The sequence below is a fragment of the Alternaria atra genome (genome assembly GCF_907166805.1).
Source record: "Alternaria atra isolate CS162 genome assembly, contig: 18, whole genome shotgun sequence".
Taxonomy (NCBI): Eukaryota; Fungi; Ascomycota; class Dothideomycetes; order Pleosporales; family Pleosporaceae; genus Alternaria; species Alternaria atra.
Window position 1 is genome coordinate 1 of NW_025091315.1, and position 140,044 is coordinate 140,044.

Sequence of the window (140,044 nt, forward strand, 5' to 3'; positions counted from 1 at the left end):
GTGGGTCTTAGCGGTCACTACTTATACAACGTGACGGATCCTACCAGCCGATGGAAGCCCATCGCGCCAGCCATAGATAATTCTAAGCAGCGACGACCAAGCACAGATTCGACGGAGAGACGACGCGCAATTCCTGTTGCATGTATCCGGTGTCGCACTGGAAAAACCAAGGTACACCTAAAGCCTCCTCTTTGAGCACTGCATAGTAGCAACTAAATATATCTAGTGTAATGGTACAAGGCCTCAGTGTATCCGATGCACGAACTATGACTTTTCTTATCGATATGATGTGGCAGAAGGCGTTTCCAGAGCTGAAAGAACGAGGTTGATGAAGAGGGATAAGCTGTCGAGTAGGCTCGAGGAACTAGAACGCATCATCAATGTCTTACGGTCGGGCTCTGACAATCAAGCTTTAAATATCTTAGCAAGACTGAGACTTGGTGAACGAGTTGAAGACGTCGCAAGCTATCTTCCTGCGACTGCATATCCCGACACAACGACCAAGACTTCCAGGTATGCGCCGTCTTGCTGCATTACCCTTGTGGGTGCGGTTAATAGTAACTCGTGATTCAGCTTAGAGACCCAGGAATTTACAGACTGCTCCCTGAGCAGTGTGAGTTATGAGACCATGCAAACGCACAATGAGATGGTAGGGACCTTGTTCCACCGACACGAGTTCAATGCATCTCCGGCGTTATCCGTGGAGCAGCACATAAGTTTGCCAAGTTCCTCCGTCGTATGGTTTTCTAACGCCTCTTCCGTCGAAAGAAAGCACCCTCTCACTACCGACTCAATCCAAGAACACCCCTATCTGTCGATAATATTCGACCGCGAAGACTTCCTTCTGCCCAGGAGCGAGAGTGACAATGGAGATGAAAGTGATGAAGTTGATGGAGATTCCATGGAGCCCATGATCCCAACAGTCTTGCAGGGCATGCGGTTACACGCAATGTTGAAGGATTCCAGGAGAGCTGCAGAACAAAACTGCCCAGTGTCCACGCATACTTCACTTGATAGAAATCTTGTGTCGCTCCTATAGGATAACTACGAATCGGGAACCTTCCGCTTTGACCGCAGCCAAAACGGAACAGGTTCAACCGATACCTTGCCCTTTTGACAGGGTTTTGATCACGTAGAGCCACCTCTAAGCCAAGAATGTGAGTAGAAAACTGGTTACGCTCTTGTGATGTAGCCTTATGCCACGTCAACGCGTTTTGACAGCGCACTGCGAAGACGTGGGCAAGTTTCGTGGATGTGCAGCATGATCAACATTTTGCTGGAGAGAAATGGAAGAAAGAGCTTGGACTTATTGTTCTAGCCTCTTGCCTCTAGGCCTTTTTTTGGGTGGATATCGGGTTGTCAGTGCATGCGGCAGTCGGGAGTGACGAAGGGTCCTTTTCTGCACGTCCCGTCCTAGTCTAAAGCGTGCGGTGCGCAAAGCCGTGGCCTATGAACGTCGCGTTCGATGGAACAGAGTGACTTACTCAAATGGGTCGTGGATACACGTTTTTTTCCTCGGAGAAGGGGTGGTAGCATCAGTGGTGCACAGCGCATTGGAAAGCAACGAGAGGCATATCTTGGTACGCCGACAGCTACTGCTCATGTAGTTCCTTACTTGGGACGTCCCAAGTGCCGAATTCTATAGTATCGCTAGAACTATTCTGGTTCTCTGGATCTTCTGAGCTGTCGGACTCATCAGAGTCGCTCGAATTTTTCGACTCCTCAGAATCGTCTGCTGGTAGGGCTTGTGGGTCGAGAGACCGCGAGGCTGACGCTAAAGGCGAAGTCCGGCAAGAGTGAGGCACCCGCCCCCTATTACGACGACCTTCTCTGATCAACAACGCAGACGACTCCCCTCCCCCTGTCGCCCACGAGGACCTAGTCGTGGCTGAGTAGATCTCGAGCTGTTGTGCTTCGCGCAAACAGTTCTTGAGTAACATTCTCTTCTCAAAATTGGTCCTTGCGTGGGTGTTTCGATTAGCGGAATCCCGGTTGAAGGTCTCATTCTCTCGTTGAGTGGAGGCTGGAGCTACTGCTCAGCCATGCCACGACATTAATCAGATCAGCAGTCGAAAAGCTCGGTTCGAATCTTTCTTTGGCGAATGGTAATTTTCCCTCTTGGCTCGGTTCTGTACACTCGATCGGTCGATTCTTCGTAGTATGTCGAAACTTGTCCAACCCCATTGCCCCCTCCTCGATGCTCGTTTCGATGTTACTCCTCCCCGATACCCCGTCGTTCCACCACCCCGACGCGAAACTTACTCAGCAAAGGTTTGTGCCTCTCACGTCTGTTTTTGTAGGTCAGTGTGCTCACTGTGCCTGTGATATCACCTCTCAAGCTGTTCATGTACACAGCTTCTGCAATTTATCGAGATACTGAGTATAAAGCACCAATAAATTTGCCTATGCATGGATTTATCAAAAAGAAAAATGAATATACTGCGTTCATCATCCTGCCTCTCGACATTCTTCTCAATTTTCATCTTGTGACCGGCTGTCAGCTTGTCAATCACCAACCCATACACATGTCCCATACCGATACAACATCTGCCCCACCACAATATACCCACCCACCGCCGGACTCGCGCTAACGAAATACGTAACCACCCTCACCCACGGTCCTACCTGCGCTCCTCCACTCGTCATCGCATCCTTCCACTCCTGATCCAACACGAATGACAACCCCGTAAACACGCCGAAACTCAACCACTGCACCGTGAATACGCGCCAATTCGTCGATTCTGCGGCTGGGATTGTACCAGCACAGAAGTTGGACAAGATGCCTAATATGAGTAAAGGGAGTAAGGCAATGAAGGTTGTGGAAATGTATTTTGTCCAGCGCCATCGCAGGGCGATGATGGAGGTGCGCGAGGGGTGAAAGCGGGGGGTCCAGGTGTAGTGGCGTGAAAAGGGGTGGGTGCGGCGCAGGAAAGGGCGGAGAGGAGGGAGCGGGGTGGGGGGTTTCGATTATAGAGGACGAGGTTGGAGGCGTGAAGCGGATGAGTGGGGTGTGGCACGGGATTAGGAGGAGGGCGTTGTTTTGGGTGTTGATGTAGTTTAGTTTCTTGGGAGTTGGAGCGAGGGCGTGGGTTTGAGGGAGGAGCAAGGATCTCGCTGGTAGGGGGAATTTCGTTTCGAGCGTCGATGCCGTGAGGGTTTTCTCGGTGTTCTGCTCTACCTCGCGTTGTTTGACGTAGGCCAGCGGGTCCGTGGTGCTGAAATGCGCTTCCACTTCCCCATCCTCATTCGCAGCGAAGTGTAAATCGTCAAGCTCCTCGCCGTTCGCGAAGCCGCAGTTACACACGTGCAGCCGTTCGTCCTCTTGTACGCGGACGCCGGCTGCTTCAAACAAGCCCCCTCGTTTCCGCGCTTCGTCCATGATACTACTCTCCACCATATACAAACTCGGATACTCTGGGCGGCAGAGGTTGCCGATGAGGTTCGTAATCGACATTACCGCGTACGGCGCCACCGTTAGCCCGAAAGCAGCATAGCCAAACTGACTGATCTGGTCGCCGCGCGCGCGGTAGAGCGTGGTGAGGGCGTATACGGATTGCACGAGCGCGATGAGCGCTTTTACTATGTTGTAGGTGGCTGAGACTTCGATTGTTGGCTGGTCAGTGGAAGGGGAAGCGAACTGCGCATCGTGAGGGAGGATGGCGAAGCGGTATCCAGGTGGCAGCGTGTGTGTGCCGTGGATGATGCGGCGGTGCACAAAGACGGGCAATCCGAAGCGGGTGAATATGTAGGGTGGGAAGTAGGGGATTACATGGACAGCGTTCTCTTTTGCCTCTTCAGTCAGGGTTTCTCCAGTGAACGTTCTGCGAGTCTCCTGTAGTCCTTTTGTGTCCGCCGGTCTCTTGTAAATGGCGTGCGTGATTATTTCACCGTCAACAGGTCGCCAGTCCGCCCCTCTGACGACAACACATAGTGCTCCACTCCTTGCCGCCTTCCGCAGATCATCGTCGCGCACACAGACGGCGCCTGATAAGATGGCTTCGATTCCGCGATAGAGTCCTAAGGCGGGGAATAGTAATGATCCGATCACGGAAACGAAGTAATCGTCAGCGCGTTCACCAGGCCGTGTCAATACGGTGGCGGCGTGCGCGACATAGTTGAGCAGGTAGAAGGTTAAGAGGTCGATGGGTTTGGTGGGTGTACAGAGTAGGCCTGGAGTTCCGTGGTCGGAGGAGCCTGGTGGGAGGGCTATGGTGATGTTTTGGAGCACGAGCGGGGTTACTGGGGATGCGAGGGTGAGGAGTAGGGCGAAGAGGATGTTGGAACGCGTGGTGTATGGAAGATGACGAATTCCCATGTTGAAATCCGTTTCGGTGACCAGCTCTTACAAAGGGTCTCCGTCTTGGTATCACTCAGCCTAGCGTACACATGGGTGTTTGTCGAAGCTTTGCATGTCGTTGCTTGAATCCGGGATACTGATCGCAGAAGATGTTCACTCACAGTAGGATGGAGAGACGACAGAAAGGAAGACGAGAGAGAAGTAGACGAGGAAACGACGTCTTCATACCACGCATATGAGGTTGATTCCGCCTTGAAGATCTTCAGACCCCGCATCTGAGGTTGATTCCGCCTTGACCGGCGCTGCATATCACAGCGGATCTCATTCGCTGCCAGGCGCCACCATTCGTTCTGCTCGTATCACAGCATCCCTCGCCACACTGCCTACTCCCTTAACTTTTCCAAATTCCTTATTCAGCTTACAGGTCTCCACCTGCATCATCGCGAATAAGTGACGTCTCTTCTCATAGAGACGTCTAATTACAAGAGTTAACTGAAGAAGCATGGGCTCTAACTTAAAGCCGGAGCCCTCAGAGTGGCGGTTTGGAAAACTTCTGAGAGGTACTACAGTAGGTAAGGCCAACCACGCGGAATGAATGCCATGCCGCGGGTATCACGAGGCTTCGGGAACCAGAGTCGTCGCTTTACTCAGCGGCTCACCAAACGCACCACCTGGAAAAGAAATCGCTCAACTTTCGGTGATGTGTCAGCATAGGTGGGGTCCACCCCTCACCAAAACACAGTACTAAACTGCATAACAACACAATGTAGAGGTTGATTTTCGAGCAGATTTCGATATGGCGAGCCACGCGTGACGATGCCTCGACGATTGCGCGGACGATGAAGTGCGCACAACGCAGGCACGACGCGGTGGGGCTGATCAGCTCGCTTGCTGAACACATCACCTGCACAATATTAACGTGTTTTATAAGCGAGTCGTCCTTACAAGCGAGTCGTCCACCCCACTAACTTTGATCACCTTCAAAGCTACGCAACGCAACAACGTAATAAGGTAGAACAAAGCGATTAATATAGTAGATTAAATAGTATCTACAGCATCCTTTTTGCACGTTCGTGAGTTGTGCCCAGTCTCCCTGCACCTCCTGCAGCGCGCAATAGCCTGGCGGTTAAGGCCTGATCGCTCACCACCTTGACGCTGTTCACGCTCAATCTGCTGGTCAGCCTCCTTTTGAGCTAGTATATCCTCTCCCTCTCCCTTTGTTAAGGTCCCACGCTTCTGTATCCGCTTCTTTTTGCGCTGCCTACGCTTAGTTGCTGCCTCGTTGGCTCTCTCAAGGCAGGTAATCTGATCGCGCATAAGCTCGGCTGAGAGCATCATCACCTCAGCCCCCTTTTTAAGCTGGTTAATCGCCTCAATAATCGAGGCTGGTGATGAGCTCTTATGCTGCCGCACGCGATCACGTATTAACGTTGATTGAGCCTCAAGCTCACGTACGTTGCTTGGTGTACGAGCCTCCCAGGGAGGACTCTGCGAGAGCAGCTGGTGGAGTAGGCGTACGCAGCTGCACGTTGAGCTTTGATAGAACAGCGTCTGGCTGAGAGGGGCTAGGCCTGCGCCTCGAAAGCTGAGCAGATATTGGCTAAGGTGAACGATCGATCAAAGGCTGCCTTAAAGGCTGGCAGGAATTCGAGCTTGGTGATATGGTTGATATTGTAGCGCATCAGAGCCTCAATCTCACGGCTGTACGCGCGCTTCATAGGCGAGAAGCAGCCTACGTCAAGAGGCTGCAGTAGGTGAGATGAGTGAGCTGGCATGCAGAGCGTGTAGATATTGCTCTCCTTGCAGAGCTCTTGAAACTCAAGAGACTGGTGGCTCTCGTGGCCGTCAAGGATAAGCAGGCGGCGTGCTCCAACTACCTTGCCCTCAGTATGCTTAATAAAGTGCTTTAGCCACTCAACTCCTATCTCGTTGGTTGTCCAGCCGTTGTCGCTAACTGCGATAGCCCAGTCGCGTGGGATATCCTCCTCGTACCAGGCTGACAGGTGATACTTGCCAGCAAAGATGAGGAACGGTGGGATTGTCCAGCCAGCAGCGTTGATTGCAGCAATTACCGTCACCCACTCGCGGTTGCCAGGCTGGATAGTCTTTGGCCTGCCTCTCCTCTCTGACCCTGTGATAACTAGCTGAGTCTGGATCTTGCCCATCATAAAGCCAGCCTCGTCAAAGTTGTAGACGTCCTCATCACAGATGCCGTACTTGGCCTTTGTCTCCTCTACCAGCTTAAACCAGCGGCTGATTAGCACAGGATCCTCGCATAGAGCTCTCTGCCTATCGTACGATCGATTAAAACGCGTCATAAGACTGTCTGTACGCTTGACAAAGTTGCGCGGCCAGTGGACGCCAACGCGACCTGCGCCACGCGCAGCAAGCAGCTTATTAGCCATATCGCGCGCAGCTGTATACGTAGGCCCAAATCCTCGCTGATCAAGGTCGAGTATATGTCTAATAATTACCTCCTCCTCTAGCTGGGTAAGCTTCTTTGAGTTGGGCTGGCAATCGCGTCGTGCAGGCCTGCCAGCGCGTCGGTCGCGTAGCGTCATTCGAGGGACGTTAAACGCGCGAGCAGCAGCTCTCTCAGTCTTGATCTGGTGGCTATTAAGAGATGATATAGTAAGCTGCATATCAGCTTCAGATGAGCGCAATAGAGCTTGTTGGCGTTGAGGCATAACTGATTTGATCTTCAAAGGTGATCAAAGTTGGTGGGGTGGACGACTCGCTTGTAAGGACGACTCGCTTATAAAACACGTTATTGGGAAAGTTTTCGCGTGTTTTGCGGGCTTGTGCGCGAAAACTGTCCCAATGATTTATTGACTTAAGCCAAGCTTGTGGCTGTGCAGACTTAGCCCCTTCTGCTGCGGACAATAGTTCGCGGTGGCTGGTGCCTAAGCGCCACGTTCCTACACTAAGACGGTAAGTTAGTTTTCTGAACCTCAAAAGATGCATCTTCACAAGTCTATGGCCAGTGCGGGTCGGCCATCCTCCCCGCTAGCGTGATCGAGGCGTTCATCGCCTGACGAAGCTTAAGTGGCAAGTCTTCAACACGTGGCTCTATAAGTAGCCATACTGTCTCTTGATCTAGTTCAACCATGAAATCTACCAATCGCAAGACCAGGGGCAGGAAAGATCGGTCTATCGATTTGATTTGGTGAGGATGAGGATGATCGAAAAGAGCCAGATTCTTGGGCAACAGGGCTTGGCTGATGGAGATATGGCAGACCTAGGCAGCCTCGGCATTATAGTGTCATCACTTCTTGTGCCCCCTGTTAGCCGCAGCAGTGCCACAGAAGTTAATGCCTAAGATCTAGCGGCTACTTCTAGGATACATGGCTTTGAGACGAAGGGTCACGTGGAGGAAACACCGAGCTAGCTACAAACGGTTTAATTGTGGAGCCGCCAGCCACTCATGGGTCAACTTAGGAGATTAATGTTAGGTTAAGTTCTAAGCAAATGATAAGGCTATAACAAGCGTGAACGTGCGCGACTACTAGAACCGTCTTCTTATTAGCCGATCGTGAGAACCGCCTGATGGTGTTAAGCTAAATTGGTTTGGTTTGGTCCACCTTGGCGCGTTGGGCGGGTAGCCAGTAACGTTGGAATGCCGTACAAGGCAAAACGGCCTCAGCTGAGAAGACCTCAGCTGATGGTAAAACAGGAAAATTCAGCTGAAACGAAATTGAAGTGAAATAGACGTAACTATCACCAATCAGTGTCTGATACAGGATAAGGATGATTGAGCGTAGACTGCAAGTAAGAGCAGTCTCTTGCCGCCCTGAATTAAAAGTAAAAAATTGGGGGCGAAACGTATCTTCATTATTAGATCTATCTTGCTGGCTCTTGTCTTTTTACTTAACCAGTCACAAGAACTATACATACTCAGATGAGTGGAGGCTTTGAGATTCCAGCTTGTACCAATAGGCCCGATGTGCTCGCTAAACAGGCTTGCTAATCAATCAATCTCTTGGCAACATTGTTTCAACATGTTGTTTCAATGTCAATTCAACTGGCCTACTGCTGCTGACATAAGCAATCGCAATTCAACTCAACTTTACCCCCAGTTGATTGACAATAAGTTGAGATGACTAGTGCGCCGCATGCTATTGGCTGCGTCGCTAACCGAGGACGTCTTGGCTTTCGTTTGGACGCGACACGACGCGACGCGTCAACCGGCGCATCTGCTAGCACATCTATCAAGCATCTCATACATTGTCATGGATTTAGATATCGTCGACGCCTCCTCTATCGACACCCACTTCCGTACCGTGCAGTCCGAGCCACCCACCTCTACAGAAGCCTGGTTCGAGCCGTCTGCGTCCATCGATTCTCTTGCAGATGATGACCACTACCAAGATATCGTCTGGGCGCGACTACCGGGCTATATACGTCCACCAACCAGCGACAAGTTGCGCGCTTGGTTTTGAAAATACGGTTACTATGTTCAACAAGGGCTGAGCTCGGAGCGCTACTGGCTCTGTCGCGAGTGCCATTCGAAAAAGCCCTATCGCACGACTAAGTACATCATTGCCGGAGTCGACAATATCAAGAAACATCTTCTCAACGTCCACTGGATATCAAAAAATGGGCCTCTCTCTAGGAAACGCAGCCGTACAGTGTTCGAGCAATTACAGCTAAATGCGGACGACCCAAAAGACCAGCAGGTAATGAATTGGATGAACAGTAGATTCGACCCTGAACGCTTCAAGAGGCTTCTTCTTTCTTGGGTAGTGTCTGATGCTATTCCCTTTCATAAGCTTGAGAGCGAGCATTTCCGCAAGCTATGCGAATATCTCCGTCCCCAGAGCCGGCCTCATATTCCTCACCACACGACGATGCGGAGCATGATCATTGACGAGTACGAGCGGCATCTACCCGTCATCGTTGACCTGCTTCAGAATGCTACCACGCGGATACATCTGTCGTTTGATATCTGGACAAGCAGGCAGATGCGATGCCTAGCCGGTAAGTAGCACATTAACTGCTTCTTCCAAGCTAATCCCTTAGTAGGTGTTGTCGCACATTTCCTTTGTCGAGAGTTCGAGTACAAAACCGTCCTTCTCTCGCTTCCGGAGCAGATCGGCCACGCAGGCGTGAAGATCTCTGCTACTATCCAATCGATTCTTGACCGATTTAAGATCCCACCTCAACAGCTCGGATATTTCGTTGCGGACAATGCTTCTGATAACGATACGTGCGTAAGAGATCTGGAAGAAGCTTTTGGCTATCAACATGGCTGGCGATGCATCCGTTGTATGGGCCATGTTATCCACTTGGTAGCTCGGGCGCTTCTCTTCGGCGAGAATCCTGATGGCTTTGAGGAGGGGAATCAGGAGTCCATGGTTGAAATCATCGAACAGCAGAAGCAGTGGCGGGCGCTAGGGCCTATCGGGAAGCTTCACAATGTAGTTGTTTGGATCCGGTCCTCTGCAGAGAGACAAAGAGAGTTTCAAAACCGCCAGCGGGCCAGTTATATTACTACGGGCGATCCTGATGCAGCCACGAAGCCTGTATACAACCTGATTCCTGCAAACGACACCCGGTGGAATTCAAACCTTGCCGAGATGCAGCGCGCAGTCGAGCTTCAAAACGTGATTGACGAAATAATAGCACCAGAAGTCTACAAATGGAACTCGCACCGCTCTGCGCAGAAGCCATCGATAGCCGAAGACTATCTAACTGCCGACGACTGGCCTGTTATTGCGATCTACTTGGATATTCTGAAGCCTCTCGAAAAGGCCACCTTAAAGCTGCAAGGTAGACCAAGCCGCAATCCAGATACCGGTATCTGGCATGTACTACCTACGATGGAGTGGCTACTCCATAGGTTCGAAAGCTTCAAGGAAGAGTATCAGTCCCATCCGGATCCTCATTTCCGACGCGGCATTACCCAAGCCTGGGCTAAGCTTGATAAATACTATCTGCTTACTGAGAAGTCACCTATCTACGTCGCTGCAGTAGTCTTGAACCCGAAGTGGAAGTGGAAGTACTTTGAGAAGCAATGGGCTGATCATAAGGACTGGATTCAGGACGCTAAGAAAGCAGTCAGAGAGCTTTTGACTGTTGACTATAGGAACCAGCCACTACCGGATGAACTCGAACTCTGCGAGCCCCAGCAACGCGATATGATCTTAAAATCGGATCTGGACGATTTCATCAATTCTGTCATGGGCCCATATTCCCAGCCACGGATCAGCCTGACGACTACGAATCATACATATCACAAGGTGTTACACCTGAGGACCAGGCTTGCAACACCCCCATGGCATACTGGTTAGAGAAACGGCGCGTTTGGCCTCGGCTTGCGAAGATGGCGCTAGACATACTATCTATTCCACCGATGAGTGATGAACCAGAGCGCATCTTTAGCCTTAGCGGTCTTCTAACAGTGGCCAATCGGGGAAGGCTTAAGACGGATGTCATCGGTGCGTCTATCTGTCTGGCAAACTGGCAGAGATTAGGTATAGTTCCTGATAGCTTTTCGGTGAGCACCTCGTTTAGTCAATCACATTTCGCCAAGACCAGACACTGAAATGTGATTGGTTTGCTTGCATTGCATACCCCTGTCCGTATATCTTGGCAATATGTTGTCAATCAACACAGAGTTGCTTCAATTCAACTCAACTCAACTTGTCTCTTCGCGATTACATAAGCAACTCAATTCAACTAGGACCGAAATTGAATTGAATTGATTGATTAGCAAGCCTGTCGGCCGTCGGCATTTCGACTCGTTAAGAAGAGCAGAGTTGCCAACAAGCAAGTCAATCAATCAATTTGCTTGATAACGGACCTCTCTCTGGTATGTGCACAGTGTCACGGACCTCTATATGGTCCGTTATCAAGCAAATTGATTGGTTGACTTGCTTGTTGGCAACTCTGGAGAAGAGCGACAGGGCCATGCCACAGAGCCATGCCAAAGACGTTGTGAACGCATGGCAATTGTGCCGGTCATTTTATGTTGTGCACCACTTTTCAATTCTCTATTTCCATACGATATAAGATGGAGCTGTTTGGTTCCTTCTCGAAAGATCCTAGTCATTGCAACGGATGTAGAGGTGTCAGATGAAGTAAGCGATACTGCATCGTGGACGGTATCACCTATGTATCACCTAGGTATCACCGATGTATCAGGTTTATGTTCAAAAAGGAGAGAGAACAGACCAACGAAAAACAACAATGATCAAGAGATAATCCATCATCGCAATCATCAACTTCTCCTGAGCTCATTTTTGTAAGAGGCTGAAGCCTTGGTTAGTAGTACTTGGCCTGTGGCCTTCGTTATAGCTGGTTGGGATAGGCTGCAACCCTCGGAGCGTTGTCGGGGCTTCATCGGCGCCCCACGGACCCTTAGAAGTTTCTCGAACCTAGCACTACGTGATACATAGACTCAGCGCAAGCGTAGTGTAGCTTCTCTATCGAATTCATTACTGTTATACCTTGCACTTATGGTCAACCCATCGCACCCTTACACGCTAACGGCTGCTTAACCTGTTATCCAAAAAACGATTTGCCCATGTATGATTTCGTGGGTTCTACGGACATGTTATCTTCTATCTTCACATTGAGCCAAGCGGCTTATAATTGCCCTAGATCATATCTTGGAAAACGGCCTTCCTCGGCGGACTTTTGTCCAACACCTCTCCTATCTTGTCTTATGCAGCCAGACTTGTCGTCAATACTAGCCCTATCAATCCATATATCAATCCATATCAATATCAGTGTTCTAATCCATATCAATACATACCTTACCAATTCAATATATATCAATCCATACTCACGAAATCACGTGAAGCGCGAAACCGCGTTTTTTTACGCGTTTTCCCCACAAATCTCTTCTGTCTCATACTCTATGCAACCACCACGACCGCTTTGATAGCTAATATGGCTCCCTTTACTGACCGGGGCGGTCTCAATCGGTCAATGCGAACTACATCTCCCTCCCCGCTGTCTACGCTATCCATGACACCTACTCACGTAGTCGAAATAACAAGGTGGCGAAAATCACAATTTTGGTATCAATCAATCAATTCAATATCAAGACTATCAAACTAATCAATTCCCATGTCAATACACCCCTTATCAATCAATACAGTATTGACGACAAGTCTGTATGCAGCCTCTATCGGCTTGACTCAACCAGGATTTCTTGGATCAATCTTTGCCGGAGAATGGCTCTGGCTGAACGAATAGTCTCTCTGTCAGGTTGTTTGAATGAGGCGCAATTTTCTGACGATCAGCATCGACATCTGTGCCAAAGATAAAGGCCCGGTGCGGTCGAGACCTGCCAGAATACAGGAAATGCTCTTCAAGGTACTTGCCTTGATAGATGCGCCGACCAGAGCCGAAGATAAACGGATCGCACTTCGAGTCGTCAAAGTGGGACATAGTTTCAAAAGCTATCTGTCCGTCAATAGATCGAGCAGGATGGGAGCGACACGAAAACAGGTGATGTCTGAGATCCATCTTGAGTTAACATTCCGTGGGGACAGATGACTGTGTTGAGAATGTAGCAATGCCTCCCCACTTTCAGTCACGATTGGTTTCGAACAAAAGCCTCTGCGGTGGAGCTGTATTCCAGCTTCCTCCTTGTGGCCAACCATAATAGTCACAGAGATTCAAACGCGCCAACAATCCGTGTTTCAACGGATATGGATGCGTGTTTGCACAGATCTTGTGGCGTGCTCTCGCAATCCACTACAAGGACTTGTCTGCTGACGACTCCTGCTAGGCGATCTTACAGTACGTCGGGTTTCTGTGTGGTGTTCTATTTATGGCTCACCGGTATCTTTGTAGATCACTTGAGGACTATACCTAGCGGCCCGCTACGGGTCGAACGCTATGGCGCGTCGCCCGGCTGGATTCCCTGGCGAGTAGCATCCGTGTTTCATTGGTGCAGGCTAATTACGTTTATCAAAGTAGCTAAGCAATGCAGGTACCAGGAGTCAGAGTGCGCGGCTTCTCGGTTCTCCCATGCACGTATCCGCTGCCTTGGCGCAAGGAGATATTGATGGTCTACCGGGATGTAAGGGGCGTTGATGGGAAAGCGAAGCTACCCATTGAAAACAAGGACCAGAACGTATCGTGAGGAGCCTAGCGTAGTGTGACTTAGAGCAGTGTGCACTGCTACCCCTGTATTACTCCACCATCGCTACAGGTAAGAAGCCGACTGTGTTGTCTTTTTAGACATCCTTGCGACTCCCAGTAAGCGGAAAACGTTTGGTTGTGAGAGCGGTGTCTGATTTACTGCAGAAATGAGGCCTGTATCTACACTGGGAAGGTAGAGTACCAATCTCGATCCAGCCTACTTGCAAGCCACAAGTGCCTTGGCTTGTCATCAGCCAAGCGAGACCCTGGCCAGTATCAGGCTGCCATCATATGTGGCACGGCGCGTTGCAAGGTGTCGCGACGGAACGAAATGACGTTAATCTGTCAGTCTACGGCGGTATGATGTACGCTAGCCAAGCCGAGAAAGTCATAGCACCGTAGGAAAGGTGGGTGGTCGATTAGTCGTGGCTGGGAAGTGGCATGATGGATTCAGATCGGCTGTCCTTCTTCCGGCCGCGTCAATAGCACGGGCGATGTTATTTCGAAGACATGCCTATTTGAACGACAAGGCTGATGGTGGTGCAACAATTTCGGCGCCCCTCGATACATCCATCGACTATGAAATGGTTCATAGCCCTCGATATACTGGTGTAGATACAGGGCAGCTTTCTTCAATCCATGTGAAGGCCTTTAATTACTCGCTTCCCTTGGCACAAGGCAATGAGATTGTAAGCTTTTCGTAACAAGAAACACACGGTAGAACGAATCTGAAATGGGATTACAAACTGTTTGGTACGCTAACCTGTGTATCTACGCTGTTGCCTACTGAACTTCGCCACAGTAACTCTTGTCGTAAGCGGAGACTCAAATGTGATAGGGGGAAACCCCTGTGTGGGCCGTGCGCTAAATCGTCGAGAACATGCATTTTCAGATCTGACTTCCACGAACACAAGAAGATCTTTGACGATAATGCAATCTGGATGAATATCCCCAAGCATGGTGAGACATTTTCGAGGTTCTCGTATAACCCACGTAGCTCGGCTAATACGTTCCAGTAAAATTCATCAACACCACAAACCCGTACCTTGACCTCGATACACATGAGATCGACACCACGTTGGAAGCTTCAATAGATTCATCGGGACCATTCGAGACTCGCTCTCTGCCTTCACGGCGCACACGCAGCGACTTCGATTCAGTTACCAGCAAACCATCGACCATGGGGCCCGAGATGACTCCCGCCAGCGTTCCTTTCTGCTACACTCCTGACCCAGAAGCGTTACCACCACTCATGCAATCACCTCCAGCCTCAGTTGTAGGAACTCCCCTCTCATCTCCTCTATCGTTATGCAGCTCACGACACTCACCGTCCGGATCGGACGCTGGTATGTCTACTCAGGACGATCACGAGATTGCTTTCCTCCTACGACGGTTCTCAGAAGGTCCTAGCTACTGGATGGACCTGTTCGATCTCGGTACTTACTTCGCATCCTACGTTCCGGTGCAGGCGCGCGAAAGCTCACTACTCAGATACGCAGCTGTTGCCTGTGCTGCTAAGTCCCTTGCACGTGTTCAAGGCCGTAAGCTTGCCATGGGAGGCAGTGTGACGCGTCAAGCTCAGATGGAACAGTGCCCGGAAGCATCGTTGGTCGACTGGAAGCACAGAGCAACGATATACTACGACAAAGCTGTATCACTGCTGCTACACGCTCTCCAAATGGATGTCGCCTCCTCTTCCGATGAATCGGAATGCGAACTAAGGTATTCCAAGACGGCCTCCGATGGACCAGCACCCAAACGACGACGGACTTCAAGCGACACTTCGTTCGTATCGAACACCGATGAACTGTTGGCAGTCTTGGCCATTCTCTGTATCTACGGGTTCTTAGACACGTCTGTTTCGGATTGGGTGAAGCATCTCGCTGGTGCAAAGTCTCTCCTTATAGTTTCACAAGAGCATGCTATCCCATTGCAACGATCAACGCCTACATCATCTGTGCCATCCGAAAGCTTCAGCTTTACCTCAAAAGCTCAACGAGCAACCTTCTGGAATATTGCCAGACAAGATATGCTCGCAGCCTTCATCAACAAGACAAACACAAGGCTGGATACCGAGGACCTCTCGTTGTGGAGAGAAGCTGGCGTCAAGATCGATGATCAAGGCTACATCATGCCCAGTAACACGACAACATGCGGATCCTCTGGAGATAACGACATGGTGATGAGGGACGACCTCATCTGCAATGCCATTGTCTGGCTCATGGCTAAGCTGGTCAACTTCATGGCTGCATGCGATGAAGTTTTCCCCAGAGCCGGTATGATATGGGCCGGCGTTCCTCAGCAAACTCTCCTCTACCGCTGGTTCAGTCTACGAAAGCAGTTCCAAGTCTGGCACGATGGTCTCCCGGTCACATTCAAACCTTCTGCCAGGGTACCTTCGCAAGCATCCGGGCCGATGTCCGCCAACGATAACGCGTCCATATTTACTAAGGTCTTTTTCTCCGTTCCGATGTGCGCCTCCACCATGCAAACGTACCACATGTCTCAAATTCTCTTGTTCATAAACAAGCCACACGAGTCCACCCAAGGGCGCAGCACTGTTGTCGCCCGCATGAACTCTTATCAGTCCATTCTGGACGCCTGCCAAAAGCACAGCCGCGAAATTGTTGGCATTTCGCTCGCTCGGTCTGACGAGGCGGTCCGGATCCACTCTGTGCAACCCCTGTTCACTGCTGGACAGTGCCTCCGTGACGCTCGGGAGCGCCAAGTCGTGTTACATCTTCTACGAGACATTGAGTCCGATATTGGTTGGGCCACGGACTACCGAGTGTGCCAACTCCTTGAGCAGTGGTAAGAAGAGGAATTAGAGGGCATATTACCACAAGGTGCCCTACTTGGAGGCTTCGACAGCCGCACAAACTTTGCCACTCAGTAAGTCCACCTGTCTGCTGTCAGCCTTAGCTATGAGTGTAGGAGCTAACGACGCATATTGACAGGCCTTTCCAAGCACATCGCCAATGATCAGACGGTCTTTCGCATTGCGGCAGCACGGGCAGCAGTTCCAGACGTGTACAAAATGGGAGATTGTCACCACGTTATTGGTTCGAGTCCTCTCTTACACTAGCTACTTCTAACCTCGCCCCCATTCTGCTACCCATTGACGCACGTTGCGCTTTTGTGTCTCTCACCCCTCACTTCAGCCAACTTCAAACAGCCTCATTAGTGCAATTGTCGATCGCATGGCACATTGAAGATGCTCACGCTACACCACACTCTTTCCACTTGGTACTTACTATGTCAAGAATGTCGACAGTGGACTGGCTCGATAGATCTCTTGGAGAAGCAGAGTAACGAAATCCCGTTCCTGTCCCCATGCATGTCAAATTACACTTTGTCGCGACAAGAGAGCTACTACTTTCACAACACAGCAAGTGGTCATAGATGAATACAGGTAATGGAAATGCCGGACGGCGTCTGTACCGGGTCATGATGTGGGTCATGACACGGGATATCGTACGATGGTGTAAGTAGATTGTGTGTATTCTTCTTATTCATCACCGAGAGGTCTGTGATCTAAGCTTATATACATAGAGTAGTGGGCTGATTGGCCGCTGAATAGTCCACGCGACCATGCAAGGTACCCTGGGCTTACACACCTCCCTCAGGTTCGAACGTATGTAGAAGCTGATGTGATCATAGGCCACCCCCTACCCTGTTCAGGTAGAGCTGCTTGTTTGAGTGCGGTGGGTAGCCGCTTGATTGGAGCAGTTCCAGGTGGGGATCGTCCGCCGTCGCGGTGTTGGTTGATCTCGCTGATGAGCGTCCTCAAAAGCATATGAGATCTAATTGCCTCTCGCTCTGTATGGAGGTTGGTGGTATCCCTGACAAACATGAAAGTAAAGAGCGTAAGGAGTACAGCCTCATTAAACCTGTAAAAACCGTGTAGGAAAAACCAGGAAGAGTACTGTACATTGTAGAGCTCATAATTTAGGAAATGTGTTGAAATGCAAAAGTGATACCCAATTTTCGTGTCTCTGACGAGGCAACAGTTTAGTTAGACCATCTGCTGGCTGGCTTTTGGTCTGTATGTATGAAAGATTGATGTTGTGTGCTTGTGCTTCCTGGCGAAGCCAGTGATGATGTATATCGACGTGTCGCAGTGAGGTCTTGAGGCGTGGCGTAGCCGTAGTGACTAAACGAATTGTCTGCTGGTTGTCACAGAACAGTATTTGCTCATTGCCTGGATCGAATTCGATGTCCTTGAAGAGCCTCCACCACCAGAGAAGCTCAGTGCCTGCTGATGATGCAGCAACCAGCTCAGCTTCAGTGGTAGACTTGGTAACACATCGTTGAAGTGTCGCTTTCCAGTCAATAGGGCCGCCAAACAGGAAGAATATATAGCCTTGAGAGCTTTTCCGTGTGGCCTTGTGGTCTGCGTATGAGGCGTCGGTTGCACCAAAGAAGTCTGGCTCATCGTGATGGACGATGTGAGCGATGTCGGTGGATATGGAAGCATCGTAGTAGAGCGCTTGATCCTTTGTTGCGTATAGATAGGCAAGCGTCTGGTAAGCAGCGTTAATGTGAAGCTGACCTGGATTGACTAGAAATTCTGCCAATTTTGAGTGAGCTTTAGAAACATCAGGTCGAGTAGCAGTGGCAACATAGCCAATTGATCCAACTAGTTGTGCGTATCTGAGTTTGTTGGAATCGCTCTTTGGTTCGTCAGAAGGAAGCAGTTCGTCAAGTGGAAGCGGAGTGGCTGGAGGTCGATTGAATGACTTTGGTGATGGATACTTAGCACTGAGCTTGTCAAGGTATGCTGCTTGTGATAGCCACATTGTTCCAGTTGACCTGCAGCGATGCGTCTGTATACCGCAGAAGGTGGCTAGCTCCCCAAGCGACCGAATCTCGTAGCGTCGCAGCAGCTTGCGTTTAAAGTCGTTAAGAGCAGCTGTGTGAGCTGGTCTAGCGAGGATGACAATGTCGTCAACGTAGAAGAATACTATCAGTTTGTCGTTCTTCCATAGGCATGGTGCATCTTTGACTTCTTGCAATCCAAGCTCTTTAAGAGTCTTTGTGAGTTCTTTGTACCATAGGAGTGGCGAGGTTTTCAAGCCATACAGCGCACGGTGCAGTTTCCAGAGATGGTCAGGGTCAGAGAAGCCTTCTGGTGGATGGCAGTATACTGGTACAGCAAGCTGAGCATTCGTGAAGGCGTTTACTGCATCGTACTGTCGAACCTCCATGTTGAAGTAGGCTGCAATGGCCATCAGAGCTCGAAATATCCGGATAGCTAGTGTGGCAGCGTACGTATCCTCAGCCGTGGTTTGAAGATCGCCTCGTACGCAGATTCGAGCCTTGTACTTGGTGAGATATCCTTCACTGTCAAGCTTGTATTTGAATACCCAGAGCAGTGGCAGGACCTCGTGGTCTTGAGCGTTGAAGTCCTTCCAGTTGATGATCCTGTAGGTACCTTTGCGCTTGACGTCAGATATTTCGCGGTGCATAGCTGCTATGAAGCCTTGCTTGTGTTGGGCTGGTAGCTTCATCACATCCTGGTAGAATCGAGGTTCAGGGGGAAGATCTGTGTGATGAAATCGCGTTTTAGAAGCTGTAGTGGATGCCGCCACAAAGGCAGACCAATATTTGTTGACGAAGAAGCTGCTGCTTTTGCGAGAAGGCTTTCGAGCTCGTGTTGATCCTTCAGGAAGGATATGCGTTTCGCGTAGGTTGCTATCGATTAGCTCGCGGTTTCGTGCAGCGTTTGAATCATTCGTGTCAACTGCGTTGTCTCGCTTCCGCTTCCTTGATGTTTGAGTAGAAGGTTGGAGGTCTAGTGTAGGGCTGCGACTAAGAGTAGCTGATGAGGCTTGATTAGGTGAATCAGCACCTAAATTAGGAGAGACTGTAGTGTCTGGTGTTGGCAAAAGAGGATCGCTGTTGAACGGATCGTGAGGCTTCGAGTGATTGTCCAGAGGCGACCTGAATACCGTTTGGTCGAGTTCTGGTGCAGTACTATACTCTTCTTCTGAAGAGTCTTCCAGATCTTGTATAGGTGGCATTTGAAGTGTGTAAGTGGTTGTCTCAAGCTCCTCGCCTTGCAGGATTGGATCAGATTCGTCCTGGTGCTGATAGAAGAGGTCTTCCTTGAATGTCACATCTCGTATCCGAATAACCTTTCCTTGATGTGCTCTGCTCCTTGCATTTGGTAGCCAAACTCGGTAGATGTTTGAGGAGTCGTATCCCAAACCCGATATCCAATAAGTGCGCGTGGAGATAGTTTGTCACCTCGTGGTATCTGTGGGCGGAGTGCGTATGCGCGGCAGCCGTATACTCGCAGGTGAGCAATTGAAGGCTGTTTCGAGTAGGCCATTTCAAACGGAGTCTTCCAACCAATTGTTCGTGTAGGTGTGCGATTAAGTAGATAGGCTGCAGCAACGTATATCTCAGGAGCGAGCGGTAGAGGCAGATTTGATGTAACGCTCATAGATCGGCTTCGTATGATCAGGCTCTTGCCTGAGCGTTCAGCAGATCCATTCTGCTCCTCAGTATGCGGTGCTCTGATCTGGAGTCTGATTCCTTCTTGATTGCAGTATGCTCGTGCTGAGTTGTCTGTAAGTCCATAGCCTTTCTCATCGTCAGCGATGATAAATGTGACCGTGGTATTGAATTCGCGCTTGATAGATCGATCAAGGCGAGTAAGGACTTTGAGCAGCGTTGCCTTGTCGCGTTTTGCGATTGTATACACGAAGTTGAGCTTTGTGCATAGGTCAAATCCATGGAAAACGTATCGATGTCCGTTGTAGCCAGTGACGTCAAGCTGGATGAGGTCGATGGCTACTGTTTCGAAAGGACGAGATGCGCCAACCTCGTGTCCGATACGATGTGAGATAATCTGGTGTGCCTTGTTCTGCAAGCATTCTTCGCAGTTGATCGTAGCTGGAGCAGAACCTGTAGGTGGCAGTATGCCTCTGACGTGGCTTGATAGCTGGTCGATAGCATCACTGCCTGCGTGTCCTAGCAAGACATGAAGCTGTGGTTTTGTGAGCAATCGAGGCTTGAGTGGCAAGGCTGAGTACTGAGGCCTGCGCTGATTGGTTGCAAAGGCTGAATGCTGTGTGGGTAGTGCTGTAGGCTGAGAGCGATGCACGACTAGCCAGTGACCTCCCAATTGAGTAAGCTTTGCGACTTCTTTCTGGGGTGTTCCTGCGCGGTACAGAACGTTTCGACCAGAGTCAAAGTGGACATCTGATGACGTGAGACGTGAGAGAGAGACCAGGCTGGTGAAGAAAGATGGGATTAGCGCTACTCGTTTCAACGTTGTTGTCTTGATGCCAATTGGTGTTAACAGAGGTATTGTGACTTCTCCCCATGCTTCAATCAACATTTCTGAACCCCCTGCTAGGACAATGTCGTCGTCAGCTGCTGGGGCCTTCCACTGGAATTCAGCAGGGTTGTTGCAGATGTGGACATCAGTGGCAGGATCCAGCGTCCATGAGTGGAGGAGCGGATAGTGTCGGAATGTTAGCTGATTGTTGAATGCGGACGAAAAGACTGCATATGCGTTGTGTATGGATCGGTCTGTAGGCTGATCGCCGGCGTCGATATCGATCGAATCAGGTTCGACTCGCTTATCAGCTTCCTTGCTTTTATGCTTCTTGTGGCGCCGATTCTTTTCCCGAATCTTGTTCAGTAAGCCTCTTGTGTCTGATTTCTCAAATGTCGTAATCTTCTTGGCTTTTTCCGGGTCTTCAACAAATCCTCGTGTTCTGAGAGCTGTGTCAATGTATGGACACTGACCCCAAAAGTGATTGTCTCCACATAGACAGGGCTTTGATAGTGTCTTATTACCTCTTGATCTCTTCTTCTTGTATAGAGATTCTTGGCTATTCAAAGTAGCTCCAAATACACCTCCATGAATGTTTGTCTTCCTTGAGTGTGTCGTTCGATGATAGCGTAGGAAGTTTGCGAGGATAGTAGACAGCTGCGACTGGTTTAGTATAGGCACGTTGCGATTTAAATTCCATGTCTCTTCAGCTTTGAAGATGTTAAATAAGACACTTGCAGCGTATGCAGCATCAACTTGCTTCACAGCTCGTACGAGATCCTTGTGTGCTCGGAAGCCATGTACTTCAGGTAGATCAAGTTGCTTCGCACGGTTGTAGGCTGTGATGAACTCACTGCACTAGTCTTCGATATTCGATCGTCGAGCGTGTAGGACTTTGGCTGCTTCGTACGCCTTTTGAACGCGATATTCTTGATCAGCAGTCGTTGGAGAGTAGAGTTCTTGAAGCGTCTTTATCTGCTCATAGATCGTTGGCTTGTCTTTGATGTGATAGAGTAGATCCTGCTGAATTGTCTTAGTAATGTGTGCTTCAACTTGTCCTAACTTATCTTTCAAGCGTCTGTATTCTTTGATGTCCTTGTAGTAGTTGCTGAGATCCTGATTGTACTGCATGAGAGCCTGTTGAGTAGGCTGAGTTGGTGGAGATCCATCAGCATTGACAGTAGGTGCTGGTCGAACAGGCCTCTCAGGCTTATGGAGTGGAAGATGGATCTGGTCAGGATCAATATACTCCCATACGTCTCCTGCTTCAGCAATTCGCTTGACAACAAAGATCCAGAGTTCCCAGTTGCTTTGGCCTTGGAGGACAATGTCTGAGGTAACAGTGTTATTCGACATGCTGGTGGTGACGCTTGTAGTAAGGTAAGACAGTAGGGTAGATAGGTAGGACGGTTCAATAATAGAGAGAGCGGATTAGGCCGGGCTCATAACTGTAAGTAGATGGTGTGTATTCTGCGTATTCATCACCGAGAGGTCTGTGATCTAAGCTTATATACATAGAGTAGTGGGCTGATTGGCCGCTGAATAGTCCACGCGACCATGCAAGGTACCCTGGGCTTACAGCCTCCGAATCCACCCTTTGCGTCCACCTCAGCAACCGTAGCTGCGGAAGAATCCTCACTGCCAAACATGCAACCACCAAAGCAGCCGCAGACTCGAAGCTCACTTCTGACCTCGGCATCGACCGTGGCTATCCCATCCTCATCACGAGCTGCCTCTGAGGCACCATCTACCAACCCAGCGGCGCCAACTGCCGGTCTGAAGACCAGGCGTGGGATAATCGCCAGCGGTGCTCCCGCTGAACACCTTGCCAGCGCTTTCACAAACTCTAAGGTGTCCTGGCTGGCCAACTGGTATTCCGCCCCACCCCACCAGCTGGCGCCCGGCATGACCTTCGTTCCTCAAAATTACGGCAAGAAATCTGACGAGAATGGTGACTGGACCAAAAATGCCCAACAAGCCGTCAAAGCGGGAGACAAGTACATGCTCAGCTTCGGTGAGCCCGGCACACCCAACGCTCAACTCCACATGGACCCGAAAGAGGCTGTTGACCTCTGGATGGCTAAGATGGAACCGTTTGCCAAGCAAGGCGTCTCCATCGGCGCCCCTGGCACCCTTCAGAACACCCAGGATTTTGAATGGTTGTCCCAATTCCTCAGCCTGTGCAACGAGTGCAGCATTGGTTTCCTCGCGATGCACTGGTATGATAAGGCTGAGCTCAAGAACGTTCAAGGTCTCAAGGACACCCTGAACAAAGCCGCCGCCATCGCTCAGGGCAGGTCTATCTGGCTCGCCAACTTCCAGGCCGATGGCACGCCGGAGGCGCAGCAGGAGTTCCTTGGGGAAGTTATCCCTTGGTTGGATGCCCAGGAGAACATTCAGGCGTACGCATATGTCCCTACCGATTCTTCGACCCCGGGCGCCAGCTATGGCATGGTCGATGACCAAGGCAATCTGAACGCCTTGGGCCAGTTGTACGCTACTTTGTAAATTGGTGGTCGTAAGACTTGGAAAATAGAGGTAGGAGGACTGAGGGGCAGAAAACCAACTTATTAAGAGGAAACATTATGTTTTTATTATTTCCTTTTTGTTCCTTTTTGTTCATTTTTTGTTTGTTTTTGTTGCACAACAATTTGTACCATTTTGATTGTGTTTCATTATGCGAGTAAGCCTAACAAGATAAAATGTCGCAGTACAGTGAGGTTGTGTATAAACAGACTGATATAGTAGTCCTTCAAACGGTTACAGTAACACAATAGCTTCACAGTCAGCCTTCCCTGTCCTCAAGCTATTTAAACACGCAGCCTAGTTCAATTCAACTTCAGTAAACCTCATTTTTCATTACCTGATACTACTGTATCCAGAACCGTCACATAAAACCGCTCTTGAGACTCGAACAATTCCTCAGTATCGGCCATACGACCGCAACCGTCATCGTCACTAGAAGCCTGCTATCTATTGAAAGAGACTGACACCTCTACCTGGTTCACCCAATGTTACAAGCAAGTGGCCGGCAGATTGCTTCTCGGGCTATCCAGCACAACGCGACAACTACCCTCACACGTGCTGCAGGAATGTAAAGAGTCTCTGGAGGGACGCTTAAGAGATGGTGCAGCAGGACTAGCTTACAACGCCATAAAACACATCGGCACTACGAAATCATCGGCCACTCAAGGTACGACGACTTATGATGGTACTGACTGATAGATATGCCGGTGCCTGTGACTGCGCAGCTGCAACGCACTTGACTGGCATCTGCCGCCTTTCACCTAAGGCGTTTATTCCTCCGTGATGTTCGCAAGCCGGGTGCTTGACTGCAATGCGGAAGATGCAGTTCCACGCAACATACATGCTGTTGACAGAGGTATGTAGTGTCTAAGTGCAGGGTAGATCTGACAGACTCGCTGATCCTATATCGGCGACTCTACAGAAACTGAAATGGAAGGATTAGCTTGCCATTATCGCCTTTGGCTCTATATCTCTTATGATCACGCTTTATGCAACAACTCTGGTCACTTTCCTTCTAGCAAAGCCGAAATAGTTAGGCTAGGACAGTCCTTATGCGACATACGCCAAGACGGTGGCAGACGCCATCTGACCAGGTAAGTCTTACCTGCCCACCTCGACCATGTCTTTAGGTTCGAGTTCGTCAGCCCAACAGCAGGAGTATTAAACAACGCATCACGGGCACATGCGTGAGCATTAACTAGTGTAAGCGCTGGTGCAGTCAGCCTCCCCCTTAGCAGACAAGCAAGAGCCTTGCCCACCATGGTAATGAATTTTGGCTCCGCGTGCTGATCCGCATATGATGATGTAAGAGATACGGCGAATGATTCATTAGTGTGTCGGTGTCATCAAACGAGTCACCGACTCCACCATCAAATCGGCAGCAGGACAGCACCGAGCACCGAGCACCGAGCACCGAGCACCGAGCACCGACCATAATGCCCACAAGTGGAGCTAAGAAAAGTTGCTACACTGGTACGTGTCAGGTTGATGCTCATCGTACCCAGAAAAGAACCATGACCATATAGCCGCTTTCTATTGGCATTTTCCGCCAACTCAGAAGTGAACATCTGGATCGTTCAAATTAACGGTTATGTTGGAGAGAAGAACTCCACCTTTTCCCGTTGATAGCTGGGTTCTGGAGATGAGCATGAGCGCTCCACTGTGAAACTCTTAGGCCTTGTTGGGCGTATTGAAGACACTCAATTTCTTTCATAGCCTGGCAATTCAAGTCGTTGGGCGCAAACGCTCTTTAGCACAGCAGTCTCAACACCAGAGTTGTCAACAATCAATCAGATCGGCATGATTGGCTCCTATCTAGGTATAATACTTTCCTAATCGAGGCAATGCTAACCTAGGTAGGAACCAATCATGCCGATCTGATTGATTGTTGACAACTCTGGCAATACAGCCAACACGATTGGATCGCAGCATCTTATGCGCAGAGCAGCTGGCCAGATTACAAGCCACAGGAGCTGTAATGAAGTTCACATTGGCACAAAGGGACGATTTCATTTAGAAAGCGTATTGCATACGCTAGTTGGCTTCAGGATATTACGCCAGCATTTAGTGGCCAGTCCATATGACTTATGTGAGAGATAAAGGCCGACGTAGGAATGGAATACGGTCGAGTACTTGATCTAACGAGTCTTGCTGGTTGATGGCATCAGTCAAGAGACCAGTGAGCGATACAACCCGTCGAATGTCTTCAATGTATCATCAGTCAATAATCTGGACCGAGCGAGCGACGCGAAGATCTGCCAAGAGAATTGGCTAGAGGTGACATTATCCCGATGAGCTCGCACGGAGGAAACGTCTGGATGAGAATGAAACATGGCTTTGTAGGTCTCTCCCCTGAATACGTGGTCTACAACGAGGCGGGACAGCCGAAGCAATGCAGGGAGTGTTATTGTGGGACAGAACAGCAGAGTCCGCAGGACGCAACGAGAAGATGTGCCGGACACATTGTGACGTAGTGCACAAGCGTGCGCACCAGAACACAAACACATCGCATAATGATCTTTCGAACAAGAATTTTCGAAAGTACATCCTTTTAGGCAAGGCCAACATAGACTAGATGCAGAATTATGATGTTTGGTTGGCATGCACATCTACCTGATCCGCCGGCTCGCCCACGGAAGACCATGGCGGGCCTAGACGCGACAAATCGGCAAACCCATACTGGCACCATCGGTGCCAGCCAAACGTCCCGCCAACAACTCAGGGCACGGTTGGGGTCAGGGGTGAGCACAAGTATTGGTGTGTGCATATCACATGTTAAACACTAGCTCCGGGAAAAGCGGCTTCAGCGGGCCTACAGCAACTCTTTTGACAGCTACTCGTTGCAGAACCCAATGAGCTGACCGGACTATCTCCCCTGCAATGTTACATGATGCCGTAGTGCGGGCAATTTCGCTAACGTACGAGAGTACTAGCTATTCTGGTGTTTTCGCTGGATGTACGGCGCCTGTGAACAAGCTACGTTAGAGTGACCATCACAATCAAACAATAAGCCCCTCACTCTTCTCATACCACACGTACGTAAAGTCACTAGGATGTCTCACGGAAGCATGCGTTCGACTGATTAACCACCAAGAGCTCATGTGAGCCAATACAGCACGACATTCAACTTGCGATCACAAGTAAAAAGGTAACTTCTACAACCTCGTCCATATCTCTAACCCCCCAAACATGACTGACGATGGAACCACTGCTTATGCCTCACCTCAAGCTCCTCGTTCCGTCAGACATCAAACCCAGATAAAACTGCTCGGATTGATAAGACGGCCGTTTCGAGGGAGAAAGAGATCAAGCCAATCCGTTGTGTTCGTTAGAGACGTAGACGACGGTCAAAGAGTAGATGACAACAAGCAGCAGAACCTACTTCTACTGCAAGGCCAAGGACAGAAGGATAGCTTCCAAAGATCTTGTGAGTAATCCACTTTTGACATTACAAAATCGGTGGCTAATAAGACCCTGCAGTCAAAATCCTTAAACACAGTACCTCCAGCCCTTCCGGCTTCCACCATCTTACGCATATCGATCAGAATCACTCTACCGCTCCAGAAGAAGACTCAGGGCAGGACTCCATCGCTGGTTTGTCAACGGCATACACCTCGCAGGCTATCACTTGCAACGTAGTTGGCACAAAGACTAGTCAACTTCGTCTAAATGGCTCTTCGTCTGACGAGGTGGTAAACGAAGGGACTGGGAGATTGAAGACAATTCCTAGTTCGATTCCACTCCCGCTCGATGTGGAGTCGCACTTTGAATGTCAAACCCCAGACTGTATCATGCAGAGAGCGAATATCAGACAACCCCTTCATTTCACCAGATCTGTAGAGAGTTTCTCTCAGCCAGCCATCCACACGCGACTGTATTCTTGTTCGAATTTCGGTGCAGATCCGCCTCGAGAATGGTCGCTTGTGTCCGTCACGCCTTCACGGGGCAGAGATCCACCAAGCTCATCCTATTTTAATCGCACAGCGGTTCTATGCCACGTGTCCCTGCCGGGTTCCGTAGCAACTGCGAAGCAACTGTCTGGGATCCGCGACTGCGCAAATAATATTGGACATGCTCTTACAACCCTAGATTCTGCCACTTGCGCCGTAACGCAGTCATTCAGCTTCCACTTCGAGGGTACGATCGAGAATCAGGAAAGGATCGTAGGCCTGGAAGCCGCACCGCAACCGGTCCTGCGAGCAACAAGCCCTGCGAGGCTATCTGTTACTTGCAACGAGAGAGCCTCCGTTACACGACGTATACCACAGATGCCGGATGTTGTGAACTCATCAAACCAAACCTGTAAACACCCTGCTCGAAGGTCATCCTCCATAAGACGCAAGTCAGGACCACAGCCAGCAATTGCAGGATCTTGGGAAGACGAAGTCGATTACATCTATGAGAATTCTTTGGAAGCCACCTGCGAGTTTGACTGGAGCCGTGCCTTCACCGATAAGAATTTGTGACCGCTAGTGATAGGAGTGGGTCGGGGTATAAGATAGTGACAGCGACTTAGGATAGAACAGATGTAATGCTCTAGAGTGTAAGGTACTACAGGTAGTGATAAGTTCCAAAGTAGATGAGTGTGCGCGCTAGCCTGGGCGAGCCTCAGCAGGCGAAGCCGAGGCTTGCAACGGGCTTCCGAGGTATACCAGACACAGCCGGCAGTTTGAGATCGATCGGTTCAGTGACTGGTTCGCGCCATCTCCAGAGCTCGCACGGCAGTATCGCATTCCACCACTACCTATGCAATGGAAGCATGGATTGGTACTTACTGTCAATCAATTAAGTCGTCCATCTCAATGATACGCCGCAGCACCATGACCTTCAGAGATGGAAACACGCCTTCCATAAGTTACTAGCTCTCCACGAAGACATTCATGGCCTTTTGTATCAGCCTCACCGTCCTCCTCAACAACCTCATTTCCTCTGCTGCCAGAATGCTTTGGTGTTGCGGTGGCGGCGCGTTGAGATTACGCGCTAAGCTGAATTCAGTAAAGATTCTCCACGTTACGCCCGTTGACCTATCCGCGACCTAGCCATTGAAGCTCGGTCCCACGATATCCCCGCATTAACCTTAGAGACTGAAGCCGCTAGGCATGCCGCCAAACGGAGCTATATCGGACTGAAGCACACCCTGTGCTAAGGTTGTATTTACGCTTCTCATCCGTCACCCACGCCTGCCAAGCTGTGTTGGCTTTGATGGACGTTCGTACTTCCCCGAATATGCGAAACTCATGGCCTTGTGATGGCTGCGCTCTCCGAAAGGTGAGGTGCGATGGCATGCAGCCCTGCAGGGAGTGTCGCACGCGTGCGCTGAACTGCACATTTTTTCGTGTTCCAAAGAAGAGGGGGCCTAAGGGGCTTCGGCCATCGACGGCGCGAAAGATTGTGCGAGATATCGACGAACTCAAAGGGAAAGAAATGATTCGGCTCGGGGGGAAACCGATAAGATCTCATGTGGACCAGTGGGCCAACGCCAACACAACCAATGCTGCTTACTACGACAAATCATTAGCCGGACTCGATGACACAGGCGGCGATGTTGGGAATGGGATGCACTCACCAGACTTCTCGTGCGGGATCGCCTACAAGTACCAAAATCTCCCGTTCAAGAGCTACTGCCGATACATCGAAGTCTTCCGGCGGCGCCTCTACGTTGTCTGGCCGGTTGTTGACTGTGACGCTCTTATCGCTCGGTTAAGGGGTCGAGATGATGATTACGAAACCCACGCTCTTGCTGCGGCTTTGTGCTCTGCAGTGATCGCTCAGCTACGGCTTCCAGAGCACACCGCATCAGTTGACGGTGTTTCGTCCCACCACTTTGCACAGGATGCAAAGCACTTTCGAACCCTGTTTGACTATCGGGAGACGTATTCCATGTTTTCTCTATTGACATCGTTCTTTCTTCACATCTACTACGCCAACACGGAAATGCTGCGTACTGCAGGACTGCTACTGAGGGAATGCATTACGTACGCGCAGGGGCTAGCACTCGACCAGAGCTCAACTTATAGCTCACTCAAAGCAATAGAGCGAGCTTCAAGTCTCCGGGTGTTCTGGCTGCTCTTTGTTTCTGAAAGGTGGGATACGCCGGTGGAGTCTCGCCTGATATGCGTTGACCATGGATATAGGACGTTCTGTGCCGAGAACGGATTGGCACCGATACTTGTTGCAATCGAAGAGTTGCCCCTTCAAGAGAAGGAGAGCAATGAATCTAGCAGACCGATTCTAGCATTCGTATGCTTGATAAAGCTTTTCATACACCTCGAACACGACTTCATGACCACCCCGTCACCAACTATGCCGCTCCAATCTGAAGAATTGGGGAAACATAAGCTCTCTCTGTATCAGTCCAACCTCAACTTCTGCACGGAAGCCGAGTCTTTTGACGAGGCTCAACGAGTCGACCTTTTTGTCACACGGCAATGGATCCGGATCCTGCTTTGGGAGTATACCATCAGGCGCTTCTCCATGTCCTGTAGATTAGAAGATCAGGCATTCTCCTTGTTGTTGCCAATCACTATTGCGCATGAGATGCTGAGCCTCTTCCACGCCGTATCCGAGAGCTCCATTCAGCTGCACGGTTATGGGATGGTATGAAAACTCTTTCAAACCTGGGATCAAGCACCGCTAATCAAGGAGCAGGAATTGAAGGTCTTCCGAACGGCAGACTCTCTCCTGGACACTCTGGCTTGCATACCCCTAGCAAGGTGCAGCAACGCAATGGTTGTAGGGCCCAGAGACATTTTGCATTCCTTAGAACGGGTGTTGTCTACAATTGGAGGACCTAACTCTTCGTTTTTAGCACGCACGCGGCAGCGCATGGCGGTCATGGAGCTTCCAGTCAGCTCTTCGTCTTGGCTCGCTCTCCCCACGACACCAGATGATGGGGATGCGGGGTCTGACAGAGGGCAATGGGACGCGAGAGACTTTGCCCAGGGCGATGACGCCTATATTGCAGGGTGACATAGGTCATGCTGAATAGAATAGACCACCAGTTATGGGGAACCTAATGAAGAAAGGCTACCACTAGTAGCATCTAGCCACTGTGCAGATTGTTGATCCACTGCTAGGTTACATGATGTTTGTTGTCTTTGACGGATGAGGAAGTTGCCCCGCACTTGTGGTGTGCTGGTGTCGATGCTAAGAGGTTGACGAATCGCAGGACCCAGCACAGGATAAAATTTTCGCTTTAATTCTGGAACCTCGAATCTGCTAACCTGGTAAAGCGAAGTGAGGGGCCCCGCATTCTGAGTCAAGCGGGTCTGTACATGGCGAACGGAGATTAATAGCGTAAGGGGGACTGTCACCCGAGCAGGGAATTGATTGTTCGCTCGAGTGTTAGCGGGAATTTTCGAAAGAAAGCGGTATAGAGGCATGCCTTGGCAGGAGTTGTGACGTTTCATCATGGCAGAGGGGAGGATGGTCGTCGGACTTACAGAGGGGAAGGGCATGGGTTCTTTCCATCCATTCTCTACAAGGCCTACTACCGGCGGTAATGGAAAGAGGCAAACGCAGATATAAAGCGGAGTGAAAAGCACCATCTCTCGAGTATCCAAGGTCACGCTACTGCTTCTGCAACAGCACACACGCATCAAAGTGTGGTTGCCAGCTGTTGCCAGCAACGACGTCGTCACTCATCTAGTATTCTCCTTTTGTCCCAAGCAAGCCCACTACACCTCAAACCAAAGATGGTCTTCTCGATCAAGACTTTGGTCGCGTTAATTGCCGGGCAAGCCTAGTTGGGCCAGCTCGCGGCTGCCAAATCTGTGTACTGTCACTACATGGTCAGAACAAATCGCCATTCTACCTTTGTGATTCAAGACTAACGTACAAGTAAGGTTCAACCTGTCACGCCAGGTAGCGGTCACGCCGAACTGGACATCGACCAGGCAAGGAGTCTTGGAATTGAGGCCTTCGCGTTGAACGTTGGCCAGCCTGACGCAGACTGGGCTAGGAGCACGATCGGGCAACTTTTTGCCCATGCCAGCAGATCGGACTTCAAGCTCTTCTTCAGCCTTGACTTCTATCAGAACGGGGATATCAACGCTTACAACGGCATTCTGACCGACTTTCTGGGCCATCCTGCCTACCTCAGAGCCGGCCCTTATAACCATCCTGTTGTTAGTACGTTCAGCGTCGGGCAATATGGGCCAGAGCAATTCCGGGACTGGAAGGTAAATAGCTGGGGCAACTCGATCTACTTTATTCCGAATGCCGATCGGTCGGTCGGCTACAACAACCCCCCATCATGGTTTGAAGCGTGGAATCAGGCCGTTGAGGGTGTCTTCGGGTGGGAGAGCGCCTGGCCCGAGTCGGGAACTTCTCCCGCAAATGTCAGCGATGCGGTTGATATTGCCGTGCAGAATGCTGCTCACAGGAACGGAAAGACTTACATGGCTCGTGAGTAACCCCGGGGGCTTCTTCCCAGCTCCCCTTGTGCCGTGCTCAAACCTCAATAGCGCTGTCTTCTCTGCAATACAAGGACTGCTGCGGTGCCAATTACTACCGGATCGGTGAGGCCAACCTCCCAGAGAAGATGATGCAGCTCCTCAACCTTAACCCCGACTTTGTGGAGATCTTGACGTGGGTGAGTAGCGCCGCTAGCCCATCTTTCAGCTGTTATCATCAGCCTCATCCTGACATAGTACTTTAGAATGACGCCGGCGAAAGTCACTATATCGGCAACAATTGGCCTGAAGGTCTGACGCCGGAGATGCTCGCGTATTCCAACAACGAAGAATGGTCGCACCGTGCCTGGCAGCCTCTTATCGCATCATGGATTGCGGCCTACAAGTCTAACAAAGATTCTGGGGGCATGACTCCGCCTGCCGGCTCCCAGGCTATTGGAGCCATGTGGTACCGCACCATTCCAACAAATGCGCCTTGCGCAGGCGGCCGCAAGCCCGACAACTGGCAGTCCGCTCTCGACGCTGTCAACTACGCCGTTGTCGTCGCGCCTGATAGTGCTGGCATTGTAATTCGCGTGATTAGCGCCGGCCAGGTGATCAGTGAAAAGCGTGCTGCTGCAGGTTTGAACTATGGCTCCGTTCCAGGTATGAGGCTTGGCTCTCAAAGAATCGAGCTGGTTAACGGTGATTCTGTGGTTCAGGTAGCGGCCGGTTCAAAGGACGTGGTTGCGGATGACTCTGCGTGTAACTTTAACTATCAGGTCGTCGAACTTAAATGACCATTCCAAATAACTAGGTGAGGCTGAAAGGGGGAATCTAGATAGGCGAGCACGCAATTGTTGCGCTGTTACGCTGCCTCATACCAAAGCTGTCAAGTAGGACGAATGAACTTGTCAAGGTTTATACATTTTCTCCTTCTCGTGTGGCATTTACGCAAAAACCAACTTCCTTCCCTCCACGTCAGATTCCCTGGTTATGTCACGCACCTATAGAAGAGGTGTTTAGCCCTTGACAATTTCTATTTCTCCACAAGCTGAGGGGGGAAATAGCGAATAGTCACCCACTAAAGAACGTTGAAGGCTAGCACGACTGGTTTTTCTTTGCGCAAAGGGGCTTCTGACCCAACTTACATTAGCTCGAACAGTATGACTATGGTACTTTGACTTCATCCCGCATCTCAACCATAACTTCGCCAGATACGAGATCAGAGGCCAAAGTCCTTGGCGTACAAAAAGATCTCAGTTATATCTTACAGAAGATTCAGTAAGTCTGTTATATTGGTCGGCTGATCGGCCAAGCAGTTAGTTCTCAGATATTATGGCGCTACCGCAAGGTTGAGAACGTAAGCATTGACGTGGAAAGATGAATGTGAACATCTGCGACCAAAAGCGATATCAGAACACTTTTACTGTCGGAGTATAATTCTCCAACCTCGCTCCCTAACCTGGGCATACTAGCAACTGTGCTGCCTTGTCGTCAAGTATCAGCCAAAAGCAGCTACATCGCTGGGTCAAGCAACCTTTGTCTAATCTAGGGCTTCTAGGCTGCCCCACTTTGACCGCGGCCGAGCGTGATAATTCCATGATCTTCCAGACCTTGTGCTTAAGCCTCCTCCTCAATCTAACAATCCAGAGTCAATACTTGTACCCTTTTGGGTTTAACTGGACGCTGTAAGGTCTATGTAAGAGGATCTTAAGATTTAACGACAGTTCCACTAGGCCGACAAGATAGACTCCTTTCCCCCCTCAATTTCGCTATTCGATATGTTTTAGTGGCATTTAACCCCTCCGTGGGTCAACCGCTTTTGAAGGGCAGGATTGGAGCGAAAAATTCTAGCTTCGCACTGAGTTCCTTAGCGACTCGACTGATGTCGAGATCTGCATACAACAAATGCGGGGCAGCTACTACGCACCGTCGTGTACGGCAGACATTAGGTAAATTGGCATTAAATGGAGAAATACATTTCGCGCAGAGTCCATTAGCTGACAAGACTTTCGTTATCAGGGTTCCTACTGCCTGGAAGTTCATCTTATGCGAGATGACTCACATTACGATTTATACTAGAATTAGGTCGATTTAGACAAGAGTACTGGGGGTGTTGATGACGAAACGATTGCACCTGATTGCCCACTTTCAGTAGTCTAGGGGCGAACACGCTCCCGCTCTGCTCCTGGCCGACTGCGACGATGACTTTGCTCACTTGCATCAACAGGTCCGATTTCGGCTCTGGGGAGCAAAACAAAGAATAGTACTTAGATGATTTGGTAGTTAGAGTTTCATAGTTCTTGTGCTGACTATTATTCATCTCCACCACGATCTGTATGCAGACTATATCGCCCAGTGCTGCCATGTACATGCATACAAAAGGATAATGAGTAATCCACCGAACCGCTGGACCAATTGAGGACTAAGGACGATGTCAACATTGTTTTTCACGCCATATATTCCGAATCTCTTTCTTCCTTTCCTCTCTTTTCATCCCCGTCCTCTCTTTTCATCCCCGTCCTCTCTTACATTATCATCCCTTCCATTGTCTTCCCTTCCCTTTTCTAATTTTGCCGCGCCCAGACTTGCTATCAGTCAGTTCGATCGACAGACTGAAAACCTAATAAAGCTAGTTTCCGGTCGGGATTTCCTGTTCAGATTTTCAGTCTGTCGATCGAACTGACTGATAGTAAGTCTGGCCGCGCCATCAGTCCCCAGCGCTGAGCCCTGCTTCGCCCGTCCTTGTGAATAACTTCCTGGTCCTTTCGCTCCATTCGGTATATGGAATCTTCGGTCCACGCGCATGATACCATAGATATACACCGTTAGAATCTCGACACCGAAGTTCACTATGTAGAACGCCGCTTTATGGAAATACATTGGAAGAGGTTGGGCTCGAAGGACGGAGTGGAGCCAGGAAGTGCCGCAGCGGTATGAGGCGCCAAAGCAGATGAGCGTAGTGCCGGTTAAGAGGACGGCGACTTTGGTGCGAAGCTGGCCGTGGCCAAACGTATCCTGTGGTTGCTCTCGGGGGACGGCGAATGTGATGGCTAGGATTGGGATGGGTAGGAAGGAGACGATAGTTAGAAAAGTGGCGCTGTAGAGCTGGAGATCGCGGTCGATTGTTCGAGTTCTTGGGCGAAGGGTGTAGACCGATTGAACGGTAGCGATGATGACGATGGCGAGGGTGAGAGCAATGAGAATGTATAGGAGGATTAAAACGATGGATGGAATACGGTGCCAACCGAAGTTTGGATGTAGCGAGCGCACTACTCGCTGTGTCCAGAGCAGGTTGACGATGAAGATTATAAGAACACCAGCTGCGACGAAGATCTGAGCGGCGATGGCGAGTTGGATGTCAGCTGGTAGCGAGACTGAAGCTATTCGCAGGATGCAAGTTACTGTTCGGGCCATACAGAAGCCTGTCGTCCATGTATCAGTGTATCTCCCTCTTTAAATAGGTAGTCCTGCTCCAATTCGCAACATGGGGAAATTTACCAAACAGGAAAGCGGAGAACAGAAACTTGTGTCCTCGTCGTCTATTCAACTGGAATATCGTCATGTGTATGGCGGCACCGCCAATGAATAGAGCGAGAAAGACGGACGTTATGGGTACGTCGATATGTTTTTCTGACGCGCCCCCGAGGGACCATGCCTGGGATATGTATGGTGGACCTTGGGTCATCTATCTAAGGTCAGGGAAGACTGCGCACAAGGTTGGCGGATACGTACTTTGGAGGTAGGTCTTCCGCCTTGTGTTGCTAGATTGCGGTCTATTTAGGGAGGTTATGTGATTCTATTCCTGTAATGTGGCTCTTGCTAATAGAAGACTGAGTGCGTGTTAACGTCAGTGGTGTCCAGAGGTTATGTAGGGCACGGTCGCACTAGATCTCCCAGTGTAGCCCTGCATTTCGATTCTATTGTGGCTACAGGGACGCAAGGAAGCGGCTGTAGTATGATACCAGTCCCGCTCTTCGCACGAACACACGATGTGACTCCCTTCGCTTGACCACGGTGGTGCCGTAGAGACCGACTGAGATACCACGCAAGCTCCAGACCCTTGGCAGGTCGGAGGATCGGCAACCTGCTCATGAGGCCGAAGAGCGAGGTGGCAATGGCACGTGTCTACCTGCAGAGGGAAAAACTACGAGGATGAGATAATCATACTACTGTCAAGTCACTGATTCTCCTAGAGGACAAGAAATGGTGGCGTCCAGGGGTGAACAGTGTCAAAAAGCGGATAGTCGGCGGCCGAAAGGTCCGTGGACCGAGACGTCCGCGGCCTAAAGTTCGTTCAACTACCCAATTGGGTGCCACTTTCGAATTCTGCGTTATTAATTACTTTGATGCCTAGTGAACTGGTGGCTAGGCCGGGTTAAAGTTGCCCCTTTTCTACATGTTACCTTAATAATGCATCCATCATAACTATGGCTGCAGTCCCTTTCGCGATCGACGTCGAAAGTGGAGCCTATGCATCGAGCGAACGCAGAGACTTCGAAGCGGTCTTCGCACGACAAGCGTTGATGTTAGTGAGACGTCGTTTAGGCACTCAAGCGCTGAAAGACCTTCCCCAAGAAGAAATCGCCGCTGCCGATGAATATTGGAAAAAGATGTCTGCTGAATCGGATGGGAAGTTTCGCCCATCCCGCGTCGCAGTCTCCAAACGAGGACTCACTACCAAAGACTTCTTTACCTGCTTCATTCCGAACGGCTACATGGTTACCGAGGAGAAGATTGCTGCTCATCCAGAGCACCGGGTCGTTCAAGGCAAGCCAGGACCCCGGGAAATATATGTGCTGGAAACGGTGGGAGACAAGGTGTCGCAGTTTACGATGGTTGATGATGGAAATGCTGCAGGGTTTGTCACCAACGACCCAAATTATCCTACAAAAATGACTGGCAGGTTGATTATGGAAGGAGGGATCCAGATCGGCGAGGTGTACCATCAGTTCAAGGACCATGAAGATGGAAAAGGGTTCGATGCAGATCTGGCGATCTATTTTCCGGCTGCGTGCGACGACGATCTTATTGACTGCCATCGTCAGCATCTGCTCGTGGAGTTCAGCAACTGGTTTGAGGACGCATACAAGCGGGCTGCTAGGAGAACTTAGTAGTGTAGTGGCTAGCAAAAGACGCTCGATTCGTCGAGGTCGTTGGTCGCATCAGGTTCTATGTAAGCCTAGGACCACATCACATGACTGCTCAGCAGGCATGACTAATGCGTCTGACTACTTAAGAGCTCAGATCACACACTTGTCCATACACAGAACAATACACTCATACATGAGACCCAATACTAGTGCCACCCCATGCTTACATTCTACGTGGGAGAACTTTGGGTTTATCGATGTGGTTGACTAGCAAAATTCGGTGCCACAACGCTAGTCAGTGATCAGTATGGATGAAAGTTGGCTTCATACGTGGATTCCATCCAATTTCATCTCATCCATGGATTTCCATGGAATTGTCCACCTTGCCAAGGTTATTTATACTTTGTCAACGTTATCTTTTGGTTCAAACAACGCATTTAGCGCTGATTCTGATCTAGTTAGTTCTATCAGAACGTGGAGCTACTCAATCGTGTTTGAGAGTGACTATTTACACTTTCCTGGGAGGAGTGGCCCTCTCTCGAAGTTACCCACCTCGAGGCTGACTGTGGAGAGATTCCTCAAATGTCGTAGTTGAACGCCTATTGCCGTCTTCGTATCATTGCGAGCCTCTCAATACCTGGTGATGGTTACCTGTCACACGGTTGGGTGCGGGTATTGTAGACAGAAAAGTTAGAAGAGAGTGTATGTGTTTTATTGTTTGTAGCATCCTAGCTCAGCTTATATGGAGGTCATCGCACGGCGTTATTAGTAATAAGGTTCATGTTCCCGAAAGCGCTTGGCCTGCGACATTACCTATCTCCACAAGCTTACGGTTACCCCAGTTCGCGAAGCAGATGGCCGCTTTACGGTTTCTGATCTTACCTAGAGTCTGCCTTGATATGTCAATCCGCCTCATTGACTGGACGAGGAACGATATCGGTCTTGCGTAACGCAAGTAGGTACTTGATGTCAGCCAATACCAGACTGTGGATACTGGATGCTCTTCGGGGTTAATTGCATTAATCCAGCTTGATTGTATACTACCGGGGACAGTCTCATAGATGAGGCTTGGCGGCAGGTATGATCCATCAGCCCACACAGCAACTATGAGGGTAATCCAATCATGATTGCCATCCTGAATAGCTGCTCTCACTGCCTTAGTCTTCCACAACTGTCGGCTGAAGATCCTCTTCATCTTTGACAGCACATCGACCATGAAGCCCTTCTCATCCACATTGTATATGTGACAAGGTTCAATGCCATACTCGTTGATCTTCTGCTGTAGAAGGTCGAAGTAGAGCATGTACTTTGCTTCTGGATCAGCCTTGTGGCGGTTGCTGTCCATAGCAGTGGCCCATTGTGATATGAGACTGATCTTGTTGCGCTTGAGAAAGCGGGTAACCCAGCTCTCGGAGACTGATGTTTAAGCTATAGCTGCTGCTGAATTTTGCATCATACACCTTGTAGGAGGTACGCCTCGCTTTGTAAGTAATTCTATATATCGTACAAGCTCCCGCTTCTGTTATGGGTTTAGCTTGTGATGGTTGGGTCCTACTGTTGCGGGGGACGTTGTAACAGCCTGGTGCCTCTGCAACAGTGTAGAACGCTCAGCACCATGTTTATCAGCCATCTTCTTGTCATTCGAACGCTTTCTAGGCTTCAGCAATCCTATTTCTTTAATGGCGAGCGCAAAGCCCCAAATAATTGAGTCTCCAACTTCACAGGCAGCGTATGGGAATGGGATGAGCATACCCAAGAATACTGCCTCCACCTTCGCTGCTCCGAGCAGCCCGACACCAACTGGGACATCGTGGAGACCCGCCAAGCCATATGCAAGTCCGCAAACAGCACAATGATCTCCTTGTGCACGGGCAGTACAATGACTTGGACGTTGAGAATCAGGATTTCTTCGTCTTTAGCAAGATGTGGCAAGGGGGAGAAGGCCGTGTGCGTTCGCAATTTTACGGATAAGAGGAAGGGGTTGGATTTTCCAGAAATGGTGAAGGGGTAGAAGATGGGGTTCCTGGTTAGTAGTGTGGACGGGTGTGTCGAAAGGGAGTTGGCGGCTTTTGAGGGGAGGATTTACTGAATTGCGTAGATACCTTGGAGTAAAGTGGGAGGCCATGCCTCCTTCAACGAGTTGCTTACGCATTGACTAGGGTCACGAACGTTATCGCCGCTTGCAGTCAGAAAAGCCTGAAGTAATGTGTTGAACCTGACTTTACTGCGTTTCTATTTTTCCAAGCTATGGGTTACCGAGAGTAGCGACCTACATCGACAAACGGCGCGGGATGTTGTTCCAAGTAGCCAACTGCCCACTCCGCGCCTCCGGTCTCGGCGCCTCCTCATGTTGCGTTTGCCCCAACCTGTCCGCCACATACATGACTATCGTGGTTGAACCACATTAAGAATCGCTCTAGACCATACCATATTAGTATCGTCAAAACCATACCACGTTAATTATGGTGTTGAACCGCGTTAAAAACCGCGTTAAAAAACCGCGTTAAGTACATAAGCATTAATTTGAACGTGTTGGCGTGGTTACTTGCTTTAATACCAATCTATTCCACCCGCTCCCTCATCCACAACACCAAGGAGAGTTTCCTGAAGCTCTGGATCGATCGGTAGACCCACTCCACTGTCCCGAACGGGCTTAATGTGCCTCTGTCGTATCCAGTTGCCGATACACTCGATCATCTCGATAGTTCTTAGCTAGAGGTGAGGAGAAGAAGTAGATGTTGGTTGAGTTGCTAGCTATCTGAATGTAGGGCTTTATATACACAGTGATTTCTAAACAGACTATTCTAGAATGGCCTAGAATGGCTGACACTGATAGCCGTTAAATACATCAAATCTACAGAATTGATAACTAATCGGTAGTGACTACTGCCTGTAGAATGATAGCCTGCCTGTAATACGATAAAGGGGCGTTTCCCGGTTCGTTGTTGCCTGTCGGCATCAAGAGCTGTATCTCTGCATCCAACATGTAGTACCTGCCAAGCCATTAATGCGTTTTGCGGTTGAACCACATTAAGCTAATGGACTAACCTGGTTTAAACTCAACACCATCAAACCGCGGTTAGATATAAACCAGGTTTAGAACCACGTTAAGGTGGTCATGTATGGTCCGCCATGGCCTCAAGGCCCGCAGCCATCTTCGATAGTGTGACCTGGTACCAAGGGTCATTCACGCCGTCGGGCTGTGCAGATCGAGTGGCAAACTGGGCGAGCTAGCATTGCTGAGTGCCTCAGGAAACATGGTCTGGAGGCGCTCTAGTTTCTCTAGCAAGATGCCGCGACGCGTCTGATCCAGATGTGGGATTCGCAGGACAAAGTCGAGGATGAAGAGGAAGTCGTCGATTCGTAGGGCTGTTTCATCGAGTGTTGCTGCAGATACGTGGATCAGTACGTCGGCAATGGTGTCTGTAATCTCGAAGAGCTTTTGAGTGATGCTGGTGCCGTGGACTTCGATGTCTTGGCGTGACATGCTGGATACCTGTTGCCGGAGCGTCTGTGATAAACGTACAGGGAAAAGAAGCGACAGGCATTCTTCCGATGAGCGAGAAGACAGTAGTGTTCGACTCATGGCTAAACGCCAGACCAACGTGCGCAGCCATTCGCGTGTTATCGATAGATCGGCACGTTGCATCATGGACAGCATGGACAGTTCCCGGGCATCGGCTTCCGGGTCACCGTCGAGCTCGCGCGATTTGGCCTCGACCCAGGTGCTGGTGACGCTGCCTCCTTGCGAATCAAGCCAGCTGTTGAGAAACTCCCTATCCAACAGCCGAAAGAGTTTGATGGTTTGGTTAAAGCCTTCGTGAACTTGTATCGAAAGCGTAGGATCGTCTTCAGGTAAGGTGTAGAGCGGGGGTAGAATGGCTTGACGATAGTGCAAGATGGCTAGAAAACGCTCGTGTATGTATGCTTGCCAGTATAGCCGCTGTCTTCGAGACCGCTCTGGAGGCGATATCTGAGCCGCATTTTCCGGGTTGTCTATTCTTAGGAGTTGGATGATCGAAATCGCATCCCTCATGTAGTAGAACGCGGCGTCGCTGCCTTGCAGACTGATTAGGTAGTTGTGTATGAACATGGACTGCACGGCCCGCATCACTGAGAAGTGGAAATGTGTGTGAGCCGGTCTCATGTTTTCCATCGAATAGTCCATGAGGCTCTCAATGGTCTGAACGACTTCGTCTGTTCTGCGATCGCCATAGCGTGTGAGATTGAGTGTGCAACCGCCAAAAGTGTACACAAATGAGCGAACATCTTGGTTGGTGTCCATAATCTCGATGTACTTTCTGAGCTCATATTGGGTAATGACCGGATGGGCAGGGTAAACTCTATCGACGTAATCTGGTATGAGGTCGAGAAAGAATGTCTTGCTGTACTGCGACGTGAATGAAGGTACGGGAGATGCTGCCCTGGGTTAGCCGCAGCATTCCACGTTTTAGCTGGAATCTTCAAAGAGACATACTAGATTCGGCTCCGGTGCGTTCAACCGTCGGTGAAATAGGACTATACGACGCCTGAAAGCCGACTTGTCCTGGACGGGCAGGTAATATCGGTGGTGACATCGTTGGCGGGTTGGACGTTTGCTTCCTGAATTCCGCAATGATGTGACCTCTCTTGCCCTGTGACCTTTGCTTGCTAGACGGCGAGTAGATGCACCGGAGACCCAGATGCGCACATTGCTGGCAGCGCGTCTGCCCGTTGCAACGCACTTTCCTTCTTTTGCACGCGTTGCATGCTTTGGAGACTCTTTTTTTTGAAGGCTGGTCCATAGTAGCGGGTCATGTTGCGTGCATAATGCTTTTGTACGAGCCTCGGTGTCGGAAGGGTCAGAAGATCCGGGGGCCGAACGAAGGAATGCGGAGACGCGCTAATGTCGGAGCTCCATCCCTGACTGGTTTGCCTGCATGATGGGGTCAGTGCGGCTGAAGATGCAGGTGAGAGTGGTATGGAAGTCAGAGCGGAGAGAATCAATACGCGTACCTGAATCGTGACGGATGATCTCATACGCATAGCAACGTGCGTTGTGCCGGTATGCTTAGTTAGCTAGGTGTCAGTCCGCTTGAATTAACGATGAGAGCGGCGAAGAACCATTATCCTTGAAGCACTTAAAGACGTGCAAGGTCCCGCCACTAGAGGCTTAACAGCTAATAGATTACCTTATCCTGCCGTACACTGCCGTGGAAGCAATGGAAGCTTCTCAAGGCACAGCACAAGGTTAAATTTCTCGCTTCAACTATGTCCTTCCCGCGAATCACTTAGCCACCGATTCAGGAAAATTTACCAATGGATGGCTCACAGAAACGAAACTAATCCTAGGCAAGGTTTCTATAGTGGTTAATGATCGCACGAGCCGCATGGCTTACCGCACATGCAGCTTGGCGATGTGACGGTGCGTGGTGCTAACGGACGGGTAGCTGGGGAAGCTATGCCCTGGCCACTGGCCGCCGTCCACAAAGAAATGAAGCTGGCTATGCTGCCCTTGCGCTGACCATTGTGGTGTGCGAGCGCATTGAAGTCCTCCTGCATCCTACACTCAGTAGCGTTAATATTGTTGTGTACTTGTACCTCTCTCAAACCCTCGTTCCCCAACCGGGCCTGCCGACGTCATGCTGTGGTTTGTACAAGCATTTTTGGTGGTCGGCCTCGCGCAGGCACAGACGCCGCAGGTATGTCCAGACATTCTTTAGCTGCACATTACAACACCACTATTGCTACGAGATGTTTATATACCAAGCTGCAGAGGTGCTGCCGGATCTGGCGCATTTCGTTGTTGCGCTCTTTCCATTCCTTCGCGCAGTACAATTCAGGCTCCCAGCCTTGTTTACGAGGTCAAGTTGACCATAAACAAGTATCCTAACACCACAACCCCAGGCGCAAACAACACAGTTAGCAGTCCCTTGGATTTTGCTACAAGGCCGCCATTCTATCCAAGTCCGTACGTACAATCTCCATGTTCTGCAGAGCCCTTAGCCTTGGATGCCGAAGTTTGACATTTCGTGGGGAAGGACTACCATCACTACTCTTCATATCTATATGGGGAAGACGCGACTTATTTGAAGTTTCGTAGCCGCCTCCAAATCGCCTTTCGTCCTATGTTGCAAGCAACCTGTGCCCCGATACTGACTTCAGAACAACTGGAGCGACGGTGCCGGCGACTGGGTTCAGGCGTATGCGCAAGCAAAGGCGTTCATCAGCCAGTTGATCTTTCACGAGAAGGTCAAACTCACCACCGGCACAGGATGGCAGAGTGGATTCTGCGTCGGCGAAGCGGGCGCCATCCCGCGTCTCGGCTTCATGCGCTCTGCATGCAGGACAGCCCTCTGGGTCTCCGTTTTGCGGACTACGTCTCAGCTTTCGCAGCAGGCGGCACTGTCGCCGCATCTCAACAACGCGATAATATAATATATAGATGTTTATAGAGTGGATTAAGTACAATCTTAGGTATCCTTCTTACATGTACGTAAGTTATGCTCAGTCTCTTTGCACCTGCTGCAGCGCGCTACAGCCCGGCAGCTAAGGCCTAATTGCTCTCCTTCTTGACGCTCTTCACGAGCAATCTGCTGGTCAGCCTCTCGCTGAGCGAGTGTATCCTCTCCAGACCCCTTTGTCAAGACTCCACGCTTCTGGAGTCGCTTTTTCTTGCGCTGCTTACGCGCTGACGCTGCTTCGTTGGCTCTCTCAAGGCTGGTGATCCGATCGCGCATCAGCTCAGCTGAGAGCATCATCACCTCAGCGCCCTTCTTGAGCTGGTTAATCGCCTCAATGATCGAAGCTGGTGATGAGCTCTTGTGCCGTCGCACGCGATCACGTATCGACGTTGATTGAGCCTCAAGCTCACGTACGTTGCTCCCAGAGAGCCTCTAGTAGAGCAGCTGGAGTAGGCGTACGCAGCTGCACGTCGAGCTTTGATAGGACAACGTCTGGCTGGAGAGGAACAAGGCCTGCGCCTCGAAAAGCTGAGCAGATATTGGCTGACGTGAACGATTGATCGAAGGCTGCCTTAAACGCTGGCAGAAACTCGAGCTTCGTGATGTAGTTGATGTGGTGGCGGATCAGAGCCTCAATCTCGCGGCTGTATGCGCGCTTCAAAGGCGAGAAGCAGCCAACGTCAAGAGGCCATAGCAGGTGAGATGAGTGATGTGGCATACAGAGCGTGTAGATATTGTTCTCCTTGCAGAGCTCTTGAAATTTAAGCGACTGGTGGCTCTCGTGGCCATCAAGGATAAGCAGCCGACGTGCTCCAACTACCTTGCCCTCTGTATGCTCAATGAAGTGCTTTAGCCACTCAGCTCCTATCTCGTTGGTTGTCTAGCCGTTGTCTCTAACTGCGATCGCCCAGTCGCGTGGGATATCCTCCTCGTACCAGGCAGACAGGTGATACTGGCCAGTGAAGATGAGGAATGGTGGGACTGGCCAGCCAGCAGCGTTAATCGCAGCGATCAACGTCACCCACTCACGATTGCCAGGCTGAACAGCTTTTGGCCTGCCTCTCCTCTCTGACCCTGTCACGACGAGCTGAGTCGTGATCTTGCCCATCATGAAGCCAGCCTCGTCAAAGTTATAGACGTCCTCGTCGCAGATTCCGTACTTGGCCTTCGTTTGCTCTACAAGCTCGAACCAGCTTTGGATTAACACTGGATCCTCACATAGAGCTCTCGGTCTATCTTACGCTCGATTAAAACCTGTCGTGAGACTGTCTGTACGCTTGACAAAGTTGGCTGGCCACTTCTGCCCAACCTGGCCAGCGCCGCGCGCAGCCAGCAGCTTATCAGCTATATCACGTACAACTGCGTACGTGGGCGCAAAGCCACGTTGATCTAAGTCAAGTATATGGCCGACAATCACCTCCTCATCTAGCTGGGTAAGCTTCTTCGAGCTGGGCTGGCAATCGCGTTGGGCAGGTACACGAGCGCGTCGGTGGCGGAGCGTTGTTTCGGCTAGGTTGTAGATTGTAGCAGCAGGGCGATTGCGTTGGATCTGTCCAACGTTAATAGAGGAAATACCAAGCTAGATATCTGCTTCATTTGATGATAATTGAGTAACGTTACGTGGAGCCATTGTACGTTGAGATGAGAGAGGTGCGCAAACTTGGTGGGTTGCGCCGCTCGATTGCCACATACGTTATCAAAGTATCAAATCGCGAAGATGGCTTGCACTCACGCTCTACTGGATTTTTTTATCTGGCTTCGGGAAAAGTCGGAAAGTTTTCCACCATGCCGTTTTCACTTAAACTTGTGGATTGAACTATAGCGAATGTTCTGGTGCCCTTGGCTGTCATTCGATCCATACGTTGTACTGTGTGGCTTAGATATAAGCGATTCTCTGGAGCACGATTAACCTCGAATTCGTTGACCCTGCCGCCAATTATCGCCTAACTAAACCAGATAGTTGTCTAGAGGCCGAAAGAGCTTGATTCCAGTAGGAAGTTTCTCCCTATGACCTAAAAGTATTGACAGTATAAGGAAGTAGTTGGTGGATTGATAGGGTCTATCGAAGTGAGTGAATATTTACATTCCTGTTACATAAGCTGTGATGGAAAAAAAATCTCAAGGTGGGATCGATAGCTGACAGGCACGAAAACTCCATCTTCCGCCGTCATCTGACATCTTTTTTAAATGTCATTCATTCCGCTCGTACCTAAACAGAAAAGTATCCAATAGTCTCTGGGTACACGTTCTCGTTATCGATGTACCTGGCAATGCTCTGGCCATTCCTTGTAATCATGTTCTGCACGCCAATTGTGCTCAGAGCATAGATTTTCAAGTTGTTCGTGCTGCCCTCAAGGCGAACAATCTCTGACTGGCAATCGGAGTTGCCAGGATTGTCACTGCACTTAGTGATGTAATTGTTGAAGAATGAGTAGAAGCCAGCGCCATAGATGAAAAGATTCTGAGAGTCGCGGACGCGAAGGGCCACGGTGCTGCAGTTTCCAGGAAGGCAGCTGTCATAATTGGGGTCAAGGTTATTGTTGAATGGGAAAGGTTGACCTCGGACGTCCGGAGCCGGCATCCAGTAAGGAGTTTCAGTTTGGAGGAAGGTTGCAAACAGGTTCTTGACATTGACAAAGTTGTACTGGTAGATCGCGTGATGCTCACTTCCAGAACCAATAAGCCATATGTTGCTTGCTTCAATTAGAAGGCCACGCCCAGTGTAGATGGTAATCTGGGTGGAGCAGCAATCATCCAGATCGTGGTCGGCAGTCCATAACCAACTGTTCTCGATGTAAGCGCCAGTGCCCGATGGTGTGATGTGCATCGACATGTATGCTGTCATGCAAGCTTTGTTGATGCTACCAAACTTCGGACAATTAGCGAGAGACTGGTTGGATCCCGCGAAACCACCAATGCGGGTGTGGACATCCCACATCCCGCTTCCTCGAGCCGCGTTAAGGTTCCATTGGATGAGAGTAGCGCCAGGTGTGGTGCCCTGGGTGGCAATGATCATGTCCGACCACTCAACGCTGCCAGATTGCCCGGCATTGCCGACTTTAATGACAGGTACGGGGTTGTTAACATCACCGAACGCTCTGCCGGCAGCCATGATGACAGGAAAGGACTCGCCGACGACGCGGGACCCTGGGGGGAGGTTGATGGTCTTGGTGACCTTGTAGGTGCCTTGGTCAAAGTACACGATCTTGTTGGAGGATACAGCACTGTTGAGAGCATTCTGGATGGCGTTGCTGTCATCGGTAGAGCCGTCCCCTCGAGCTCCCGCAGAACGGATGCTGATAAAGTCGGATACTGGGCTGTTCTGATAGTATGGCTTCGATTTGTAGTAGTAATTGTTTCCGTTGCCGAGGAGGCTGCTAGGGCGTTGGGCAGGTGTGAATGATCCCTGAACTCTCTGGGGACCGTTGGGCGTGTAGCGATTACCTTGCGCCCAGCCAGTAATTGTAGTACTGCCGCCGGCCAGGTATGCTCCATTCGGGCCTCTAACGGCCACATCGACGTTCTGGATGACTACATTTTCAATGTTCAAGCTGCCAGCGGCGGCGGGGCTAGAACCAGTAGTCCAGGCAGTGTTGATAAAGGTGGGGACATTGGTAATGGTGCTATCGATAATGTTGACGGAGCCGACTGTCTGTGCGGCAGGGCCACCGTTGTTCAAGGAGAATGCAGTTCCGCAGTCTGTGATGGTCATGGCTTGGTACGTAAATCCCCAGTTCCAGATCTGCGAAATGGCGGTGACAGCACCAGAAATGCGGACGTTGCGGACGGTGAACTGCTGATTACCAACGTTCAAGCCATAGAGACCCCCCGTAATAGTGAGGTCGTTCATAAACCCACCAGAGCCTTATGCGTGTCAGCATGTGCGTAAGTCCAGGCAGAGGGAACTCACCATTCTCGATAAAGATGCCCTGTTGCTGCGAGGCGGAAGAGACTTGCATCCTGATCTGGATGTTCTGAAGACTTGTCGCTTGAGAAACAGCCCAATGAATACCGGTGGCAACAGTGCCAGGAGCAACCGGAGTCAAATCGATGACGAAGTTACGGATCTGTCTGAAGAATACGTTGGTCGAGACCCAACCTTGACTACCATCACTCTGGTACTGATTGGCATCAATCACACCGAGACCAACAAAGTTAGGAGTGGCTTTGAGGATCGGAAGCGAATTGGGGTTTCCGATCATCATAGTGTTGTAATACTGAATGATAGAGTTGGACACGACATAGGTGCCACCCGGAAAGTAGACCACGGCGGGGGTAGTGGTGGAAGAATCGCAGAAACCAGGGCCACACCGGCCTTGATCGCTCATCGCGCGGTTGATCGCAGCAGTGTCGTCCGTTACACCGTCGCCTTGCACACTTTAGTACATGCTTGGATCAGAATGGTTGGAAATACACACCCTTGGCACCATAGTCTTTGACGTTTCGCCAAACCTTGTATCCGTCTGGATTAGGATTGAATGCGGCTCTTCCTTGTTTCGCAATGTCGGCCATCCAGTAACCCACGTCGGCAGCCTCAACCTCGCCAGCTACGGAAGCGAACTCATCCACCATAGTAGCTTTGGGAGCAGAGTTGGCAGTCTTTGTTGCCGTTGCAGTGTAGTTGGTGAAATCGCCAGCAGCCAGGGCAGAAGCTACGAACTGGCTTACTTGGGGAAGATCAACAAGAGCCTGGGCTCCGGTGACCAAGAGGAGGAGGGTTAGAGAACGCATATTGAAACTCTGTCTCGTTAGGAATGGGCAGCGCCGTCAGGTTTGGCGTAGAGTATCAAGAAGGGTTGACGAGGATGCATCCAGAAAGCACCGAACCAGAGTTACTCTTATACACCCTGAGAGGCAAGACGTGCGGCCATGGTGCAGAGTGTGTTTTGCTCCAGCTTCAGAAGCGGTGCTGGAAATGAGCACCATCCCATGCGCCCAGCATCGTTGGCACAGAGCAGCTGGCCACTTCACGGTGAGCGCCGGATACCAGGATGGCCTGGATCTACCAGTGATTGGACAGGTATGAAGCGGGAACCTGGGATCGAACACTCATCCGTGTGCAGGGCTTTCATCGAAGAGGTATGGTTGCTTGGGTTGCCACGGTCATGCGAGCTTCCACTACCTAAGCCTTCCCAGCGAGATGAACAATCTCCTTCTCAGGGAAGTGCACTTTATTCTATATTGGTGCCTACAGGGGAGTGTGTTGTGCCATGTTGGGTTGTTGCACCAACACAATATTTAATCGTTTCTGAAGCTATTAGCGTATCGGTAACAGCCACTTAGCGAAGCTAGACAGAAGACTAGCACAACGATGTGACTCGCTAGTGAATGCCAGTATTGACCTAATGCAGGTAAAGAAATGATGCACCACACCCAACACATTTCCTCTACATACTCACCCACCCAGATCTGCTTAGGAAATATGATAGGTCTGCATACGAACTTGTCGGCACGCCACTTGTGATAGCATGCATGCCTGATCACAAAGTAACAAGACGGCATGCCTGACTAGGTTGCAATGTCCGCAGTAACAAGTGTCAGTATGATCATTGCTGCAAGGGTGCGGATCATCGCACGAGGCTTTTGCGAGCGTTGACCCGTACGTTGAGCCAGCGGGTGCGGGCCGGAACCCCAAACTTCCGCCAGCCAAGACGCTAATCAGGCCATGGCATCGCTGGCCAACATGCATTGGGACTTATGTTTGGGAATTCAGCATGGAGGTGTCCCGTAGAGTAAGGCAGTGGAGGAAGGATTCCTCACAAGCACTGTTCTTGTTTGGTGTCAGATTACGTAACGTTAGCTGCTCCGAACTTGTATAGAGAAACGTTCAGGGATCCGCTGAAGGGAGGGTGGGGTTGTTTAATTGAACGAAAAGAGATTATCCTGCAATTCCAAGCTGCCGCGTAGCTAATGAAGGCTTCTGTCTGTTTCACCATAGCAATTTACATGTGGTGACATGTCGGCCCAAGTCTAATGCTGATAAGGTCTAGTGGCATCTCAGTGCGGAAGGTGGTATGAATCTTGAGCCAACTTGTCGTTTGAGTCCTGTTGACCTCATACATCCCTGACGACACACTGACAGCTTCCTCAGGCTAACTTTAATCGAGTCACCAGCCGGCGTCGCTCTTTTGCCGCGAACGACAGCGATGCCGTCGTAGAGAATGGATCCTGTGTCTTTGAAAGGCAGCGAGCAGACAGCAAACCACTGTAACCTTCGTGCGCTCAATCAGCGCTCCCCGCGGCTATGCGACTTTCACGGGCCAGAATCCTGATGTGCGGACAAGCTTGTGCCACTGCCGGGCAAGGCGTTGTCGAGATCTCTCGTCTCGTCGCAGGTTTAGTCCGATGTGACCCATATACCCATGACCTGAACCACTGAATGCGGCGTCTCCGCAGCGTAAGAGTCTACGCGATACCTTAATTTGACCCATTTTCCAACTGCGCTTTTGCATAGTCTACGCACGTTCAAATACCATTTTCAGGCAGGATTGATATACGCAATAAGCGAGCTAGCGAGTCGCATGCATAAGCCTTGCAATTCGCAGACCATCACCTTAGGAAACGATCCCAGTACACCAAAGTCCAGAGAACTTGTTTATTGCGTTCAGATGTCGGACTTGATCCGCGGAAGATAGATCTTGTTTCAAAAACTGCAAAGGTCACTCCCCTTTGAATATCCCAAGCAACATTTCCAATATCTGAAACCGCCGAACACTACGCAAAGCCGATCGCCACGACTAGTAGCACGAGCATAGAGGTGCCTAGAATTTTCTCAGCCGCCATGGTCACGCTGTCTTGTCAGGCCTTTCGAACTGCCCGACCAGGTTGGTCTCCGCCGACCACCTTAGCACGTTAATATTCGACCCCTGTGGTACTGGGGTCCACTGTAACAACGAAAGGCTTTCTTCCCGAATGTCATTACTACACCCGACAAGTAATGCGAGTATAATCCCAGTCTGTCGCTCAATCTCCCCAGCAGGGTCCTCTACTATGTCTAGGTGCAGCAGATCCAAGATGAGTCCTTGCCAGGGGCGTGGTAGAATGCACACCAGAGATGAACATCTATAAGAACACGAGGCGAGCCCGGATCATGATACTGCTGTGTAGCTATACGGCAAACATTTCGTGCGCATTCTTTCAGCCATGTCTTCCAGAGCAGTCTTCGTATCGCTTCTCTTCCTTTGGCACTGTACTGTTGCATCACCAGCGGGTCCTGGATCCTGGCCGAACGGCACTTCTTCTCCTGTCAAGGATGTTCATACCGCTGCAGCGTATAGTTTGATAGACATATACGATGCAACTAACTGGCTCGACAAGTTCAACGTTGAGGCTGTACGTAGTTGAGCCCATCACTATTTTATATATGCTGACTTTGTGTAGATCCCCGATCCCACTCGTACGTCTTAGGTTTACAAACCCACACATACATACTAACGTTCCCTTTCATAGACGGCTTTGTCGAATATGTCAACGCTCAGCAAGCTCGGGAATTGGGCTTGATGCAAGCACATGGAAATCAGATGTACATGGGAGCGGATACATCATCGTACCTCGACCCCAAAGGGCCTGGACGAAAGAGTGTCAGAATTCAGAGCAAGACGGCATACAACCGTGCGCTTGTAATTGCGGACTTTGCGCATGTGCCTGGCGCTGCCTGCGGTTCTTGGCCAGCATTGTACGTATAACCAGAGCTTCGACGTGCATGGACTGATACAGTCATAGCTGGATGGTCGGCCCTAACTGGCCTCACCAAGGCGAGCTCGACATCTACGAAGGTGTCCACCTGAATACGAACAACCAGGTGACCCTGCACACATCCCCAGGTTGCATCCCCTCTATAGGCGAAGGTGGCGAGACTGGTCGTCGCAACACCAATCCGGACTGTGGCGCAAACGGTGGGTTCGAAGGCTGCGGTGTCTTGTCCGACAGTCCAACGTCCTTTGGCTCAGCCTTCAACGGCGAAGGAGGCGGTGTATATGCTACTTTATGGACGTCTTCTGGCATCAAGGTCTGGTACTTTCCCTCATGGAATGTGCCTGAGAACATTAGGAGTGGTGGTCCAAATCCGGATTCGTGGGGAACGCCTGTTGCAAACTTCGGTAATGGATGTGATTTTAACGAAAGGTTCAGGGACATGAATATCGTGAGTACTCTATGATGATCTTTGGGTTGGGAGTGAGCAAATGCAAGGGTTGGTGATGCTAACATCTGACGGCAGATTTTCGATATAACCTTTTGCGGTGACTGGGCTGGCGGTGTCTGGGGTTCGACGTCTTGCGCGCAGGCGAACCCGAGCTGTAATGCGTATGTGGCTAGCCAACCTCAGGCGTTCTATGACGTAAGAACATCCATATTTCAGCGCAGGTCATTGCTAATTCACTACAGAGCTACTGGTTGGTGAACTCGGTGAAGGTGTACAGCGTCTAAGCACCAGAGATATCCAACGGTGTAACTTCGATATAAAACAAGAGTACTCTGATACCTGAACGTGGTTGCCTGGAGAGGCTTGTTGCTCTTTACATTCTCGAGCTGGTCTCTATTTTCAATATCAGTCTAGCGCTGCTTTTATGTCCATACCGGTCTCTTCTTTCCATCATCGTTTCGAGTTGGCCGTGGGCATATCGGACTGGCACACTTTGCCAATGGCTCCTGAAGACCAATTTTCTATTCCTGTTTATACGACACCTTCTTCATCGTGGAGTTAAGTAGCCTGGCTTCATAAACTATTCGCACTCCATCGCCACTTGCAAAGCTTCTACCTCGCACTTTTTGAGCTTTTCGTCAGCTCACATCACCTTGCCGGGATGGATGGCCTATATCGGAACGAGTTTTCCGAGCTGGTTGGAGGGTTACAGGGCTCTGCCAGTGTAATTTAGATCTGGTACTATTGTCTTCTCAGATATCTACTCGCCTAATCACGCCTCTGCGAGCTTTGCAGCCTCGATACGATATAGACCCAACTTTTGCAACTGCACCGAGGCCTCAGCATCTATGTCAAGCTCTGCGGGGCGCTCAGCGATCTGAATCTCTAGCTAGGCGCACCTGTCAGGTGCTTGGCAAGGTAGGAAAGGCTATCGCGATCGCAAATACTCGATCAGCTCAATTGCAATTCGAGAATCAGTAATCCAAATATCGACATGGACAGATCTATGACACCCAAACTAGGAAGCTAGTTCGCGTCAAACCAAATGAGCGCTTTAGCGGCGTTGAGGTTATGAAGGCTGCAATCGATCTAGCTGCTGCTACAGCCGCTCAAAACGCTGAAAAAGATGTGAAGATTATGCCTGCGAGGACAGCAACAACAGCTCTGACGCTTCAATCTATGTGTACTCAGTGGCAAATACAATATATGTTGGTTGATATATCGAGCTTCAAAATCGGTCGCCACGATTTGGTGGGGCGGGGGGAAACTAAGGGTGCACGAAAACTAGGTTGGCGAGCTTACCACAGTGGCCGTCAAGAAATATGATCTTACACGAACTACCCTGCCCTCTGAGACAGCCTCATGAGCTTGCTCAACCATGTTGGGAGATCATGCACTAGCGGAGTGACGGAGTGTCAGGGTAAATGAGGGTTTCGACATGGTTTCGATCTTTTTATAATTTCCGTGCTTTTGCTTCCTACCGGACCTTGCAAACTAGCGGCGCGATGACTGCGGCGACTCGCGAGCGTGGCTGAACACTTAGCAGACACAATTCCGGCATTCCGCGGCGCTAGGGCCCTTGCCACTCGTACCAGGATTCTTGCTTGGCACACCTGGACAGAGCAATGGACAGAGCTCCGAGGGTTACAAAACACAGCGGCCTTTAGTAATTGGACAGCTGATCGTGTTATCGCTTGTGAACCACGTTGCGCGACAGACATGCGCCGTCAGGGTGTTACTGTATCTTTCGAGTGCGTGAAATGGTCGTATTCAACATACACAGGCGGGCTGGCGTGATTTGTCCCCCCGTTTTTGAGATTTGTCCCCCGCTGAAGTACCGAATTGCTTTGGATCCACACAACTTAACACCAGCAAAATTTTAAATAAGTTTTCAAACGTCATAAGTTATTCTAGGGCCTCGCAAATCCTCCTCAAAAATTTAAAGCCAAAGATCAGCCTGTGTTGTAGTTCAATTGCATGTTAAAGTTGGTGACATTTTCGAAGAAATCGCCAACTTCAACTCTACTTAGCTCGTTCCCATCGCTGTCGGAAGTTACAAAATGCAGGCGAGAGGTACTTTAGTGTATGCAGAACGTATTCTAAGCTTCAAAGATAAAAATTACACGTAGTGTTGCGGTGAAATTGCATTGCGGAGCGCAAAAGTTGCCATTTTCGGTACTTCGGCGGGAGACAAATCTCAAAAACGGGGGGACAAATCACGCCAGCCACACAGGCGCCTGGCAGTCCTTTCTCGCTGCGGCTACACCTCGTTGGCTACCCAAATGCGGGATTGCCGGGACGAAAAGACCAGAGCTATTAGAAGTACGTCAATCCTGGCTACTGCCCCGCAGCTCTGCCGTTCGCGCAATTACGGCCTGTCCGACATTCCGCGCTCCGGCACGACGCACATTGCCATGCGTATCAGTTCATCCTTCACGATTCAGGTACGCGTATTAATTCTCTCCGCTCCGACTTCCAAACCTCTCACACCTGCCGCTTCTGCCCCATTGACTGACCCCATCACGTGGGCAAAACTAGTTAGAGATGAGGCTCTGACGTTAGCGCGTCTCCGCATTTCTTTCGTTCCGTCCCCACATCTTTTGACCCCTTCCGACACCGATGCTTATACAAAAACATTATGCACGTAATATGTCCCGCTACCATGGACCAGCCTTCACAAAAAAGAGTCTCCAAAGCGTGTGACGCATGCAAAAGAAGGAAAGTGCGTTGCAACGGGCAGACGCGCTGCCAGCAATGTGCGCATCTGGGTCTCCGGTGCATCTACTCGCCGTCTAGCAAGCAAAGGTCACAGGGCAAGAGAGGTCACATCATTGCGGAATTCAGGAAGCAAACGTCCAACTCACCAACGATTTCACCACCGATATTACCTGCCCGTCCAGGACAAGTCGGCTTTCAGGCGTCGTATAGTCCCATTTCACCGACGGTTGGACGCACCGGAGCCGAATCTAGTATGTCTCTTTGAAGGTTCCAGCTAGCACGTGGAATGCTGCGGCTAACCCAGGGCAGCATCTCCCGTACCTTCATTCACGTCGCAGTACAGCAAGGCATTCTTTCTCGACCTCATACCAGATTACGTCGATAGAGTTTACCCTGTCCATCCGGTCATAACCGAATATGAGCTCAGACAGTACATCGAGGTCATGGACACTGATCAAGATATTCGCTCATTTGTGTACACTATTGGCGGTTGTACACTCAATCTCACGCGCTGTGGCGACCGCAGAACAGACGAAGTCGTCCAGACCATTACGAGCCTCATGGACTGTTCGATCGAAAACATGAGACCAGCTCACACACATTTCCACTTCTCAGTGATGCGGGCCGTGCAGTCCATGTTCATACACAACTACTTGATGAGTCTGCAAGGCAGCGACGCCGCCTTTTACTACATGAGGGATGCGGTTTCGATCGTCCAACTCCTGAGAATAGACAACCCGGAAAATGCGGCTCAGATATCGCCTCCGGAGCGGTCTCGAAGACAGCGGCTATACTGGCAAGCATACATACACGAGCGTTTTCTAGCCATCTTGCACTATCGTCAAGCCATTCTACCCCCGCTCTACACCTTACCTGAAGACGATCCTACGCTTTCGATACAAGTTCACGAAGGCTTTAACCAAACCATCAAACTCTTTCGGCTGTTGGATAGGGAGTTTCTCAACAGCTGGCTTGATTCGCAAGGAGGCAGCGTCACCAGCACCTGGGTCGAGGCCAAATCGCGCGAGCTCGACGGTGACCCGGAAGCCGATGCCCGGGAACTGTCCATGCTGTCCATGATGCAACGTGCCGATCTATCGATAACACGCGAATGGCTGCGCACGTTGGTCTGGCGTTTAGCCATGAGTCGAACACTACTGTCTTCTCGCTCATCGGAAGAATGCCTGTCGCTTCTTTTCCCTGTACGTTTATCACAGACGCTCCGGCAACAGGTATCCAGCATGTCACGCCAAGACATCGAAGTCCACGGCACCAGCATCACTCAAAAGCTCTTCGAGATTACAGACACCATTGCCGACGTACTGATCCACGTATCTGCAGCAACACTCGATGAAACAGCCCTACGAATCGACGACTTCCTCTTCATCCTCGACTTTGTCCTGCGAATCCCACATCTGGATCAGACGCGTCGCGGCATCTTGCTAGAGAAACTAGAGCGCCTCCAGACCATGTTTCCTGAGGCACTCAGCAATGCCAGCTCGCCCAGTTTGCCACTCGATCTGCGCAGCCCCGGCGACGTGAATGACCCTTGATACCAGGTCACACGATCGAAAACGGCTGCGGGTCTTGACATCATGGCAGACGGGTCGGGGCCAACGCAACATGAGGAGGTACCGAGACCGGAGGCGCGGGGTGGCCGGTTGGCCACTCGGAATAACGTCTCACGCCGTTTGTCGATGCAGGTCGCTGCTTTCGGTAACCCATAGCTTGGAAAAATAAAAACGCAGTAAAGACAGGTTCAACACATTACTTCAGGCTTTTCCGACTGCAAGCGACGATAACATTCGTGATTTTAGCCAATGCGTAAGTAACTCGTTGGAAGAGGCATGGCCTCCTACTTTACTCCAAGGTATCTACGCAAGTAAATAAATCCTCCTCTCCAAAACCGCCAACTCCTTCTCAACGCACCTTTCCACACTACTAAACAGCAACCCCATCTTCTACCCCTTCACAACTTCCGGGAACTCCGACCCCTTCCTCTTATCCGTAAAATTGCAAATGCACACGGCCTTCTTCTCTTGCCACGTCTTGCTGAAGACGGAGAAATCCTGATTCTCAACGTTCAAGTCATTGTATTGCCCGTGCACAAGGAGATCATTGTGCTGTTTGTGGATTTGCAGGATGCGTTTCCCGAAGGCGAGCACGGAGGTTTTGTCGTTCCGTTGTTGCTTGGCGTTGCATACTGCGGCGTCTTCTAGGGGCAACAGGTGCTGTGGAGGAGGGGGCAAATACTGTAGCATAGTCAACAGCTAGTGGCTTCGTTGCCCTCCTGCTCAGCTGAGGTCTTTCTCGCCTTGGCTATTCTGATTCTGCCTCTAGTTACCCAAGCTGGCCAAACGAAACATGTCAAGGAAAAAGAAGCTCAAGGTTATGTCCATGCTCTGTATTGGTTTCATAGTTACGGTTGTTGGCTGCCTTTGTATCTAGGCCTTCATGCAATTTGTTAGAACAAAAAACCCAACTTGTAATGCCCGCACAGCGGTCTCCATATTCATATCCGCTAGAGTTATGCCTCGCAGATAACAATACTTCCGGTGTACGTTCGTGCGCGACCAAACCAAATCTCTTTAGAGACATCGCCTGCATGCCGGTAAATGAAGCTGAGCAACTACCTGTTGACGCCACATTTTCCGAACATCCCTGCAGAAATAGCTGGAGTAGTATAGACTACAGCTGACCAATTCAAATCACTGCGTTGCGCTGCAATAGTGTGAAATAGCTTTGGTTTGGTGTGGTCTTGGCACAAGTGGGCAACTCGCTCGTGAGGTAACATGGTTGGCAAGCGAGCGGCCCACCCCACCAACTTTCTGCGCCTTGTGAATTCCTCCCTATCATGGCTCCCCCAATTCAAGCCCTACTAACCTCTTCTGAGGCTAATATACACCTTGCAATCTCAGCTATCAACAGAAGCCAAATTCAGTCTGTAAGAGATGCTGCGCAGACATTTGAAGTCCCCCGAACAACGCTTCGACGCCGACGCGCTGGAAAGCCTGCCCGACGCGATTGCCCACCTAACTCGAGGAAGCTCACCCAGTTAGAAGAGGAGGTGATTATTAGCTATATAATCGATCTGGATCAACGTGGATTTTCGCCTACGTACGCAGCTATACGTGATATGGCTGATAAGCTGCTCGCTGCGCGCGGCGCAGGCCAGGTTGGACGGAAGTGGCCAGCCAACTTTGTCAAGCGTACAGACAGTCTCACGACGTGTTTCAACCGAGCGTACGATAGGCAGAGAGCTCTGTGTGAGGATCCTGTGCTGATTAAGAGCTGGTTCGATCTAGTAGAGCAGACAAAGGCCAAGTACGGCATCTGCGATGAGGACGTCTACAACTTTGATGAGGCTGGCTTTATGATGGGCAAGATCACGACTCAGCTTGTCGTGACAGCGTCAGAGAGGAGACGCAGGCCAAAGGCTATCCAGCCAGGCAATCGCGAGTGGGTAACGGCGATCGCTGCGATCAACGCTGCTGGCTGGTCAGTACCGCCGTTCCTCATCTTTGCTGGCCAGTATCACCTGTCAGCCTGGTACGAGGAGGATATCCCACGCGACTGGGCTATCGCAGTTAGCGACAACGGCTGGACAACCAACGAGATAGGAGCTGAGTGGCTAAAGCACTTTATTAAGCATACTGAGGGCAAAGTAGTTGGAGCACGTCGGCTGCTTATCCTTGATGGCCACGAGAGCCACCAATCGCTTGAGTTTCAAGAGCTCTGCAAGGAGAACAATATCTACACGCTCTGTATGCCACCCCACTCATCTCACCTACTTCAGCCTCTTGACGTTGGCTGCTTTTCGCCATTAAAGCGCGCGTACAGCCGTGAGGTTGAGGCCCTGATCCGCCACCACATCAACCACGTCACCAAGCTTGAGTTCCTGCCAGCCTTCAAGGCAGCCTTCAATCAATCCTTCACGTCAGCCAATATCTGCTCAGCTTTTCGAGGCGCAGGCCTTGTTCCTCTCCAGCCAGACGTTGTCCTATCAAAGCTAGACGTGCAGCTCCGTACGCCTACTCCAGCTGCTCTACCAGAGGCTCCTTGGGAGGCTCGTACACCGAGCAACGTACGTGAGCTTGAGGCTCAATCAACGTTAATACGTGATCGCGTTCGGCGGCACAAGAGCTCGTCGCCTGCCTCTATTATTAAAGCGATTAATCAGCTTAAGAAAGGGGCTAAGGTTATGATGCTCTCGGCTGAGCTAATGCGCGATCGAATTACCAGCCTTGAGCGAGCCAACGAGGCAGCGTCAGCGCGTAAACAACGTAAGAAAAAGCGTATACAGAAGCAAGGGACCTTAACAAAGGGAGAGGGGGAGGATATACTCGCTCAACGCGAGGTTGAGCAGCAGATTTCTCGTGAAGAGCGTCAAGGAGGAGCGCGATCAGGCCTTAGCCGCCAGGCTCTGGCGCGCTGCACGAGGTGCAGGGAGACTGGCCACAACTCACGTACATGCAAGAAAGATACTTAAGATACTGCTTAATCTACTAACGTGAGCGGCAAGCGAGCTGCGCACCCCCAAATTCACCAAAAATGACAAGAATTGCACCTTTATATCTTAACAACCACTACGCAGAACAGTCTAAGATATTTAGCATAGACGTTTTTGCGCTCCTAGAGTACACTTTGTATATATGAAACGATTAGATCTAGCAATTCTTTAGATATGAGATCATGGCCATACTTTAGCCCCCCAAATTTGAATATCTTAACAATAGCTTGGTTATAAACCTGAAGACTCTAACATATATCTAAGAAAAAGTATTTAAAGCCTATATCATAACACTAAAGATTTCCGCCTTATTGTTGTTGAGATATGAAGGTGCGATTCTTGTCATTTTTGGTGAATTTGGGGGTGCGCAGCTCGCTTGCCTGCGCAGCTCGCTTGCCGCTCACGTTATATAAATTTGTATATATTATCTCTTAACGTGGCTGTAGTGTGCGCTTAAATGGGCGCAGAAAGTTGGTGGGGTGGGCCGCTCGCTTGCGTGGGCCGCTCGCTTGCCAACCATGTTAAGTTATTTGTTTCCAAACATGATATTACTTATACAACGAAGGTATCGAACAGCCAACTCTAGGAACCTTCCCTCTGAAGCGGGTAATGGTTTTTGAGACAATACTCACCGGCCCTTGACTTCGCTGTCCGCTTCGAAGTCGCTCGTCGCGTAGGTGACCGTATGCGTTACTTCGACCGTGCGCATGATACCACCGGATTGCGCAATATCCCGCTCCAGTGAAAATCCCCCTTGAGCATGACTCACCAACTCTGCTTCATCGGATGAGTCTTCCAGATCGACCTTATTGTTCTCTTTGCCTATACTAAGGCGAGAGAGATTGAAAGCCGACAATTTGTGGGTACCAGAAGTGTTATTGCTAAGTCCGGTAGCCCGGGAAGAGCCATAACCGACGCCGGTCTTCAAGATATTGAATTGTGCAACCAAAACTGGAAGGCAGGTGCAGCTGAGCGCGATTCCAGCTTCAGCGTTGCTGTGATCCATCAGTAAACGCCCGCCTGTCGCAACGTGCTCACTTACCCTGATAGGACAATCTGAACGAAGATTATGGTGGCATCAGGCGACTTGCCCTCCGTCAGAATGAGATGCAGGCGCCACGCACTAAAGGCGGTCGCAAGACCCCCAACAGCCAGCATGCCGCTGACGCGCAGCTTCTTGTTGCGTGGGAGCTGTAAAGACCAGGTCAAAGGTAAGGGAAGGACGAGAATGATCGCATCAGTCACCGTGCTAATGATCGAGTCGGCAGTGATGACCGCAGACTGATTGAGACATTTTTCCGTCTGTCCTTTCCAGTAGGCTGAAATAGGCCAACAGATTCGAATCTTTAAGCTAAGAGAGATGATGTAGTAGAGGATCAACAAGCCTCCGAGGGCTTTGATGCCTTGTACTCGCCTTTTATAAGGGGCGAAGATTCGTGCAATTAGGGAGAGAAGACTAAGTTTGATGGAAAGAGTCATCGGGGCGTAGAAGATTGTAGCGGCATACGCTGCCTGTGCAGAGCTCGTCAGTAGCAACGAAGTGACGAGGGTCGACGACACACATACCTGGAAATAGTGGAAAACTCCTGTTGCAGGCACTTCCCACATGTGGTACCCTCCTCCATGAAAACTGACTAGTATCGTTGACATCATTAAACAACGCGCTGAACCCAGACGGCGAACTTACGGAGAATACCACAGACGCAATAACCAAGCATGAGAATCCATGAGATGAATGTAAGATCTACCACTCATCAGTGTGGTATTGCAGCAAAAGGCCTAGTACAACTTACAATCATCAACGGCAAGGTCCAAACCGACTACTCTAATTCTGTGAAGCGCTCTGATGAAGACGAAGAAGGAACAAGACGTAAGAGTTAACGCCTGCGTGACGAAGTTTATCGTCCGAATGACATCTGTAGGATGCTGCAAGTCGGCAACTATACCATCAGGTGGCGGCATTGCAGCTTGAGACATTGTTCGAACGTGTCTGATGACTTGTTAGCGGCTTCACTCCGCAGAGGGAGTAAGATGGATTCCTCACCCAAGGATACTGCGCAAAAAACAGAAAACAAATCAGGCGGCCTCAAGAAGACAGAAAGCTTTCGTTCCAGAGTCATGTTTGATAGAAAATAGTAATTGTTTCTTATCCGAACGGGGGTGGAGGGGGGGCTTGTGACACATCGTATCTTGGCGCTTAGGGATCTTCCGATCCTCCTGAGGAATACAGCGCAGGGGGCTCTAGCTCGGCGCGAGAGAAATGAGGCTAGCAGGCCCCATAGACTAGGTTCTATGCAACAACGGGGCAGTGCTCTGCCGCCAAAGACGCATATTGTGTTACTCTCGCCGTAGGAGCCTATGCAGATTGCAAGCCCCCCTCAGGCTCCTCCGTCGCTTCAAAAGTGGCCGAGTCTCAAGAACCGTTTGCTGTTCACGTATTCAACAGAAACCTTTCCTTCGCACTGTATCATGGCCGTTCCCGTCGGAGCTTATTCCAAGCTCTTCGAGCCGATGACCATCGGCGATGGAAAGATCCAGCCACAGTCCGCAACAAGCAAGTCAATCAATCTTGGGGTTGCCGATTGGTTTGCTTGTTGGCAACGTCGTCGTCGCTTGATTGTAGCTTGATTGTTAGTGTTTTGAGGCAGCTTGATTGCAACTTGATTAGTAGATTGATTAGATTGGACGCTAAGAGACTAAAGTTATATATAACTATAGTGGCTCAATAATCCACTCATGTATATTGTAGTCCTGTACAATCTCCTCGTCTGATACGTCGTCGCTATTGTTACCCTCTACACTGTTGTCGTACTGAGTCTTGAAGCCTGCTCTTGTCCACGATCGTATGAGTTGAAGAGCAGCTAGTAACTCACTGCCAATAGCTCGTCTTTTAGGTTCAAGTAAGTCGCCAAGCTCACTAAAGAGCCTCTCACACTCGCAGCTTGATGCTGGGATTGTTAGTATATCAATCGCAAACTGGCTTAAACATGGGTATTTTGAGCGCATTTGAATCCAGTAGGCGACTGGGTGACCAACACCCAAGTACTGCTCTCTGCTCCACTCTGGCTCTTGTGTCCTCCGGCGCTCGTACTCGTCGTCGTGAGCTGCCTCGTCTCTGGTGTTGTTGCGGCGTGTAAAGGCGCCAATTACGTCATCTATCCCACTTGCAATTGTTGTTCTGTGAGGATGAAGTTGAGGGCGTACACGCTGAGGTTTATAGGTCTGCCAGAGTTGCTGAAATCCAGCGTTAGCAGCAGTGAGCCACTCTGGCTTGTCGGCCCAGCTGTTCTCGCAGTAGTACTTGTAGTAAGGATGGAGGCAGACAGCAGCGTAGTAGGCAGGCGATCTATCGAGCTTATCGTAGTACTTATTGGCCTTACTCCAGGCAGTGCGTAGGTTGATATGAAGGTGGTCCTCTGGTGCGTCCGTGTGGTTGAAATCGACTTGCTCGTATGGCTGCGTGCGCGCTTCGAGCGCGCTAAGTATGTACTCAAAGACAGGAATAACCTCGTATATAGCACCAAACTTGCCTGCTTTACCGCGACCCTCAAGCCGCTCTGTAGCAAGCTTTAGCGGCTCTAAGCAGTCCTGGTACTCTGTTATTACTGCCCAATCAGCAGCTGTAAGACCGGTTGATCTCATCCAACTTGGAGCGTCCGAGAGCTTGTTGCCAGCTTGGTTTGCGCGTCTATCGTCAAGAGAGACGCGGCTAATATGGTGCTCAGCGTAGGAGTTATAAGCAGCTTGAAGTTGAGTTGCGCGTGCAAAGGCGGCGTAGTACGAGTTCCAGCGAGTAACAACAGGCTTGACTGGCTCGAGTACTCGGAGGCGCTCTCCAGCAGGCAACTCAGCGTTTGCGGCTCGCTGAAACTCTCTGAAAAGCTCATACTGTTGTGGCGTTTTAATGTAATTAATGTGTAACGGTTTGGGCCTTGCCCAGATCAACTCTAGTACGAGTTAGGATAGCTCATGTACGGTCATCTATATATGTAGCTTAGCCCACCTCAGATAGTCAATTCAGCGCAGTCCTCCCCTCTATCTTAACACCGTCACATAATGACGTTAATAAGCACGCCTAATGGTCCATCTTTACGACACTCGCCTAAGCACAACTCCTCTTGATCGAGCTGCTCAACAGCGTTGTTGTATGCCTCTCTATCTTTGCCAAATATAATCGCCTGGCCGATAAGATTGAGCATGTGAGGGCCGCAGCGGAGGCGTCGATGAGTAGCGTCAAAGTCGTATACGCGAGCGAGCGCAGCGATTGCAGTGTCGTTATTCGTAGCGTTATCGAGTACGAAGTAGCCTAGCCTGTCGCTAGTGATACTGTACTCCTCGAGCGTTTTGACGATAGTACTCGCAATAGCTTCGCCTGTATGCGAGCCTGCTAGCTGTGGCAGAGCGATAGGCAAGTCTTGGATTACTCCATAAGCGTTAGCAAAGTGCGCAACAATCCCAAAAAACCCGCGCTTGCCGCCCCTTGTCGTCCAGCCGTCGAAGCTTATATGTATTTTACCTGCAGCTTCTGACAGGGCCTGGACAACTTGGGGCTGTATGTCGCGGAAAAGGCGCATCACGTATGTAGCAACACTGCGAGGACTTACCCACAACGCTGCCTCAGCCTCTGGGTTTGCAAAGTTTATCATCTCTCGAAAGGAGGGCCTTGCAAGTAGCTCCATTGGTAGGTTGTTGTCGAGTAGGCAGAGTACTGTAGCCTGTCGAAACTGCTGTATATTGAAGTTGCCCATCGCGTTGGCAGCGTCCTGAGAGACTTCAACATCAGCCTCAAAGGCTTGTCGCAGAGAGAGCTGCCCACCAGACTGTTGCTGTTGTTTTATGCCGCTCTTTGTAAGCCGATGACCATGTCTCTGCTGACCAAGATGAGTAGCTGCAGCTGTTGTAGCTCTTGTAACGTCAAACATGCCGCTGCCTCCAGCGTCGATAGCCTTGTGAGTATGGCAATATTTGCATACAAACCATACTCGACTTGGATTCTTACGCTCAACAACGCGATAGCCATGTTGATATATCCAGCTTTTAACGCGCCGCTGAGTTGTAAGAGGCTTCATAAAGCGTTTCAACCGCTCCCAGGCAATGCCCTCAAAGTTATCGCCATCTCCATCAACATCGTCTCCATCGCCACTTCTAGCTTCAGTTGCCGCTGTTCCAGCCTGGCTGCCCTCAGCAGGTGCGACGATCTCTGCCTCTGGCTGTGACTCTAACAGTTGCGACTCGAACGTTGTAGCCTGGCTTACAGCAGCTAGGGCTTGCCGGGGTGATAATGATCGTTGAGAAACGCGTTGAGGTAAGGACTCTGATGAGCGCGTACGTTTGGTGGCGGGCGTGGCAGTCGTGCTAGTAGAGAGAGCTCGTGAGCGCTTAGCCATTATAGGCAACTTAAGAACACTAAAAAACTTCGTAAGTATAAGCAGTAGAGTCGAGAGAAAAAGCTCTGTGAACGTACTGTCGAGCACAGTAGGGATCGGGGCAGCAGGCAGTAACGTTAGCGTGTTGGCGCACAGACGGGTCTAATACAACTTGGGATGAGCTAACTGCAACACCAAGAAACTATCGTGAGATTAGCTCTCTAGCCACTCTAACTTTAACGATTCTATATAGTTCGCAAGCAAGACAAGCAAGTCAATCAAAAACCACTACTTAGCTTGAATTGCTTGCGAGTTTACGTGAGCTCGGATTGAATTGATTGGATTGATTAACTCAAGCAAGTCAAGCAAGCGAATCAATCTAGATTGCTTGTTGCGGACTGTGGATCCAGCTCGACCACCGGGTCGTCCTTGCGCCTTTGACCAGGAACAGAGGAACCCCCCTCAGCGCTAAGAGCACTGCCGAACACCCAAACCGCATCTGGCTTCCCAACGATTTGATGGTTGAGTACTACGCTCAGCGTACAACGAAAGGAGGACTCTTGATAACCGAGGGAGTACCCCCATCACTCGAGGTACGTGCACATGAAATTCCGAATCCAGCCGCTGTTCACAGAACCCCTGCAGGGGGTGGGTTTCGCTAAGAGCGGCAACGCGCAAAAGAACTTGGCCGCTAGTCGCAGCTATTATGGCGTTTCTCCAAGGTTTCTTCAACATTTTGACTGGGGTCAAAAACAATATGGTTCGAGAGACTATAGACCGCTGTTGCGACGATCTTAATGTTCCCCTCCGTCTTGTTGGACAGTGTCGGAGGTGTACTTCGGTTATCATACGCTAGTTACTGAGAGTTCAAGATCATGGCTGATCTGTTGATGGCAGGGTAATGCTATGCCCGGTGTGCCCGGCCTCTTCATCAAGGAGCAGAAGGCTGGCTGGAAGAAGATTGCAAACGCGGTCCACGAAAAAGGAGGTTATATCTACATGCAGATATGGCACTCTGGCAGGATGAACTTGCCTCAGATGACCGGCACGCCGATCGTGTGTCCTTCTGCAACCTCATGGGATGATCCAGAGGAGTGCTTCGCGTACCCTCCCCCTCATACGACCAAGCCTGTGCGCTACCACGATTTCCCACCCACAGCGCTTTCGGTCGAACAAATCAAGAAAACCATCCGGGACTACGTCCGCACGGCCGAATGGGCTATGGAATGCGGCTTTGACGGTGTCGAAGTCCACGGTGGAAATGGATATCTCCCTGAGCAGTTTCTTGCTTCCAATGTCAACAAACGAACTGATGACTACGGCGGCACTCCCGAGAAGCGCTGTACCTTCGTGCACCAGCTCATGAGCGAGATGAGCAAAGCCATTGGAGATGAGAACCTAGCCATTCGACTCACTCCATTCGGCCTGTTCAATCAAATCCGATCAGAGCAGCGGATGGAGACCTGGTCAACGCTTTGCCGGAAGCTTAAGCAAGCCCATCCTAATCTCTCCTATGTGAGTTTCATCGAGCCTGTAAGTTCTTGCCTCGCTTCCCTTCCCTCATACCTGAGCCGACCTCTAAAATCATACCCCTAGCGATACGAGCAAATTTTCGGCGAAACGGAGAAGCAAAATTTTCTCGATTCCTGGGGCCTTAGCACCGTCGACCTGTCGTCCTTCCGCGAGATATTCGGCGACACGCCCTTTTTCTCCGCTGGCGGCTTCGATGACACAAATTCGTGGGGTGTACTGGAGTCGGGCAAGTATGACGGCTTGCTGTATGAAAGGTACTTCATTAGCAATCCTGACCTGCCGAAACGGCTGAAGGAGGGCTTGCCCCTTGCGCCGTATGATCGCAGCAGGTTCTATGGCCCATTTGAGGATAGTGCGATCAAGTATACGGATTATCTGGAGTGGAAACAGTCGGGTACACCGTAAATGGAGGATCCTAAGGCCTAGGTATCTGGATTCTGGAAAGGCTCTGGTATATGTTTTGCCAATTGATGCAGGAAGACGCTGTTGACCACAATCACAGGTGAAGCAATATAACTACTTATTCGCGGCACGACGATACTCGTGGCAAAGATATCTGTGATTCAACTACCCAAAAACTCCAAGGTTGTCATTCGCACAGCAGACAGAAAAGAACAAAAACTCTTTGTGTTCCAGGCAGACGAACCCGCATCTCTCGGTCTTAGTTTCGTTCCTCTTTCAAAGTGACATGGGAAGGGAGACACCAGAACTAGTACACAACAATGAACTGATTTTTGGCCAACTAGTGATCCTCAAGGCAGCTTTCAGAATATGTGCGTGCGTTAAGTTCCGATAAGGATGAAACCAAGACACCTATGATACCCATTCCTTTCCTACTCATCAAGTTATTGTGCGCGACGTGGTTGCACGAGTGAACTCTATTGAACTTCATTGAGCTGCGAACATTAACCATACCTGTTGAGTTCATGCTTTGCCTGCTTCCTACGATGGAGGAGGCTGACGGCTGCCTGTGCTATTGGTGGGAATTCCACCGTGGATGTATATTAGGCGGAGGCTCTTGGGCTTTTCTCTAGCTCTGCTCCCAACTAGGCCGTCTCTTGACGAGTGGCAGACGCAATATTGCCCTGTAACCGTACCAAAGAAAATCCGGTTGCGAGACAAGACTGTACCGTACTGTATTCCGCAGCGCAACGCTGCGCAGAAGCCAAAACGGACGTTTTGCTGGCAAGAGACCCCATTGCAAGTGACGCATCCCAAGCGGTGCATCTTAGGAGATGCATTCCAAGTGGCCCTCACAGGTGGCCCCTACACAATAGGGTTCATCGACCCAAGTGGTCGACGGTTAACGCAGTTGGGTTGTGCCACCTGATCCCCATTTCCACAAGTAGAGCTAGGCGTCTGAGACTAGATACCCAACGGCTTGCGCGAGGCGTAGGACTAGACCACACTTGAGAAGCAAATCAGATAGTCTGGGACACCCATGTACTGTACAGTACTGTGGCTGATGGAACCGAGTGGGTTCTTGTTGTCGAAATTGAGGTGTACTTAGGTGAATGCCTTGATAGAACTATTCTAGCACCGAACTCCCTTCTTTCCTCGTTCAGGGCCGTGTCATATACTGGAGAGCGCCATACCAGCGTGGATCTCATATCGCCACACGACATTCCAAAAAGCTTCGTGAAGCGCACGGCGCGCTACACATGCACAGAAGAGATGCTCTCATCCCCTGCGACAAAGACGATATACAGTCCCATTGCAGATAAATTCCCAAGATATGTAAATCCAGAGGATTCCATCACTTTTGTAGCGTTTCCCAAACTATAAACTCACCAGTGCCGTACATTCTTGAAGCCAATCAGGATAGTGCTGGGGCTTTCTCGATGAGATTATGGCATATGTACTCATTTGTGTTACTTTGCTTGAGAATAGGTTAGAGCGAAACTACTCGAGACGGCATAATGCAAGATAAAGTACTTAGGCGTTCGACATTGTGCCTGTCGCTTCGACGCATCCCAGTCAAGCAAACACTGACCGCTCTTAGTTACATATTATCAATTGTCTACCGTGGAAGCACAGAACGATGGTGCTGACAGTAACTTTACTGGAGAATTGACTGAGCTACTAAAAGCTCCCGAGTGGTCCGTCTCGGCGAAATAACCTTGATTTGAGGCCAGGGCGCGGGCCCCTGGCACAAAGCACCTAGACAGAACACATATGGCAGATCACCCATGACTGGCCACCCATTTTTGGCTGCCTATGACAACCAATTGCGCCATTTGTGATGGTGCGCAGCACGACAACGATGTACGACCAGGAGCCATGGCAAGACAACTGCAACCACTCGTGTTTCTTTTTTGTCCTGGACCACTACATATCCAGCCGGGGCCCGTTCTGGAGCCTAACAACGCTACCATGGGCCTTTATAGCGGCCGAGCATAAACGACATACTGCGCTCTAATACAACGATAGCCGTGACGCATTCGGCATGCCATTGTATGGGAGACGTACTGGGACAAGCATCATCGCGAAGCGGACGTAGCTTAAGGTAGGCAAAGTACTCATGCAATTTGGAGACAAATAGTGTTCTGTATATCATGCGTGGATAACATCACCCCTCTGCAGGACAAAGTCCTAGGACGCGCAGTGTTGGAACACCCACTGACACTAGGTAGCGACCCTGTAGAAGACGCGGTCCTGAAACTAGTATGGCTCTCGGACACAGTGTGTCCATCAACCAAGTAAGTTACTTGGTTGACACCAGGGCTCCAAGCAACTGTGGACCCTCTGGACCGACCTGTTCAACCGGTTGCTTTAACGTAAGCAGATCGTCTTGAGGTGATTGGCTAGTGTCGTGCGTCGGTCAGAGTTGCTATCAGTCAATCAGTCAGTTGTCAGTTCATCTATGCGGCTCAAACTGTCAGTCTGGGAGTAGTGAACTGACCTGATTGACTGCCAAGACCTTTTTAGAGTCCCGAACTGAAACTGAACTGACTGTCAAGACCGCTATCTTATTGTTGCACTGACTGATTGATTGCTATCTGATTGCTATAGTTTATAGTCGTATTTACTAAGATGATCTTGTACTGCGGCGATCATAGCTATTGTATGCCCTCCTGCTGGTGTTTGAGACCTAATTGCCGCCAGCTCTTTAAGCACTGCAGCGCGTTAAGCAACTCAGCTTCCGCAACACTATGTATCAATCTGATATCAGTCAATCCAGTCAGTTTAAGAGTTCTAAACTGAACTGACTGATAAGATGAGAGCTCCAAACTGACACTGAACTGACTGCCAAGCAATCAGTCAGTCAGTCAGTTTCATCAGTTTGGATTGATTGTTAGCAACTCTGGCGTCGGTGCTTAAGGTTCCAACTAATTTAGTCCGGCCCACTGTAGTGCTCTAGCGCCCTGGTGTCAAGCAAGTAACTTACTTGGTTGATGGACACACTGGTCATGGAAAGATTGAAACCATGTCGAAACCCCCATTTACCCTGACACTCCGTCACTCCGCTAGTGCATGATCTCCCAACATGGTTGAGCGAGCTTATGAGGCAGTCTCAGAGGGCTGGGCAGTTCATTGTAAGATCCAATCTCTTGACGGCCACTACGGTATCGAGGCTCACCGCCCAACGAGCCACCACCTACCAAAATGACTCCACTACTTCAACACGCGATAACTCTACCACTATGAGCCCAATTGAGTTGCGGTTGCAACAGTCGAATCACTAAAACCTGGAGAAAAATTTAGCTGTACCGTGTCCGTGCGCGTGATGACCATGTTCGAGTGATGCCCCGATTTGAACACCAAAACTCCATGAAAAATGAGGCTGTACAGCCACCCACAAAAGCTATTATCACGAGAATTCTTAGAGTTATGCTTTTTATAGTACTGCGATTAATTTAGTCTACTTGTATTTGGCTGGTACCTTGGTGGTGCGGCTGAGCCGAGTCGTTTGAGACGAGACGGCCGGTGCAGCCTCCTGAGCTTGCACACGCGATATATCATCACTAACACGCTTCTGACGCTTCTGCTTCTGAGTAGAGCCCTGTGAGGCCTTGCGCTTACCCTTTTGGAATAATCTTATAGCTTTTTCTAAGTCGCGGATAGCTTTCTGGCGCTCCTTTTCGGCTAGCTTTTCAGCCCGCTCCTTCTCCCGAGCCTCCTTGAGTCTCTCACGCTCTACACGCCTCTCCTCTTGCTGTTGAAGCTTGTTCAGATGAGCCTGCTCTCTCTGCTTCTTACGATCACTTTTTTGGAGTTGTAACTCATCTTGTTGCTGCCGTCGTTCCATCTCATCAAGCCTGGCTTGGCGTATCTTCTTGGGCGACCAGAAAACAGCTCCACTATGGTACTCCTTAGGCTTTCTGAGCCGGAGCTTATAGCCCTTCTTTTGGTGTTTCTTTTTGACCTTAAGTGACTCCCTTAGGCCTCGAACTTCAGCTCTAAGTATACTATTTTGGGGTGCGATATGGTGTATACTCCGCTGAAGCTTCTTCAACTGCTTACTGCTGGTATCCTTGGCAATACAAGCGCTGAGGTGCTTGATTTTGACCTACTGTTCTGTACTAAGTACAGATGATGAGCTCTTATCTAAACTTGACGCCTCCTTACGAAACTTCTTGAGTACAACCTCAGGATTAGGTGGGTGAATACCAGTGAACTCAAACGACTTTCTGATAGGCTGAGGCTTAAAGGTAGTAGTCTAGGCATTCTAGAAGAGGTGAAAGAGGTATCCCTTGTACATTGGTAGGATCCTATGGCTGTTTAGCAGGTATATATTAAGTTGAACTTGATAGGCTGATGAGAGAAGTTTAAACATCCTAACGTCGAGCGGCTGAAGCGTATGGGTTGAATGAGGAGGAAAGATACCTATAAGGATCTTGTGGGTCTCGCAATACTTAAGAAAGTCTATGGATACATGGGATGAATGGCCATCAAGGAGTAGTAATCGGTACCCAGTTAGAGCGTACCGTCTAGTCTCTCTCTCAAACACCTCCTTGAGCCAAGCTGGCCCTATATCGCTGTTGCTCCAGCCAGTAGAAGATGAGGTGATAAAGACTGAGTGTTTTTCTGGCTCGATCGACTCTACCCAGCTCGATTTTAGGTCTCTAGAATCCGACTGAAAGATAAGACCTGGGCTCAAAGCTATACCATCTAATGAGATGCAAGCTAGGACTGTTACTCACTCTCTTGAACCATCCTGTATAGCTGTAGTTACTCCATCTTGGCAGTAAACCCTCCTATCAAAGATCCTCTTCGAGCACCCATGTTTGCCAAGCATAAAGCCCTTTTCGTCCATATTGAAGACGTGAGAGAGCTGTACATCGTACTGTCTCATCTTATCGTGTAACAGCTCGAAGTAGAAGGCGTACTTGGCTTCTGAATCGGCTTTGTGGCGATCCCGATCCATTGGTCTCTGCCAGCGTGATATGAGATCGATAGAGTTTCTGTTGAGAAAGCGAGTAACCCAGCTTTCTGAAACCTCTCTACCAAGCAGCGATGAGGCAAAATTTCGAATCATGATATGGGATGGTGTAGTACGCCTCTCGGTGAGCGTTTTAATATACTGTACGAGCTCTATCTCGTGTTGTTTATGGAGTGAGAGGTAGGCGATTTTGTTGGGTTATGTTAGTCCTTAGTGTCTTCGAGCGAGCGTACGACGGTCAACACTATACTTTTTAGCAAACCTAGTATACGAAAAAGATGCCCCTGGAGCTCGCGAATCGATTTCTATAATCGCTTCTTGAATCGGATCCATATTGGTGGAGTTATGAGGTATTTTGTGGAGGTGGGATATCTGGTGGTGCGGGGCATCACTCGAACATGGTCATCACGCGCACGGACAAGGTACCGTAAGGGGAGCTCGTTCGAGCCGTGCCGCAACCTTGCCAACGCCCCGCCACAATCCCATTGGTTATCAGACGCCCGGGTCGCACCCACCTTCGCTAGCCTGGAATACTTCACACGTTCTCGAAGACGTCCCACCGACCCATCCTTCTCAACCAATTTTCTCTGAACAGGATCAGTCGCACGACTTCTTCCTGCGCAAACAATACACTTCTCCCCCTTCGAGTCACCTTAAAGCTCAGAGTCAGGACTTGTATCTACTATTAGCCATCATGCTTCGCGCGCTTACCAAGCACAAGCACCATAAAGACTAGATTTCGCTCCGTCGCCATTACTAACTACGTCTAGCAGTCACACCTTTGAACTCCCAACCGTCGGCAGACTTTGAGCAGCCGCACCACACATTCCACGAATCACCAGATATGAGGTACGAAACCGTACCGGTTGTTGTAAGCGAGCGATTTCTCACGCAGACAGTATCTTGAGCTTCATGATGACTCCTTCGCAGTATGGTATGAACTATTACGGCTCGTCTCAAACATCCTACTCGCCTGGCTACGCACCTCAGCAATCCTATGCAGAACCAAGGTCTTCCGCTTCTGGTCCATACGGCTCATCCTACTCTTCAAGTCCGGCCCTGAATGGAAACCAACAAAGGAGATCTGACCAGCACACTGTTCTACCGCCCTACCAGCCTCAGCACCCGTCACTCCCGCGGAGCCGGTATCAACACCAACAGTCTTCAGATCCAATGCGAGCAAACACAACATCCATGGCTTCTACCGCGCACTCATACACCTACCCAGCACCGGATAACAATGTCCCCAATCAATCTTTGGGAAGCAATACCTACCCACCGTGAGTTCGTTGCGAGCAACGACTGGGCATTCCACTGATATGAGATAGATCGCAACTTCATCCCCCAACCTCTTATGATGTTGGCGATTATCACCCATTACCAACCATGTATCCACCGACAAGCACAACACCTGCTGCATACCCATCCTACGAATCGGGACAGAGCGCTGCACCATCTAGCGCTTCAGTACCTGCACTTTCTTCATCACCGAGCACGCAGGGAAACGCGCTAATGCCACGAGTGTTGAACTCGCGACCAAAGCCCCAATGTTGGGAACACGGGTGCAATGGAAGACAATTTTCTACATTCAGTAACCTCCTGCGGCACCAACGGGAGAAGTCGGGAACTGCGTCCAAAAGCACCTGTCCCCGGTGCGGGGCTGAATTCACTCGCACTACTGCAAGAAATGGACACATGGCGCACGACAAATGCAAGCCACGGAGCGCATCAGAAGCAAGTGGATAAGCAAGACTTGTATTTCATTGTTCGATTTGCTCAGGCATTGCCAGCTCGGGGAAAGCCGTAGCAGAGCGCGGACGCGCTTGACGCAACATCACCATTGTGAGATGCCCGAACCTCAACGCGGACGGCGTTGCGCTTCCGCTCGGCGACGAGAATTATTGACGTATCTAAGCGGAGATATAATGATGCACCGCCACGCCAGTGAGCTCCGGGTTTCCTACGAACAAGCCCACTGGCGGAGCAAAGGTCCTCAAGACGGCATAACTATTCGCTACAGGAGTTCCAACCCCATTCTCGCATATACACACTATACTTCCGCATCCTCGAGGGGTTAAGGAGGGTTTTTGGATATAGGAGGTGCATCACCAGGTGTTATGTCAAGCGTTCAACGGTCACCAATGCATATGAATTATCTATTTGAAATCCAGTATCTATTACTACACTACTATTACTATGATATCTATATAGAAGTGCAACTATGACTAGAGTTGTCAGCAATCAATCAGATCGGCATGATTGGTTTCTATCTAGGTATAACACTTTCCTAATCGAGGCAATACTAACCTAGGTAGGAACCAATCATGCCGATCTGGTTGATTGTTGACAACTCTAACTATGACCATAAGCACGGTCGAGGAGAAGAAGGTTTTCGAAACATGAGACATCCACATTCTTTCCCATCTGAAGACTGTATCATCTCTTCTTTGGTCACGCTTATAAATCATAGTACTCAAGTTGGTCGCTCTGCTACCATTGCACGGCGGAGAGGCTGGTCCTTGGGGAGGTGAGTGTTGGCCGCATGCCTGCTGGGGGATCGCGGGAGGTTTTGGGAGGAACGAGGAAAGCAGGAACACGGAACGCCTGCTCCTTGAGGCTGCCCCTGTTCCTTGTGATAAAACCCGGCTATCTGGTTCGCTAAGAACCCATAAGTACGTGGTCTATCTCAGGGTTCGCAAAGCAACTGGCGCAAAATCATGGCCGACGCTAGACCTGCACGGCAAGATTTGGGCAATGCCGAGGAAAATCTTTCAGAGAGGAAATCGCAGCCTACAGCAGGTCCCCTAGTCTAAAGAAGGAAAATCTCCCGAGTAGCATATACGATTCAGTGGGCGATAACCAAACACAAGGCGGTCCTGGCGAGCTCGACAACGCAATTTCCAACATGGCTCGCACTTGAATTTGTCGTGAACACCCCACCCCGAACGCTCGTAACAGGTTTGGTTCTCGGTTCGCGCTTCGACGTAATTTCCACGGCAGGCGCACCAATAATCACGCACCCATTTTCATATTGCAATAGTCAAGAGCACGCGGGCGAGGCTGCCGACTCCACTTGCACGGCCCTCGTTAGATTCGATGTCGCACGGTTGGGTGCGGGTATTGTGGACAGAAAAACTAGGAGAGAGTGTATATGTTGTATTGTTTTTAGCATCCTAGCTCAGCTTATATGGAGGTCATCGCACGGCGTTATTAGTAATAAGGTACACGTTCCCGACAGCGCTTGGCCTGCGACAATAACTATTGTATGTGGCTCTATAGCCTCCTATTTGTGGTGGGCGTGAAGGCCCGGAGCCGGTGTCCGGTGTCTCCGGGCGTACGGTGTCCGTGCACGGTACTATAACTAGTTACACGGACAGTAAAACGTTTACCTTGCAGCGCAGCGGAGTGAGGCTAGAGTGGCTAGTAGGACGGCACTATCTGTACCATGCTTCATGCGGATGAGCAGGATAACAATATAGGCTAGGCCTAGAATGGAATAGCGTTTGTCTTCCCCGCGAAGACAACAATGCACCCGTACGTTGCACGCGAGGTCGCGATACAGGTCACTGACCGTCTCACTCCTTGCTCAAGTATGAACTTCATGGTCCTTAGGTCGATCAGAGATGGCGATCTCTCGGCACAACGCCGGCTTGGGCACGTCATAGAAGGACTTGAAGTTTGACAACCAAGGCCACGTCTTACATCATTCTATACGGTGTTGCTGTTTCCTGGTCTCCAAGGAAGCTCTGCGAAGCGTGCGTGCGCGAATCCGTGAAACAGAACGAAGAGAAGCAACTACAACTCCAGAAAACTCGCGATATAGGGCTTAAAGCGGCGGCAACGCTATACCAGAAGCAGCAAGCTGAGGCTGCAAAGGCGGCTCGACAACACGCAAAGGAGGAGTGGGCGAAACTTCGGTTAATGCGTAGACGTGCGCTTTGATTCATCAGAGCATGATCACTGCACCGCCTCCTTGTTATAATCAGCGTGAAGCATCGGAAGCGAGCTACAGTCGCTGCTTTTTGAGCCTGAGCTAGACAACAAATAGGCTAGTGCCCCCGAATAGCCGCGTGCAATGAAAATCGTTCTATCGTGTGGCTGGAGACAAACAACGGCTTATACTGTAAGCGGTGGGCTGTAACGCTAGCGCTTCTTCAAGTGTTCCATAGACACGGTACGCGGGGAATGGCTCCGCGCCCCGCTGCGGTCGCAGCAGCAGCATCGGAGGCACTAGTGCATCTGCAGCCCCCTTCTCCCAGCCTCTTTCTCTGTATCTGTCCAAGTAAGTAAGAGTCTTTGTGTTTTCGGTCCACAGAGCATCCAGTCAAACGACCGTGCTGACGCCTCTTGATCTTACACCTCCATCCCCCATAGGCTTCTGACGTGGTGCTTGCTTTTCCCTTCTCAACGTCTATTTCTCCTCGTTGCATCTGAGTCTGATACGCAGCATCACACATACTCGCAAGCATGGGTACCGTTGATGTGGCTGGAGACGGAGTGCTGCTTCTCTATGGCGCCATTGTTTTGCTTGCGTGGAGCTGGACTATCTTCTCCATGCGTGTCGCTGTGCGAATACGGAGAAAGGCATTCGGGATGGATGATTACTTAATGTTGATTGGTATCGTACGTATGCAACTGATCAACCGATGCAGTCCACGAGCGAGCTAACACATACTCCCAGATCCTCTTTTCGGTTACAGCCGCTCTGTGCATCACTTGCTGTTACTATGGCTCCGGGCAGCTCGCTCGTGATCTATCTATCTTGACAATGGCGAAAGGAATCAAAGTATGTTCCTTTAACCACCCAACAACTTGTAATGAAGTCCACGACACTCATTGCCTTCAGCTGTTTTACGTTGCGGAATACTTCTATGCCGTCAGCGCTATGTTTATCAAGATCAGCGTTGCAGTTACGCTTCTGCGTATCGCCGCTGCTCATCCGCAGTTTATATGGGCTTTATGGGCACTCATAGGTGCTACCGCCATTGCCGCTCTCGTCTTCTGTATTGGCATTGCGAATGTGTGTAAGTGTGGTGGATTCAGATTACCAAGACCGCTGCTGACAAGCAAACAGGCCATCCAATCAATGCCTTGTGGGGTAAATCCGATGGCACCTGTAACCTCCAGCTGAACACCGACGTCAGCTTGTTTTTCTCAGCCATTGAGATCATAACCGACTTCAGCCTCTCCATCATGCCCGCCATTTTGCTGCGGAATGTACAGATGGTAAGTTGTGTCTCAAGTCTAGTGCAAGACAGGGGCAGACTTTAGAAAAATGTGCTGATTCTGTCTCCCAGAAGAGCAAAGTGAAGGTTTCGGTTGCTGTAATGCTTGCACTCGCTTCTCTGTACGTCTGTTGTATGGTCGATCGCGTTGTGTTGCCCTCGCTGACTGGGCTTCTAGTGCGTCCTGTGCAACCATCGTTCGGCTGAAGTATCTCACGCTCTACAGCGACCCTGGCGATTTTATCTATGGCACTGGTAAAATCGGCTTCTGGTCCTTGACGGAAGAGGGCATCGGTATTATCGCTGGCTCCTTGCCTGCGCTTCGCCCTCTTCTCTCCCTTCGCATTAAATTTACCACAAGCTCCAGCATCCCTGCAGCAACGGGCAGCGCCCATCCTCCTATCCCCAACGGAAGGCAGACCTTGCCGCGCTCTGGCGTCATGATAATGAGCTCTCTTCCAACGTTGCGGGACAACGATGAGGACGATCATAGCGATGGCGATAGCCAGAGGAACATCATAAAGGAGACTACGTACACGGTTACTTCAAGGGAAGTTGCTGTAACTGGAGGGGATAGAAAGCAGGGCCAAGTGATGAGGTGGGATTATATAGACTCTAGCCGGGTCTGAAGAGCTATGTCTGAGCCTACAGCATCCCTAGAACAACTAGATGTGTCGTGGAAATATTAGTATGCAACACGCCTTCTTACTCAACAGGCGACCGTACAGGTTTACAGGGTGAACGTAGTGAAGAATCTAAGCGTAGATTACCTTTTCCTTTGCGTTCCTTGCCTTTCTTTCCTTCAAGTCGTTAGACTATCAGTGTGACAATCAACTTTCGTCATAGTTACAGCTGAGAGCCAATAGATATCGATACGCAACCAAGAACAAAACAGGGGGTTTAGGAAATGGCGCCTAGTGGTGGGTTGCTTATCTACTTCTTTTCGTTGCGCCCGCATTGTATACGCAGCTATTCCTAGCATGGGCTGGCACCCGACGCGTGGCCCCGCATCAGAACTATAGACAAGAAGTCAACTGTCCCCAGAGCCTGCCGTATTCCCTTAAACCACTATCTACCTTTGCTTGCTCGCTCATCTAGATTGCGACTGCCAATTGTGCGCCACCCTTCTAGGCGCGTAGAGACGCTTTGCCTCGTCTGTCGCACCCGGTGTACGTACAGTCTCCCCTTAGCGCTCGGTGTCATCTACACATCTCTAATCCCCACGTGCCCAAGGATCTGCGTCAGTTTCACATACTCGATAGCTTTGGTGGCTAGCTGCAGCGTGCTTAAGATGGTCTGGAAATTGTCGTTTCCGAAGAGGTTACCGAAGATGCGGTTCCACGGGTTCCCGTGCAACCTGCAGTGGACCAGGATGCAGACTTGCCTATTGTGATATCACTCTAGCACTTTAGCACAATCAGGCTGCCCCGCACTAGCTAGAGCCTGGCTGGTGGCTCAGCTGGTCCAATCAGTAGCCCCGGCTAGACTGCTTAGTAAACCAGCTTCAGCTGCTCCAGCTGGGAGCAGATTATCCTAGCCAATCAGCGAAGGGTACTATTGCGCTAATCTCGGCTGATATCACTTTTGCTATCCTGATATCACGATAGGCAAGTCTGCCAGGATGTGGGCGATGGTCTACCGTTTCTCTCCGCAGCTACAACCGAGGCTAGTGATGGTCCGGACCCCTCGGTTGTAGAGGGAGTCGTTCAGCCCGATCTTCCAAGTCTAGTCCGCAGCTGCACCAGCAGCGCGCTCTCCCGGTTAGTGAGGTCTTCGTGGAGCTGGAGCACTTTCTTAGTGGGCATCTACGCGTGCCTATAGGTTGTTCGGTTCTTAGTTTCTTTGCGCCATTTCGCCATCTACGACCGTTCGGTCTGTGTCGTGCACCGTCTTCTCAGTGTTGATTTTGTAGTGTATAGCTGAGGAGGAGTGTTTGCTGGTAAGCTTCTGCAGCCATCCTCTCTCCGTCTGGTGGCTTCCTTGACCGCTTTGTCGACGGCCTCGATCCCTGGGATGCCCACGGGGGTTGGAATCCATCTAACTGCCACTGATCGTCTTGATTTGACTGTGTCATGAGGCGCTAACTTCTCGTATGGTCAAGTGAGCTGCGTCGTCGTCTTCCTGGCAGCGCTGTTGCATCGCGACTCGGGGTCTGTACGCCTCCTCGGAAGCAACGCATCTTCCATCCATACTCTCGATCGTAACAGTCTGCTCGCGATGCATGCTCAGGGATCTGACTGCTCTTCGTCAGCGATGCTATACAGACGCTAGTCCCCGCTCTTTCGCGCACCTTGCCAAAGCTCCAATGCTTCACACTTGATGATTGTCCCAGAAGCGCTTGGTAGCCTTTCTGATGATGTCTTGGTCATCAAATCGTGATTTGTAGTAGTTGATCAAGGCAAACTCGTCCGGAGGAAAGATGTAAGAGTCTGGCTCGGCCTGTAATCGTCTCCAAACTTCTTCCAATCGTTTCTCCAAAAAGGCAGCAAGACGTGCATCGACTCCATTCACACTATTCTGGGCGATGTAGACCGCTTGCGCAAGAGGAAGGTGGCTGTGACCCGCTGTAAAGTCACTGCCAGTCTCCATGAGGCAACTGCAGTAGACGAACAGTGTGTTGCTTACTTGAAGGTGGCACTCGATTTCGAAGGGGTGGGACGAGGGGGTTTTGTAAGCCTAGGACTACATCACATGACTGCTCTGCAGTCATGACTAATGCGTGCGACTATTTTAGAGCTTAGACACACACTTGTATACACACACAATAATACACTCATACATGAGACTATACACTACTACCACCCTATGCTTACAGGTTTCGATTGAAGAAAGATCCGAAAATACAAAGCAAGCAAAGGAATTTGCTCACGAAAAGGCGCAAGGTAAGACCTGGAAGCTCAAGAGTGCCCGCACGTGTCTGCTAAGCCACGAGTAGTTATTCGACTCACAACATGCGTTAAGCGCTAAGTCAAAGACGAGCTCGCCCGGTCGGCGCAGTCTTGGTTCCACACTTGGCAAGACGAGAATGGTGCGTTAGTTTTATACTATGGTAGCAGGCATAAGTTTTGTGAGTGGAGAACGGCGTCAAGGGTCAGGACTGAAGACGCAAAAACTCTCACTCCGTCTTTAAACCAATCAGAACTATCTTGGTTGCTGACCATTACGATGTTTATCCTATGTGGAGCTATAAAAGTTTTAATACGTGGGCTTAGTCACTAGCTATCCCCAGAACCACTCACAAAACTTATGCCTACTACCATAGTAATGATTTTTGCGCTGCAGGAACATAACTGAGAGCTCTCCCGGGCTAATCAAGGGGTCTGCCTCAGTCCATCCAAGCGCCACAATCGGTACAAAAAACCGTTGCAACTCGTTACGGACCAGGTGCACAATGCCCTATACTGCATATGGACGACCATGACGCTAGTTCTGCTTCGGGGTCATGCAGAAACAGGAGGTGGGAGATTACTCCACGCCTCGATGTAAGCTCAGTAACGACAACAGCATTAGTGGATCTCCATTCCTTCGTTTTAGCTTGCTTCCTTGCGCACGTACTTAGTACTGCGTCGTGCACGTACCTACCTCAATCTCCGCCGCAGCTTTGGAGTCTCAAGCTTGTTGATCTGGGTTCCACGAACAATGCTATCAGTACACGTAAGCTCATCGGCATAGCTAATTGTGTTTTAGGCGTCACTGATACGTCATCATGATGACGTCACCCACACGCAAGGTCCATTAGGTTGAGTCATGGCGCATCATTCTCGTCAGGATGCCGCTTAGGTAACATATCGCCAACTTCTTTAACAAGTATATCCTATCAACTGGTCCGGCTCGTGGTGTGCGTGATGGTCTTAAATCTGCATGCGAGCGAATCAGACATTCACGATGTCGAAAAACGAGGACGTTCTGGGTGTCGCATTCCTTGGTGACGCCCTTTTTGATCGCTTTTCCGAAACTAGACTTTCCTCCTCTAGATGCACTTCCTTCGACTGGACTGCACTGAGGGCTGGGCCCTTGCGAGATGCGAAGACACCTTGTAGGGAAGCCTGACAAGATACAGAGCCGAGCCCACTCCTCTGTGCCAACTTTTTACAAGCGGATTTTCTGGTCCGGACGTTGATAGAATGGCTGATCGGTCCTGTTGTAGAAGGGTAGCAGGCCACATATCCTCGGCAAAGTGTATGGGAGAATATCCCTCAAGTAATGTGCGGTTTGAGCATATCGACCAGCCTTCTTCTGCTTTCATAGCCACCACGCATGCGTCAGGCGCACCCAACCGATCAACGTGCAGGCAACCACGCGTTAGGCATTGCTATCCGGCGACCCGGCGATGACTGGCTTGCAGGCTGCTGGAGCAGTTATGTATGCTTTGCGACCGAGTAACGGAACAGTGTCATTAGCAACAATGGTGCGGGAAACTTCTGGGCGGGAAGCGTCAATGACATCAGGGCGGCATCTCAAACTGAATGGATTGATCGGAGATAATGATCGGCCCACTCCATGGCTGCGGTGCTGTGAGAGTTGCTTGAAGAAAGTGCTGTGAGCAACTGTTTGACATTTCGTTGACAGAGCAAGACGGCCCGCCCTACGTATACATGAATACATGCAGCAGCCACTACGGTGCCCTTACTAACGACGACTTTACTTTGCCCCGCCTTTTCCCCGTCACATCGCATCCGGACACACCTACACCAACGCGCACCCTCCACCCTAGTACCTCGTGTCGTGGCCCAACTCGTTGCCGCGTCTACGTTTGATGGAAATACTGACGCATCAACTGAGAATGACGAAGGTGACAAGGTTGCTTCTCACAAAGCGTATCGATCTGACATCTATTTGCTAGCTTAAGGGATCCCCCAACCCTTCCCTCCAGCGATCGGCGACCACGCTGGCTCCTCGCCCGGAACCCAGTCAGAGACGTTGGGACTGTTTGCCTCTCGATCAGGGTTATACGCACCGTTCGGGTAGAGGGGCCAACCTTTGGCCGGGTAGGCTATCTGATTCGCGGTGTACTGCTGGGTGGCTTGCTTCTGTGCCCAGTCTAGGTTGTTGGGAAGACGGGGGTTGGTGAACCAGTTATTTGCTACATTTTGATACGCTGGTTGCGCGAGACCCTGCACACAGAACGATTAACTCTCTGCAGAAACAAGCAAACAGGAGTGTTGCAAGCTTACGTCTGCCCAGCACTTTGCAAAGAACCAGTATATCTTTCCCGGATACTCGTTCCCCATGAGATCTGGAACGCTGTTGATGGGCACATTGCCGAAGCCTTCCATCACTTGCGCTTTCGCCCGGTCGATCTTGATATCCCCAGGGGTGGCGCAGTGCGTGGGGTCGCTGGGATCGGTGCTGCAGATGTCGGTGATTTTAAGCATCATGTCGGACGACCCGTCTTCTTTCCAGAAGGAGATGCAAACGTCTTGCATGCAGTAACCTGGTTTCAATGTCAGGTCAGGACTTGGCTCGCGGGGAGGGCTGCATACGGCTGAGGTCGGCATACTTGAGAAAGTAGGGATGAATGGCCACCTTGGAGTTGTAGAATGCGTTATCGGGGATGCCGCACGCACTCTGGTTGGCAAAGTCGTTCGTGCCCGGGAGCCATTTGTCTGTGATGCCTTCCGGGGTGTTGTATTCGCCCTGGGCAAAGAACTTCATGGACCCGTGGTACAGACGGCCAAAAGGCAGATCGATCGATCGAGCGCCGTAGATGTCCGGCGGTATCTCATTCGTCTGCTCCGGCAGGCCGATGAACAGAGGCTGCCCGTTGCTGCAGGAATTGTCGATGATACCGCTTGCAGGAATGTTCTGGTAGCCAGGATCTCCGCGAACGAGGGTTGAGATGCTAGTGAACGACATCAGGAACAACCGGAAGGGTGTGGTAATGTGCATGCTTGAATGGTATCCAATGAGTCAAGGCCACTGCGATTGCTGTGGCTCCGAAGAAAGACGTACAGGATGGCACAGGCCAGTTCGAAAAGAACACAGGATAGGAAGAGACGAGCAAAGTGTGTTTACGGTCGGCTCTAGAAAACAATAGAGGAGTAACAAGAGGTCTCAAGGCTATATACCTGCCCCGAAAGGCTTTAGACACTAGCGCTTATGAGACCTGAAACAGCAAAAGACTGAGGGGATACTAAGAATCAAAACTCGGACATTAGGCTCAAATATTAGGACGGATCTACAAGGTACTATAAAGAAGGCAAGATGCTGGTCTCTAGAAGCCCTCAGAGCCGCCTAGGCCAATTGACCTGACAGCTACATCCATAGAGAAGATGGAGAAGAACTGATGAGCTATACAACACCGACAGGGTAACACACGATGCCTTTGTGCAGGTGAGAAAGCCTGTAACGTGTGTTCTTCGACAGGCGTAGAAACATTAGATGGATAGGTCTGTATCTTACAAGTGCATTCATAGCAAAGTAAGGTTCAAGGTGCTTGTCGGAGTACTGCAAACCAGACACAGCCAGAACGAAACAGCACGCCCTCTTGATAACCACTCCACTGGCTGGCTGCGCGGCAAGGCGGACAGACATCGCCGGATACATCATCAAGTCACTAGAGCAGCAGAATCATTGTGATCAGACTACCAGCACCACTGCGCTACCCGAGCTGGGTCGACGAATGGGTTAGACTCACAGGTCGCCATATCACCGTGGAGCTGGGATGATGCAAACACGACGAAGCCTGTCCGACCACGTGGGGTCATACGGACATGCGGGCGTGGCTCCGGGAGGTAGTCGGGACAGGACAGGGGACGGTGTACCGGTTTCAGAAACCATGCTTGACCTTCGGGGACATAACGCAAATCTCCCCGACGGCAACACAGACGGCTTTTCGCTTTTCCATCGTTCGAAGAGCTATAATCACAGCCTAGTGAGTCTGTGCTAGGCAGAGATAAAACGCGCAGGGCAAGACAGCAGCGTGCAATGACGGCGATACTAATAGACCTCCGGCCGTCTCTCATAGCAATGTTTTTTGTTTCCAGCAAGATAAGTTGAGCGGCCATGCTTGGCTTCACAGCCTCTACATCTGTTTCGAGGTCTGCTTGCGCCAACTAGACGCCTGCTCAGAAATCTTGCGTACCCCTTCTCTGTCTCAACATACCGGGCCCGCATTTGGGTTTTAGCCCTTTCTAGTGCCGACGATAAACTGTCCGCCGCCCATTCATGTCTGCAATACACTATGGTTAGTGTCGTTGCCCTATGTAGGCCGGGATCATATTAAGGAGGCAAAAGCCCCGACTGCACGTTCTACACCAATCACACAACTTGTTTTGCGGTCTGTCCTAGGCTGACTTCATATATGCTGCGATATACAGGCCGCACGGATTAGCTACGATATTAATGCATGACACCACAGTGAAAAACGATCCTAAGTATGATGATAGGAGACGGAGATTTCCCATAGATGAGCCGAGTCAGCCGTTGGCGTTACACCACCTTCTTGATTGAGACACGGATCACCCTGCTCCGACAAACAGACACGGGGAGACAGAAGCTCGGCGCAGAACCGTCCAACCTCATATGTCATGATCGACAGGGGCTGGGATGTGTCCAGCAGTATGGATAGCGAGGCACTAAATGCCATTGATAAACACGAGGCGCTGGCAAGGCGACCGTAGCTGTTCACCAAACAACTGCTATCTTTGCCACAGACACCAACCACTCAATCTTCGCGACTCGTTCACTTTCCCAACCATGGACTTCGTTAAGGGTGTTCTACTCAGTCTTTGTCTACCTTTTGCGCTCGCTCTTCCGGCCGAGTCTGTCGACAATGACAATACATTGCACTCTTCCGCGCTCGGTTGCCCTGCTGGCTTGAAGAACGTCGTCTTCAACTCTGGATACTCGCCTACGCAGTTCTCTCAGATCCAGGGCGCTTCAAACTATGTCACCTTTGGCCTTGGGAGTAACCCCGGACAGATTCCAATGATGGCCTTTGCATCCGATGTCGCCAACGCTGTCAGCTTGGTCAACTCGCCCGATGCCCCTGAGTTCATGTTGACTTTCAACGAGCCCGATTACTCGTACATGGGCTTCACTCCGACCATGACGCCGCAGCAGGCCGCTGATGCCATCCGGCCACTGCTTGCTTCACCCGGCACCAAGACCAAGTTCATTGCCCCGGTTCCCGCCTACTGGAGATCAAACTGGTTGTCAGACTTCTACGCTGCCTGCGGCTGTCAGAGCTTCTTTCACGCCTACAACATCCACGTCTACCTGCCTACTCTCGATGCGGCCAAGAGCGACATCAGCAACTTCCGCAACAGGTTCGCCGACAAGCCCCTTTGGGTCACAGAGATCGCGCCTGGCAATGCCAATCCACCGTGTTCGCTTGAATGGCCCGCTGTGGAGTCTTACATGAACGGCTTGTACAGCTGGGGTGCCTCGACAGGCTGGATCGAGAAGATCTTTTGGAATACCGGCAACCAGATCCCCGATGACACAAACGTCTGCAACAGCTACCTGCTCGACAGCAACGGCCAGCCCTCGCCACTGCTGGCCGCATTCTCGGCCGTCAACTGCTCCTGATTGACACTAAGGAGATGTCGTGTGGAAAATCTTACCAGCTTGTACAGATTCTCAGCTTGAGCAATGGTGTGGGAATGCTGGAAATGGAGCTAGAAAGCCCACAAGGATGCCCTAACGCCTCGATCGTCTATCTTACACTAGCCCCTACGTGTTCCTGCCTCAGTTCAGACTCATCTCTGATGGGTCATCGGGCGTATTCGTCTTAGTTGTGGCTACAGAAATGAATCTCGTCAGACTTCGCAATCGTCTCCAGTTTCCGTTTCTGAAGTGACACTCTTCACATGCGCTTCTAAGCAACAGATGATGTCATTCCAAGTTAGAGATTCATCCGGTTGATCGAGTACGTCTCCATACCTAGAACCGTCCTAGGGTCATCTTGATCACTGAATATCACATGGGCAGCCAAAGGCTCCCTCGGCAGTGAGCGGCATCACAGAGGCCGGTGTTCGAGTCCCCTCACCATTTTTCCAGAACAGGTGTGATCCCTCGGTAAGTCCTAAGAAGCAGCCCCAGAACATCCACCCGGGTAACGCATTATGTATAACGCACACCCTGCTCGGGAGTTTATTTACATTTTGGCACTCCGCAGGATTCCCCACCAAGGACATGGCTCCCATTCAACATGAGTCTGAGCTCACGCGAGCTAGCGCCTCAGCAGGTATACTATCTAGACCGAAGTCACTGTTCCCATGCGCTTTCGGTCTCTCGAGCGAACTAAGATCTGCACTCAAGTCTGTGAAGTCGTCCCGAGCCCATTTCTCGCCAACCTAGTCACCATATCGCGCAGCAAGCAGTCGCTTGGTGTCGCTCCAATGAACCAATGCAGGTGTCACTCCTCGCACGTCTGGTTCTTTGCATGTTAGGTCTTGTCTCTCATGACCCACATCTGGAAATTACACCAGGCAACGACGGCCGTGGATTGTGCAACAACCATTCAGTTCCTAGTTGTTAAAGAGCCAACAACGTTCGTTCGTCTGTTCCTCTTTTAAACGCGACACAAGCCGCGCATAACTTAGACTAACACTCCGCACGGACTGCGTCCAGGAGTTGGACGGGTAGACTGCGCTTCAATCTCCGATACACGGGAACTATCCAGACATAAAATGAGCAATATAGAGCTAGGTTCAGTTACAGTAGGACATTGCTTTATCGCTACTCTTCTTCGCATTCATTGTCCGACCTTCACTCGCTACAGAATTTGTCGCTCATGAACACAATGTCCACCAATCCACTGTCCTCTAGAGTATTGCTGCTCGCTCTCTCATTGGGAAAGCCGGAACAGGCCGAAGAACGTTCAGGGATACGTCGAAAGTTTCACGACCCGTTCTACAAGTCCCTCTAAATCAGGCTGCTCAACGTGGACTCAGGTGGGCACCTGGCCATCGCGGATACAACCACTTTTATCTGTGAGAGCCTTGGGACAGGTGACCTCCCTGAACGATACGCTCGGGTTGTCCGCGTTCTTAAACCCTGGGCGTGTCAGCTGGCCCTGGACTTCGTATTCAGACGACGTTTCTACAACTTACAATCAAACCTCCAATAGCATCCTGCCCGGAGGTGCGCCGGGAAGCTGTCACATTCCGAGCGCGACGAGATCCCGCCATATTGCTGGCCCCAGCCCTGAGGCGGTGCTCCCCACTGGTTGGTACATGCGTTGAAGAGGCCGACACCGCCACCGGGTATAGCGAGATCGAAATGATTGTCGCCAAGGTCACCCCCAGTGTTGGTTGTCTGGACGATCATCTTCTTGCCGTTGACAGGACCGGAAGTAAAGGTCAACCTGTGAGAGAAGCTGTTAACAGTACGCGTAGCAGGCAAGGCAGGCTGAGACTCACTCGTAACAAGCGCAGCACCAGGAAGCCTCGGTGCCACCAGCAAGCTTCGCTGCAGCGAAGCCGTACGCCAGATTGTCATCCACAGCCCATGGGCTCTGGTTGGTGCACATGTATGCTTGACCGCCACTCTCACATCCGCTCTTCGCGGCCATGTCAGTGAGCGGGTTGTCCTCCTTATCGCAGCTCTGGATGGGCATGTTCACGGCCGCTTTGCCAGCCCAACCGCAAGAACCTTTGCAACAGTCCCAGTACCGGGTGGTTTTTCCAGTCGGCGTTTGTGCATCGACAGTAGCCAGGCCAGCGGTCAAGGCGAGGAGGGCGAGCTGCGTGAAACACATCATACTGAGAGACCACACAGCCAATCGTGAGTAGTTGCAGAACGTGAGGAAGATACGTTTTGCGCTTTACAATTGAGAGCATTGCGCCTTGTGACAATGATATATATACCTGTCTTTCGAGGCCGCTTTGTCCTGCTGCTCCACTAGTCTCTCATGACGTCGGCGCTTGATCTGCATAAACGACGATCGGTCACCTCGAAAGATGCCATGTCGTCGCACCTTCCTTTGACAGACACAAAGGCTCAAGGATGCTAAGTAAGTGCATCAGCGGACCCACGCGGCGTCAGACCACGCTATCTTACGCATCTGATCGGCAGGCTTTCTAGCCTCCATTTGGTGGCGGAAACAAAACCTATCCCGCCAAGCATACCCCAGGCCATGTGGATGAAGTGATACGGGATAGCTGCAGTATACGGATTGTGAACCGTACTAATCAAACATGGACGGACTAAACTGTGTCTAGGTGCTCTGCTCCTCCGCCCATACAGATGTTGCAGGTCTGAAAGACGATGAGAACTGAGCGCCACAACTCGAGGTCTCTGCCAGCCTGTTTTCACATGTGCACAAATCGGCATGCATGTGCATTGTATCATGCTCCGGTCGGCCCTACTACCAGGGGCAGGGCCGAGGATAAGTACCTGTTTGCGCTGGACGTCCAAATATCGCTGGGAACCCGGCTTCTCGAGCAAGATCCGTGCATCTGCGGCGGCTTGGTCCTGACGTTCAGTGGAGGGCTGTTGGCCTGTCTAGGTGGTCTCGCACTAGATCTGATATACAGGTACTCGAAATGTGGCGGAGCTTGCAACAGAACCATGGTCCTAGAGACAGTGGATGGGAGATCGCTAGCCTTTTCGAAGCTGGCGTCCTGTGATGGCAACACGTGCCCTGATCCACCAGTGTCTTTCGGCCGCACAGGACACTTCGTTACATGGGCTTTGAGTCATTCTCACACGCAACAATCCTCGGAACACAACCAAGTACGTCCGACTGAGCAGAAACAAAGCCTAAGACACCAGGCATGCTAGCTTTTCAGGCTATCCTAGCCTGTAATATCAGGTCCTGTCTAGCCAGCTGATACATCGTGTCTTGGCTACAAGTCATCAGTCTCATCTTGGAATCGACGAACGCATCCATGCGGTCTGCATGGTAACTGCTTCTGCATACGAAGCACGTAGTTCCGCACCTAATTCGGCTCCATGCGTGTGCCTGTAGCATCTCACCGGTAGCACACTACCGGCCCGACTGGCGAGGGCGAATGTCTCCGCCTCCAGTAACGATATCGGCGGTGAATCGTCCGTCCTAAGCGTGCAATACATCTGTCAGGGCTCAAGGACGATTACGGGAAGGATTCGTGTAATTGAGTAGGGAATGTATATCTTCAGGTACAAGCATCAAGTCCCGCTTCACAGCCCCTCTTCACAGTTCCTCCGCCACGCCGAGAACCCAGTACGTTCTAGTGACGCAACTGGTTTCTCCGTCGAGATAAGCCCGTCCATCCTAGGGTACTCCGTGGCTCGATAGATCCACTTCAGATCGGCGTGACGTCAACCCAGAATCTGGTGTCATCCGACTTGTAGTCGTTCTTCGAGTCAATCCGCCCCTGAATCCATTCGATAGCGGATCTGTATCTGTTGATGTCGTCCGTGTTGGGATTACCCAAGCCGGTTGCCCCATTGCGGTGTCCTGCCATCCACCTTTCGTAACCATAGTAGTCCTGACAGTCCCAGCGCGAGGCTACATCCGCGTAGATATCGGAGCTGCTCAGGTCTCGTTAAGTAATGGAAATCATGGAGACAGGGTTATAAAGCTTACTTGAGCTTGGCCCCGTTGTTCCATTGGCCCTCGCTCTGTCCTGAGAAGCCGGCGCGAGAGCCACACACCCGGAGCATGCCCCAGTTCTGCTTGAACAAGCCAAAGTTGGCGGCGTCGTTGCTCTTGTTGTCTCCTGTTTGTGCAGTCAGACGCAGGATATCGGAACAGTAAAGACAGGCGCGTTCATCTACCGTATGTATAGTCTGTCTGCATTCTTTCGGTCTCCAGCATAGCAATGGCCAAGTCGAGGCTATTTCCTCCAGCATTCAGAATGGCTTGCTTACGAGCACCGAGGCCGGAGACTGTGTAAGATCCTCGCTTGTCCTCACGTGCGATCAGTTGACGCTCAGAAGACGAGGCTGCTTGAGCTGCAACAGCAACATTGGCGAACGCGAGCGCAATTGTTTGGAATGAAATATGCATTGCGGCTCGAGTTCATGGACTTGGTAGTTGGAGTAAAGCTACGATGGCTCAGCTCAGTACGGAATCGGGCGTGGCTTCACTCAACTTGTATCTTTGATGCTGTAGGGGCCTGACGACGTTGCAAGGCTCTACTTATGTATTGAGAAAAATGAAGCACGTACTAGTGAACTGCTTACGTGCCGCTCTACGTCAATGGGGTGTATGGCAAGGACGCAGACGTGCACGCAGGTAGGGTACTCTCGAACAAGTTGATAGGGCAACTCCATGGACTAGACTAAGGACGTGAGGTATAACGGGCAACGGGACAGAGGAACCTGATCGCATCGTTGCGGTTGCTTGAGCAGTTGCCCAACAAGGGTCTAGGCACCTTAGCACCTTGACTTGAAACACGTTCGTCTGTCGGAATTATGACCTGAAGAGGCTATAGATAATAGCCCCAGCCTGACTGAGCCGTGAGAGGCGTTTAGCAAGGAACTTACAGCTCTCCGCTATCGCGGAGAGCGACACTCCGTGCCAAAAACAGCAAAAGCTTACAATTTCCGTCTGCCTGACAACGCTATGCAGCCGAACCTCGCAACTTAGCCCAGTCAATGCGGCAGTCATACAAGCATGCGCAGCTGAGCCTCCATAGTGGCTGTTCCACGTGTACATCAGTGGTGCCTTATCTGTACGCATCCAAACGAGAGTTCACTGCAGCCTGTGATCTGCACCAACTTTATATGCCAGCTAGAATGAGACAATGCAGGGGCCCGCTGAAGATTGTGGCTGCCCGCGCTTTGATTCTGAGATTTAAGAAGAAAACGGCTCTCATGAGTCGTGTCTCTGCTCCTCACTAGCAATTCACCGCCTCTACCCGAAGGTACATGCGTCGTACTAGACTCTGCTTGCGGCTCGCCCCCTGCTCCACGTTTGCCTTCGAATCGGCTGTGGCTTCTTGGCCGAGCGTCTGGTCTCGCAGCCTGGCAAAGTTCTTTCCCACCTCCCAGTTCCAGGTACTGTCCAAGGCGAAGAGCAGGTCGATTTCTTCCAGCGTGCGCTGATTCGTCTCGGGATGCAGCGCACAGACCATAGGCATTGATATCGCGTTGCAAGCTGCGAAGATGTAGAGCGTTTCCTCGCCGATGCTCTCGAACATGACCGGGCAGAGAAGGGTGAGCCGGTCATTCCCGATCGACCAGCCCATAACACCCCACGCGTTACCCTTGGCCCTAACCTCTAACGGAAATATCTCCGCTGGATACAGCCATGGCACCGTCAACCACTTGGCCCCGAACACAAAGGTAAAGAGGCACACCGTGGACACGGCTGCGTTCCCGTAGCTTGAGGCCTTTGCTGGCATCTCCATCCAGTGTAGCTTGCTCTCCGAGGTACGAGAACGCACCTGTAAGTGTCAGGGCGATACCCTGACCAACAGAGCTCCAGTAGCAAGTCCAACATCGACCAATTCTATCCAGCGTAAACACACAGATCAGGGTAGAGAACATGTTGAAGACACTATTGAGACCTGCGATCCTCTGGCGCATGACAGGGCTCAGTCCCGCCAAGCCGAAGACGGTAGGGGCATAAACGGTGACTCCAGCGATGCCGACCCACTCTTGCATGATCTGGAGCCAGACCACGAGCTGGACGCGTCTACCGGTGTGCATCTTGCTGGAGCCGACACCGAAGAGCATGTGAAGATGGCTCTGCTTGCGGAGGTTCGTTACGTTCGAGTTCGCATGATGCTACGATATCCTGAAACTCGGCCTCTGCGGCGTCCTTTTCCGCGCACACGTCATCATGAAGACACCCCAAGACGTAGCGCGCTCCGTCTTCTCGACCCATCTTTAAAAACCAGCGGTGGAGAGGACACCGGTCATACGCCCAAACAGCTTGGGGATTTGGAATGCGACGGGGGAGCGCCAGATGAAGGAGGTGGCGCTATCGCCGTAGGACGAGCGGGCGCACTTTAGCCAGTGAGCAAACAGTACAAGGAAGATGTTGAGCGTGAATTCAATGGCAACGTAATGTCCACGAGACTTGTGCTCTGCAGTCTCGGCGGCTTAGATGGGGACGATGGAGTTGAAGTTGCCAGTACTCTGTCCATTGATAAGACGTGCGCAGATCATCTATTCCGCGTTCATGACAGAGACTGCAGTACGGCACCAAAACTACCAACTACCGCTCCGACAAACAAGGTTTTGATGCGTCTGTGGCGATTGTCAATGGAGCACACAGCTAGGCAGCCGGTCAGTGTTCCGAGACAGTAGACTGAGACAATCCCCCCATCAAGCGAAGTAGTGATGCATTGATCGTACAACGTGTTAATACCGCCCATGATACACTGGTCGCAGCCGCAAAAATAGGTTTGTCTGTCAGGTTGAGTCTCCGCGATGTACTCGTACAGGATGACCAGGTCTTTGGGTGCATGTTAGTGATCGTCGTCATTTGGAGATAAGGTGCAGAAAACACCCTTGCTGGTCTCAGCCGCCAATCAGGCTACTCATCGGACCAGTTGTGGCCAGAATATATCGAGAAAGAAGTATCCTGACTCGATAAGTCGCAAACAAGAGCATGTCCAATAAACTACGATGGGGTACACAACAGGCGATCGTTTTTGCGCCAAAATGTTACGTGTCTCGACCACTGTCAAGTAGAGAACTACGCGAAGATCTACACCCTCCTGGTAAACTGATTACACAGCACTTCCCGACACCATCTCATTGCGAAACCTGGAAAGTATTTAATTAAAGGTTAAGTCGAATCTTTTACAAACTCGAACCAGCTATTACACGATATCTCTGGCACATCTCTAACACCACAACGTGCAGGCTACAGCCTATCGGACCCCTCTGGGCGGTATCGCATGCTATGTGCCCTAATAATGTATCGTCTTGATGTGATAATACGCCTCGGCGCGCATAGCTGTACCCTAGTCGTCTTGCGACACTCCCTCCGTCTTGAGAACCTCGTGCTTCTCACCAGCATGTGTAAGCTGCCTATACCTCTGCTCTTCATCCATCTTGTTACCACGAACTACGCGCCTATTCTCTGCGTTCAGTCCCATGCAAATCCTCGGCTCCTCGTAAAACATCATGTCGATCTGCTCAAGCGTGCGTCCTGACGTCTCGACACCGAAGAAGTATGTAAGCGGTATGAACGATGCACAAACTGCTGCCCAAATCCAGAAGTAGTGACCGCCGATATTATCGAGGCCGATGGGAGTGACCATAACGACTACAAAGTTCGACATCCAGTGCGAGAAGACACCCACTGCAGTAGCTTTGTTGCGGACTCGTAGCGGTTGAATTTCAGCGGAGTACGACCATGATACAGGTAGGATGCCGAGGGTGAAGCAGTCAAAGTACAGAAAGATAAACGCGACCGCAGCGGCGGCGCTGGCGTAGCTGTTGTTCGCTAGGGAGCCAGCAACGATAGCCATGCAGACTGCGCATCCAGCAGACGATCCCATGACCGACCATCGACGTCCGATCTTGTCGATGTAGAAGTACGGCGGCCAAGCGAAGACGGCATACTGAGTGAAGGCAACGGAAGCGAGGATGAGAGCCATACTTGGTGAATAATCGAGGTACTCCTGGAGGATGTAGGCGAGGTAGTAGCTGAGTGCGTTGATGCCAGACCACTGGTTCATCAAGTACGGTCCCATGCCGAGAACGACACGATGCAGATTGCGAGTCTTGGTGGCATTGCTGAATACCTCTCCCCACGACGGATCTTCGTCGTTGCTTTCGGCTGCGATGGCGTCGAGGATCTCTTGCATCTGGCCCAGGACCTCTTCATCGTCGAGGGGCTTGTCCAAAAGTCTGCTGATGACATGCTGGGCCTGGGAGACTGGTCAGCTACAGTAGTGATATGTTTGCTTGTGTAACCTACCTCTCCAGTCCTTCCGCGCTGTGCCAGCCAGCGGGGCGTTTCGCACAAGAAAGGGCATAGTGCCAGTACGAGCAACGAAAACAGGATCTGACAGGCGACAGGAAAGCGCCATTGGATGGAGCTGTCAGCATATAGCGTTGCAAAGCAAAGCCATGATGCGATTGCAACACCGATGATGATCAAAGCGGATTGCACGACCAACAATGCACCACGGTTGTGGGCAGGTAGTGTTTCTGACTGCAAGATGGGAACTGCAACGGTCGAAAGACCGACGCCTACCCCACCGATGATTCGTGCAACGAACATCTGTCAGTATTCGAATGACGCGGTCTGGACTGCAGCGCCGATGATGACGATGATGTTGGCTAGGATGATGGACCGCTTTCGCCCAATCTTCTCGCCAAAGACGAAGGCGACTACAGCACCGAGGGCACAGCCAACGTCGTATATGGCGGTAACTAGTCCAGTCATGGTGGGATTCGGGTTGCCAAGCGTGTCCTTGAAGCGTTGGCCCCCAAGGATACCGCCGAAGAGCCCTTGATCATCTTATTGAGGATGTTAGATCTCATGTCACAAATGCGACCGGCGGAAGAGAGGGGCTTACATCCAAAGAGCAGAAAGTCGAGACCTGACGTCAGCAAGATGATGGCGAGTAGGCTCTTGCCTCTGAGTTCGAGCACGCGCATGATTGGATATTCTGTTGCTCAGTGTTTTTTGATCGTGTCCTCAAAAGCGGCGAACATCAGGACTTTGTACTTGCGCAACCATGTCAACGTGCTCCAGTGGCGCCTGATCGAGCATAGCATATGTGAGCTACAGAGAAGCCATTGTTTAGCGCGTGGGGAACTTGGCCCGGGGAACAGTGGATCTGCGGAGGTGACTTTTGCGGACAACAGCTGTGCAGGCTGTATTGTTGAGTAAGCTGGAGACGGCCGATCGAGGAATTCGCCGAGACGCAAGCGCGCAACCAAGCCTGGCCAAACTTGTACCTTGCACGTGCGCAAGCCAATCCGTAGGGCCGCCTGCACAGAGCCACACGATTTCTGTTCTCCGAATAGCCCCGTCCAATTATTCATCAAGCCATAGCGTCAGAGAGGGCCATCGTAAGCGTACATTCCAACTAGGTAGACAAAACACAACCGCCACTCTTCACGCCCTTTTCGCTACAAAGACCTGTCGATGTAGCCAATTCTTGTTTGCCCACCTTCCGAATTCGGTAAAGAAAACAATAACACAATCCCGCTGCCGTTTGCATCCAGCTTGCTAAATCCTGGGAACGAATAGCAGCTTGGGAAATCATCACTCTGGCATAGGTGGACACAGCGAGCACCATATCGTGTGTAGTCAAGTCCCTCAATGACGAATATTGCATGCTTGGTCTCGGAGAAAATCAATCCCTGACAAGCCGAAGCTGGCTCCTACTTTTGTCCTTGTTGCACGCGGCTATTCGGAGATAGATTTTAGTCTGTCCATTCCAGGCTTCCATGTCGGCGAACGCGGGCAACATTCTCCGGACCGTGCGTCTTGGCTACGGGGACAAGCCGGTTATGTCCCCGACGCTCACGTGACCATCTTGAAACTCGTACACTATCCTCGTACGTATTATGCAATCTTGGTAGGAAAGGAAACAAGGCACCTTGCCAACCCTCCTGTGTCGAGTGGATATCCGTCTTGCCGCGATTATTCCCCTTGTAAGGTTCTGAGGTAGAGACACTTGGCTTAAACTACGCTGCTGCTAGGCCATACGGACGGCTTTGCTATTAGCCGCAAGCCTACACCAGATGCAAGTGCCGCACAGCTGGCCGAAGCGTTCGACATGCAAAGTGGGCCATGGTACTTCGGTTGTTGAAAAGAGCGGGGTCCCGAAATACCAGACGATGCCAGCGGGTGTAAGAGTATGGATGGATGAAAACTTGTCTACGAGTGATTGTCATCCCACATCCACCAACACTGCTAGTGCTGTCAGTTACCTTCCGTGACCAGAACTTCTCAACTTTCCTCTCACTTCTACTGGGCCTCCTTACCCTACGTCAGGGTCTATCACCGCAATTGCACAACTACGAACTCAACTAGCAGACTTTCGCATGGCGCCAGTCAGCATGGACTTCCAAACTCCAACGCGGGAGATGAAGGTGCATAAGTACCACTGTCCAGCCGTTCCATCGAGTCTAGCTTACCACTTCCAGAACCCGTCTTTCGTCTTGAAAGCGATTGACGAACTGACATTCGAGGACCGCCCTGTCCCTGAGATCGAAGATCCGCACAGCGTTCTTCTTCAAGTCAACTACACGGGCATCTGTGGCTCAGATGTACACTACTGGCGTCACGGACGAATCGGACCATTTGTAGTGAAGACGCCTATGGTACTGGGCCATGAATCTTCCGGGACAGTCATCGAGGTGGGATCGAAAGTAACGTCCCTGCAGAAAGGCGACCGGGTCGCGATGGAGCCTGGCATCCCATGCCGGTTCTGTGCAAGGTGTAAGGAAGGCAGGTACAACCTGTGCGCAGCGATGGCGTTTGCAGCGACACCTCCCTACGATGGCACCTTAGCCAAGTACTACGTCCTGCCCGAGGACTTCTGTTACAAGCTGCCGGCGAACGTGAGCCTGGAAGAGGGTGCATTGCTCGAGCCGCTCTCTGTCGCAGTTCACCTTGTGCGGCAATCGCAGATTAAATACGGCGACAGCATCGCTGTGTTCGGGGCGGGTCCCATCGGACTGCTCTGCTGCGCCGTTGCAAAAGCGTATGGCGCGAGGAAGATCATCGCAGTGGACATACAGAGGCATCGACTCGAGTTCGCTGAACGGTTTGCGGCCACGGCCACGTTCGAACCGAGCAAGGCGTCCGCAGAAGAGAATGCACGGAGGCTCATTCACGAAAACGACTTGGGCAGTGGGGCCGACGTGGCCATTGACGCCAGTGGGGTGGAGCCCTCTATCCAAACCGCTATACATGTGCTGCGCCAGGGGAGCACATATGTACAGGGAGGAATGGGTCGGGACTCAGTCTCCTTCCCAATGGTAACTGCTTGCACGAAGGAGTTGACTATTCGTGGTTCGTTCCGGTATGGGCCTGAGGACTATGAGACTGCTCTGGTCATGGTTACTAGGGGTACCGTTAGAGTGATGGATCTGATCAGCAGGAAGGTTGCTTTTGAAGAAGCAGAGGCTGCTTTCCGGGAAACAAAAGGCGGGAGTGCAATCAAAGTTCTGATTGCTGGGCCAGAGTGAGCAAGAAAATTCGGATTTTTGGGATGTTCGAACTTAATGGTAAGAGAAAGAACAGAGCGCGCAGGGCACTCGGCTGTAGATACCCATGTATGGCTGTCAATGCAACGGACTTGAACCGGACCTTTTCGCTACATGCGTGAAAGTCTTTCCTTGCCTCTTCATCCTTCGATTACTTATGACATATGCCGTCTGAGCTCTTCCGTCGAAAATCACGATCACCCCGCAGCTTATGCTTGTGTATTAGCCCAGTCTGCGATCGCAACACTTCGTTTTCTTAGTTTTCATTTCCTCCTTTGGAAAGGTTGGAGTTTCAGGAACCGCCAACGCTGACTTCCAACGCCACACCATCCGCCCATGTAGATTACAGTTGCTGCGCCCTGGTGAAATCAGATCACTGAGCACTGCCTGTGCGTACAGGCACTGTTGAACGTCGATGCCTATCCGCTAGTGATGTAGATTGACCACGCCTCCTAGCAACTGCTCTGACTACCTGCGGTACCTCCATTCTTCTCCAATCAATGCACATCTCTACTGCCGCTTGCGCAATTTCTGTTCTCTGCGACACTCGAGAGCATTCATTGACAACACACATCGTCCACCATGTGCCTAAAATGTCTCTGCCGATCACACTGCTCAAGGAAGACTTTGTACTTGACGTCTAGCAGTTCCCTGACTCCCTGCCCCTCGATTGGCCAAACAGCCCTTCCGGGCTTGCTCATCCTTTGCATGATGCTCCACAAATCGTCGGTCTTGCCGCATGCGCCTGCTGTCGCTGCTTTGGCACCTAACATGGCGGCGCCGTGGCAGACCGCTGCGTTAGTGTAGTGAGGGATCACGACAGCCATACTGCATGCCGTCGCTACCAGAGACACAAGCAGCTCGTTCTTGCACTGCGAGCCAGACATGAAGATAGACCTGATCGCATGGCCGGACTCGTTCATCCTGATGACGATTTGGCGCGTCTGGAGCGCAATAAACTCCATCGTGCCACAGTAATGGATGGCGAGACTGTCGATAGACACATCCGCGGTCAAACCAACGATGCAGCCGGACATCCGGGAGTCTGCGACTGGAGAGCGGTTCCCGTACAAGTCCCCATAGAAGAAAAAGTGCCTGGCCAGATAGGGGATAGAAGGTGCGGCGGTGCTGGCTTGCATGTTGCAAAGGTGGCGATTGAGGAATTCAAAGATGTCCAGCTCCGCTGACTCCGCCTCCAGAGCCGCTTGTTGGTAAGCCGGATGAGTTTCCAGAACATGTTGAAGGAGTTTCCCAGTCGCAGATTGGCCACCTTCTGCCATCCAAGTGTCTCGCGTGATGGCGTCTCTATATGGCCCCCAGACGCCCTCAACAAAAACCGGGTTGGACGACATGACAAGATGGCAGGTTGAAGTTCCAGAAACAGCAGCGAGGCGTGTAAAGCTCTGTCGAACGTCGCTCGGCCCTGTAGAGCGGTCGGGGTTGTGTTTGAGGAGGCCGTCGACCTTGGCACCCACAGTGCCAATCCAACCGGCGTATGCATCGATGACGCCACTGCCGACCGGAATGCCAACTGGAAGACCAAGTTCTTCTGCCGCGCGCTCGCAGAGATGACCTGCGAGTTCGCCTGCCGACAGGTAGTCGCCATTCTACCGATGTTCGTCAGAAGATGGGAACTAGTCTTAAGGTATCAGCCGAGGCAAACTCACCTTACCATGCACCCCTCCAACTCGCTTGAACCCGTCTTCAGCAAGACTTGCGAGCCCAATCTCCCTCAAAAAGTCTTCCTGCCATCCCGTGGTGCTTCCATCGACGCCAATCGGAATATAACCCTGCTTGCACACAGCGCTGCAGTTGCTGCGTTTCTCGTTGCCGGTCGCAAGATGCCCTAGAGCATCGGTGAGGTCATAGAAACTGCAACGATCAAAAAGCTGCTCTGGCATGTTGTTCTTCAGCCACAGTATCTTTGGCATCTCCATCTCGATGGACATGGTGCCGCCAACGTATCGTAACAGATTGTGGGCGGTGGAGTTGATTTTCTTCGTTTCTTCCTCGGCTCTGTGGTCCAGCCACAGCATCACATTGTGCGCACTGGGCCCCCGAACAAAGTTTGGCGGCGTCACGGATATGGGCTCGTCTGTCTCCGAGTCGAAGACTGCAAGGGAGCAGGTAGCATCAAACCCAATTCCTCGAATTAGACCCACGTCAACAGCACCATCCGCAACGGCACGCTGCACTGCGAGACATACGCAACGCCATATATCTGATGTGGATTGTTCCTGTGCGCGCGTGAGCCTGTGTGCCGTGCTGTGCAGGCGGAAACTTGATGCATACGTAGTAGCCAGCTTTTGGTTGCCAAAGACCGATTTCCTCTGCCGCCAAGCCTACGATATCGCCAGAGTGACTGACGACACAAGCCCGCGCGCTCCCCGTGCCCACGTCAATTCCAATGTAGTAGTTTTCTAAGCCGCTATCCTCCCTTCCAGGCTGCGGCGAGCTCGCGTTGGACAACATGCGATCACTTGCGTGCGTCTTTGGCTGAACTGAGGTTGGAACCACCGAAGGAAGGTGTGTGGTAAAGACAGATGTATACAGCGAAAGACTGTGCAAGATGGGGGTTGCGTTTTCCTCTTCAACCTAAGCAAGAGCAGCAAAGTGTGTTAGCAAAAGGCCGCGCGCCGTAGTTACTTCTCGCCTTCTTTTAGCCGGGAATATCCCACTCTCAGCTGCATCACTTAGCTAAAGGCCCCGAGAAGCCTTTGTTGTCTTGCTCTCACCTGACCAGTGTCGTATACTATACGGTATGGATACGCTTGGCATGGTGCCACAGGTGGGCCTGATATCCTTATGTGATTGGATGGGGTTACTCGGAGGGCGAAAGACATGTCGCCTGCTGTAGACGGATCTGGGCATTCGCTAGCGCGCTCGTGGGGTAAGTTCCCGCTTTGGCCCCTAGGCTCCTCGCGCCCAACAGCGTTCTGGAACCCGACTTGCCCCGGCGCCTTGTTCTGGATTCCTTAGGCCGCTCTGACGCACTCACTACTCGAGTCAGCGTCGCAGTATTGCTCACTGTTTCCTGCCATACAGAACTTCGAGAGCATCCGGCAGCCGGCAGCCGGCAGCCGACGATACGGCCAAGTCAGGCAGCACGTGATGTCACTGACACAAGCCTTCTCACCCTTGTCGGAAGAACCTCCCGCTCCATGGTATGGCCTAGGTAATCCGGTACATATATGCCACTATCTAGTCCAATCGCGCTCTGTTTCGGAAACTGGGGCGCCACAAGCACGTGGAGGCGTACCAGAACCGGTCTGGACATCTTGTCTCGGGATTAATCAAGGTGCGCCAACTGCCAAGCAGTACGCGAAGAAGACTGTGGCCTTGCGCATACGATCGCCCTACACTATTGCAATACATGCTCTGCATGCGTCGATGCGTGCAGGCGTTGAACGACATCCTCTAAGATCATACGTGAAGCCTTGAGATCCGGCGCCTCCTCTTCCCAGAAGCACAGGGTTGCAAGTGAGAATTGCACGCTTTCTTCGTGTTGCTCCTTGGAGATTTCATGGAGGCCAGACCTCCGTGCGGCCAGGAGAAGCAGCGCCGACGAGAAACTCTGCCTCGCCATCAGCCATGTGCCGTGATGGCGATGCCGGACGTTCCACTGCCGGATCAGTTTGCAACAGGTAGCAGCATGCAACTGCACCAGCGGGCGAAGAAAATCGCGATCGGAACCCTCGATGTTTTTGTGGATCATGAGGTACAGGAAGGGGCGATATATGCGCTCCTTGATCTCGAAGGCTCGAGCCTGGAGATGATATGCAAGCTCATCGTCAGCAGCGACTCCGATGTCAAAAGCTATTACGTCTGGCAGCGTACGGTACCTGAACAAGAGGGGTCAGCATGATGTTCTCAATATGCATTGGTGTCTTGGATCGCAAGTACCACTCTGTCAGCTGCCTGTCCAACTCTTCGGCAGTTTGCAGTATGCTCTGAAGGGATGCATCGAGCCATGCAGACTCATTGGTCGCGTAGAACGATCTGATCACGCGTTGCAGTATTCCGCGAGCTGCGATATCCGCCAGATAGTAGTACCATCCTTTCTCAAGCTCGACTTGCGCCCTTGCGGAGTTTGCAGCACTCATCTGCAGCTCGGTATGTATGCGATACAACTGCTGCGTGGTTGTCGCTAGCGGCGGTGGCGGGAAGTGGCTTGTGTAATTGAGTTTGGTGAGACCAGAAGATGGGAACCGAAACTCTATTGAGGTTTCGCTAGACAGCTGGTGAGCAGTGATCGTGCATGTGCAGCGAAAGTCCAACTCACTGTTCAGATTTCAGGCACGACCAGTACAGTCGACTCGCTCGAGCTTTGCCTAGTTGACACTCAGTGATGGAGTATTCCGGATTCATCCGAGTTAGAGCCTGGAAAGTCACGCAAGCCCGGTTGAAAGAGGTGGCGGCTTGCAGAGGCCGCAAGGAGTACATCTCATACACCCCAGCCATGAAATAGCACTCCGTTGCCAGTAAGCTATTTCCGAGGAGACCGATTCGCTTGCGCGATGCAGTATAGTACAGCTCTGCCGTGTAGTATCCTGGAGTGTTGGACAAGCTGTTGTCTGCACGGTCCTGACACGTACTTGTATCGCACGTCTGTTGACGGGAGAAAGGAGAGGAGATGGCTGCGAGTGCACATACGATAAGCTAAAGAAAACGTCTGAAGTTAGTACAGTACTGAGCTTGAGGGAATGCTACGAACCACAAGACAGCTCGATGCTTTCCAGTCAAATCCATCTTCCGCCACCGTTCTGGCCATCCTTCTCAAGTACTCTGGATCAAAGATTGGGTTCTTCACATGGACGTTCAGGAGAAACGCTTCGACGAGATGCGCAACATCTTCTTCGCGTACCCCAGGGCCCATCTTCGATCTCGATCTCGGGTCCTCAGATTGGTCCAGAATGAAGTCGTCGTTAACTCTGGGTGAGTGAGGCGATCCGTGTAGATCATCGCGCACGAATGTAGGATCGAAGATGCGTGCCTCGACCCAGTGGCGATTGTAGTTGCCTTCGAAAATTGGCCACCCAAGAATGTCCTCGCTGGAGCCGAAGTACTCCTGACCGTGGTTCGACATGTCTTTGTCCTGTACAACATCACATGTTGCAGAGTTTGTCTTGGTATCGTCGCTTTGTGGATGTGCGTTCTGCATGCGCCAGTCAGGTGCCAGCAGCAATGATATCAAACTCCCACCTACAGCGTCAATGGTAGGCTGACCAACCCTACCGTAAGCTATGGAACCAGCCAGTGATCCTGATTCGACCACGCTGATTAGATAGTCCAGACGATCGAGAATCTGGCTCGTCGGGCTCAATGGAACATCAGTCGCTAGCAGCCATGTGGCAGGAAGGGAAACTTACGTACGATTCTGTATGGGCCTGATCTTGATAAACGCACTGCGCGCTAAGCTCGCAACACTTCGAGCATGTCGGGCGCTGGTTATCGCACTTTGTTTTTCGCGCGCGACACAGCTGACACGCAGTAACAGATCGCTTGCGCGGGAAGTTCGCTTGGTGCGACGATAGGCTTGATAGGAGCGGGAGCTTCCTTTTTCTGGAATGAGCAGAAGCTTGCTCGTTTGCGTGCACGCGATAATCTCCTTCACTGTCCACGGAATCCACAGAATCCAGCCGTTCGGAGACCGGAATACGGTCCATATCTGGTGCAGGGTGGCACGGCTGGCACAGTTACATCTAAGGAACGAGTCCGATGCCACACTTGAGGGCGCGCTGAATGATGATAGATCAGGAACAGAGGAGAAGCAGTGGTGTTATGCCGATTGTGTACAATGTCAGATGTCTGTCAGTTTGAGGCGATCCAGCTCACAAGTAACTATGGCTGACCTCTTACGTAATGCATGATACGCTAGACCCCAACCGAGGTAGTATAGATTAATTCCGCACATTAGTGTGAGGAAGACGCGTATAGGGAGAACGAATCAACGTAGCATAGTTATCACAAGTATGTCTTTTATCGGCAACTATGTCGCTACTGTCACAGAGCTTTCTGCTCTTCGCTACAGACGAAAAAAGATTGTGTAAACACGCACACATACTCATGCAGCTTGCTAGACCTCGTCAGTCAACCAGCTACTCCTTACTCTTCAACTCTTCGCATTATATGGCCTAGTTTCTGAACGGGTTCGTACGTTCAGCCACAATAGTTGGACGCTGGACCAAGATTGTTGTGGCTTGACTGAAGTATGTGAGCATAATGGCCAGATAAAGTCTAAAGATCGTAGGCTCCCAACCATCACCATCACCCTTTATGCTACCCAGATTCGACATGTCTGCACCCTCCCTAGCTCTCTAAAGATCCATTCCCTGGCGATGTAAACAATTCAGCCACCTGCGAATGCATTGCCATTGCTGGGTTTTCGGGTTTCAGTCGCGAGCTTCAAGATCACGATTGATTTTTTATGACTAGCATAGCGGTAGGTCCAGCCTCGTTTATGTTGCAACTCATGCCAATTGAGGGATGCTTCTTGCGAGCTGAGCAAGCTGGGTAAGCCGCCTCGTAGCATTTCGTCAGGTCTGTCTCTAAAGCAGATGGTGACAGCGCGTCCGCTGGTGTCGTTACGCAACAGCGTTGCTGGGCTTCACGCAGGTAAAGAGGCCACCACGCGACGCTGCCTGAATCGCAGAGAGTGCATGCGGACATCAAGAAACTTCAGTGATAAGGAGTATATACGGTAATCTGTCCCGAGGAGGTTAGCGCTCGCTGACGACTTCGCTACAAGGTAGGGGGTACGCGGAAGAAACGATGTTCACTTGGTGGCCTTGCCCCTCCACCCAAGCTCGACAGAAAGGTGGTTCTAGGCAGCGATTTCACATCCTAGCTAGATGCTTTCCGTTATATTCCTAACGTTGTCTTCGTTTCGACGTGCAAATTAGTCGCACTGCAGTAGAATGCCGTTAAGCAACAGAGCACAACCATGACAGCTATCCGAACTCACGTCGCAAGTTCAGCAAAGACGTGTTTACCCGACCTAGTGCGGCCGTTTCCGTTCCCTTAGATGCCTTGGAACTGTAGGGATGTATTTGTAAGCCCTTGCAATATGCGCACGTAGCGCCTGTTAAGGTTTTGATAATCTAAGAGGCAGAAAGCTGTGACTGAACGTTTGCGAATTGCAACAGAGCAGGTAACGGGAGGACTGTCCGCAGACCGTCCACACATTAGAGCCGTTAGCAGAATGACCGTGGCACCCAGGCCCTTCTCCCGGGTTTGAGGGAGACCTAGCTGTTTCTTTGCTTCCTGGCCCATATCGTTATCATGGTGCGGACCAAGCCTGTCTCGCTCCTACAGATATGCACACTCTCTATGGTATTAGAGCTTCACTGCAGAACATCAAACCCTCTACTTAACGATTTGCGATTGTGCACACGTTCGAGATCTTCTGTCCGACTGGTGACGTCTCTGCTCCGACTCCCTAAATTTCCGTACTTTGAACACTGACGTTTCCGTCACAGTGTCGATGCCCGCTGACGATGGTTCTTTCCAGTGCCGCTGGCCTGATACAGGACAGCACAGTCGATTACCCGTGTTTAGTGCTGATTCCCTGATGGGCTATAGAACTTTTGATACGTAGGCTTAGTCACTGGCCATCCCTAGACCCACTCACAAAACTAATGCCTGTATCCACAGTAGTACTACGCCATGGGCGATCGGTCGGCCTCTGGAAATCCCCGACACCGAACGACACAAGCAATCTCCGAACTGAGGACCGTAGTCGCTCTCTTCACAGGCTTATCTAGCCCATTCGATTCAAGCATGTCCGACTGCAATTTCACATCGTTCCTCGTTCCTCGTTCCCCCTTGCACGCCCGCTCCTCACGCTACTGCGGCGGCCACCACTCCTAGAAGTGGTGACTGCTTCGTTTGGGCGTCCATATTATGCTTGACGCCCTGGATCGCACGTATGTATGTGGTGCCTGGTTTGTGACTCCAGCTACGGAAGCCCAACGTTGCGATCTAGCATGCTTCGGACAGTGTGTGCACGGGCTTCTTGTTTCGCTCTAGCGTCATGGCTGTACTGCCTCCCCTTCCCCTGTCGACTTGACTGACGGCTACGATCGCTGCTGTGCAAGCCTGAGCTAGACAAAAGCCAGGCTAGTGGCCCCGAACAGCCGCGTGCAATGAGAATCGTTCTATCTCATCGCCGGAGATGTCCACCGTGCTATACCGCATGTGGTCGCCTATGACGCTAGCGTGTCGTCCGAGCCCCGCGAAACTGGTACGTGGGTGATTGCTCCACGCCTCTCCGCAAGCGCAAAGCCAACATCAGCACTAGCTAGGCCACCCAGCCGTCTCTTCTAGCTGTCTTCTCTGCCGATGTGGATGGCGTTCCGTTGGCGGGTGGCTGATTCTCTGCCTTTGCGACAATCAGCGGCGGTGCGCGTTCTGCGTCGTTTTGAACGCTCGAAGTTGGTACGACGCCTGCCATTCACTTCCACCACGTCTGGCCCCGAGCGCATCTAGCAATCTCTCTCTGTCGTGGGCGATATGTTGACTTCCCTGCGCGCGTGAAGCTTGGCGAGGCTCATACCGAACAAAGAGGGCCAAACCAAGGGAATACACTTCTTGGCCTATACAGCTGAGTCCGATCCGCCGGATGTGCTATCCACGATGTCAGTTTTGCACGCTGGGCGTCGGTGTTCGCATTACGGTGAGCAAGAGGCAGCGCAAGATGCCGCATCGCCCAAGGATCAGGGCCGACGACAGCCCAAGTGCAGACCGTCCGATCCAGGACCCGAGCCTGCGGGGCACGCCAAGAGAAGATCAACCCAAGCTTGTGTCAACTGTCTTCCTGGGGAGACTAGGATCAGGGCGCAACATCGGCTAATGGTGCCTGCGGGGGTAATGGCGTGTGTTGGGGGCGCACATGGAGACAATCAGGACAATTTTCTCTATGCTGCCAACCTCGCAAGGTGCCATTTGCGGAACAGGAGAATCGAATTATCATCCTACCTTATTAATCTTCATCCGTACTGTGTCGCAGTCTCCGTTTCCAGCTCTTGCAGTTGAGTATCTACGTTTCCCGATTCCTTCTCTTGCCGCTCGTCCTTGATACCGAAGTTTCATCAGTCATTTCCGTTCATCAATCCCGGTGATGCTAGTTGAGAGATTGGAAGACGGGCACGAATTTGCCGCCACATTCCTGATAACGACGTACGCGTCTGAAACTTGCCGGCAGTCGCCGAGAACCTATACTATAGGTGACGGAATAGCGCACTAATAGCCTGTGCATCTGCCGCGCTCTTCTGCTTCTTGTGAAGAGACTGATTATCACGCATACGGTATTGCCACAGAACAATCAGCATATCACACGCAGAGCAAACAAAGTTCTCTCGCCTGATTCGCATTGGATTGTTATCTGAAGCGCAATCACACACGATAGGCCGTCGGTCATCGACTAATCAGCACGGGGTTCACGCTACTCGCCGTCTGGGACCTTGCGAATCATGGGCACCAATGCGGGACATAGCGCATTCAAACATACCAATACCTCGGATGCACGCGACTCATTTCCTCATATCTAACTATACTAGTCCATGTCAGGGCCATTTCCAGTATTTGAAGGTGTCAATGTCAAAAAAGCTTACACCTGTCATTGTCCTTTTTCTTGACCATTTGACCTAGTCTATTGGAAGGAAGCCCGTCTTGAACCTCCACCGGATACGGTATGCGTAGCTGCCTGACGCAATGCAGGTAGTAGTGTCCGTTGTAAGTACTTTCAAAAAGCAAACACTTCAAGCCCTCGCTAACAACCCACGCAGGTCATCCAGGCGCTCTTGCTCGGTCTTGCATTAGCTGTTACGATCCTACGATGCTGGATTCGCCTTCATGTAGAGCATCGACGCTTGACGATTGCCGATTACCTTATATGGGGAGGATGGATCTGCACGCTGGGATGGTCTGTTTGCTCCATCAAAGCACTCTACATCCTGATCGATCACCCCCCAGACGAGGAGGCCATGACGGACTCCGTTGATTACTTGAAGGTGGGCAAACTGCACCACCTAGGACTGGGAGTCCCTTCAGGAGTACCAGCTAACTGGCGCCTCATCGCAGACAGTCTTCCTATCTTGCTACTTCTTCGATACCGGACTGTACTTTCCAAAGGCCTCTCTTGTGGCTTTCTACTGGTGGTTGATTCCATGGGGATTCAGAGGTCTCCGGATATCAGTGTACGTCACTGCTGCTTTCATAGGCTGCGCTTGGATGGCAAGTCTGTTGGCGGATACTTTCATCGCACCTTCGATCTCGGACAACTGGTATGGCGCAACTACAACTTCGAACACTCAACAATGCCATTGACTAACACGTGCTGGACTCTAGGTCGCTCGAAAATCAACTCAACTCAATATGGAACTCTTACACAAATCTGACAGTCAACTGGACGCTGAACATCGGTACCGATCTGATACGTAAGTGCTTTTTCCATTCGCTTCGTAACATTTGGACTAAAAGAGCATGCTATCTAGTCTTTTGCCTCCCTTTCTTCCTAATCAACTGCCTGAAGCTCCATAGACGGCAGAAGATTGGCTTGGCTGGAGTGTTCTCTCTAGGTGTCATTACTATGGCTATCAGCCTTGCTCGGTTCGTCGTATACAGCATGGATTACAACGTTTCCGAAGCCATCGGTAGTAAGTCTACCAGCTTCCACTTTCCCACGTCTTCACATACCACCTGAGTCTTCACATACTAACACAACTACAGATGCATGGTGCACAGCCGAGATGTGCACAGCAGTCATCGTTGTCTCGCTCCCATCACTCAAATCCTTCATCGCCCGGACAACGCCTGCGCACACAGCCAATCGTAGCAACACTGGATACATACAAACCGGCTCCGGCAAACCGGTCAGTAGCAGCAGAGGCGGCACCTACACGTCACACATCCAAGATGGCACTGTAGATCATGAAGAGATGGAGTTGACCTTTCTTGACCGAAGGGCTAGTCCAACCCCTACGGGAACCACTGATGAGACAAGAACTCAAGATGGAAAAGATAATGTAATGGTGACGACGAATGTTACGGTTACGAGGGATGTGTTGTAGGGGAAAGTTGGGGCGACGATGTTGGTGCCAGAAGCTACGTACCTTATATCATGGTAATAGAATGACAGGGATCTAGAAGACTGGCATCCCGCAACCGGGCTCCTCACGATTCATCAGCGCAACAGGTTCCTCTCAAACCTGCTGCTGTACGTGCTGACCTCGGGCGTTGGTCATTCACAGCTGTACCCAACACCTAAGGCGGTTTGGTTACTACCGACCTATCTCAATGTCTACATTCTAGGCAAACGACTCACTCCTTGATCTTACACACTGACAGTTGGTTTCTGTGGCGAGCGTCATCTGCAACGACCGCGTAAAGTATAGTGCAACTTCCCACCTCTACGGTTCTCGCCCAAACCGCGCCTATGACACCTTAAGCAGCACGAAACGCCATGTTAGGATCACAATCAAGGCTCGTGGATCACATGCCCGATGCGACCTTGTTAGTGATGATGCCCGTTTCTCAATCGAATGTCATCGGCGAAGGTGTGCACGGCGTACAATCTCAGAAGCTTCGTACGAGCGTACCTAAGCCGACATGTTCTCACGTATCCGTAAAACGTAATGATCAGTCGCCTACCAGAGTCAACCAACCGCCTCTCGACCTACTCTGGTACAGACTTGTCAACAATCAAGCCAATCAAGCCGGTCTAACCTAATATGGTAATTCACTAGATTGGGTAGGCTAAGATCTTACTAAATTTGGCTAGTTCGGCTTGATTGGCTTGATTGTTGACAGGTCTGCGTGACAAAGGTAAATCTCTACCCACCTAGGCTTCGCCCTAAGGCAGGTGCAATACGTTTTATCTGGCCCTATTACCCCAAAACAAAGGACAGGTAGACCTCCAGTACTTATTTGAGAGCAGTGTGTCCATCAACCAAGTAAACCAAAAATCGACCCTCTTACTTGACTTGGCTGACGAGAATCCTTTACCTTGCTTGGTTGGTTGACGAGAAGCCCTTGCTTTGCTTGGTTGGTTGACATTACTCGATAGAATTTCCCGATTTGATATCTATACTAACCTACAGGAGCATACCAGTTCGAAGGAGGTGCTTTTGACACTCAATTGCCGCCACAGTCCCTGAATTGAGCCGATTCCGTTCATCCGTGATGACCTTTTTCGTCTGTGAGAATACCCGCTCACACTCAGCACTCATTGCAGGACAACTAAACAGATCAAACGCCATCTTAGAGAGCACAGGATAGTCAGGTGCGTGGCGAATCCACCACTCTAGAGGGTCATCAACATCTCCATCAGCCTTATTAGTCCTAGCTATAAACTGATCGAGGTCAGAGGTGACTCTTGCGCGCTTCTTTCCTCGCGTAGACGCCGTACTAGCGGCGACCCGCTGGCGACGCTTACGAGCTTGCTGGAGAAGATCGAGCGTTGTATCGCTATCAGTACCAACCTCATTATCCTCCTCTTGTGTTGCTTCTGCTATCTCTGCTTCCGCAGCTGCTTCCTCGTATTGTACATACTCATCATGCACCACCCGCTTCGCCTCAGTAATCCATTTCTTCTCATGCTGCCATTCGATGTCGAAATAGCTAAATTTGTTCGCAGGATGGAGGGCGACAGCGCATCGGTACGCTGGCGTAGCGTCCGTAAGGCCGTAGTATTCTTCAAGCTTGAGGCGGGCAGTATCAATGGCACAGGAATAGTATTCCGAAACCTCCTCGGGGTGATTGTCTGCGAACTTTCCGGCTTCCTGAAGCTTCTTAAAGAGGACGTCAAGCGACTCGAGTGTCTCATAGAGTGAGCCATGTGATCCTTCAAGGCCAGCTTTATTGGCCCGGCCTTCCATGCGTTTGGTCAGATCTTTAAACGGCTTCAAGATATTGAAGAAGTGCTCCAGATTAGCCCAATCGCGCTGAGTAATGGCGTCCTGTGAGATATCGTATCCTTCACCACTATGATTATAGTGGAGAAAGAACAAATCAATTGCGTTACGGAGCTTAAGAGCTCTCTCAATCATGGCATACACAGAGTTCCAGCGGACGCCACCGTCAGCCAGTACCCTAGTGTAAAGGTTCTCGATGCTGCCTCTATCGTACGCCTGCAAAATATACTCTCTCAGAAACTCCCGCCGCTGATCACTCCGGTTGATCCACACACAGAAATTATGGAGCTTACCGATAAAACTCTGCTTCCTCCATATCTCAAACCGCTCATCATCAGATGCGCCACAGAGCTCTTTCTCCAACTTGCTAACCCCCGTCCCAAAGAGAAGAGCTTTGACGATGAGGTTTAGAATATGGCCAACGCACCGAAGGCGACTCTGCTGTGTGATTGTGGGGTACTGCTTTGCTAGTTCTCCAATACACGTGTCGTTATTGCCAGCATTGTCCATCATAAAGAAGCCAATGACAGCGGATATATCGTACAAGTCGATAACCGTTGACAGCAATTTCGCAATGTTCTCTCCAGAATGTGGGCCTTTTAGAGGCGGGAGGTCAAGAAGGGCTGTTTGCAACTTATGCTTCTCGTCTAGGAAGTGAGCAACAACTGCCACATAGTTCGTTCCTTCCTCAGACGTCCAGGCATCAGTTGAGATATGGATCTTGCTTTTCGCAAGATGAAGCCTTTCCTTCAGCCAAGCACGTCTCCCAGTATCACCGTCCCACATCTCTTTAATCCAGGTGCTAAGAGTTGATGGGCTCTTAGGTAGAATTTTATCGATATCCTCTAAGCAGCCAGTAAACATGTTACGAGTGCGTTGATGTGTCGCTTGTCGAAAGGTGAAGTCAAGATCAATAACCCAGTCAATAAACTCTTTCTTGAACTGAGAGTCGTTGAACATCAAGCGCCGGCCTCCAAGGTATGGTATAGAGCTCGTTGCTCCCTTGGCCATGTCGAACGGGTTTAATGCCATTATTTTGTAACCGAATTCTTCAAGTTTGTGTTGATTCTTTAGGTGATACATGATACTAGTAGTACTCTCACTACTGTACAGAGCAGAATCGTGCTGGCCACTAAGATGGCAGTATTTGCAGAGCCAAAACTTGTTCTCTCCATCGGTTGTGAGCTGCGCACCGTGTTTGTAGATTGGCGAGGGCTAGGTTTTAGAGTTGAGGGCCCGCTTATAAGGCTGACGATATCGAATCGATGGCAACACCTTCCTTTTATAGCGAATTTTGTCCCAGTCAATAGGGAATGGGCATTGAGTAGATGTCGGCAGCTCTCTTTCGAAGGTGGCAGCAGTATTTGTGGAAACAGAACTTGGGGTCTCTATGTTTTCTAGGTTATAGCTAAGGGATTCAGAGGGAGTCCTAGGTAGAGGGGAACACGTGGATCCTCTACGAGGCAGAAAAAATAGGTGGGTAGGCATGTTTAACCTAGAATCTGGCGGTTTCGTACATAGAGGCTGCAGGCGTGAGAGTTTTCGACAGCAAATCTCAAGAGCGGCAATTTCCAACCAATCAGAACATCCGGGCTAATAGTTCTTCCTATCCCGATGCCCAAAAAAACTCCGGTCGCTCACCTCTTCTACAAAAATGCCTAATGCGGTAAGGTCGTCAACCAACTCCGAGTTGACTCGAGTAATGCGAAAACCCTTACTTGTGGTTGCTCGGATAGACGTTTACTCGTGGTTGCTTGTTACGTAATCAACCAAAGTCAACCAACCAAGCCAAGTTACTTGGTTATTGGACACACTGTTTGAGAGCAAGTACAGGAGCTTATCCTCTTTATAAGGACGTCCAAAGAAACAAGACAAATGACGTACTTCGAGCTTGCCCGCCATTTTGTGGACTGGCATATTGGAGAATACGTTATTCGCCACTCTCTCCGCTCAGCGGGGTACAGGAGGAGAGTCGCTCTCCAGAAACCACCCCTTTCACCAGCAAATCGGGCTAAACGAGTAGCTTTCGCAGAGGCCCACATCCTTTGGACGGTCGAGCAATGGAATACAATACTGTGGAGTGATGAAAGCTGGGTGTGTGGAGGTCGGCACAGGAAGAAGCGGGTTACTCGGTTGCCTGGTGAGAGTCTGGATGATACCTGTGTGGTGGATAGGGTACCCAAAAAGAGAGGTTGGATGTTTTGGGGCTGCTTTTCTGGGAGTAGGAAGGGTCCTGCTCTCTTTTGGGAGAAGGAGTGGGGGTCAATTAACACAGAAAGATATTGTGAGAGGATTTTCCCTCTTGTTCATGGATGGACGAGGATGTACCCAGGGTTAGAATTCATGCATGATAACGCCTCAGCTCACTCCTCAAGGGCTACTTCCTGTGAGCCTTTGTCAAGAGAGGTACAAGTCCTATCTCGGCCACCTTTCTCTCCTGATCTCAACCCCATTGAGGGGGTGTGGAATAAGATGAAGGATTATATTGAGATCCACTACCCAGACCTTGAATTTGGACGTCAGAGAACCTATCTTCAGCTTCGCAGTATTGTGAAAGAAGCCTGGGAGTCTATCACACTTGAATACCTTGCCTCTATAGTAATTAGTATGAGAGAGAGGTGTGAGGCTGTGTTGGCTGCCCAGGGCGGCTATACCAAGTATTGAATAGCTTAAATATACCATCATAACTTGTACAAGCTGCAACCAACCCTTGCTAGTGGCCCACATACAAAACTTATGCCTGATACCGCAGTATACAACTTAAAGTCTATGTATGCATGTAAGCGGGGATGGCCTGGAAACACATGCCCAAGGCTATGGTAAGCAGGTACTGCACGCAGTAGATAGAGTTTGGCGGCGAAAACCAACGCTAACTAGATAGGGATACTAATGCGAACCAGGAGCTAGAGTCAGTTAGTTCCAACAGGTCGGCATACCCTTGTCTTGTGACCGAGAATGCAAAAGTGGGAGAAAGGACGGGTGAACGGCTAGTGTGTTTCATGGTTGCTTGACAGAAGCGTTGCAAAGTGTCCTTGCCGCCTCATGCTTGTATCCACTTTTCATATCCAACACTTTATGTGTGGGTTAGTGTCCAATACAGTCAGTAGAGAACGTGGTTTTGCACTTCGTTGGCACGTGGTTTGCACTCATCATCGTGCCGATTTAGCAGCAAGGGATGCATTGACCTATCGCATATCCAATTATAGGAAAGCGCAGCTCGAAGAGCTGTGCATGGCACGGGACGGTTGGGCTTCGGTCTTTCAGATTATTTCGAACCGCTTTCCCCTATCGTTTGTGCATGGGTAGGAACTGTCAAAGTACCGCCCTATGTCAACATCGACTAGAGATCTCGCGCTGTTTCGAACAACAGGCGGACAGTTCATGATGGTAGCTCTTGACTTCAGTCTTCTTGTAGATGTCGACATGAACTGATACAACGTAGAACAGACAATTGGGGCAACACAACCAGCAAGCGTGTCACTGAGGCAAGTGCATATAGCAATGGAGGACAGGGCAAAAGCATACGGTGGAAGAGCACTCAGCCGTAGAAGCAACACAATTCGAGTGATTGTATCATGAGGTACAGTTTTCGCGAAGTGCAGTAGCGGAAGGCGATCGATTGCAGTCCTATCTATGCGCAATGCATTTGTGGTTGGGGGCTGCCAACAATGTGTAAGCTATGTCCCTTGAATGGCATAGGATAGTACAACTACCACGGCACTTGGGAATGGTCCGGTCATACTTCTGTCACCAGCCAAGACGCCTAAGATTGGCTACGATGCAGGAACACCTCTAATTCGGGCGCGCGATGACAGGATTGCGACCGTAATGTTTCAGGCAGTCATAGGCAGGGACTAAGGTGGTAGGTCACGAGCCGTGTCATAGTTTCACGTGCGGAGGCAAGGCGTCTAAGGTTGCCAAAACCTCCGGGCTAGGCAAATTCAGCTCTTATGCTGTCGTGCACGAGCCGAGGCCGCCTTTCCGATTGGAGGCTTCAAGGAGCCAAAAACAGCTGAGGCTGCCGTTGTCTCTTCCAGCCATTCGAGGCAACATGCTAACAAACGTGAAAGACAATACATTCTCGAGAACGCCCCACACACCAGTGACCCTGTGAGGCTCGACTTGCGCTGGGGGCGTAGCGCAGTGTTGCTAATAGTATGACAATAAAGTAATATACTACAATACATATCATATAATATGCATTTTCTAATATTGTACAAATACAATATGTGGGTTGTAATATTGTGACAATACAATATAAGGATGTCTATATTAGCAATATATTGTCTATATTAGGTTGCCTATTGTCGGCAAATTGCACTTCTTTGTTGACGACTAAGCCCGACACGTGATCAAGCGGGGAAGAAACGCGGGGAAGAAACGCGTGAGGGAAGGTCGAAGCGCGTTAACTTCGCCAACTGGCGGTCGTCTGCGAACATCAGCGCGTTCCTCACCTCTGCCCACCTTTATCACACCACAAGACCCAGAGGTTACCGCCATGCCTCAACAACGCCTTCCTTTTGTACAAACGTCGCAACAAAGAGGTTCGTCAGTATCAGGCAGTCTTTTGGAGGTTTCTAGCCAGCAATTCTATGACCTAGAAGAGTGCGAAACCTCTAAAGGCCAACCAACGCGTCCTCGCACAGCATCTTTAGTCTCCTCTACCAAGCCACGAACATCATGGGTCTTCTCTCATATGCCAGACGAGGACATAGAGACGAGATATTACAATGAACGGACTAGAAAAGAAGAGTGGCGCTGTAAGCATTGTAACAGAACTTATGCCTGTTCTGGGGGTACTGCGGCTCCTGCAAAGCATCTAATGGACCGTCCTCCTGACGGTCACGGCCTTCCAAGAGGCGCCCCCCGAACGTGTAAAGTTGCAAATATACGAACTATTCTCGAACAAGCTCGTGTTTCGGCAGCAGAAAATCCCCGAAAACGTCGTCGTCTCAACGATCAATTCGGAGACTCGATCGAACCTGATCAGCTCGAAGTGCTGTACGTCAGGTTTCTACGGCCTGTTCTCTCCCTTTCGGCTTGTGGAATGCCCTGAGTTCCGAGCATTCCTAGCCTACCTCAATGACGATATCGATACTTGGCTTCCAGATACACACGAGACCATCAAGAAATGGATTATGCGGCAGTATGGAAGTCATAAAGAGAAGGTCAAGCAACGTATACAGTCAGCAAAGTCAAGGATTCACATCAGCTGCGACCTTTGGACTTCCCCCAACTCCTTGGCCATCCTAGGAGCAGTCGCTCATTTTGTTACGGAAGACGGTCAGCTGGAACACTGTGTCTTAGCCTTGAAAGATATCGACAGTGAACATGATGGTGAGAACCTTGCAGCGGCAGTTATGGAAGTGGTTGAAGACTGGGGCTTTGCTTCAAAACTTGGATATTTCGTCATGGACAATGCGGGCAATAACGATACAATGATGAGATCCCTTTCTCTTCGTCAGTACGACGTAGTGTCTCTTCTGGTTAAACCTGACTTTCACAGGCCTTCTCCGCCGATTTGATATTAAGTACGATCCCAAATCTCACCGACTTCGCTGCCAAGGCCATATTATCAACCTCGCCGCTAAAGCTTTCATCTTCGTTACCGACAATGAGAACCTCGAAGACGACGATCCAGGCACATATAATGTGACACTGAAACAGATCGAGAACTGGCGGCAAAAAGGCCCACTTGGCAAGCTTCATAACTTCGTCGTTTTCATCCAACGAAGTGTTCAGCGCAGTCAAAATTCCTGGCCATTAGCTATAACCGCAAGCTTACGCGAGACAACAGCACGAGGTGGAGTTCGTGGTATATCATGCTACAAGCCGCTTTGGATCTCAGACACGCAATCGATGGCTATTTTGACAAATGGGTGGAAGCAGATTGTGTTGGAGATGAGCTCTCTTCGGAGGACTGGGTCGTACTCGAGAAGATCAAGTCATTTTAGAGAAGCTAAAAATGGCTATCAAGGCTCTCGAATCATCGTTTGCGACACTCGACAACGTTCTCTTGGCTATGGACTTCATCTTGGCCCAATTCGAAGCAGGGAAGGAGGCACATAAGGACGATCCTATGATGGCGCTGATGTATAACTCGGGTTGGGCGAAACTGGACAAGTACTATTGCCTTACCGACGAATCGCCAGCGTACGTTGCGGCAATTGTGCTCCATCCTTCACATAAATGGCACTACATACAAGAGAATTGGAAGAAGGAGTGGGTTGTATCGTCGAAGAAGTTAATCGAGACACTTTGGGACGAATACAGACCTGTTGAGCCGCCTCTTCCTCGACCCGAGGTGCCGTCGACGACTACGAACGAGTTCTTGAATTGGAGGAACAGGCCTCTACAACCAACGCGTCTCATCGACGAATACGAGCGTTATTGTAAGTCTGAGCAGGTCTACGGTTTCACAAGCGCACTCGCCTGGTGGCTAGAGGATACACAACAAAAGAACTATCCAAACTTGAGCAAAATGGCTGTGGACATACTATCAATTCCTGCAATGTCTTCCGAACCTGAACGACTCTTTTCTGGGGCAAAAATAACCATTACAGATCGTCGAAATCGACTTGGGAGTGATGTAATTGAAGCATTAGAGTGCCTAAAGTCATGGTTTGGGTTACGAGAATTTGAAGGTGACGATAATGTAGCCGTCGCAGTAGAAGGATGAGGGATATATGGGATGTATTGTAACACTGACAGTATATTGGGTTCTTGGCAATACGGTACAATATCAATCAGCTCTATATTGGGTAATACAATACTTACCTGCCCACAATACAATAATATTGTTAGGGTGTGATATTGCCAATATACGTATTGTTTATATTATTAGCAACACTGCGGCGTAGCGCGACAGCCACGCTGTAGGAGTGCAGTTTTGGCAGCATCGTTTGCCTGAGATAGCAGCAGTCGCACAAAAACAGGACTGGCCTGTTCTCCAAAAGATTACCCTGTCCGGGCGTGCAGTGATCGGATTGGTCTGGTCTGGTCTGGTCTGTACCCTCAGACCAGACCAGACCGGGTGCTTACATAAGGACCGGTCCGACCAGACCGGTCCGGCCAACAAGACCGCCAAGAATGAAGCTAAAGAAAAGAAGGAAGCCGAGGAAATGTGTTTTACTACTAACTATCAATCCAGTCGTCTTCGTTCTCACTATCCTCGATATCGCTGTTTCCCTCAGCTTGGGGCTTTCCATACCAGGCCCGGAGACACTCACACGCCTCTATAATATCTGCCTTCAGCCTACCACGGCGATCAACTATCGTAAGCTTTGCGCTACTAAAAAGACGTTCGCATTCATCCGACATAGGTGAGATCGCAAACATGTCTAGAGCGAAGCGAGCGAGATCTCTTTGGGAGTCGTAGCGAGATAGCCAGTACGCAATAGCCTCATCGCAACCTGCCTCTTCGTCATGAAGCCGGTCAGTAGAGATGTACTGTTCATACAAATCAGTTGCAGAGACCGGAGCATCTATTCGAATACGCTTATGTTCCCGCTGGCGATCAAATGCTGGGTCAGGATCTCTCTCCTTTCTGGCTGGTGGTGGCAGCATCTCGACAGGGTACCTTCCCTTATACTCTGTCTCCCAGAGATGCTTCACCGCTGATTGTGCGTTGTCAAACCACCTCTTCTTCTCTTCGTCGCCCTGGAGAACCCACTCTTGCCTGAACCACGCCCACTTGCGATATGGATCAAGGATTTGAGCCGCATAATATGCCGGTGGAAGGTCAGTATCTTCAGGGAATCGATTTTGCCAATTCAGCTGCTGATTGTTATAGTACTCAGCGCACTTTAACCAAGCAGCATCAGCGCAGCCTTGAAGGTACTTCCATGTAAAGTTGTTATCGTCCTCAGTGTGGATGTCGTGGTAGTGATCCTTCGTCTCGCTTATCTCCCGGAGAAGGCAGTCCAAAGTTGAAAACCAGTCCGCAAGTGACGTCTTCTTACCTTCAGAAAGCAAAGTTGCAGCATAGAAGCCTTTGAGAGCGAGTTCAATCTTTTCAAGCTCGAACCAGTGCTGTCCATCAAGCTTAAAGTTCGCAATCCCTAGAGAGCCCTTTCCAGATACATGACGAGCCGAGAAGTGCTCTAAACGTTCACGAACATTCAATGCACGTGTAATTGAATGAAACCATGAGTTCCAGCGTGTCGAGTTGTTCTGGATAAGCTCAAGCCCGTCGAATTGTGAAAGATCTCCGCCGATAATGATTGTAGCAAACTCCTCACGCCGTTGTGGAGTAAGCCTGATGTATCGCACCAGGTTGTGAAGACGACCCAAACATCCGAACTTCTTCCAGAGCTCTTCTACCTTCGTATAGTCATACATGGGCAAACCGTTAAACGGTTTAACGACTTAATTATGAAACAGGCCTTTACCTACACCGTGCACAGCGTTACTTAGGCAATACGAAAAGGAGCTTGGGCCACAGGTCTGGTGCACGGTGTAACGAAAGGCCTATTCGCGATTGCACGGGCTATATAGATAACAAAGCTCGTTAAGTCGTTTAACCGTTTAACGGTTTGCCCATGTATGCGTATAGTCGCCACGCTGATGATGCTTCTCCAGCTTCGCAAGATACTTCTCACAGTTTCGGCCCATGAGGAACGCCTGGCAACAGAGGTTAATGACATGGCCCAAGCAACGCAGCCGGCGATGGCGACGTTGTTTTGACTTCATCCATGGGCAGAGATCCTTGAGTATGAACTCAACAGCGGTATCATTTGACGAGGCATTATCCAGCATGAAGTATCCAATCTAATCTCTGCCAATGTCGTATTCTTTCAGCAATTCAAGGACCACCGATCCAAGATTCTCCGCAGTATGTTCGCCGCAGACTTGTCAACAATCAAGCCAATCAAGCCGGTCTAACTACATATAGTAAGATCTTAACCTTCGCGAGTTAGTGGATTACTATATTAGGTTAGACCGGCTTGATTGGCTCGATTGTTGACAAGTCTGGTGCTGGCGTCTGACTATTAGATGATGCCAGGGTCTAGAGCCGTCCCATCTGAACATATGCAGGCTATAACTGATATCCACTCTCTTGACCCATCTCTAATGGTTTCAGTAACCTCTCTTCTCTCATGCATCCCTCTGCTAAAGACCGTGAGGCATACATGGGCAAATCGTTTTTTGGAAAACAGTTTAAGCAGCCGTTAGTGTACCAAAGCCGTTTTCAGCCAATCAAACAGAGGATATCTGTAACAAGATTTTCTCCGATTGGCAAAGACAGAGTTTGGTACGCTAACGGCTGCTTAACCTGTTTTCCAAAAAACGATTTGCCCATGTACGACTTCATCCTTGTGACGGTGAAGGAAACGACCCATCCACGCCTTCCCAATTCGGCATTTGGCTATCCTTGAAGCACAATCTTGAACCAATTTTAACGCTGGTGGAAAGAATCTTTTATGCTCATTATTGATCCACAACAACAGCTCTTTTTCTTGCCAGGGGGTGAGGTTCTGCTGCCTTGAATTCTTGTCGTCATGACTCTTGGTTATGCCCTGGTGACGGCGCGCCAGCGTCCTACGGTCAACACCATGCCTGTTAGCTATTTCTGTGTATACATAATCATCATCTAGACCCAGGGAACCTAGCTCTGCAAGCGCGGCAGTGATTGGAAGCATACTGGTGGCGGTGTGGGTGGTTGAATTCAAGGTCGTCATTTTGGTGTTCCGGGCATTACGCGATAGCTCACGGTACCGGTAGTGCAGGATAGGCGAGGGCTTGAAGATAGCAGGTTGCGGATGTGTCTCGCGTTGGCGGATGCTGGCATGATTGCCCATCCATGGGTCACCTAGCTGAGCTGAGTGGCCTACCGGGGAGCCCGGGACGGGACATGCAGCCATGTCTGCGCTCGTGCGTCTGCCTCTGATTAATGCAACAAAACAGTCGGCTTACCCGTCATGTTGCGCGCTTTCTCAACTGGGCAGACCAAAGATGCTGAGTGCCCTTCTCCTCGTCATGCGACTGCGCTAGCTGTCTCCAGCCCGCGGCCCTCCAATTGCTGCGCCGTGCGGCCCTGCTCGAGGGAAAGGTGAGAGTGGTATGGAAGTCGGAGCGGAGACAATCAATACGCGTACCTGAATCGTGACGGATGATCTCATACTCATGGTAACGTGCGTCGTGCCGTAGCGCGCCCAGAACCTCACCTGCTTCCGCGTGCGGGGTTGTGGGGCAGTCCACCAACAACGCCATTCTTAGCCAATCAGGCTTCGAGCGGATTGCTGGAATGTGAGCAGCGAAAATCCGCGGAAAGCCGGTACCTAAAACCGACTACGTGTCCGGCCCTAATGAACATTCCGAAGACGAGCTGCCCCATGCGGGTCAACGCACGCAAAAGCTTCGTCCGAACTTGCAGCAATGGTCATATGCAACCATCACCGCTTAATCAGACATGAGTTTTACACTTTATATCACGGTTTAAGTAATAGGCTATTAGGCAGTAGAATTTGGTAGGAACACTGAAGTTGAATTGAAGTAAGTCTACGTGTTGATATACCGGAATGATCGGATGTCAGCAGGGTTATGGTGAAACTCTGTTCACATAGGACCGAGTACTTATCGGACCGAGCAAGCTGTACGTAGACTGCGACACTTTACGATCGGCTATATACTATCATGGGTATGTGTCGACACTTTGCATGCAGGTTCCGACACATCCTGCCGTCGGTGCCAGGCCACGCGGGGATGGTCTGTGTGTTTATCTAACAACCAAGGCTACGAGAACGTCTCCCGGCTTGCTCGATCGTTCTCGTGCATATCTGCCTCCCTTCACCATAACTCCATTGTCGCTTTTACTTTCGCCATTCCCCACATACTATGAGAGTTGTTGGGGATTAACACATACCGATTCCTTCCTTGGAATAATATCACTCATACAGTTCCTCAATAGGCCACGGCAGGTTCTTCGAAGATTGCGCGATTGCCATGAGTCCAATTCCCACTATTGTGGAGCCGCTTCATCCGCGCTGGAAACAAGGGCAAGTGGTTGGCAAGCCCACTGCCTCCGGCGATCTAATTCTCGAAGCATGGGCAATGGGGTATCTGGTCGGATCGCTTATCATCATGGTCTTCATTACGCTGGCGAACATGCGTCGGGGAGTACTACTGCATAAAGTAAGTTCCGACTACCCGTGCAAGGGCCACCGTTGACGTCTTTTAGTTGATTCTCGCTGAAGTGAGTACATTTAGATGCGAAGTATATTCTTTTCTACTGACGTGACATCAGCTCATCTTGGGCATCTGGCAAGGCTTTTACCTCTTCTTCCACAGTCCTGTGCATGCGTGGTGGCTGTCTGTCTCAGCAATCTTCCTGAATGCGTCCTGGTCACTGCACAACGTCATTGCCTGGGTGAAACTTAAGCCATTCCTTTCTAAACCAGTCAGTTTCATCTTCATCGGCACGGTTGTCCTGGTACAAGCATATTGGGTCCTAGAGATATATGCCAATTTCGCTTACTTCCATGGGGTTAATGAACTCTTCACAAGAACGCGACCCTGGGAAGCACTTTTTAGGGACCCTTGGTGGATATCAACCACCGTCTATCTGTTCTGGGTCATCCAGACCCAATATGAACTTACCGTTCGGGAGATCGTTCGAATCTCGCCTCGTTTCGGTATCATGCTCTTAGCTATGATGATGAGCATCATTTTCGCAGTCCTCGACATCTGTACGGTTACAGGCGCATTGCGGTTCTTGGGCCTAGCCACTGGCATCAACCCTTTCTGGAAGCTAGCTTTCGTCTTCAAGTGTTTGACAGATTCAGTCATCCTGGAGGATTTCAAGGTAGCCCTGGACCGCCTGAGGGCTTTTAAGTTTAGCCGGCTAGGCAGCTGCTCTGGGGATATGAGCGACAGACGCAACCGTAGTCATAGAAGACGGGTGGCCCCATGGGAAGACATGGAACGAGAACTGAGCGTGCTGCAGCACGTGTGCAGTCCACATAATGATCACATCCACCCCACCAGCTTTCCTTTCAAGCCGAAGCAGGTGCACAAACCCCATCAAACTCATGGATATCCGATAATCTCCCCGCATCAATCATATTTTGAGCAGTCAGGTGTCGGTTTCGACTCGGAAGATAGTCGTCCTAGCGCAGTGGAGCTCCTTCCGAGGAGGTCGGCGCAGATCGCGACGGTCTTGCCAAGAGAGCATTCCCATTAACAACCCTGACATTTCAAACACTCACAACCCTGGAGACATGACTGTAAGAGAGATTGTGCTTGAGTGTTGCAGGAAGGTGTGGGCCTCAACTATCTCCTGCAATCTTTCGGAGAGCGGTGCGGCTCTGGTCTCTCTCCCGTCCTGTTGGGATGGCGTCAATCTGGACAGCCCTAATCACAAATCCGATGTGGCTTATCCGACCGAAAATCACGACAATTCGTCATGCCCAGCATCACCTCCGGGCCGAACTATCTCGATCTTCGTCGAGGTAACGTGGCACATCGAGCGATTTGCCGTCATGTGGTATGGTGGCAACCAGCCGTTTATGTTCTCTTTTGGCGACCCACCTGGCTATGGTTCGCATGCAGACTTTGTATGCATATTTTCGAGACCCGCAGGGATTGATTGTGTTATGATGGATGGAAAGACTAGCATTTACGGTAGCCCAACGGTTGGGACGTTCCGACTCTGCCTTCGCTTTCTTCTCCCTTTCGCGCTTCTCTAGGCTGGTAAATGGGTTGGGGTTGGGTTGGGGTTGGGTTACCTAGATAGATAATAACTAAGCTAAGTTAGAACTAGTCTTTACCTATCAAGCCTAGTTATTGCCTATCTAGGTAACCCAACCCCAACCCAACCCCAACCCATTTACCAGCCTACGCTCCTCTATGGCAACCCGTCGCTCCACTTTTGCCTCCTCCGCCCTCTTTTTCTTATACAAGGTTACCGCCACTTTCAGCTGTCTTGCCTCACTCTTCTAGAGTTTTCCTTGTTCAACTTTATGTTGTGTAACCGCATCGCGAGCGCGCGCCTCTCGGAGCTTTCGAGGACTCCAGAAAACTGCACCGCCGTGGTACTCCTGCCTCTGTTGCAAGTCAAGCGTCTTTCTCTTCTTTTTGTGCTTGTTTTTGGTGTTGAGCGCGCTGCGCGTAGGCCGTCGTTTTCGAGGTGAAGAAGCTCGTTATGGGTCTGTAGAGAGTGCAATGAAACCGAGAGACGTTTGGCTTCAACTTTTGCCTTGTCCGCCACCGCAGCGTCAAAAACTTTTCGTAGCTTAGTCCCGCTATCCCTATCTCCGTGCTCTCCAATTTCTGTGTCCCTGTCTTGCTCCGAAGTGTGGTTGTTAAAGCACTTTAGTACAGCCTCCGCATCCATCGGCAACACGCCTATAGCTTGAAAACACTTCATTATGGTATCCAGCTTCATTGTGGAGCCCCAGGCGGCCCAAAAGATGGGAAAGAAGTCGCCTTTCTTGACGCCGATTAGGCCTTGCGATCGATGAAGATGATGGTTAAGTTCTTGAAAATAATTGGACGAAGGAGGAGCGAACAGCACTACGTCGAGCGGCTGAAGACTGTGGGGCGAAAAATAGCCAAGAGGATCTTGTTGCTGTTGCAAAAATCTATAAAATCAGTGGTAAGGTGGCTGCCGTGGCCGTCGAGGATCAGGAGTCGTCATTGCCGTCTTGATTTCTGCTTCGTGAAGCGCTCAAATACCTGTTCAAGCCAGGCAATCCCATGAATCTGGCGAAGCTGTCTTACGCAAGATGATGAGTTCTGAGTTGGATCTTCATCTCTTTCAGCGTTCCACCGTGGACGACCCTGTAACGTCTATTATCGAACGATTATACGATCAACGAACACTAAAGTCCCTCCCTGTGTGCCGGAAAACTCCGTGTGCAGGAAACAGCCAATAAGACACAGCACTGTGTTGGGAAATATGCTACAGTACTAAGCCAAAAGTCTGTTCGCGCTAAACGCACGGGCCCAAGAACAACATGAGATCACAAGACGGGTATCTTCTGCAACACCACACAACTCCATCAATATGAGGTCTTTTGGCACTGAAATTTAGGGCAATCGAATGCCTGGAGGTGAATTATCAGAAGCGCAACGCGTATATATCTTAGCCCAGGTTGACGCTGGTCTATCGACGCGCGAAACCAGTGAGACACTCGGTTGTACACAACGCGCTGTACAGAAGATGATCGCGCGATGGAAATCGACTGCCTACCACACCAAGAACGATCGTATGGGCCGCCCACCTATTTTAACTAGTAGAGATCATCGTCGGCTTCTTATCATCGTAAAGAAAGATCCTACAATCGAGCACAGCGCTCTCCGTACAGCCGCGGGCCTTGACGGTAATAGGACGACACCACCAGTTTCATTTCGAACTATCGCCCGCGCACTTGCAAGTACAAACTACTTCAAGTACAGAGCCGCCCGGAGGCCTAAAATCAACGCAACTACTGCCAAACTTCGCCGTGAATGGGCTCTACAATGGGCTAGTTTCGACTGGGATCGTACTACTCTAAAGTTCAGCGATGAGTGCAGCATTGCCCGCGGATCTGGCCGCAATCCTTGCTGGGTTTGGCGTTTACCAGCGAACAAATGGAGGCATGAGATGGTAGAAGAGAAGGAGACTAGCCAGCAGCCAGCTCGCATGGTTTGGGCCTCAATTTGGATGACTCCAGAGGGTAGAATTGGGCGTAGTCCTCTAGTAATCATGACCCGCGACGCATCAGCAAAGCGCAACGGGTATACAAGCCTCAGCTACACTAGGGCTCTCGAGGAAGGACTCCGCGATTACTACAGACCGGGCGAGTTGTTTATGCAGGATAACGCACCAATACACACTGCCCATCACTTGAGGGAGTGGTTAGAGCTTCATGGTGTTCATACTATCGATTGGCCACCATACTCACCCGATCTTAACCCTATAGAACACTTGTGGTGGAGACTTAAAAAGGAACTCTATAAGCGCAAACCTCATCTCGATCATATGGGAGGCTCAGAAAGTGAGTGGGCTGAGTTTGAGATGGGCTTGAAGGAGGCGTGGGTTGCTATACCCGAAAAACTGGTGCGCAGCCTCATTACGTCTATGCCGCGACGTATCAACGCAGTTCTTCAAGCAAGAGGGTACCAGACACGATATTGAGGCAATTACTATCATTTCTGTCGTTTCAGAATTTCATTTGGAGCTCTTTTGATAGAGTTGCGTTGAGTTGAAATCTATGAGATTTTCTGGGTTCGTGGCCCGTGCGTTTAGCGCGAACAGACTTTTGGCGAGGCACTGTATATTCAGTGAACTTACAGATCTTCGACACAGAGTAAGCCTCCTCAGTGATTTCATGGCATACAGCGCTGATTGCACGAGTAGGGATGGGAGAATCTGCAAGGAGACAATCACTTCAGAGTACAGCGCTACCGAGCAGATAATGCGGACGAGTTCGGCAAACGCATATTTTACAACATGATGTGCCAAATTGGTGACGAACTTCATGAGATGACTTCAGCTCTGCTATCAACTTCATCACTTACCAGAAATCCCGCTAATCTCGATCTCTGTATGGCACCTGGTGGCTTCACAGCCTCTGTCCTCAAAAGAAACTGCGATGCTAGGGTGTGCGGGATTAGTCTCCCCATCTCTCACGGCGGTCATAAGATGATGCTTTCTAATTGGCGAAAAAGACTCGAGAATACAAGTCCGCTTCCTCGATATCACAATGTTGGCGGCCGAAATGGATGTTACCGACATTCCAGTGGAACACTCTGATGCTAGAAACTTTATGTTCGACCTTCCCTTTTATGGAGAAGCTTTCGATTTGGTTTTCTGCGATGGTCAAGTCCTGCGGACGCATTCCAGAGCGGAGTATCGCGAGAAACGTGAAGCATGGCGGCTGATGACAAGTCAACTTGTATTCGCGCTTCAGCGTGTCAAAGAAAACAGCAAAATCGTGGTCCTACTACATAAGCTCGACGCTTGGGATACAGTATATCTCCTGTACACTTTGAGAAAATTCTCATCGCTCCAACTGTTCAAGCCGCGCAGGAAACATGCGATAAGATCCTCGTTCTACTTTGTTGCTGAACAGATCGAACCGGAGAGCCCATGGCTTCAAGTATCTGTAACCGCCTGGAAGAAGGAGTGGTACATCGCAACGTTTGGATGTGATACAGAGTATAGGGACAACCGGTCCAAGTTTCAGGGTACTGTAGATGAAGTGTTGTCGGATTTCGGTACGGAGTTGTTAGAACTAGGGCAGTCTATCTGGGAAGTACAGAGTGCTGCACTTCGCGAGTCTTCGTTCCTCACGTAAAATTCCTACGTTAAAAGTACGCGCACAACAGTAGCAGCAGTTCGTAGTGACGTAGCTTTACAGGAGCCATACTTCGCTCAAACGTTTCGTCAAAATTATTGAGCATGAGAGTCCTTGCGTGAATCTCCTCAAACCCTATCGAAGGTGGCGACGGGCAGTGCTGTATTCGGTATTCAATACTCAATATGACCTCATATTGAAAAAGATCAATATTGAAAAAGATCAATATTGAAAAAGTCCGTATTGAGTATTGAGTATTGAGTATTGAGTATTGAGTATTGAATATATTGAAAACATATTGAGAATATTGAATATATTGAGGTCCTTGGCTAGGAACGATAAGGCTTTCTAAGTGAAATCCATCGTCTCTTGCAACCCGCTGCATTCAGCCCCTACTTCGTCTGCTACTTCTATCTCGCCTTCTTCCAGAGGTAGATCGACGTTGAGTTCGTCAAGCCAGCCCTTCCGTAGCCAGTGTTTTAGACACTCCATCTGCTCAATTGTTTTCGCTCCTAAGCTGGCCCTGCTCCATGGTATTTGACGTCGCGCGCCCGGGAAGACTCGCTCTGCTTCTGCTGACATTGCTGGTACGGAAAGGACATCAATTGCCATATGAGAAAGTTGTGGGTATCGTGTTCGTTGCTGCTCTTGACACCACCATTCCAGCGCAGTCTTAGTAGAGATCTCGGTAGGATCGGCTTCGATGAAAGACTCCCAATCGTCGGCGAACTTTTGAACCACGTTCAGATCTCGCTCTAGAAGATCATATTCGTCCGGCTCGTAGGTCGGTTGCGACAAGGTTAGAGCACTAGCTTCGTCGATCACAGCATATTTCTCTTCCCAGAGATTCTTGAGCTTTGGCAGTACTGCTCTAGCCCAAGACTTCTTCCAATTCATATCAATATAGCGCTTTCGCCTTGAAGGATGCAGAAGCAAAGCTGCAGCATAAGCTGGTACCTGATCGGTCAGGCTGTAGTACTTGTCGAAGGAATACCAAGCCATTAGAACTGCGTTTTGAAACTGGGCATTGTTTGCATGCTTGTTCTTCTGCTTCTCTAAGTGCTTAACAAGGATGTCCATTGTCACCAAGGTTTTCTCAATGGAATCAAGGTCGGATTGAGTTCCCGTCGTAACTTTCTCAAAAGGCTTAAGAAAGACGATAATCTCGCGCAGAGTCTCCCAATCGTCAGGTGTAAGTGCGTGCTTCCCGATCGCCTTCCAGTGGTTCTTGACAAAGGTATCGACATGACCTTCAAGCTCACAAGCAACTATATTCATAGTATGCCAGCTATTCCATCGGGTATCGTTGTCCATAGGTATCATGCGACCCACGGCATTAAGGAATTCGTTGTAGAGAAGTTCAGAACTTCTCATATAAGCGACAATCGCGTGAAGCTTTCCCAGCGGCCCAGCATCCTTCCAACTAAGCCCTTTCTTCTTTTTTGACGCTGCTGAAAGCCTGGCCTCCTCATCATACTCATGATCCTCATCAAAACTACCATTCAGATCGTCTTCATCTAGAGACCCCCCTTCTTGTCTAATGCTATTCACTACCGCATCAATCGTCTCTTTATCAGGAGCAAAAATGAAAGCTTGACTAGCCAAGTTGATGACGTGGCCGTGGCAGCGAATCCGGTGAACCTCTGGATCCCAATCAACTTGATATCGTTGCTGAAGATGGCTTGAGATAAAGCGACAGCACTTGTCGTTGGAGCCATGATTGTCGCCGGTATAATATCCAAGTTTATGAGCAATCTCATACCAGTCTATCATCCTATTCACATGCTCTGCTTGGAGTTGACCGCCATGACTTCCGAGCAACTGTGGTAGGCCTAAAAGAGCTGTGCGATAGTTCCCTTCGGCATCAACAAAGTGCGCAACAACGCCTAGGAAAGCCTTCTTCTTATACTCAGTTGTCCAGACATCACAGGCGAGATGTATCTCAGAAAGTGCGGAGTGGAGTTGTTGTTTTATTTCAGCTTTCGTCCGTACAAAGGAGTGGTCCATTTTCTTTGGTATCATGGCTCGAGACTTTGGGTAAACATCTGCTGCCATATAATTGACACTCGTGATCAGGGAGTATAGCTCCGGATACTCCACTAACTTATGTGGAAGATTGTTGTTAACGATAAGCTGCAATAGAGATTCTTCGAAGACCTTGGTATTGATAGCGTTCTTGAGTACTTTTCGCTCGCGTTCATCATTCTGGGCTTGTTGTTTCTCGCCCTGCCGTCGCAGAATCTGCTCAAGCTTCGCCTGTCCCTTTGTCACAACCTGTGACTGCTGTGGTTTTACCTTGATGCCGTGCGTACGATCAAGATGGTTTCGAGCGGAAGTTAGAGAAGCTGATTCCCATGAGCATTTATTACAAGCCCATATCCTATTGCCATAGCGATCACGTCGGACTTGCTCATCTCGCTCGAACTTCTTCGCGTGGCTCCAAGTCTCTCGAGCGGTTTGGGTACGCTTCTTGGTTCCGCGACCGGAAGAAGTTCTGCTCTCGGTAGTAGCCGTAGAACCGGGGCTCTCTGCGTGCAAGAAGTTGGCGGGTGGAGAAGAACCGGGACCTGAGAGCTGAGAGGTGGTGCCGTCGTCCATTTCGATGTCGTTATGTGTCATACCTGTCAAAAACTTGGGGGGTGTAAGAGTTATCGTATTGTCAAGGTGAGACCTAAGACTAAGTACTGACGCTAATTAGTCATGCAACATCAGTCACATGACCACTGTCTTCATCGCCCATCCTGACAATACCGAGGTTGAGAAAGTACGTTATTTCGTGGTTCTGAATGTGTGAGAATTTTATTGGTAAAGCTCTGAGGTCCGAAGTTGTTCCGAGTAGCGAGTTGCATGCTTGAATTCAATATTCTCAATATTCTCAATATCCTCAATATTTCCTCAATATTGGAGAACTCCATATTGGAGAACTCCATATTGAAGAATCAATATTGAAAAAATCAATATTGAAAAAAATCAATATTTTCAATATATACTGAAATATTGACAGGGGTTTTTCAATACCGAATACACCACTGGCGACGGGGCACCAGTCTTTCGAAATAGGGTTCAAACGGCAATAAACAAGACTATCTGATAACAACTAAGTATGCTGTAGCACTGACGATGGCATGCCAGATGTCTGGGAGGTGATTCGCATGAGAGGCGATTCTGTTCAGCCTGAGGGCTCGTAGATGCGGGACTTTGCAAACACTGCTGGGTGGTAGTGTTCTGATCAGGAAGTCAACCAATGACTGTGTTGACGCTTATTTGAATTGTGACCGTTGTACTCAAAGGGATGTCTATGCTCCGTGGTTGCGGCTTGCATTGATGTTTCATGGCTACAATCATCCGTAACTATACTGACATGTAATTCAAACGTATGAGGTACATGTATTCGACAAAAGAGGTCAAAATACCCCAAACCGTGAGAACGTTATACCATGAGTATCCTCTTCGCCTAGGCTGGCGAAAAACCCCTGTTTTGGGTCTGACGTAAGCAGAACACCAAAACCCTTGTAGCTACGCATCAAAGCGAGCTCTTAATCAAATCTTTCAAAACTTTAATATACTATACCTATAGCTGATATCTATCTCTATAAAAATTTCTAGCTAGATATCTCGACCACTTGCTTTCTTGCGCGGCTGTAAAAGTTTTGGTGTTCTGCTTACGTCAGACCCAAAACAGGGGTTTTTCGCTAGCCTAGGTAGACCCATCCTGAGGACTTGTTCTTACATGAATGCTGAAGCTCTGCGCGTCGAGCCAGGATCACTTTTATATACATCGTAACGTCCACATTCTGCATATGTCTTCGTTTCTCTACTTGTCTCTTCTCTAGGCTCGGTTTCATCTCTAGGTGGATAGTCATAAGAGGATCCCGACGTTAACGCTGCGTGAGTCGAGTAGGGCTACACTGGGATTGTACAATGTTGCAGGCCAAGCGCTGCCGTGAACATGCACTATACTACTAATAGTGCCGTGCGATGGCCTGGGTATAATTCGAACTAGGATGCTTAAAAGCATGCAACATATACACACTCTTTCGAATTTCCCACATCTAGAATTACCGTACTGTAAGTAGATTGTGTGTATTCTGCTTATCACCGAGAGTTCTGCGATCTAAGCTTATATACATAGAGTAGTGGACTGATTAATCGCTGGATAATCCACGTGACCATGCAAGGTACCCTGGGCTTACACGTACCCAACCGTGTGACATACAACCTCGACTTCCGTTTACAATGCGAGAATAATAACTCTTGGCTCTGTGCTGGGTAAAGCACGGCGAGTCGTGTTATGCATAGTAACAGGGAGGGCCAAGTTTATGGTGAAAAGATCTACGCGAAGGTCGCGGAAGGCGGTTAGCTTACTTACTAAAGTACGTAAGGTGTTCGCTGGACACGTTTCGAAACACAGAAGTTGTTGCATGGTCCTTGTGGGCCCAGTACAGTTTCGATACTATGGATGGCCGACCTGCACGGGCAAAGAACGTTGGATTTCGACGATTACGAGTGTCTTTTAAGCTTCCCCAGACAAAAGAGTGGCATTGGACAGGTCAGTTTGGTCACTGCCCTAGACTAATAACAGGATCATCCTTTCTCGAACAGCAAAATGGTAGACAGTCGCAACCCGCCCGCCCCCTGCAAAACTTCTTCGAACCGCGATAACACAGGCTACACTGTCCTTCATTGAATCCTCCATACCCACATCCCTCAGCCCGTCACGGGGTTATCTCCTGGCAATTTCGCCACTGGTCCAGTCATGCCCACGTCTTCAACAGGTGCTGCCGTCTCGGGATCTTTGTTTCCTGGACTCCCTAAGCTGCCTCCTAGACGTAAACTGCAGTTCGGATCTTGTAGACCCTGTGAACCCGTGCAAGTGGCAATCGACCGCTCTAATGCGCCTTGGTCGGCCCAGCCGTTGATAAAATCGCCGTGTAGGCCGTAGCCAGTAGCGTCGCCCATAGCATAGACGTAGCGGTTGAAATCAGCAGCAGAGATACGGCCAGCGGTGAAGAAGAACTCATAGAAGAGGGAGAAGATGGCGACGGGATGTGATTGGGGGCATACGCCACCGTTGTAGTCGCCAGTGGTTTGAGGGTAGGACATCTGGAGGAAATAGTGTTAGCAGGAGCGTGATGAGCAGTGGTCCTCAATACCGTGATGCCAAGATCCTTAAGGGACTGATAGTTAGAAGGGAAGGGGCTGCTTACATGACTTTTGTGGTCTGCGCTGTCGAGACTCCGGCCATCCCAGCATGAGGGCATAAACACCTGTGATCGAATCTGAAGGCAAGTTCTCTTTGGCAAGCCAGGGCTGTCTCCTGAATCCTCATGTCGAGCGTTCAGGCAAACGTGCGAAATTGCCCTTTGTCTAAAATCATTTGCATCGTACGTCCTAGCGCAACTGTCAGTTCGTGGACATGTAAAAGACGATTGCCACAAGTTTGCGGTGATAAGGGGTAACTGTATACCTAAGACTAGGATTACCCGCAAGGATGCGAAGGCCAGCAGGGGGCGCGCGAGCGGCTGGGGCGTTGTCGCAGTTCATTCGGCCAGGAGCGTAGTCGCAGGCGCGGTTCAAGTAGTAGACGAGCTAGTTGACACGTTTATGTCAGTGCCAGATCAACGTATGCTCTAGTATTACCGCAGTTACCGCTTGAAGCCAACGGAGTGAAGGAAAAAAGTCTATCAGCACGTACCGATCCCTCGAAAGGAACATAAGTAAAGGTTCCATTCCTGTTCTCATGGTACAGCTGTGGAATCCAGTAGTTGCTCTTGTCCATCGAGATACATGTCGTATCTTTAGCATTGCGTGCTTCTTCGTTGCTGAGGGTTCGTTTGAAGGCAGTGCCTCCAATCACGGCGTGCACATGTCCGCTAGGTACCCCAGGGCTGACGATCGGGTCCGAACGTTGGACGGTGAGTTTTCCGCAGTTGAGAATGAAGAATTGAGCACTGGCGAGAGCGAGGAGCTGGGAAAAGGCGAGGAATGAGGTAAGGGGAGCCATGACTGTAGCTGTTGAGTGGGAACAGAACCGCTAGTGCTTGATAGACGAGAAGTCTGTATTCATAAGAGTGTCTAGGAATGTGGATAATGTTGGTTTTTATATCGTCTTGACAAAGAGAGACTTGGCGGAAAAGCATGTACAACAAAATCCCAATCGTGTTTTTTCGCGCGATCCGCGCCTCGACCGAAATCTTGTTAGACTGGAATCTTAAGACGCATGAGTGCCCGAAATTAAAGTGTTCTGGGAAAAATCTTCGCCATCCTTTGATTTTGGACTATTAGTTTCTGATTCCATTCATTTGTCCTTTCCTCTTTAGTCTTCATCGCCGGTGACAGTGGTGTGAGAGACGCTGACTCCGTTTCTTGGCGTATTCTTTCTTCGCTTGAAACCTCAATCTAGAACCACAAACTAGGAGATGATGTTAGCCACGGAGCTCGCGGGAGATGGTAAACCGTACGAGAACAGCATAATGTATGACAGTTAATCTACCGCTAGTCATCTGTCTTGACCAGTAAATGACAGCCGCGGAGTGCCGGGAAAGCTGCAGAATGGCTCGTTTCCCAGATTGGTAAGTGAAGGCGTGACGGTAACGTTGGCGTCGTCTTTAATTGCAGTGATTGAGGTGGAAGTACGCCAGGGCCGCGTCACTCTGGTATATAGGGCAGTGCAGGCTCAATTGCTATTGGGAAAGGTGTTGACAGCGTTCACAATGCCAATGCCAAAATGGGGTATTAATCTGGAGAGCGTAACAAGGGAAGGGCGTTTGTGCAGATGACGTGGTTGCAGCCAAGAAGTGGGAGACTGGCCAGCAGTGACAAGTACTCTCCCGAAATTGCTTGACCAGGGCACACATTGAAAAAGGCCCGGTGGGGAAGGGAGGCGCTCGTACGTGGCGGCAGACGCGAAGTCAGGGAAGTTTAGTGGTAAAAGAGCGACTGAAGCGAATATGGAGAGAGAAGAGGAAGAAAGTTTGCGCACGCATAGGCATGGTATGAACGCCAGTGTAAGGTATCGCTGGGGAACCTTCCATCTCAGAGGCACAGGCGCTGAGACAGGGAAGGGACGCCACAAACGAGCCACTAGAGAAACCGTTGTTTCATCGCGACCGAACGAATCCTTTGCTCTCGACGACGACATGCCCCGTTCATGGTCGTGCAGGGGCCCGCTAGCTCTGTGAACATGTTTGGCGGGTGGAGGATACAGTCGCGCATGCATTCAAGACGTCCCCCGCACGGCGCCCCAAAACCTTACCTGCTTCCGCGTGCGGGGTTGTGGGGTAGAACCGATAAGGTCGTTCTGGGCAGGCCAGGTCTCGTGCGGATCGATGAATTGTTGGCGCAGAAACCCGCGGAAAGCCGGTAGCTAATACGGCCAAGACGGCATCTTTGTGTTTTCATGTAATCTCTAAGCCTGCAATTACAGGACGCCCTGCCGTTCTTGGCCTAGTTGTCGTTGCAAATTCCATTAGCCCCCTGCGGGTCAATGTCTCGCAAAAGCTTCGTGCGAACATCTGCACTCCTACGGTAACGATGATGCTGATTCTTGCTACTGCAACCATTACTGCCTAGTCAAGCATGGTCTTTTATACCTTGTGATTAGATATGCATGCTATCACGAAGAGCGTGCCGACACGTTGGTATGCAGATCCATCCCTTTCTGTGAGCAAAGCTAGGTAGGTATGTAGATGGATCGTACTATGTGTAAGTTGTCGGTTCCCCACTTGAATTAAATCGGGACTGGCGTTTACTAACGTGTCATATGGTTATTCTAATATCTCGTCCGGTCTTTCTACGCGGCTGCTACGGATACGCTAACCGCCTGAGAATCACTCAAACGCCATTCTACGTACAGCAACCCAGTACGGCATGACTCACCCAACTCTAAAGATTAATCTAATGCACAGGGCACTTTCCTAAAAAGGAATTTGTTCATTTGACTGTAGAGGCCTAGGTCGTGGGAGCTTTGAAGAGAGCATGGAGCCTCCGCAGACAGACTAAACGTATAAATCATAGGTCGCCACTGGGACCAACGTATAGTCTTCACTCTTGGACACTTCTTCACAAGTGCTGTGCTCAGCTGTCTCGATCATCTCTTATAAGATGCCAGCATCAAAGCCTGTCCGTCATCTCTCTACGTTCCAATACGCCTTAGCAGTATGCTCTATAGCATTCTCTCTTAGCCATGCCAAACCCATTGCTGAAACTGCAATCGATGATTTCCATAGTCTCGCATCTTCTCCCAAGCGCGGCCTCATTTACATCCCCCGCGACGGCCACCCCGAAGACGATAAAATTTGGACCCAGCCCGGTTCCACTCTAACATGGTACTACAACTACGGCCCCGACCCCACCTATACCTCCTCTCCTCCCTTGCAACACGTGCCTATGATATTCGGCCCCTACTACAACGACTTCGCCTCCAAGATCCGCGCACGCGTTGCCGCCGGAGGTAAAGTGCCTCAAATCCTAACCTACAACGAGCCTGACCTACCCTTCGAGTACGGTGGCAGCAATGCCGACCCCGCGGTGTGCGCAGAGCACTGGATCTCTGAGCTCGAGCCGTTGCGTCGAGATTTGGGTATCGAGATCGGCGCGCCAGCCGTGAGTGGTTCGGAAGGCGGATGGACTTGGCTGCAGAAATTCTTCACGGCGTGTGCGGGGCGGTGCCATCCGACTTTTCTGCCGCTGCATTGGTATGGAGGGTTTCAGGGGATCGCGGATCACTTGGGGAGAGCAAGGGGGACATATCCGAATATGACGCTATGGGTGACGGAGTGGGCGCCGGCTCATCAGGAGTTAATGGAGTCGCAGGCGAATTTCAACAGCAGTGTTGAGTATATGGATAGATTGGATTATGTGCAGAGGTATAGCTACTTTGGGTCGTTTAGGAGTGATGTGTCGAATGTGGGGCCGAATGCGGCGATGTTGGATGCGAGTGGGAGGTTGACAGATATTGGGTCGTGGTATTTGAATGTGAGGAAGTAGGGGAATCATGTTTGGAAGTGCGTCTAAACAGTTTTTCTGTCCCTGTATGTGCTTCTCCTTAATCTTTGGGCACTATGAAAAGGTTCGGTGGGAAAAAAATGACTTTGTAGTGGTAGCTTATCATAACACAACTACATCGCCATTTGAATGGTTCTGTGATGTGACGAAATGGAAAATGAAAATGCACGCGATATGGAAGTGTAAGCCTAGGACCACATCCCATGACTGCTCTGCAGGCATGACTAATGCGTCCGACTACTTTAGAGCTCAGATCACGCACTCGTACATACACACAACAATACACTCATACATGAGACCCAATACTAGTGCCCCCCTTGCTTACAGGAAGCTTCAGCTGGAAGCCTGTACAGCTTGATTACCGATTCTGCTCTGTGAAACCATTCCTCGCCGGTCAGTACCAACGCATCGTAGCCAAAGGCTAAAATTCGTGCTTCCAGTAACTCGGACGGAAGAAGAGCTTGAGACCAGGCTAGGTCCGCACTGTGAGCTCTGCAAGCCTTCTCGTGGTTTCTGGTAAGCCCATGGATACAGATAATGCCGTCAACAGGCAGCGGCATCTCTGTTGCCTGAGCAGCTCGGGACAGCCTAACTAAACCTGATAACCATCTACATTATGAAGGAGATTGATTCTAGTAGAAAATTTCTTTGTGCGTCCTAAAACTGTTGATAAGAGTATCCCACTTCCCACCGCCATCCGACATGTTTCCCGATCTCATGCCGCTAACATCTAAACAGAAAAGTAGCTCATCGTCTCTGGGTACACATTGATCTCGAAAGAGTCCTATTACCTCTTCTACCCAATGTCCAAACATAAAGAAAGCCCCTCGTACTCGCGCATGCACTGAGCAGTGTAAGAGGCTGAAGCCTTGGTTAGTAGTACTTGGCCTGTGGCCTTCGTTATAGCTGGTTGGGATAGGCTGCAACCCTCGGAGCGTTGTCGGGGCTTCATCGGCGCTCCACGGACCCTTAGAAGTTTCTCGAACCTAGCACTACGTGATACATAGACTCAGCGCAAGCGTAGTGTAGCTTCTCTATCGAATTCATTACTGTTATACCTTGCACTTATGGTCAACCCATCGCACCCTTACAAGCAGCAACGAAGAGTTGCCGCCTGTTGCAAACACTGACGTTTGACTCTCGGTCGAGTAGGGTGCATTCAAGCGAAGCCATCTAATCAGCTGCCTGTTCCGGATTGATCGCCGAATCGAAGGTGGGCCCTAGACGCTTGATATCCGTGGCGACGCTGCTCATCCACAGTGAAACCAGCGGATGGCCTATACGGAGGTGCTCGAAGACGGCCCAAAGCGCTCCTGGTCGACGCGAAAGAGCGGACAAGGGCCGATCTACTGGGGGCAGGGATCTCGATCATCGGAGCGCTTGTGCGAAGGTGGCGTCGCACAAATTCCGCATCAAAAGTAAGTGATAGTGAAAGCGGTGTTAGGTTCTCAATCTGGCGTTGCTGCATGTAATATTGGAGCGGATAATTTGGTGGCTGAGGCGGTCAGTAATTTCTATACAGGACCGTGATGGACGAGACTCGTCCGTCCGAGTCCAGCTTTGCAGATTGGTTGCACATCTAGTCTTACTAGCGCTCCTCTTCCCTGATGACCATGCTGTAACAAACTGAAGGGTGAGTCTCGCTGCTAGTCTTGCCGTTATCCTAGTATACATACACACACGCTCTTTCACATTGCGCTGCCTGTTGGCTAAAGCTTTTGTGGACCAATGGTTATTGGTAAGATTGAAGTCCAGTTTGCGGGTCACATTGCAGCTTTATTCTGCCACATGATCTAGTATTGTAGCAAGATCCTGCTGCGTGCGCGCTTGATTCAACATACTGGATTTTGGGATACTATACCTGAAATTGCCCAATTAAGTCACGAACTTGGGAATCAGGTCTGGGGCGTCTGCCGGGGATAGAGAGTTGTAAGCGAGAGTCTTAGATTCGTCTAGCGACCTTCCTACTGGCAACAAACATTTTTGGGCACCTCCGCCCGTGCAAGGTTACAGAAGTCTGATGGAGTACCATCGCTTCGCTTCGGCGTCTGCTGTGAATGCAGGGGTACGTAGTCTCTACGGCTTGGTGCAATCATCCTACAAGTGTCTCCGTAGTAGTTCAAGTGTAGTCGAAACCAGGGTCGATGAAAGCGCCACATCCTTGGTTGTGAGCGCTCGGAACCAATGCCCGTCGAGATCGCAACCGCGGGCCTGCAACTTACTCCAGATTTTCCGAGCATGTTCTTTTGGCCGCGACGGTGCGTCAGGCTGGAGTGGTAAAATCAGGCTACCGTGTTTTACCCAGAGTTTGAGATACACTTAGAGTTTGCGTTCACTAATTAAAAGTCCGGCACGGACATATTTTGTTGGCAAATTACGGTAACCGCAGACTCCAGGTACCATACACCGCAAACTCTGGGTAAATAACAGTATGTAAAATGGATGGGTTCTGACTGTATCGATTCAGGTGGTCGTAACTCTGTCTTCTGACTCCATGAACGAGCAAGCGTGGTGCGCGCTTCACGGAGGGCTAATACAGGCGGAAGGCCGGAGACACTAACACCGAACAGGTATTGGTGCCCGGTACTAGTAACGGAGACTAACCAATTTAAAGAACCCATTTTCTAGATCTCAAACGTCTGGCCATTAATAGCGTTTCCACTGGACAATTACGTTAGACTTTGAGAGATTTTAGTCGGAAAGTCAAGTGGAGAGTACGGTGTTGGAGATTGAATGCACGTCATTTCTACTGTCTGTTTTGATGGTGGAAAATGGCCGACTGGTCTCACGGTAGCGTCAGGAGCGATCGGAGAGCAGCGAGATCGTGTTAGATGACATGTCGATCCTAATTACGGAATCATGAATATACCTTGGCGATGTGCTCCAACACCGCTCATTGTTCTTGCTACCAAGCAATAGCGGCGGCAGTGCAGCGACAGCATCATCCGGGGTTTCGCGAAATTCCGCGTCCGGAGACATTGAATAAAGCCAAGGGATAGCAAGAGAAGCAGCGGAACTATTGGCTCGGCCGTGCCTTCGCAAACTTGGTCACTTGCTGTACCACCGCGGCTCGTGGCTCCAGCTTCTTAATCTGGCTAGTCCTTAATTTTATAATTTTTTCCGTTAGAAGTGCCCTGATAATACCCTGATCAGAAGCGACATCATGTGCTACGCTAACTACAAGCGTGCTTCGAATCCCGCAATTGTCTCAGCGTTCCCATTCCCCCAGATTTCCCAGAATTCGAAAGCTAACCTGGTCGCTCCGATATCTGACGCCAGTACTACCCCGTAGCATCACCCGACCTGAGAATCCTTTTTCACGCAACACGGCGTGCTGACCACGGGCGAATTTCAAACAAGTGCCTAGCCTATGACCGCTTCACATCAACTTCTCTCTTCACCACGGAATTGGCGACCTTGCGGACCGTTCATTCGTGCTTAGGGCTTGCCCGCCATACGACTGGAAAAGTCCCATCACGCGCCGCTATTAAAGCACCAGTAGACGGCTACTGGGGCCTCGCGGCAAAAACAGGCTTCACTTCCACAAGCTGTGGATCTTTGGCGCTAACGGGCCGGGCTGGCTGTATGGAGATGATGGTTCGTCACCGCACAGAGAACATGTACCCCAGACGATTTTACTTTCGGACCTTATGACGGCGCCCTAGTCCTCAAATGCAGTATTTAGTCTGCAATATGAAAGACAGTTAGATTGTGCCCTGATCATCGGCCATAGAGAGAAGGAGGAGATATACTGTTGGCGGAATCTCGGGATAATCTCAACCACAGAATATGAACGAAATGCGTGTAGACTACCAAACACACTCTTGGAGAGAACTGTATACCTAATATGAATGAGGCCGCCATGGTTTGTTCCACTATTGCGCGAGCCACTCATCGCGCTTTTCTGACCTCCAGATTGATACCTCCTGAATTAACAGCACAGGAGCTGTCCTGTTTCACTACTTTACGTCACCAATTCTAGATATGTATAAGACTATGGTGCTTTAACGTTGCGCTTCTGTTCTTCCAGACTAGAGCACTCTGTACCAACTATGGTTCTCATCTCATGCTTTTTGACTTTGACTTTCGTTCTGAGTGCTGTCTCAGAGCATACATGGCTATATGAATATTCACGCTGATTTTCTTATATTAATATTATATTCAACTTATCTAGCAAAACACATTCATATAAAATATTCACGCATATTCATATAAGGGCTTACGTGATGCCTAGCCACTGCCACGACGTGAAGAAAACAATTGATGTACCTGTATAGCCCAAAAACTACCTCGATTACTCCTATCTGACCTGTATGTTATTAGATATCTCCCTCTATAGCCTCTGGATCACACGGGAGGCTTATTCCGCCCTCGGCTGAGGGTTTAATATGTCCCTCTCGCAGCCAGTTGCCGATACACTCAATCTTCTCAATGCTCTTAATCCGTAATCGTAGCCTATCCCACCTAGCTGTGTGCCTAGCTCCTGAAAAGGTCCGCTCTGGCTCCGCTGACTCTGCTGGTATAGAGAGGATATCGATAGCCATGCGGCTAAGCCGTGGGTAAGCTATACGAACGTCCTCACTACACCACCATTGAAGAGGCGTAGTGCGCTCAGCGAGCGCGATAGAAGCCTCTGAGATAAAGTTATCCAACCCGTCCTTGCCACATGTATTTGCCATAGTCTTATTCCGCACCTCTAAGCGCATCTTTGAGAGCATCGTGTCCTTCTTTCGCTTTAATGAAGCAGGTACAGCTAAGGATTGCTCCAATAGCTGTGTCTCGACATCGTGATTATACTCTTTCTCCTAAAGTCCACGGGCGGTGGCAATCGCGCTCTCGTGCCATTCCTCGGGCCAGCATTCTTCGATGTAGCTCTTGCGTTTAGAAGGATCGAGAAGGAGAGCAGCGGCGTATACAGGGACATACTCAGTCATAGTATAATACTTATCGAGTATAAACCAGCACATATCGATAGAGTGAACTATGCGATCATCGCGAGTGTTCGGCTGCGAGTAGTGGGCCTAATTAGCTCATTAGCATGCCATATAAGCTATGGATAAGTAGAAAGATGTGAAATTAGCCGTATACCTTCCATTTCTCGCAGTGTCCTAGGAGAAGGTCCAGCAGCTCAAGTGACTGTGAGATTGATGCCATGTCGCCTTCAGCTTCCAACGTAGCCTCATGGAAAGGTTGGAGGAATTCTAGCGTTCTGCCTAGCATCTCCCAATCCCTACTAGTAAGAGTATTGCCTTCCAGATCCTTATCATGCTCAGCAGTAAACTGGATGATCTGTGTCTTCTCCTTTAACGCAATAGCGATAACCCTGTACCATGAGGACCATCTCGTGATATTGTCGACACCCAGCTGCTTACCTACAGTATGGTACCATTGTTCGTTATGTAAAGCTGAGCTACGTACGTAGACTGCAAGCATATGAAGCTTTGCTAGCGCTGGAATGCCTTGCCAGCCAGCGAAGCGCTCGTCGTTGTTGCTGGCTTGCTGCTGCGTAATTGCGGCTCGCTTGCCCCTCACCTTTGCAGGTCTTCTCGTAGGCTGCTCCCTCCGCTCTTCCTGCTGTATTGTGGTATCCAAACGTGCCGCAATCTCCGCCGGATCCAGCTCATGTAATTGCTGTGAGAACTTCTCTAGCATAGTTGAACCGGGCTCATCAGCAGTAGCTTCGAGTGCAGCTCTAAGTGCTTCTTTTGAGCGAGCGAGAAGGAAGGCTTGTAAGGCGAGATTGATAATATGGTCGATGCAGCGGAT

At 50.4% G+C, this 140,044-nt stretch overlaps 24 protein-coding genes across 24 annotated transcripts; 13 read left to right on the plus strand and 11 right to left on the minus strand.

The window, feature by feature from the left end:
* Positions 1–2,587: 2,587 nt before the first annotated feature.
* On the minus strand, positions 2,588–4,315 carry ALTATR162_LOCUS139 (uncharacterized protein; the record flags this gene model as incomplete). Its single annotated transcript, XM_043307732.1, has 1 exon — positions 2,588–4,315. One exon carries the CDS (start codon positions 4,313–4,315, stop codon positions 2,588–2,590), a length of 1,728 nt encoding a protein of 575 aa, XP_043163667.1.
* A 10,258-nt stretch (positions 4,316–14,573) lies between these two features.
* Positions 14,574–16,208, plus strand: ALTATR162_LOCUS140 (uncharacterized protein; the record flags this gene model as incomplete). The annotated part of the gene is made up of 1 exon (XM_043307733.1): positions 14,574–16,208. The coding sequence occupies one exon, from the start codon at positions 14,574–14,576 to the stop codon at positions 16,206–16,208; it is 1,635 nt and encodes a 544-aa protein (XP_043163668.1).
* A 6,120-nt stretch (positions 16,209–22,328) lies between these two features.
* ALTATR162_LOCUS141 (uncharacterized protein) lies at positions 22,329–23,189 on the plus strand (the record flags this gene model as incomplete). The annotated part of the gene is made up of 1 exon (XM_043307734.1): positions 22,329–23,189. The coding sequence occupies one exon, from the start codon at positions 22,329–22,331 to the stop codon at positions 23,187–23,189; it is 861 nt and encodes a 286-aa protein (XP_043163669.1).
* A 6,321-nt stretch (positions 23,190–29,510) lies between these two features.
* Positions 29,511–32,400, plus strand: ALTATR162_LOCUS142 (uncharacterized protein; the record flags this gene model as incomplete). The annotated part of the gene is made up of 4 exons (XM_043307735.1): positions 29,511–29,804; positions 31,052–31,613; positions 31,673–31,800; positions 31,867–32,400. 4 exons carry the CDS (start codon positions 29,511–29,513, stop codon positions 32,398–32,400), a joined length of 1,518 nt encoding a protein of 505 aa, XP_043163670.1.
* Positions 32,401–36,033: 3,633 nt separating this feature from the next.
* Positions 36,034–36,717, plus strand: ALTATR162_LOCUS143 (uncharacterized protein; the record flags this gene model as incomplete). The annotated part of the gene is made up of 1 exon (XM_043307736.1): positions 36,034–36,717. The coding sequence occupies one exon, from the start codon at positions 36,034–36,036 to the stop codon at positions 36,715–36,717; it is 684 nt and encodes a 227-aa protein (XP_043163671.1).
* A 3,166-nt stretch (positions 36,718–39,883) lies between these two features.
* On the minus strand, positions 39,884–41,273 carry ALTATR162_LOCUS144 (uncharacterized protein; the record flags this gene model as incomplete). The annotated part of the gene is made up of 2 exons (XM_043307737.1): positions 39,884–41,115; positions 41,174–41,273. 2 exons carry the CDS (start codon positions 41,271–41,273, stop codon positions 39,884–39,886), a joined length of 1,332 nt encoding a protein of 443 aa, XP_043163672.1.
* Positions 41,274–45,348: 4,075 nt separating this feature from the next.
* On the minus strand, positions 45,349–47,870 carry ALTATR162_LOCUS145 (uncharacterized protein; the record flags this gene model as incomplete). Its single annotated transcript, XM_043307738.1, has 3 exons — positions 45,349–47,003; positions 47,050–47,508; positions 47,558–47,870. The coding sequence occupies 3 exons, from the start codon at positions 47,868–47,870 to the stop codon at positions 45,349–45,351; spliced, it is 2,427 nt and encodes an 808-aa protein (XP_043163673.1).
* A 2,412-nt stretch (positions 47,871–50,282) lies between these two features.
* Positions 50,283–51,566, plus strand: ALTATR162_LOCUS146 (uncharacterized protein; the record flags this gene model as incomplete). Its single annotated transcript, XM_043307739.1, has 6 exons — positions 50,283–50,471; positions 50,520–50,535; positions 50,589–50,814; positions 50,862–51,282; positions 51,358–51,477; positions 51,525–51,566. 6 exons carry the CDS (start codon positions 50,283–50,285, stop codon positions 51,564–51,566), a joined length of 1,014 nt encoding a protein of 337 aa, XP_043163674.1.
* A 3,051-nt stretch (positions 51,567–54,617) lies between these two features.
* ALTATR162_LOCUS147 (uncharacterized protein) lies at positions 54,618–55,553 on the plus strand (the record flags this gene model as incomplete). The annotated part of the gene is made up of 1 exon (XM_043307740.1): positions 54,618–55,553. One exon carries the CDS (start codon positions 54,618–54,620, stop codon positions 55,551–55,553), a length of 936 nt encoding a protein of 311 aa, XP_043163675.1.
* A 3,585-nt stretch (positions 55,554–59,138) lies between these two features.
* ALTATR162_LOCUS148 (uncharacterized protein) lies at positions 59,139–60,487 on the minus strand (the record flags this gene model as incomplete). The annotated part of the gene is made up of 5 exons (XM_043307741.1): positions 59,139–59,505; positions 59,553–60,022; positions 60,073–60,140; positions 60,198–60,254; positions 60,304–60,487. The coding sequence occupies 5 exons, from the start codon at positions 60,485–60,487 to the stop codon at positions 59,139–59,141; spliced, it is 1,146 nt and encodes a 381-aa protein (XP_043163676.1).
* A 4,295-nt stretch (positions 60,488–64,782) lies between these two features.
* ALTATR162_LOCUS149 (uncharacterized protein) lies at positions 64,783–65,814 on the plus strand (the record flags this gene model as incomplete). Its single annotated transcript, XM_043307742.1, has 2 exons — positions 64,783–65,409; positions 65,473–65,814. The coding sequence occupies 2 exons, from the start codon at positions 64,783–64,785 to the stop codon at positions 65,812–65,814; spliced, it is 969 nt and encodes a 322-aa protein (XP_043163677.1).
* A 5,822-nt stretch (positions 65,815–71,636) lies between these two features.
* ALTATR162_LOCUS150 (uncharacterized protein) lies at positions 71,637–76,646 on the plus strand (the record flags this gene model as incomplete). The annotated part of the gene is made up of 8 exons (XM_043307743.1): positions 71,637–71,641; positions 71,692–72,072; positions 72,121–72,259; positions 75,474–75,578; positions 75,639–75,816; positions 75,867–76,018; positions 76,090–76,139; positions 76,196–76,646. 8 exons carry the CDS (start codon positions 71,637–71,639, stop codon positions 76,644–76,646), a joined length of 1,461 nt encoding a protein of 486 aa, XP_043163678.1.
* A 4,215-nt stretch (positions 76,647–80,861) lies between these two features.
* Positions 80,862–81,906, minus strand: ALTATR162_LOCUS151 (uncharacterized protein; the record flags this gene model as incomplete). The annotated part of the gene is made up of 3 exons (XM_043307744.1): positions 80,862–81,131; positions 81,192–81,451; positions 81,501–81,906. The coding sequence occupies 3 exons, from the start codon at positions 81,904–81,906 to the stop codon at positions 80,862–80,864; spliced, it is 936 nt and encodes a 311-aa protein (XP_043163679.1).
* Positions 81,907–83,715: 1,809 nt separating this feature from the next.
* On the plus strand, positions 83,716–84,549 carry ALTATR162_LOCUS152 (uncharacterized protein; the record flags this gene model as incomplete). The annotated part of the gene is made up of 1 exon (XM_043307745.1): positions 83,716–84,549. One exon carries the CDS (start codon positions 83,716–83,718, stop codon positions 84,547–84,549), a length of 834 nt encoding a protein of 277 aa, XP_043163680.1.
* Positions 84,550–85,912: 1,363 nt separating this feature from the next.
* ALTATR162_LOCUS153 (uncharacterized protein) lies at positions 85,913–86,725 on the minus strand (the record flags this gene model as incomplete). Its single annotated transcript, XM_043307746.1, has 3 exons — positions 85,913–86,019; positions 86,076–86,329; positions 86,385–86,725. 3 exons carry the CDS (start codon positions 86,723–86,725, stop codon positions 85,913–85,915), a joined length of 702 nt encoding a protein of 233 aa, XP_043163681.1.
* A 1,525-nt stretch (positions 86,726–88,250) lies between these two features.
* Positions 88,251–88,957, minus strand: ALTATR162_LOCUS154 (uncharacterized protein; the record flags this gene model as incomplete). Its single annotated transcript, XM_043307747.1, has 3 exons — positions 88,251–88,479; positions 88,535–88,667; positions 88,726–88,957. 3 exons carry the CDS (start codon positions 88,955–88,957, stop codon positions 88,251–88,253), a joined length of 594 nt encoding a protein of 197 aa, XP_043163682.1.
* Positions 88,958–89,789: 832 nt separating this feature from the next.
* On the minus strand, positions 89,790–90,630 carry ALTATR162_LOCUS155 (uncharacterized protein; the record flags this gene model as incomplete). Its single annotated transcript, XM_043307748.1, has 2 exons — positions 89,790–90,190; positions 90,252–90,630. 2 exons carry the CDS (start codon positions 90,628–90,630, stop codon positions 89,790–89,792), a joined length of 780 nt encoding a protein of 259 aa, XP_043163683.1.
* A 1,238-nt stretch (positions 90,631–91,868) lies between these two features.
* ALTATR162_LOCUS156 (uncharacterized protein) lies at positions 91,869–93,516 on the minus strand (the record flags this gene model as incomplete). Its single annotated transcript, XM_043307749.1, has 4 exons — positions 91,869–92,780; positions 92,831–93,136; positions 93,185–93,375; positions 93,435–93,516. 4 exons carry the CDS (start codon positions 93,514–93,516, stop codon positions 91,869–91,871), a joined length of 1,491 nt encoding a protein of 496 aa, XP_043163684.1.
* Positions 93,517–94,929: 1,413 nt separating this feature from the next.
* On the plus strand, positions 94,930–96,063 carry ALTATR162_LOCUS157 (uncharacterized protein; the record flags this gene model as incomplete). Its single annotated transcript, XM_043307750.1, has 1 exon — positions 94,930–96,063. One exon carries the CDS (start codon positions 94,930–94,932, stop codon positions 96,061–96,063), a length of 1,134 nt encoding a protein of 377 aa, XP_043163685.1.
* Positions 96,064–96,638: 575 nt separating this feature from the next.
* ALTATR162_LOCUS158 (uncharacterized protein) lies at positions 96,639–101,517 on the minus strand (the record flags this gene model as incomplete). Its single annotated transcript, XM_043307751.1, has 9 exons — positions 96,639–97,688; positions 97,749–98,275; positions 99,511–99,923; positions 99,985–100,311; positions 100,364–100,740; positions 100,796–101,236; positions 101,288–101,399; positions 101,451–101,458; positions 101,509–101,517. The coding sequence occupies 9 exons, from the start codon at positions 101,515–101,517 to the stop codon at positions 96,639–96,641; spliced, it is 3,264 nt and encodes a 1,087-aa protein (XP_043163686.1).
* A 4,275-nt stretch (positions 101,518–105,792) lies between these two features.
* On the plus strand, positions 105,793–107,150 carry ALTATR162_LOCUS159 (uncharacterized protein; the record flags this gene model as incomplete). The annotated part of the gene is made up of 6 exons (XM_043307752.1): positions 105,793–105,813; positions 105,867–106,091; positions 106,141–106,364; positions 106,429–106,517; positions 106,575–106,736; positions 106,810–107,150. 6 exons carry the CDS (start codon positions 105,793–105,795, stop codon positions 107,148–107,150), a joined length of 1,062 nt encoding a protein of 353 aa, XP_043163687.1.
* Positions 107,151–119,936: 12,786 nt separating this feature from the next.
* Positions 119,937–125,272, plus strand: ALTATR162_LOCUS160 (uncharacterized protein; the record flags this gene model as incomplete). Its single annotated transcript, XM_043307753.1, has 5 exons — positions 119,937–120,125; positions 120,172–120,186; positions 120,238–120,795; positions 124,333–124,588; positions 124,644–125,272. 5 exons carry the CDS (start codon positions 119,937–119,939, stop codon positions 125,270–125,272), a joined length of 1,647 nt encoding a protein of 548 aa, XP_043163688.1.
* Positions 125,273–129,979: 4,707 nt separating this feature from the next.
* On the minus strand, positions 129,980–131,276 carry ALTATR162_LOCUS161 (uncharacterized protein; the record flags this gene model as incomplete). Its single annotated transcript, XM_043307754.1, has 2 exons — positions 129,980–130,375; positions 130,968–131,276. The coding sequence occupies 2 exons, from the start codon at positions 131,274–131,276 to the stop codon at positions 129,980–129,982; spliced, it is 705 nt and encodes a 234-aa protein (XP_043163689.1).
* A 2,099-nt stretch (positions 131,277–133,375) lies between these two features.
* ALTATR162_LOCUS162 (uncharacterized protein) lies at positions 133,376–136,881 on the plus strand (the record flags this gene model as incomplete). Its single annotated transcript, XM_043307755.1, has 2 exons — positions 133,376–133,876; positions 136,849–136,881. The coding sequence occupies 2 exons, from the start codon at positions 133,376–133,378 to the stop codon at positions 136,879–136,881; spliced, it is 534 nt and encodes a 177-aa protein (XP_043163690.1).
* Between the last annotated feature and the right edge of the window lie 3,163 nt (positions 136,882–140,044).